This window comes from Pseudophryne corroboree, chromosome 4 (assembly GCF_028390025.1).
Source record: "Pseudophryne corroboree isolate aPseCor3 chromosome 4, aPseCor3.hap2, whole genome shotgun sequence".
Lineage (NCBI taxonomy): Eukaryota > Metazoa > Chordata > Amphibia > Anura > Myobatrachidae > Pseudophryne > Pseudophryne corroboree.
The window spans coordinates 884,462,299-884,606,477 of record NC_086447.1 but is presented as its reverse complement, the minus strand read 5'-3'; the positions used below and the strand labels follow the sequence as shown (position 1 = coordinate 884,606,477).

The following is a 144,179-nucleotide window of genomic DNA, read 5'->3' as shown; positions in this document are numbered from 1 at the left end:
GGCATGCCCCCTCATTGACGAAAACGGGGCCCTCCCGTGAAGCCACGCCCCCTTTTTGCCGAGTGTGTGTCCCTCCTGTCTGAAGAAAGCTCCTGCAGAAAGCTGGGAGGTATGCACCCCTGCCTGTGCAATGCCCATACTATCTGCTTCTGCTCCTAGTCTCCTGTAGATTTGGCCAGATCTGTGACTCATTTGACTAACTCCGCCCACTGTTGTGACTCCGCCCAGCGTTAGCAAATGAATCACAAAGTCACAGATCTGGGCTATTATATAGGAGATTCTATATCTAAGTGACGCTAAAAAATGTTTAGCGACTGGCTGTTCCGAATGATCTTTTTCTAATGTTGACCTAACAGGTTATCATGTGAACTACAAACGTCATAGTACACATAACATTATGTTTTATAGTTTTTTTCCCCGTCTGGGGATAGTGAAAGGTGTCAACATCAATCATATAACGGCAAGTCATACAGTTTAGACGGGTTGTAGCATATGGAATCCCGGGGGTCAGAATACCGGTGCTGGAATCCCGACAGCTGTCACAATGTCGATGCCAGGAAGAGTTAGGGTTAGTCTGCGGGAAGGGAGAGTTAGGGTTAGTCTGCGGGAAGGGAGAGTTAGGGTTAGTCTGCGGGAAGGGAGGGTTAGGGTTAGGTTGTGGGGAAGATGTTAAGGGTTGGGGGTTGGCAGGAACGGACTGGGACCTCTTTTCGGCCCTGGCATCCGCACCTGAAAGGGGGCGCGTGTGACGCAAAATGGGCGCACAGGCACTGCAAATGGGGGCGTGTCACGAGTCAGGGGGGCGTGGACTCTCGGCACGCCCCCATTTTGCCTTGCAATGGGCCACTACGGGCAGCAGCAGCAGAGGACAAACCAGAGAGCCGGAAGCTGTGCTGCATGCGGCATTCCCGCATCTCTGTTGATTGGACCGGCCCACTAACCCATCGGCCCTTCTGGTATTTACCAGAAATGCCAGATGGACAGTCCAGCCCTGGGGGGAGGGTTAGGATTAGGGATTAGTTCCCTGTCAGGATTTCAAACTGTTGGGATGCCAGTGTCGGCATTCAGATCGATGGCATGCTGACTGCCTGTATCCCATACCCAACCCGTGTAGACATTTGAAACAACTTGGTTTTCTGGATCTTTTCTAGATAAGGTAATCTTCTAATTTTGTATTTTATATGCTGATGAAATGGAATAAATAAAACGTTGATATCTATCTTCGGAGATCAGTCTCATTTGTACAATTAACTAGTGATGAGCGGGTTCGGTTTCCGAGAAACCGAACCCCCCCGAACTTCACCCTTTTTAGACGGGTCCGAGCCATACTCGGATTCTCCCGTATGGCTCGGTTAACCCGAGCGCGCCCGAACGTCATCATCCCGCTGTCGGATTCTCGCGAGATTCGGATTCTATATAAGCAGCCGCGCGTCGCCGCCATTTTCCCACGTGCATTGAGATTGATAGGGAGAGGACGTGGCTGGCGTCCTCTCCGTTTATATAGTTATATACTACACAGTTGATCTTATTGCTTAGCTTATTGTGGGGAGGATTGGGGAGCAGCTGTTAGGAGGAGTACAGTGCAGAGTTTTGCTAATAGTGACCACCAGTTTTTTATCCGTTTTCTGCCTGAAAAAAACGCTCCATACCATATCTGTGCTCAGTGTGCTGCATGATATATCTGTGCTGAGTGCTCACACTGCTTAATTGTGGGGACTGGGGAGCAGCTATAGCAGGAGTACAGTGCACAGTTTTGCTGACAGTGACCACCAGTATACGTTTGTCTGCCTGAAAAACACTCCTGTGGTGTCTTTTTTTTTATACTATAAACGCAGTCTGCTGACAGTGTCCACCAGGTCCATTATACTGTATATAGCAGTACGGTAGGCCACTGCTGTACCTACCTCTGTGTCGTCACTCGTCGTCCATAAGTATACTATCCATCCATCTACATTATATACCTGTGGTGTCTTTTTTTTATACTATAAACACAGTCTGCTGACAGTGTCCACCAGGTCCATTATACTGTATATAGCAGTACGGTAGGCCACTGCTGTACCTACCTCTGTGTCGTCACTCGTCGTCCATAAGTATACTATCCATCCATATACATTGTATACCTGTGGTGTCTTTTTTTTTTTATACTATAAATGCAGTCTGCTGACAGTGTCCACCAGGTCCATTATACTGTATATAGCAGTACGGTAGGCCACTGCTGTACCTACCTCTGTGTCGTCACTCGTCGTCCATAAGTATACTATCCATCCATCTACATTGTATACCTGTGGTGTCTTTTTTTTTTATACTATAAACGCAGTCTGCTGACAGTGTCCACCAGGTCCATTATACTGTATATAGCAGTACGGTAGGCCACTGCTGTACCTACCTCTGTGTCGTCACTCATTGTCCATAAGTATACTATCCATCCATCTACATTGTAAACCTGTGGTGTCTTTTTTTTTTATACTATAAACGCAGTCTGCTGACAGTGTCCACCAGGTCCATTATACTGTATATAGCAGTACGGTAGGCCACTGCTGTACCTACCTCTGTGTCGTCACTCGTCGTCCATAAGTATACTATCCATCCATCTACACTGTATACCTGTGGTGTCTTTTTTTTTTATACTATAAACGCAGTCTGCTGACAGTGTCCACCAGGTCCATTATACTGTATATAGCAGTACGGTAGGCCACTGCTGTACCTACCTCTGTGTCGTCACTCGTCGTCCATAAGTATACTATCCATCCATCTACATTGTATACCTGTGGTGTCTTTTTTTCTTTATACTATAAACGCAGTCTGCTGACAGTGTCCACCAGGTCCATTATACTGTATATAGCAGTACGGTAGGCCACTGCTGTACCTACCTCTGTGTCATCACTCGTCGTCCATAAGTATACTATCCATCCATCTACATTGTATACCTGTGGTGTCTTTTTTTCTTTATACTATAAACGCAGTCTGCTGACAGTGTCCACCAGGTCCATTATACTGTATATAGCAGTACGGTAGGCCACTGCTGTACCTACCTCTGTGTCGTCACTCGTCGTCCATAAGTATACTATCCATCCATCTACATTGTATACCTGTGGTGTCTTTTTTTTTATACTATAAACGCAGTCTGCTGACAGTGTCCACCAGGTCCATTATACTGTATATAGCAGTACGGTAGGCCACTGCTGTACCTACCTCTGTGTCGTCACTCGTAGTCCATAAGTATACTATCCATCCATCTACATTGTATACCTGTGGTGTCTTTTTTTTATACTATAAACGCAGTCTGCTGACAGTGTCCACCAGGTCCATTATACTGTATATAGCAGTACGGTAGGCCACTGCTGTACCTACCTCTGTGTCGTCACTCGTCGTCCATAAGTATACTATCCATCCATCTACATTGTATACCTGTGGTGTCTTTTTTTTATACTATAAACGCAGTCTGCTGACAGTGTCCACCAGGTCCATTATACTGTATATAGCAGTACGGTAGGCCACTGCTGTACCTACCTCTGTGTCGTCACTCGTCGTCCATAAGTATACTATCCATCCATCTACATTGTAAACCTGTGGTGTCTTTTTTTTTAATACTATAAACGCTGTCTGCTGACAGTGTCCACCAGGTCCATTATACTGTATATAGCAGTACGGTAGGCCACTGCTGTACCTACCTCTGTGTCGTCACTCGTCGTCCATAAGTATACTATCCATCCATCTACACTGTATACCTGTGGTGTCTTTTTTTTTATACTATAAACGCAGTCTGCTGACAGTGTCCACCAGGTCCATTATACTGTATATAGCAGTACGGTAGGCCACTGCTGTACCTACCTCTGTGTCGTCACTCGTCGTCCATAAGTATACTATCCATCCATCTACATTGTATACCTGTGGTGTCTTTTTTTCTTTATACTATAAACGCAGTCTGCTGACAGTGTCCACCAGGTCCATTATACTGTATATAGCAGTACGGTAGGCCACTGCTGTACCTACCTCTGTGTCGTCACTCGTCGTCCATAAGTATACTATCCATCCATCTACATTGTATACCTGTGGTGTCTTTTTTTTATACTATAAACGCAGTCTGCTGACAGTGTCCACCAGGTCCATTATACTGTATATAGCAGTACGGTAGGCCACTGCTGTACCTACCTCTGTGTCGTCACTCGTAGTCCATAAGTATACTATCCATCCATCTACATTGTATACCTGTGGTGTCTTTTTTTTTTATACTATAAACGCAGTCTGCTGACAGTGTCCACCAGGTCCATTATACTGTATATAGCAGTACGGTAGGCCACTGCTGTACCTACCTCTGTGTCATCACTCGTCGTCCATAAGTATACTATCCATCCATCTACATTGTATACCTGTGGTGTCTTTTTTTTTTATACTATAAACGCAGTCTGCTGACAGTGTCCACCAGGTCCATTATACTGTATATAGCAGTACGGTAGGCCACTGCTGTACCTACCTCTGTGTCGTCACTCGTCGTCCATAAGTATACTATCCATCCATATACATTGTATACCTGTGGTGTCTTTTTTTTTTATACTATAAACGCAGTCTGCTGACAGTGTCCACCAGGTCCATTATACTGTATATAGCAGTACGGTAGGCCACTGCTGTACCTACCTCTGTGTCGTCACTCATCATCCATAAGTATACTATCCATCCATCTACATTGTATAACTGTGGTGTCTTTTTTTTAATACTATAAACGCAGTCTGCTGACAGTGTCCACCAGGTCCATTCTACTGTATATAGCAGTACGGTAGGCCACTGCTGTACCTACCTCTGTGTCGTCACTCGTCGTCCATAAGTATACTATCCATCCATCTACATTGTATACCTGTGGTGTCTTTTTTTTTTTTATACTATAAACGCAGTCTGCTGACAGTGTCCACCAGGTCCATTATACTGTATATAGCAGTACGGTAGGCCACTGCTGTACCTACCTCTGTGTCGTCACTCGTCGTCCATAAGTATACTATCCATCCATCTACATTGTATACCTGTGGTGTCTTTTTTTCTTTATACTATAAACGCAGTCTGCTGACAGTGTCCACCAGGTCCATTATACTGTATATAGCAGTACGGTAGGCCACTGCTGTACCTACCTCTGTGTCGTCACTCGTCATCCATAAGTATACTATCCATCCATCTACATTGTATACCTGTGGTGTCTTTTTTTCTTTATACTATAAACGCAGTCTGCTGACAGTGTCCACCAGGTCCATTATACTGTATATAGCAGTAGGTAGGCCACTGCTGTACCTACCTCTGTGTCGTCACTCGTCGTCCATAAGTATACTATCCATCCATCTACATTGTATACCTGTGGTGTCTTTTTTTTATACTATAAATGCAGTCTGCTGACAGTGTCCACCAGGTCCATTATACTGTATATAGCAGTACGGTAGGCCACTGCTGTACCTACCTCTGTGTCGTCACTCGTCGTCCATAAGTATACTATCCATCCTACATTGTATACCTGTGGTGTCTTTTTCTTTATACTATAAACGCAGTCTGCTGACAGTGTCCACCAGGTCCATTATAATGTATATAGCAGTACGGTAGGCCACTGCTGTACCTACCTCTGTGTTGTCACTCGTCGTCCATAAGTATACTATCCATCCATCTACATTGTATACCTGTGGTGTCTTTTTTTTTATACTATAAACGCAGTCTGCTGACAGTGTCCACCAGGTCCATTATACTGTATATAGCAGTGCGGTAGGCCACTGCTGTACCTACCTCTGTGTCGTCACTCGTCGTCCATAAGTATACTATCCATCCATCTACATTGTATACCTGTGGTGTCTTTTTTTCTTTATACTATAAACGCAGTCTGCTGACAGTGTCCACCAGGTCCATTATACTGTATATAGCAGTACGGTAGGCCACTGCTGTACCTACCTCTGTGTCGTCACTCATCGTCCATAAGTATACTATCCATCCATCTACATTGTATACCTGTGGTGTCTTTTTTTGTATACTATAAACGCAGTCTGCTGACAGTGTCCACCAGGTCCATTATACTGTATATAGCAGTACGGTAGGCCACTGCTGTACCTACCTCTGTGTCGTCACTCGTCGTCCATAAGTATACTATCCATCCATCTACATTGTATACCTGTGGTGTCTTTTTTTTTTATACTATAAACGCAGTCTGCTGACAGTGTCCACCAGGTCCATTATACTGTATATAGCAGTACGGTAGGCCACTGCTGTACCTACCTCTGTGTCGTCACTCGTCATCCATAAGTATACTATCCATCCATCTACATTGTATACCTGTGGTGTCTTTTTTTCTTTATACTATAAACGCAGTCTGCTGACAGTGTCCACCAGGTCCATTATACTGTATATAGCAGTACGGTAGGCCACTGCTGTACCTACCTCTGTGTCGTCACTCGTCGTCCATAAGTATACTATCCATCCATCTACATTGTATACCTGTGGTGTCTTTTTTTTAATACTATAAACGCAGTCTGCTGACAGTGTCCACCAGGTCCATTATACTGAATATAGCAGTACGGTAGGCCACTGCTGTACCTACCTCTGTGTCGTCACTCGTCATCCATAAAGTATACTATCCATCCATCTACATTGTATACCTGTGGTGCCTTTTAGTTGTGCGCATTAAAATATGGAGAACAAAAATGTGGAGGTTAAAAAAATAGGGAAAGATCAAGATCCACTTCCACCTCGTGCTGAAGCTGCTGCCACTAGTCATGGCCGAGACGATGAAATGCCATCAACGTCGTCTGCCAAGGCCGATGCCCAATGTCATAGTACAGAGCATGTAAAATCCAAAACACAAAAGATCAGTAAAATGACCCAAAAATCAAAATTAAAAGCGTCTGAGGAGAAGCGTAAACTTGCCAATATGCCATTTACGACACGGAGTGGCAAGGAACGGCTGAGGCCCTGGCCTATGTTCATGGCTAGTGGTTCAGCTTCACATGAGGATGGAAGCACTCATCCTCTCGCTAGAAAAAAGAAAAGACTTAAGCTGGCAAAAGCACAGCAAAGAACTGTGCGTTCTTCGAAATCACAAATCCCCAAGGAGAGTCCAATTGTGTCGGTTGCGATGCCTGACCTTCACAACACTGGACGGGAAGAGCTTGCGCCTTCCACCATTTGCACGCCCCCTGCAAGTGCTGGAAGGAGCACCCGCAGTCCAGTTCCTGATAGTCAAATTGAAGATGTCAGTGTTGAAGTACACCAGGATGAGGATATGGGTGTTGCTGGGGAGGAAATTGACAAGGAGGATTCTGATGGTGAGGTGGTTTGTTTAAGTCAGGCACCCGGGGAGACACCTGTTGTCCGTGGGACGAATATGGCCATTGACATGCCTGGTCAAAATACAAAAAAAATCAGCTCTTCAGTGTGGAATTATTTCAACACAAATGTGGACAACAGGTGTCAAGCCGTGTGTTGCCTTTGTCAAGCTGTAATAAGTAGGGGTAAGGACGTTAACCACCTCGGAACATCCTCCCTTATACGTCACCTGCAGCGCATTCATCATAAGTCAGTGACAAGTTCAAAAACTTTGGGCGACAGCGGAAGCAGTCCACTGACCACTAAATCCCTTCCTCTTGTAACCAAGCTCCCGCAAACCACACCACCAACTCCCTCAGTGTCAATTTCCTCCTTACCCAGGAAAGCCAATAGTCCTGCAGGCCATGTCACTGGCAAGTCTGACGAGTCCTCTCCTGCCTGGGATTCCTCCGATGCATCCTTGAGTGTAACGCCTACTGCTGCTGGCGCTGCTGTTGTTGCTGCTGGGAGTCGATCGGCATCCCAGAGGGGAAGTCGGAAGACCACTTGTACTACTTCCAGTAAGCAATTGACTGTCCAACAGTCCTTTGCGAGGAAGATGAAATATCACAGCAGTCATCCTGCTGCAAAGCAGATAACTCAGGCCTTGGCAGCCTGGGCAGTGAGAAACGTGGTTCCGGTATCCATCGTTACTTCAGAGCCAACTATAGACTTGATTGAGGTACTGTGTCCCCGGTACCAAATACCATCTAGGTTCCATTTCTCTAGGCAGGCGATACCGAAAATGTACACAGACCTCAGAAAAAGAGTCACCAGTGTCCTAAAAAATGCAGTTGTACCCAATGTCCACTTAACCACGGACATGTGGACAAGTGGAGCAGGGCAGACTCAGGACAATATGACTGTGACAGCCCACTGGGTAGATGTATTGCCTCCCGCTGCAAGAACAGCAGCGGCGGCACCAGTAGCAGCATCTCGCAAACGCCAACTCGTTCCTAGGCAGGCTACGCTTTGTATCACCGCTTTCCAGAATACGCACACAGCTGAAAACCTCTTACGGCAACTGAGGAAGATCATCGCAGAATGGCTTACCCCAATTGGACTCTCCTGGGGATTTGTGACATCGGACAACGCCAGCAATATTGTGCGTGCATTACATCTGGGCAAATTCCAGCACGTCCCATGTTTTGCACATACCTTGAATTTGGTGGTGCAGAATTATTTAAAAAACGACAGGGGCGTGCAAGAGATGCTGCCGGTGGCCCGAAGAATTGCGGGCCACTTTCGGCGTTCAGGCACCGCGTACAGAAGACTGGAGCACCACCAAACACACCTGAACCTGCCCTGCCATCATCTGAAGCAGGAGGTGGTAACGAGGTGGAATTCAACCCTCTATATGCTTCAGAGGATGGAGGAGCAGCAAAAGGCCATTCAAGCCTATACATCTGGCCACGATATAGGCAAAGGAGGTGGAATGCACCTGTCTCAAGCGCAGTGGAGAATGATTTCAACGTTGTGCAAGGTTCTGCAACCCTTTGAACTTGCCACACGTGAAGTCAGTTCAGACACTGCCAGCCTGAGTCAGGTCATTCCCCTCATTAGGCTTTTGCAGAAGAAGCTGGAGACATTGAAGGAGGAGCTAAAACAGAGTGATTCCGCTAGGCATGTGGGACTTGTGGATGGAGCCCTTCATTCGCTTAACCAGGATTCACGGGTGGTCAATCTGTTGAAATCAGAGCACTACATTTTGGCCACCGTGCTCGATCCTAGATTTAAAACCTACGTTGTATCTCTCTTTCCGACAGACACAAGTCTGCAGGGGTTCAAAGACCTGCTGGTGAGAAAATTGTCAAGTCAAGCGGAACGTGACCCGTCAACAGCTCCTCCTTCACATTCTCCCGCAACTGGAGGTGCGAGGAAAAGGCTAAGAATTCCGAGCCCACCCGCTGACGGTGATGCAGGGCAGTCTGGAGCGAGTGCTGACATCTGGTCCGGACTGAAGGACCTGCCAACGATTACTGACATGTCGTCTACTGTCACTGCATATGATTCTCTCACCATTGAAAGAATGGTGGAGGATTATATGAGTGACCGCATCCAAGTAGGCACGTCAGACAGTCCGTACGTATACTGGCAGGAAAAAGAGGCAATTTGGAGGCCCTTGCAGAAACTGGCTTTATTCTACCTAAGTTGCCCTCCCTCCAGTGTGTACTCCGAAAGAGTGTTTAGTGCCGCCGCTCACCTTGTCAGCAATCGGCGTACGAGGTTACTTCCAGAAAATGTGGAGAAGATGATGTTCATTAAAATGAATTATAATCAATTCCTCCGTGGAGACATTCACCAGCAGCAATTGCCTCCAGAAAGTGCACGGGGACCTGAGATGGTGGATTTCAGTGGGGATGAATTAATAATCTGTGAGGAGGGGGATGTACACAGTGAAAGGGGTGATGAATCGGACGATGATGATGAGGTGGACATCTTGCCTCTGTAGAGCCAGTTTGTGCAAGGAGAGATTGATTGCTTCTTTTTTGGTGGGGGCCCAAACCAACCAGTCATTTCAGTCACAGTCGTGTGGCAGACCCTGTCGCTGAAATGATGGGTTCGTTAAAGTGTGCATGTCATGTTTATACAACATAAGGGTGGGTGGGAGGGCCCAAGGACAATTCCATCTTGCACCTCTTTTTTCTTTCATTTTTCTTTGCATCATGTGCTGTTTGGGGACAATTTTTTTGAAGTGCCATCCTGTCTGACACTGCAGTGCCACTCCTAGATGGGCCAGGTGTTTGTGTCGGCCACTTGGGTCGCTTATCTTAGTCACACAGCTACCTCATTGCGCCTCTTTTTTTCTTTGCGTCATGTGCTGTTTGGGGAGTATTTTTTTGAAGGGCCATCCTGCGTGACACTGCAGTGCCACTCCTAGATGGGCCAGGTGTTTGTGTCGGCCACTAGGGTCGCTTAGCTTAGTCACACAGCTACCTCATTGCGCCTCTTTTTTTCTTTGCATCATGTGCTGTTTGGGGAGTATTTTTTTGAAGGGCCATCCTGCGTGACACTGCAGTGCCACTCCTAGATGGGCCAGGTGTTTGTGTCGGCCACTTGTGTCACTTAGTTTAGTCACACAGCGACCTTGGTGCGCCTCTTTTTTTCTTTGCATCATGTGCTGTTTGGGGAGTATTTTTTTCAAGTGCCATCCTGTCTGACACTGCAGTGCCACTCCTAGATGGGCCAGGTGTTTGTGTCGGCCACTTGGGTCGCTTTAAGCTTAGTCACACAGCTACCTCATTGCGCCTCTTTTTTTCTTTGCATCATGTGCTGTTTGGGGACAATTTTTTTGAAGTGCCATCCTGCCTGACACTGCAGTGCCAGTCCTAGATGGGCCAGGTGTTTGTGTCGGCCACTTGTGTTGCTTAGCTTAGCCATCCAGCGACCTCGGTGCAAATTTTAGGACTAAAAATAATATTGTGAAGTGTGAGGTGTTCAGAATAGACTGGAAATGAGTGGAAATTATGGTTATTGGGGTTAATAATACTATGGGATCAAAATGACCCCCAAATTCTATGATTTAAGCTGTTTTTTAGGGTTTTTTGAAAAAAACACCCGAATCCAAAACACACCCGAATCCGACAAAAATTTTTCGGTGAGGTTTTGCCAAAACGCGTCCGAATCCAAAACACGGCCGCGGAACCGAACCCAAAACCAAAACCCGAAAAATTTCCGGTGCACATCACTATTAACCCAGCATGCCGCCTCGTTGCTATAAATATACAGTATATATAATATACATATATATGTGAAGGGATTAAATGTGGAAGGAACAAACAGAACGATTTCGAAATGATTCGTTTTGTTAACATAAATCTTCATATTTTCAGGAGAGTAAGAAATATAAAAGAAAAAAATAATTATATACCAAACTATTAAAATAAGTTACTAATCTATGGAAATAAAAAGTTAGCCGTGAACTACAAATGTGTTTGTTAAATAGAAAGGATTTCCCCCTGTAATCGTAACTGACTGTTCTACTTACCACAGTGCTACACTTTCCATGATATTTCCTTTGCTAGTGAATAATAGAGGGTACGATTTCCTAAAGCCTGACAAATGGCCTCAGTAATATATTTCGATAAATACGGTATTTTCTTTATAAATCTAAAGACACTCTGACATAAAATAGAAAACCCCAAACCTAGAACGGGTCTCCGAGTAGATCTCATAATCAATCTCCATCTCACAGTCCAGTTCCTGTAACAGAAACAGAATAACAGCTACAAAATATCTCAAATGTATCCAGTAAATTATTACACAGCAACCCAGGAACACAGAATGTTTTACTCAGGGAACAAAACGACACTGATATTCCCAAATATAAAAGTTAATAACAAATAATACCCAAACCAGAGACACAATAACTCATGGTGACAGGAGAGTCAAATAAAAAATAAAAGCTACTCTACCTGCTTCTGACTCTCTTACATTGGGGATGTATGCCAGAGACTGCCTGTTTATCACTCTCTCACACTGGGGATGTATACCAGAGACTGACTCTTCCTCACTCTCTCACAGAGCCCGTCCTAGGCATAGGCAAACTGGGCAAATGCCTAGGGCATTTGGTATGCCTAGGGGCACAAACAGTTTCTGCTGATTAAAATGATATGCGGCATGCCTATATTCTGTGTGTGACTGCGGCTGTATCTGCATCCGAAATGCTACGTTACAGTGTATTACTGGAAATCACTGTAATGTAGCATTTCGTATACAGATACAGCCACAGTTGCGCACAGAATATAGGCATGCTGCATATAATTTTAATCAGCAGAAGCTGCTTGCGCATAATAGCCACATAGCAATGCAAATACGATGCATTTCCAAAAAAGGCGCCCGACGTTAGCAGAGCTGCCAGTTGATTCATTTCAGGCATTTCCTGCTGCATGGCGTATTGAGGAAAGATGTACAGTGCATCTGGAAAGTATTCACAGCGCTTCACTTTTTCCACATTTTGTTATGTTACAGCCTTATTCTAAAATGGAATACATTCTTTTTTCCCCACAAAATTCTACACACAATACCCCATAATGACAACGTGAAAAAAGTATTTTTTTAGATTTTTGCAAATTTATTAAAAATAAACTAAGAAATCACATGTACATAAGTATTCACAGCCTTTGCCATGAAGCTCAAAATTGACCTCAGGTGCATCCTGTTTCCACTGATCATCCTTGGGATGTTCCTACAGCTTAATTTGAGTCCACCTGTGGTAAATTCAGTTGATTGGACATGATTTGGAAAGGCACACACCTGTCTATATAAGGTCCCACACTTGACAGTGCATGTCTGAGCAAAAACCATGCATGAAGTCAAAGGAATTGTCTGTAGACCTTACGAGACAGGAATGTCTCGAGGCACAAATCTGGGGAAGGGTACAGAAAAATATCTGCTGCTATGAAGTTCCCAAGAGCACAGTGGCCTCCATCATCTGTAAATAGAAGAAGTTCAGAACCACCAGAACTCTTCCTAGAGCTGGCCGGTCATCTAAACTGAGCGATCGGGGGAGAAGGGCCCTAGTCAGGGAGGTGACCAAGAACCTGTGCTACACTCTGTCAGAGCTACAGCATTCCTCTGTAGAGAGAGAAAACCTTCCAGAAAGACAACCATCTCTGCAGCAACCCACCAATCTGTATGGTAGAGTGGCCAGACGGAAGCCACTCCTTAGTAATAAGCACATGGCAGCCCGTCTGGAGTTAGCCAAAATGCAGCTGAAGGACTCTCAGACCATGAGAAACAAAATTCTCTGGACTGATGAGACAAAGATTGAACTTTTTGGCGTGAATGCCAGGCATCATGTTTGGAGGAAACCAGGCCAATACCATCCCTTCAGTGAAGCATGGTGGTGGCAGCATTATGCTGTGGGGATGTTTTTCAGCGGCAGGAACTGGGAGACTAGTCAGGATAGAGGGAAAGGTGAATGCAGCATCTTTCATCAGGACAACGACCCTAAGCACACAGCCAGGATAACAAAGGAGTGGCTTCAGTACAACTCTGTGAATGTCCTTGAGTGGCCCAGCCAGAGTCCAGACTTGAATCCGATTGAACATCTGTGGAGAGATCTGAAAATGGCTGTGCACCGACGCTTCGCATCCAACCTGATGGAGCTTGAGAGGTGCTGCAAAGAGGAATGGGCGAAACTACCCAACAATAGGTGTGCAAAGCTTGTGTTATCATATTCAAAAAGACTAAAGGCTGTAATTGCTGCCAAAGGTGCATCAAGAAAGTATTGAGCAAATGCTGTGAATTCTTATGTACATGAGATTTCTTGGTTTTTTAATTTTAACAAATTAGCAAAAGTCTCAAAAAACTTTTTTCATGTTGTCATTATGGGGTATTGTGTGTAGAATTTGAGGGCAAAAATAAATGTATTCCATTTTGGAATAAGGCTGTAACATAACAAATTATGGAAAAAGTGAAGCGATGTGAATACTTTCCAGATGCACTCTATGGCGACACATCTGTATCCAAGCAGAGACAGAGGTCACAGTGTTAGCGGCCATGTGAGTGCTGTGTGTGGATGGGTTGGTTGTGCAGTAGTGTTCAGCATATGTGTAAGGGGCATTATGTGTATCATGTTTATAAATGCATTAATAATGTGTGGCATGTGTGTAAGGGGCATTATGTGTGTCTTTATGTGTATAAGGGCATTAATAATGTGTGGCATGAATGCCAGGCATCATGTTTGGAGGGAACCAGGCACCGCTCACCACCAGGCAAATACCATCCCTTCAGTGAAGCATGGTGGTGGCAGCATCATGCTGTGGGGATGTTTTTCATAAGGGACATTATGTGTATAAGGGAATTAATAAAGGTTGACATACAGTATGTCTAAGGCACATTATGTTTATAAGGACATTAATAATGTTTGTAATATATGTAAGGGGCATTACTGTGTGGTATTATGTCTATAAATACATTACTAATGTGTGGCATTATGTGTACAAGGTGCTCTACTGTGTGGTGTAACATATAGAAAGGGCACTACTATGTGGTCTAATGTGAATAAAGAGGAATATGGTGTGATGTAATCTGAATAAAGAGCAATATGGTGTGGTGTAATGTGAATAAGGGGCACTACGGTAAGGTGTAATGTGAATAAGAGACACTGGGCCTAATTCAGTAAGGATTCCATTTGCAAAGCTGCAATGCAAATGCAGGAGGAGGTGCATAGCACCTTCTTCCTCAATCTGTGATCTGTACTCTGTGATTGCTGTTCTGGATGACTGCCTGGGCTTACTCAGACTAACAGTCGCAGTGCGGCTTGGGACGCATTCCTTGGACTTGCCACTCCTGGGAAACGGTGGCGACGTCTTGTGCAGAACGGGTCCTGCGCATGTGCAGTTTCCTGACCATCGTGAAACTGAGGGTTGGATCACATGAGTGATCCAGCCTGAATAAGGCCCATTATCTTGCGATATAATGTGAATAACATTGCACTAGTGTGTTGCGTAATTTGAATTGGAGGTACTATTGTGTGGCCACACCCTTTCCCAGCAAGAATACGCCCCTTTTTGGACTGTGCGCCTAACTTTCCCTAATCCAAATATGGTAGCTGGTGGTGCCACTGCTCTTGCTGGCATAAGGCACCAAAATGAGGATTGCCATGGGTGAGGGGTGATGGGTGTTGCTGGCTGCTGCAATCTGTGCTGCTGGGTGATGGGTGCTGTGTTCGGAAAGGAACACTGGGTCAGAGGCAGCACTAGCCGCAGTGCTGGGGGGCACCAGCCTAAATTTTGCTTAGGGCATGAAATTGGCTAGGGTGGGATCTTCCCCCACCATTGTGAAGGGAGCCTCATATCACTTTGCTGTGAAGTTTCTACCAGTCAGATGGCACGGACGGTGTAGTGGTTCGCATTGCTGCCTCACAGTACGGAGGTCATAGGTTCGATTCACACCTGTGTGGAGTTTGTATATTCTCCATGTGCTTGCGTGGCTTTCCTCCGGGTACTCCGGTTTCTCCCACAATCCCAAAAAATACACTGGTAGGTCAATTGGCTCCCGACAAATAATTAAATCTAGTGTGTGTCTAGGTGTGCGCGCCGAGCTCATCTTTTCCCACCCCATATACTTTGTATTGGGGGTGGGCATGACTAAGATACACGCGCAAATATTCTCTGTAAAGCGCTGCGGAATATGTGTGCGCTATATATATATCTGGTAATAAATAATAGATAAATAACAGACTACACAGACCGAAACATGGATCAATAGGAGATGACTGTGCTGCAATACTCTGTGCTGCTCCTGGGAAGCGGCAATGACAAGACATGGACACGACTGGGCTATAGCGGCTTGTCAAAGTCAGAAAAATATCTCTATACACACTGCCATATTTGCACCTCACACTGGTCCGCGCTGCGCATGCGTGCGCTCTCCCGTGAAGGCGCATACCCGCTGTTGCGTGCACCCGCTGGTGCACGGTATGCGTATTTACGGTAAAGTTTGTGTAGTCGTAGCGTGCGACTCAATCGTTACATATTTTCACTAATAATGTATTTTATAGATCATGGTCCCTTTGATAGATTCTGAAAGTTTGGTTAACATAGCATGTTCCTGAACGGAGAGATTCCTCTTTGTATTGTACGAAGGGTCTAACAGGGGTCATACAGCAGTGTTTGGTACCCATCGGAAGAGTATTTAAATAGCAATATTCCGGTGTTGGTTTGGAGCGGATTAATCGCTCGTGCGAATAGTTATGGACATAAGAAGTTTATGTCCATTTACTATTATTTGTTCATACTTAATCATGCGGCGGGAAAACCAGTATCCCACCCACCTGAACAGTTGGAAACAGTCACAGCCCACCTGTATGAATCAACCTATGACCTTTTGTTATAATGCAGAGCCGAATTCCTGTGTCCAATGAACAATGAGATTGTAGGGACCATTGAATTGTATTGTGTGTGGGGCATAAATAGCGGGCCGACCATATCCAACTTCACTCTCATCAACGGTTCTCATTGCTGATAATCGGGAGCTGGATATCGAGGCGCATGCGATCGTTTCCCCTTGTGCGTAAGTTCTCTCCGTAATCATATTGTCTTACTGTGAGCCATTTCTCTCTCTCCCTCTCTTCTCTTTCTCTCGTATTTTCCCTTGATTAGACTTAATTGTATTGTATTGTATTTCCTGTGTAGTTATCTGGTTAGTTGGTTTATGTTATATTGTAGTGTATGCTTTGTACTGTGATTCTTTTTGCAAGTATAATAGTCATAATACATATAATAGGTTTCGGACCCTAAGCCCAGGTATCTGTGTATTCTTTTTAGTGTTAAGTATTCCCTGAGCGTCGGTGACGCTCAAGCAGCTTTGTAGTTAATCAGGTTACACAAGGTTGCACTTACACTTTGTCTCTACTCTAAGGTTTGCTGTGTATTTCATTGCCAAAGGTATAGATATAAAGGTTTAAAGTTGTGAGCGTCTGCATCGCTGGTGATCTCCTCGTGGTCCCGAGCGCCGCTACGCTATAGCGAATCATTACGATAGTCAACAGCCAATAGCGTGCCTGCCTGTGATCACTTGGCCGTGAGTGAACGTGACGCCTGAGCGTCTCGATCACGGCTAAGCGATCGATACGCAACTTGCGTACCCTTACGGTACTTCTTACGTAGATAGCGTACAGTGTTCTAAGACCTCATATAGGGTTATATATACGATAAATATTTAGCTTTATCAATTGGGGGCTCGTCCGGGATTTGAACCCGAGACCTCTCGCATATCTGCTATCTGCACTAGGTAGATCAGCAGACATTATCCCTCAGCAAAGGGCGGGAGGTTGTCTCGTAGTGCTGACGGGATAAGCGTCTGCTTCGCTTAGATAAAAGAGTGCTGAAGGAATCCGGGAACCGGAGGTAAGAACAAAACGCTAGTGTCTTTTAAAACTGTATTTTTCTGTCTTGCGTACACACGCACGCACACATATATATCTGCATTTCCTTTTCATTTTCGTATATCACTCTCCTGTCTGCCAGTTTTTTTTTTAGTTGATAAAAGTGCTAAAAGAGATTTGCTGTTATTTCATAGTTTAAGAATAGAGGTAACAAAGTTAAAGTGTAGACAAACACACAGTTTTGCCTGGGAGACAGGGCGAAGTCAGTGTGGTGTGTGGTAGATGACCAGGGATCATCTACATTGATAAAAATATAAATTGTGTTACGGTGGATCTTTGCTTTGCGTACACGTGTCCCTAACAAAAGACTTGTGTACGCAATCCAAAGGCAGACGCACGCAGCGTACATTATGCAACGGAGCGTCCGGTTACGCCCACGTAGCTCAAGTCACGATAAGTTGATTTTTAACGCAACGCGATAAGTAACGCAAAGCGGTAAATAGCGCCACAGGCGATAAATAACGCAAGTCTATTTTTGGAAATCCGAAATTTAAATTAACAGATCCTGCTTCTAATTGGTAACACAGCTGGGCTAAAGAAAAATTTCTGCGCAGAAATAGAAGCAAAAGTGTACATGTGATGAGTGAGTGTTTTTGTATTACATAAGTTTATATAACTTAGAGGTTGAACCAAAAAGAAAAGTCGAGTACTCGTGAGGGACATACGTGTAAGTGACGTGCACGGTGGCTAGGGAGGCATCCTTGGTTAAACATAATATTTGAGCATTAGAGTATAGCGGACCAGTATAGAACAAGACCAGGAGGTCAGACCAGGAGGTCGTACAGAACAAGACCAGGAGGTCATAGTAGACCAGCAGGTCCAGGTACAGTAAACAGGGAAGTCCGCTATACAGTTCAGAGGCACAACACCAAAAGAAGGGTTGGTGCAAGACCCATATAGGCCGTACAAGCTCTGGCTGAAGGAATTCGCAGCCGAAATTGTCGATTCCATTAGTCTTTCCGTACATAAGTTTAGTTGCTTGTGTGCTGAACGACTGTACCGCACGTAATTGTGTACAGTAGTTAGTAATCTGACCTAGTACCATTAGAGTAAAGGGGTCACAAACGCTATTTGTACATTCTGACGTGATTTGTGTAATTTTTTATTTTTTCAAGAAGGGAAGTTCGCTGGTCACTCAGGAACTATCTGACAACCTCACCTTTACTGGAAAGAGTAAGTGTTCTGCGGATAACCCTCGCATGTTCCAGTAAACAAAGGTTTTTATAGGTGCCCTGGGTCGAGTGCGCCAGCACCATATCGGTGTGATCAGGTCGCATTGGTCGGCGTGGGCGAGTGAGTGGGGTACTCGGTAAACCGCCACCGTCAGCCTATTGTGAACAATCTGGTTTTCTGTAAGGGTTCGCTGAAGACCTTGATATAGAGATCAGAGGTAGAGCAAGCAACGCCTGCAGAGTTATGGGGGCCAGTTGTTCAGGTAGGGGGCGATCAACCTCGGTTCGGGTTGATCCTGTAAACCGTCCAGTAGGATCGGCCAGGTACGTAATGTGTGAGAAATATGGAAGTCACACAGAGGTTTTATGTGATGAATGGGAGAGAATGACGGTACAAGACCGGGAGAAATTCCCAAGAATAGGTAGCTTCAGCCCAGAGGTGTTACAAAATTTAAGGAGGAGGATATGTCTCATAAAATCAACAAAGAGACGAGTTCAGCATTATGATTATTTACAGTTGTGGCAACAGGAAGGTGAGATACAGAGAGGTTTGGCTCAGGCGGCAGGATCTGGCTCTAACAGAAAACTGATTGCCACGGCCCCGCCGCCACCATATATAGCAGGAGAGAAGTTGATTACGGAGAAGGACGCACTAAGGTGTAACGCACAATCACTTAGTAACTGTGTAAATGTTAATGATAATGTTAACCCATTAACCCATACAAGTATTAACCCGTGCAAGTTGTACCCTGTTTTGAACTTTCCTCAGGAGTGTGATCAAGAGGACGAAGCGACAACGATTTCAGCGCTCTCTCTAGCAGCCACCATAGCAGAGACCACAGTAGGCACAGCTCTACCCACGAGATTAGTAAAGGCCCCTAGCGGAGGGATAGGTGAGGTCGTATCGACTGGTAAGTACGGCACCATGCATTATACTGAAACAATTTCACCACAAGCTGTAGAATCTACACAGAATGAGGTTGTTAGAATTACTCCTGTTAGGGTAATAGCAGTTCCCAATGGGAAAACAGATGTATCAGGAGCCACTCCCATAAGGAACATTGCCATGTACAGCCCATTTTCCCGAATGGAATTAAGGACCATAGTGTCTGAATTCCCTGACCCTAGAAAAGATTTAGTTGCCAGCCAAAAATACATCACAGACTTAGGAAACACTTTAGAGCCCAATAATAAAGATTGGCAGATATTGCTAAGAGCTTGTTTACCCTCCAATGTCGACTCAGCTCAATTTTTAGCTGATTGTGGACTAGATCTGGATGTACCTCTTACAGATGTGTACAACAAAGATAACGTAAAAAGGATAAACTTACAGTTAAAAGAGTATTTCCCAGCAGTTGTTAAATGGAACAAAATATTTTCCATTAAACAAAAAGAGTCAGAAACAGCTGCAGAATATTTTCACCGGGCACTATTAGAAATGGCAAAGTACACTGGTATAGAGGACATTAGGACAAATCCAAACCATCAAGAAGTAGCAGTATCTGTACTAATGGATGGTTTGAAGGAAACATTAAAGGCAAGGGTACAGACCACGCAACCATGTTGGCGAGGTCTGTCAGTGTCCACTTTGAGAGAGGCTGCTATTGATCACGACCGAAACATCACCAGACACAGGGAGTCGCAGAGTGATAAGCTAATGTCGGTAAGTATACAGGCCCTGACCACAAAGCAGCCTGCGTATGTACCACCAAACCCTGTGGGTAAGTCAACTATGGTAACATGTTATTCTTGTCAAAGACAGGGACACTATGCACGAGACTGTAGAGCGAAAAATTCGCAAAGATCATACCAACCCCCTAGACAACGACACGACACACGACATTGGGAGCAAGGTCCGCAGAAACGGAGTTATGAGCCACATACAGGGGAAACAAAAAGATATCCCCCGAACAGAGACTGGCATGCCTCTGGTAGTTCCCAGCTAACTCCCTCGCAAGTAGTTGCTGCCAGCGGGATACAGGCCGGTCACCATACCCAATAGGGGTGTGGCCATACCTGTAATCTGCAGCCAGTGAAATTGATTGCCAACCTTGGAAGTGAACCCGAGGTCGCAATTAATGTAGCTGGTAAAACTTTAAACTTTCTTGTAGACACAGGGGCGGCCAAGTCAGTGATAAATTCGACAGTGGGCATGAGAACCACTGGTAGGACAATTCCAGCCATGGGAGTAACAGGAGTAGTCCAGCACTACCCTGTTAGCAAACCAGCCGAGATTACAATAGGGCCTTTGCATACCAAGCATTCCTTTTTGCTGGCTGCATCGGCACCAACCAATCTCCTGGGAAGAGACTTACTGTGTAAAATGGGGTGCGTCATTTATTGTACTCCTGAAGGTGTATTCTTGGACATACCTGAGAATCACGCTCAGGAAGTGCGAGACATGTTAGACTCCCCATCAAAATTAATGTCACATACCATTATGACAAATAGGAATCCATCCCAAGTAGAAGAGATGACATCTCAGATACCAGAGTCACTTTGGACAAAAGACGGACAGGACACTGGATTAATGGCAAACGTAGCTCCAGTAGTTGTACAAGTAAAAGATGGTAGGATAGCTCCAAAAATCCCACAGTATCCTCTGAAGCCAGAGGTGGAGTTAGGAGTTTACCCAGTAATAGAGCGCTTGCTACAACAGGGCATTCTGGTAAGAACGTCCAGCACTGCCAATAGTCCCATCTTCCCTGTTAAAAAGAGTGGGGGGAGGGGTTACAGGCTAGTGCAGGATCTAAGGGGGATTAACAAAATAGTTGAGAGTCAGTTCCCCGTAGTGCCAAATCCAGCTGTCATCCTAATGCAAATCCCTCCCACTGCCAAATTTTTCACTGTTATTGACCTCTGCTCCGCTTTCTTTTCGGTACCTCTGCACCCTGACAGCCAATATTTGTTTGCATTCACATACAGAGGAGTCCAATACACGTGGACTCGACTACCCCAAGGTTTCATAGATAGTCCAAGTATATTTTCCGAGGCTTTGCATGATTGTTTAACAGTCTTTCCAACCAGAGAGTGGATCAGTATTGATACAGTATGTGGATGATTTACTGCTGTGTTCAGATTCATTGGAAGCATCTCTGAAGGATACGAAACAGCTCCTGTTTCATCTTTCAGACACAGACAAGTTGCAATTATGCCAAACTAAGGTAAAATATTTGGGACACTGTCTAACACAAGGACTGAGACACCTGACCGCTGATAGAATCCAAGCAATTAGAGACATGACCCTGCCACAAACCCAGCAACAGATCAGAACGTTTTTAGGAATGTGTGGGTATTGCCGTAATTGGATCCCAGGGTTTTCCATTTTGGCGTTACCTTTGCAGGAAATGGTCTCCTCAAACAAACCTGATAGGATTTCGCATACAGACGAGTCCGAAACAGCATTTGAGAGACTCAAACAGTGCCTAACGCAGGCACCAGCACTAGGTATGCCAGACTATGGGAAACCCTTTGAACTATACGGAACAGAAAATGCTGGTTGCGCGGCAGGAGTACTAACCCAAAAACATGGTGATGCCAGCAGGCCAGTTGCATACTACAGCGCTCAGCTAGATACGGTAGCGCGATCCCTCCCCACATGCTTGCGAAGCGTTGCTGCAATAGCATTGCTAGTGACAAAAAGCGAAGATGTCGTGCTAGGCCACAACCTCACAATCCATACACCACATGCAGTGTCAGCCTTATTGAATTCTGCCCAAACCAGACACGTCTCATCAGCGAGGTTTACAAGATGGGAATTAGCACTAATGGCCCCCGTAAACATCACCATAAGGAGATGCAGTGCATTAAATCCTGCAACATATCTCCCAGGTGTGCCTGGTCAGGCACAAAGGGTGGAAGGTGAGAGTGATGGGGAAGGAGGATTTAATACAAAGGAAGATACACATGATTGTATGGAATATTTGACCCAAAATTTTACCGCAAGGCCTGACATCAGTGACAACCCACTGGAAGATGCAGAACTCACGTTCTACACGGACGGTAGTTGTCACAGACAGTCAGACTCGGGAGACTTGTGTACTGGATACGCAGTCGTAGATGACCAAGACACCATAGAAGCGGAACCGCTAGGCCCACCTCACTCAGCCCAGGTTGCTGAACTGGTCGCCCTAACCAGAGCATGTGAATTGGCTAAGGGTAAGTCAGCCAATATCTACACCGATTCTAGATACGCATTCGGGGTAGTCCATGATTTCGGAGCCCTATGGCGCCTCAGAAATTTCATGACGGCAGCTGGTACACCGGTAGCGCATGCAGCTCACATAAAAAGGCTTCTAACAGCGATACAGGAACCCGACAGAGTGGCTGTTATCAAATGTAAAGCACATACATATAGCCAAGACCCAGTATCACTTGGTAACAGCCGAGCAGACGAAGCTGCTAAGTTAGCAGCTGCTACCCCCATACAGACAGACACCACACAACTGATGGTATTCAATACCATCAACACACAGAAGTTGTGTAAAATGCAAAATTTGTGTTCCACACAGGAAAGAGCGGTCTGGAAGGCAAAGGGATATGGCCAGGAGTCCTCAGGGCTCTGGACGGATGGACATGGTAAACCAGTGGCCCCCAGAGCATATCTTCCATGTCTGGCTGAAGCAGCTCACGGGCTGACTCATCTAGGCAAGGAGGGAATGTGCAAATTGGTAAGAGCATATTGGTGCGCCCCAGGATTCTCCTCTCATGCGAGTAAAAGAGCAATGTCATGCCTTACCTGTCTGAGAAAGAATATTGGAAAGGCAATACCTACAGAACCATCCCATATCCCACCTGCCGGCGGCCCTTTCCAGGTAATACAAATTGACTTCATTCAATTACCCCCTTGTCGGAATTTGAAATATGTACTTGTTTGTATAGATGTTTTCTCGAATTGGGTCGAAGCATTTCCTCCAGCTACAAATACCGCTATGTTTACAGCTAAGAAAATTGTGCAGGAATTTGTATGTAGATATGGTATCCCTAGAATAATCGAAAGTGATAGGGGTACCCATTTTACAGGTGATGTCTTTCAAGGAATGTGTAAGTTGATGGGAATTGATAGCAAGCTGCACACTCCGTACCGTCCACAGGCGAGTGCGAAGGTCGAAAGAGTGAACAGCACTATTAAAATTAAATTGAGTAAAGTGATGGCAGAGACAGGATTGACATGGCCAGAAGCTTTACCCATTGTACTGTACAGTATCAGAACCACTCCCAGGTCCCCTCTTAATCTGTCCCCCTTTGAAATCTTATTTGGTCGACAACCGCATGTCATGATTAACCCTCAGGATGATTTGAAATGTAACAATGAAGTAACTGTAAAGTACTTGATTAACATGAGTAAACAGTTAAGGAATCAAAATGATAATCTAAAGTTGGTGATTCCTGATCTACCTGATAGTAATTGTCATGACATTGAACCTGGGGATTATGTAATGATACGAAATTTTCTACGCTCAGGTTGCCTTATTGACAGATGGGAAGGACCATACCAGGTCTTATTGACTAGCACTACAGCATTGAAAGTTGCTGAGAGAGAGACTTGGGTCCATTCATCCCACTGCAAGAAGGTTGCTGATCCAGAGAAGTCCCGTGATAAGGAACAGACGGTAGAGGTTGTATCACTGGAGTGTCTGTTCCAGGAGGACTGAGGCGGCACCTGAGCCTTGAAGACCGAAAGCAGTTGTCGACTCCCCACTCCCTTTTATTGTTTTTCTCCACTTCCCATCCCCTCTCCCTTGAAAATTCTTTTTCCCCTTTCTCATTTTTCTTCGTTTCCTCCTCAAAGATGGACTTGCCCCAAGAGACTGTGATCCGGATTTTCCTGTTGACCATGATGTTGACCAGAGCAGTCTGTTCCGGCGAGAGTACCATGGAGGTCGAGAGAGGTTCTGGAATGGGTTCTGATGATAAAGATGGAGGCGTAGTTTTCCAAGATCAACCTAACCAACAAGCAAAGGCGAGTATCAGAAAACGATCCGATAGCATTGATCATAGAAGAAATTGTGACGGATTGTTAGCTGAAGAAAACTGTATCTGTAGGCTCTGTAACAATGTCATTGAGGATGGGTGCATAAAGAAATGCCAATCCAGTTTTAATATCCATATGGACCGGCATCCATTGAGTGATTATCACTCCTTAGTGGGTAATGTATTAAACAAAACAGATTGTTGGGTATGCTCTCAAGTACCTCAGGGTCATAGCAAATCAGGACTAGTACCATTTCCTTTAACGATAGGGGAGGTACTTGAGTTTAATGGTGGGAGACCGGTGGACCGGAGGTTTAATATCTCCAGCCCTCCTAGTTTGAAGCTCCACCAATACCACGTGGATAGGTCCCTATTATGTTTTAACATATCCAATCCCAGAAAGCCGGGAAATTGGGAAGTATCATGGAGTAACCACACCATGACCTTTTCACATAGAGCAGATAGAATGCCTACAGATACAGAGCTTGTACGCCACATAGCCAGTAGAGGAAAATCTTTCCGGTATAGATACACCTTAGGAAATAGGATTACTAGAGTTGGAGAAGTATCACCAGGATACTGTGCACATATCGTACAACCTGATACGTGCATTAAGCAGATGGAAGAATTAGGGCTAGGAGATTTCACCTGGAAGGTGTGTAATATGGTAATGTCTTTCTCCGTCCCATATGTTCTCCCCGATGATGCATATTTCATATGCGGGAGAAAGGCGTACAAGTGGCTTGCCCCAAACTCGGAAGGATTGTGTTATATTGGAAAAGTATTGCCTGAAGTAATGACTGTAACACATGACAAAATGAAAGACATACACCGTGGTGCCCAAGCTCCTTATACTCACACTCATTACGAGCACCTCGTTAAAAGACAATTGTCAGAAAGGTTAGAGCATCCGGCCTCTGATCTGATCCATGAATCCACCGGGATTCAGGTTCTGGTGGCGTTAGATTTCACTCGCACCGCTCGAGGAGTGATGAATTATAGATACATTTCCGCACTCGCCAATTTGTTAGATAATATCACTGAAATGTATGATGACACGTTTAGATACACTGGAAGAGAACTTCAAGCTTATAAAACAGAACTGGTACAGCATAGAATGGTTCTTAATTACCTCACAGCAGTGACAGGCGGATATTGTGTTACATTGGCAACACAGTACGGCGTGAAGTGTTGCACGTATATCACAAATAGCACCGAGGATCCGGTCGAGGTCATAGACCAAAAGATGGACGATATTCTCCAATTGAAGTGGGAATTTCGCCGAAAACACAATCTCACTCTTGCTGCTGTAGGTAATGAGCTGACTGGTTGGGTGTCATGGTTGAACCCGCGAAATTGGTTCTCCGGTTTGGGAGACTGGGCTCAAGGAGTCATAATGGATGTTGGGAAGTTTCTACTATGTATCTTAGGTGTCGTTATATCGATTGGATTGATATTTAGATGCGGGCAGGCTTTAATGAGGTGCAAACAAAGTACCAGAGTGATGAGTTTGAGGAGTGAGGAAACTGTAATTAACCTGGATTTGATTTACGACCCAACGATAGAAACAATGATGTGATGAAAATGCGATTATACGGTCCGTTTCTTTCACCTGTTTTTCTGGTTTTTCTCCAAGATAACAAGACCCCCTTGGACGAGGAAGATGATGAGACGCTATACAGACAACGGATGGACCAAAGAAGGAGTTTTGACCACTTGAGATATGGACATTTGATGAACTTTGCCATGGATCCCCAGTTTCCCTAGAATTCTTAAAATTACGCTAGCCCAACATTTTTTTGTAAATCTAATGGCATTGACAAAGCTTATTGCTCACGCCTAATGAGCAAAACAGCGCAAAGAAGACGACTTTCAACTGATACCGAACAAAACTTCAACCGACAGATGTACATTAACCTGACATAGAATACCACTGCATTTTCCATAAGTGTTCTTTATCTTCATCTCTACAACCCTCAGGTAATAACACACATAGTCGATAGGGAATACAGGCACAAATATCAGCAACCACATACCTCCCCTATTCATGTATCATCAACTAAAATGTGCTTCCCCATTTTGTTACAACCACAGCCGAAAAGAGCTCGGTAGAGTTTGACAGCCCATCCACAGACCCTTGATACGGGATAAGAAGGAATTCAAATGTATACTTCGCAATACCTCGAAGCTTGATTTACAACACGTACGGCACGATGATACATGACCCCCCAAACATGGACTCATACACACATGCTTCTGCTATCACACTAGGTCATACCCTCTTCACACCTACTCCTCTCTCCTCCCTCACCCAACCATGGAAATGAATTAACCCCTGACATATATTTTTCTCCTTTTGAAATGTTTTAGAAGGTGGCAGTTATTATTGACTGCCAAAGGGTGGACTGTCAAAGTCAGAGAAATATCTCTATACACACTGCCATATTTGCACCTTACACTGGTCCGCGCTGCGCATGCGTGCGCTCTCCCGTGAAGGCGCATACCCGCTGTTGCGTGCACCCGCTGGTGCACGGTGTGCGTATTTACGGTAAAGTTTGTGTAGTCGTAGCGTGCGACTCAATCGTTACATATTTTCACTAATAATGTATTTTATAGATCATGGTCCCTTTGATAGATTCTGAAAGTTTGGTTAACATAGCATGTTCCTGAACGGAGAGATTCCTCTTTGTATTGTACGAAGGGTCTAACAGGGGTCATACAGCAGTGTTTGGTACCCATCGGAAGAGTATTTAAATAGCAATATTCCGGTGTTGGTTTGGAGCGGATTAATCGCTCGTGCGAATAGTTATGGACATAAGAAGTTTATGTCCATTTACTATTATTTGTTCATACTTAATCATGCGGCGGGAAAACCAGTATCCCACCCACCTGAACAGTTGGAAACAGTCACAGCCCACCTGTATGAATCAACCTATGACCTTTTGTTATAATGCAGAGCCGAATTCCTGTGTCCAATGAACAATGAGATTGTAGGGACCATTGAATTGTATTGTGTGTGGGGCATAAATAGCGGGCCGACCATATCCAACTTCACTCTCATCAACGGTTCTCATTGCTGATAATCGGGAGCTGGATATCGAGGCGCATGCGATCGTTTCCCCTTGTGCGTAAGTTCTCTCCGTAATCATATTGTCTTACTGTGAGCCATTTCTCTCTCTCCCTCTCTTCTCTTTCTCTCGTATTTTCCCTTGATTAGACTTAATTGTATTGTATTGTATTTCCTGTGTAGTTATCTGGTTAGTTGGTTTATGTTATATTGTAGTGTATGCTTTGTACTGTGATTCTTTTTGCAAGTATAATAGTCATAATACATATAATAGGTTTCGGACCCTAAGCCCAGGTATCTGTGTATTCTTTTTAGTGTTAAGTATTCCCTGAGCGTCGGTGACGCTCAAGCAGCTTTGTAGTTAATCAGGTTACACAAGGTTGCACTTACACTTTGTCTCTACTCTAAGGTTTGCTGTGTATTTCATTGCCAAAGGTATAGATATAAAGGTTTAAAGTTGTGAGCGTCTGCATCGCTGGTGATCTCCTCGTGGTCCCGAGCGCCGCTACGCTATAGCGAATCATTACGATAGTCAACAGCCAATAGCGTGCCTGCCTGTGATCACTTGGCCGTGAGTGAACGTGACGCCTGAGCGTCTCGATCACGGCTAAGCGATCGATACGCAACTTGCGTACCCTTACGGTACTTCTTACGTAGATAGCGTACAGTGTTCTAAGACCTCATATAGGGTTATATATACGATAAATATTTAGCTTTATCAGGCTACATGAAATATAACTACATAAATTCCAGATCAGAATGCTACAGTGCTGTGTCCTTTAGCTGCCTGTGACATTGAGATACATTATGCCTCTTCCACATTGTAAAAAGCATCTTTAAATAGAAATAGCTGATTAATAATTACAAGCTGTGTCTATTAATTGCTTATTACTCAGAATATGCATTAATAAGGCACATCATTAAACAATAGCAGCAGCTCATTGATTTTTTTTCTGGTGCTCTCTGCTGGATGGTGAAGCGGACAAGAGGTTGGAATCAAGATTTATAGAAACCACTGTTCTTATTTCTCCTCCATAGACTGTAAGCTCTTCAGTCTAGAGACATGTGGGGGTACCTTTATGTAAACCTTCAGCTGTCTGAGGGGTCATGGCCGGATTAACAATGGGGCGGATGGAGCTGCAGCTCCAAGCCCCCCATTGAAAATAGGCCCACAGACCTCCCTGCAGTGCAGGCAGTAGCCAGTGCTGTCAGGAAAAAAACATTTCCTGTCAGCACATACATCAGCTCACTCACCTCCGGCTGCCCATTCACCCCCATCCCAAACTGGTCAGCCTGTGTCCTGACCGCTTTGTATTGCAAGGGGTGGGGCTTCGGATGGGCAAGGGGGGCGGGACTTCGGACGGGCAAGGGGGTGGAGCCACGTAAATAGTTACGAGACAGCGGCCTCCTGTCAAGACCCTGCCCCTCTTTCATGAGACATGTTATTGTTGGAAAGCTGCAGCAGGAAAGGTATGCTGCAGCAAAAGCAATTATGTTTTGATGGGCGAGGGGGCGGGACTTCGGACGGGCAAGGGGGCGGAGCCACGTAAATAGTTACGAGACAGCAGCCTCCTGTCAAGACCCTGCCCCTCTTTCATGAGGCATGTTATTGTTGGAAAGCTGCAGCAGGAAAGGTATGCTGCAGCAAAAGCAATTATGTTTTGATGGGCGAGGGGGCGGGGCTTCGGATGGGCATGGGGGCGGAGCCTCGGAGATATCTTGACAGGAGGGTCTTGACAGGAGGCTGCTGTCTTTTAGGAGAGCTGGGTCCCTGGATGTCAGAGCTGAGGGGGCATGCAAACCATGTGAGTAGCAGCCCACACCAGGCCCCGAGGTCTGCTATGTAAGTGGTGTCTATGTCAGTAAGTTTTGAAGGGGAAGGGGGGGGGATGTGTGTGTGTCGCTAAGTAAGTAGTGTCAGTGTCAGTAGGTTTTGCGTGTGTGTGTGTGTGTGTGTGTGTGTGTCAGTAAGTAGTGTCAGTAAGTTTTGCATTGTGTCTGTGTCAGTAAATTTTGCATTTTGTGTGTGTCTGTGTAAGTTTTGTGTTGTGTCGTGTGTGTCAATATGTTTTGCGTTGTGTGTGTGTGTTAGTCAGTCCTGCAAGTATGGCAGTACGCTCCGATATGGCGTACCATTAAGAATGTGTCCGTCAGTACGCCATACCCCCGCCACACTGTAAAACACCACCACCAAGCTCATAGATCTTGCTCGGAGGCGCCGCCAGCACCTACTTCCTTTTCCAGGAAAAGGACTGCTGGGAGCATGAAGGTGATGTCATCACCATCCCGCACCTGGCAGACTGGCAGAGAAAAAGTGACGATGGGGTGCTGGGCCAGCAGTGTGTGGGTGGTATTCAGTATACCAGTTGTTGGGATCCCAGCGCACAGTATACCGGCGCCGGAATCCCGGCAACCGGCATACCGACACCTTTTCTCCCTTTTGGGGGTCCACGAACCCCCTGGAGGGAGGATAGCGTGGCGCTTAGGCGCGCCACTGAGCCCGCAAGGGGCTCATTTGCGCTCACTTTGCTGTCGGGAAGCCGGCAGTCTGGATCCCGGCGCCGGTATGCTGGCCGCCGGGAACTCATACTACACCCCGGTGAGTAACTCTAATGGTCGGGACCCCTCCCCACAAGTACAATGAGGCGGCACTACCAAGTTTTGCTGGTGCAGTAAGATTTATTGATCCAGAATCTTACTAAATAAATCTTACTGCACCAGCAAGACTCGGGAGTGCTGCCTCATTGTACTCTGTCCACAGCTTGAAAAACGGAAGGAGGGCACTGGAGCAAATATTCACATCATAACAGGATGAGTGCTGGGTACACAGCTTATATATCATATTTTTTATTCTATAACAAGTGTCACATCCTGCTGTCCTTGTCTCTGTAGTCCGCAGGGACAGGGGGTGTCTGTGCCATGGATTCACATAATATATAACCACTTCACCTAGTGTCACATGGTAACATCCCTTAATGACACGTGACCACGCCCACGGCATGCAGGCACATTACCACTGAGAAAAAAATGCTGTGTGCACCACAGGTGTCAGTAAGAAGTGTCTGTCAGTAAGTAGTGTTTGTGTCAGTACATTTTGCATGGTGTCTGTGTCAGTAAGTTTTGTGTGTGTCAGTAAGTAGCGTTTGTCAGTAGGTTTTGTACTGTGTGTGTGTGTCAGTAAGTAGTGTCTGTCAGTAAGTGGTGGGTGTCTGTGTCAGTAATACCCCTTTCACACCGCAAAAATAACCTGGTATAGACTGGGTATATTGCTGGGTCGACACGTCCCGATGTGTGTTGTGAAAGGGGTCATGGGCGAATTCTGGATTGCCTGACCCAGTAATTCAACCCGGGAATAAAGAAGGGTTGTTCTCGGGTTAAATACCAGGGGGGAGATGTACTAAGCCTGAAAAGTGATAAATATCACTGTGATAAAGCACCAGCCAATCGGCTCCTAACTGCCATGTTACAGGCTGTGTTTGAAAAATGACAGTTAGGAGCCGATTGGCTGGTACTTTATCACTGTGATATTTATCACTTTTCAGGCTTAGTACATCTGGCCCCAGGTCCGGTGCAGTGTGAACGGATCACCCAGGTCGATGCAACCCGGGACCCGTTCACTGCATAGGTATGATCTCATCTCCCAGCGCCGCCTCCGCACCTGATGCCGACTCCATCTCCGCCCACAGATGGCAACCCGAACCGGCAAATTGCCGGGTCGGGTTGGCGGTGTGTAGGGTCAAATGCCGGGTCCCACCCAGGAATGGACCCATTTCCAATTCCCAGGTGGGACCTGGCATTGTGATGGGAGAGCGGTATAAGTATTGTGTTGTGTGTGTGTCAGTAAGTAATGTCTGTGTCAGTAAGTTTATCTGTGTTGTGCGTGTGTGTCAGTCAGTAATATCTATCAGTAAGTGTCTGTGTCGGTAAGTTTTGTGTTGTGAGTGTGTGTGTTAGTAAATAGTGTCTGTCAGTAAATGGTGATTGTGTCAGTAAGCTTTGTGTTGTGTGTGTGTGTGTGTGTGTGTGTGTGTGTGTCAGTAAGTAGTGTCTGTCAGTAAGTGGTGACTGTGTCACTCACATGGCATAGGCCACACCCCCTATTTAGACCACACCCACACCACACTGATCACACACCCACATCACTAGTCACACCACCGCAGCGCTTGTCACACCTCCTGCCGAGGCACACAATAGGCCCTTCCTAAATTTCAGCTCCAGGCCCATATGGACCTTAATCTGGCACTGTGAGGGGTGTCCCGTGCATATACCATATGATTAACACATTCAGAAATAAAACACAATGTAAATCAAGGCTCGGAGACATAGATTTGACAGTAAAGCTATGTTATCTATTTATTAAGACCATACCATGAATATTTAAATACGCTTAGATAAACTAAAGTATGGTGGCAGAGAATGGAAGGCTATGTTCAGTCCACTCCAACAATGGTGGTCATTTCGAGTTGATCGTTAGCTGCATTTGTTAGCTGTGCAGCGATGAGGCAAAAAAATGGCACTTCTGTGCATGCGTATGCAACGCAATGCGCACGCGCAACGTACTATTACAAAGAACGATGTAGTTTCACACAAGGTCTAGAAATGCATTTCAGTCGTACTGCTGGCCGCAGAGTGATTGATAGTAAGAGGGCGTTTCTGGGTGTCAACTGACCGTTTTCAGGGACTGTTCGAAAAAATGCAGGCGTGCCAGGAAAAATGCAGGCGTGGCTGGGCGAACGCAAGGCGTGTTTGTGACGTCAAAACAGGAACTGAACAGTCTGAAGTCATCGCAAGCGCTGAGTAGGTATTAAGCTACTCTAAACCTGCACAAAAAAACTTTGTAGCCGCTCTGCGAACCTTTCGTTCGCACTTCTGCTAAGCTAAAATACAGTCCCAGTGGGAGGCGGCATAGCGTTTGCACGGCTGCTAAAAACAGCTAGCGAGTGAACAACTCGGAATGACCACCAATGCGCCAAACACTAACAACCTGCAATGCCAACTGATATCGCTAAGGGTGCGGACAAACCAATAAATATCCACAGCTAATAGGTATCCACTCAACCCTCTAACATGACTACCCACCCGGTAGGTTGATGACAGCGCCCCTGTCAGGGTGTTCCAGCGACCGATACAAGTCAACAAAGGTGAGCGCACCCTAAACCATAACATTAACTAACGTAACCAAATTTGCACCCGAAGCGGCGACCTGACGTTTTTCCCCACCTAAAAATAGCTAAAAACAAACCACCACAACCATTGGGGAGGGAGAGTGAAAAAGACAGGGACAAAGAGGCTTTGTTACAGCCCACAAAGCCTCGCATATCACCTAACTACACACCTCAGTCTAAACACAATTGGCCAAAACAATCAGGAGGTGCCTCACGAGACCGCCCCCAGACTTGAGGCTGTTTATCAAAAGGCGATTTTTGTTCAATGTTGGATCGATTTTTGATCGATACTACGTTTCAGGGTCTAAATCACACATTTATTAACAGATGATTTTTGACATCCTTTAAAAAAAAAAAAAAAAAATCATCAATTGGTAAACGCATGATTTAGACCCTTAAACACAAAAACAACCAAACAATCAACTGAAATTGACTTTTAGTAAATTTACCGCGTGATTTCCAATTCCATTAATTGTTTAAAAAATGCATAATATTCATTGGCCCCACAGTAAAACATACCACCCAGCATGGCAAATGTGCACTGCTATGGAAAGGGTGTGGTCATGTCACGTTCTAGTTGTTGACACGTAATGGCGGAGCATGCTGTCCCCCCCCATGGGTGAGCCGAATGCTTTTGAATTGATAAAACCAGGACTGCCCTACTAAAATCAGGGCTGTTGAACTACAGTATATGGAATTTTCCATATATGACACATTGAGTTTATATTACTATATTGAATTCATATGGCAGCTATACAGACATTGTCAACTGTCCCTACTTTCCTCATTTAGTGCCGGATTCATAGTTGTACGTAATTCAGGTGACCATGCAGTGATCTGCTCATGCGTAACTGGGCAATACACATGTGCAGCAATTGAATTGCGGTGAGGATTCATTTGCAAGTGATTGACAAAGAGCGCCCGTTTTTGTGGGAGGTAAGGGGAGTGGTGGCAAAAACACGCGAACGACGGGACCGTTTTTGGGAAGTGCATCAGCTGAAGAAAAAAGACACCTCCTGCTGGCATCCGAAGACACAGCACCGGATCACCATCGCGTTCATCAGTCACAATGGTCACAGACATTGGCAATCTAAGCCTAAAGCTTTCTCAGACTGGCCACTGGAACTCCTCCGCCGGGGCCCAGGAGATCTGCATCATCCCCGTCCTGCCCCCAAAATCGGTCCCGTTCCCGACCCCCAAACAGTCATAGGGGGCACTGCAAGCGTTGATGCAGGACACGTTTTGCACATTGAGGAACGAGTCCTGCTCATGTGCAGTCCTTCCACCATCGTAGACTATTATGGGCTCTACCAGCCGAGCTGCCCGACGGCGGATACGGCCGACAGGCGACCCGGCGTCAGTGGGGCAGTGACGGAGGTAGTGAAGTTTCTTCACTCCCCCCATCACCAGGCTCCATAGCAGTGCAGGCAAATATAGACGATCTCGTCCATACTGGCCTGCATGCACAGGCGACGGGGCACCAGCGATGAACGAGCACGGGGCCGCACATCGTTCATCGCTGGTGCCTCCACACTGAAAGATATAAACGGTATCTCGTTCATTAATGAACGAGATCGTTCATATCTTTCACTCATATCGCCCAGTGTGTAGGGCCCATTAGATTTGCATACAGCTATCAATCAGGCCAATAATTCCAGATTCAAAAATATTTGTCCTTGGAATTACTTGTCCCTATTTTTCAGTATTGACCATCTGCATAATACAATTCTTAATTTTCTACATGTTAGCGGAAACTCTTATCATCTGGTCCTACTCTGGTCTTTAGAATCCAGTATTTATTGCAGAAGCGTTTTTCAAATGCAAAAATCTGACATTACAATGGAGTTCAGAACACAGGACATGTCATAATGATGAGATTGCAGCTCGCCGATCAATGGGGGGTCATTCCGAGTTGATCGTAGCTGTGCAAAATTTTGCACAGCTACGATCATCTTTCCTGACATGCGTGCGGACGCCCAGCATGGGGCTAGTCTGCCCCGCATGTCAGTCCGGTCCCACTCGCAGAAGTGCAATGATATCGCACAGCGGCGATGCCTTTGCACTGCAGGAGTAACTCCCGGCCAGCGCAGCTTTAGTGTGCTGGCCGGGAGCTACTCCTCGCTCCCTGGCCCGCATCGGCTGCGTATGACGTCACGCAGCCGCTGCGGCCCGCCCCCCCGTTTGGTCCGGCCACACCTGCATTGGCCGGACCGCGCCTACGAAATGGCGGCCAAACGCCGCAGGTTCGGCCCCTCCCGCCCATCGATCACTTCTGCCTGCCTGCTACGGCCTTCGCCCGTCCCGCATGCGCAGGCGCACTACGGCGCATGCGCAGCAGGTACCCGTTTGCTCTGCTGCATTAAAACGCAGCGAGCGAACGGGTCGGAATGACCCCCAATGCCCAGCAAGTCTGTATCAGATGTGCTCATATGCGTCATATGATATGGGGAGTAAGATGGATTTGTACAGCTATATGGAAGCATGCATTAAGCAACCTAGAAATTATTTCTAATAAACAGGACACTGTTGTTGGAAAAAAAATAACACAGATCATCTCTAGAAATGCCACAAATCATTACAGTACTGTATAAGAGGTAAAAGATTACTTATATATACTTGTACTTCTATAGGATGTAAACAAAAATAAGTGATATTTTACACAGCTAACATAATGGGTACTGTCTCACACACACACACACGCACACACACACGCATGCACACACGCACACACACACACACACACACACAAAAACTCACTCTCCGTTGTGGGTCATTCCTAGTTGATCGCTCGCTAGCAACTTTTTGCAGCGCTGCGATCAGGTTAAATCTCAGCAAAACTGCGCATGCACCGCATTGCGCAGGCGCGTCTTACAGGTACAAAGAGGATCGGTGCTGGGTGATCGATTTAACAAAGAATCCATTTGCACAGCCGATCGCAAGGTGATTGACAGGAAGAGGGCGTTTATGGGTGTCAACTGACCGTTTTCTGGGAGTGTTTGCAAATACGCAGGCGTGTCCAAGCGTTTGCAGGGCAGGTGTCTGACGTCAATTCCGGGACCAAAAAAAATGAAGTGATCGCAGCGGCTGAGTAAGTCCAGAGCTACTCAGAAACTGCAAAAAGCTTTTTTTGTGCTGTCGGCTGCAACAGCGTTCACACACTTGCAAAGCGAAAATACACTCCCCCATAGGCGACGACTGTCTGATCGCAGCGCTGCAAAAAGATGCTAGCGAGCGATCAGCTCGGAATGACCCCTATTGTCTCTCCTGGTTGCGAGGAGTCAGACAGGATCTTGTTAGGTTACACAAGTGCACAGTTGTGACATTACAAGTGCTCAGTCCTCACACATCTCTTCTCAAAGCAAATTGAATTTGTCTTTCTCCTGCTGTCATCCTGAAAATCTGCTTTGTGTGCAGAGCGGCCCTCGTGTCATCTCGTGCCTGTCAGCTTCCCCCTCCCCAGGGTCAGCGTGCACTGGAGTACACCTAGGTTACAGCATATGCACACAATTTGCATTATTTGGGGACAGACGCTGCTGAAACAGATGTCTAAAACCACAGAGTATAACAGACTTTTATTTCATGGGTTCGCTCAATGCACTTAGTGGTTGTACTGTACACAGCAGAGGAAGCAATTTCAAGCCCACAGCCTCTGGTTTCACGAGTGATATCGCTGCATTCCTGATTAGGAAAGAAAGACACATTAGGCTGCACCACCAGTGGAGGGAGCCCTGACAAAATCTCCCCTTGCCGAAGGACCACACCCTTTTCCAATAAACCACATTCCCAAAAATTGGGACATTGGCCCTCATTCCGAGTTGTTCGCTCGGTATTTTTCATCGCATCGCAGTGAAAATCCGCTTAGTACGCATGCGCAATGTTCGCACTGCGACTGCGCCAAGTAACTTTACTATGAAGAAAGTATTTTTACTCACGGCTTTTTCTTCGCTCCGGCGATCGTAATGTGATTGACAGGAAATGGGTGTTACTGGGCGGAAACACGGCGTTTCAGGGGCGTGTGGCTGAAAACGCTACCGTTTCCGGAAAAAACGCAGGAGTGGCCGGAGAAACGGTGGGAGTGCCTGGGCGAACGCTGGGTGTGTTTGTGACGTCAACCAGGAACAACAAGCACTGAACTGATCGCACAGGCAGAGTAAGTCTGAAGCTACTCTGAAACTGCTAAGTAGTTAGTAATCGCAATATTGCGAATACATCGGTCGCAATTTTAAGAAGCTAAGATTCACTCCCAGTAGGCGGCGGCTTAGCGTGTGTAACTCTGCTAAATTCGCCTTGCGACCGATCAACTCGGAATGAGGGCCATTGGGCCTATTTCAGTAAGACTGCAAATTCTGCTAATTAGCAGAATTTGCAATTCTTCTGTTTGCATGCTGGGGGCCACCCATCGCAGGGCAAGGCAGCCCAGCAGCAGAAATTGCGATCGCATCACAATTTCTGCTTGTTAGCAGATATTAAGGTTGCCTCCTGCCTCCTACCGTTTCCCCCGTCGCCGCCCCCGTTTCTCCGTCGCCGCCCCCCGCGATGCTCCATCTCCGCAGCTGGCCCCCGGCATGCAAAAGAAAGGATTGCAGACTCTGCTTTTTTTTTTGCCCATTGTAGGGCAAGGCCGCCCAGCACGCAGAATGGCCTGCTCAGCGGCTGCGACCGCAATTTACTTTTGGTCGCAGCAACTGTGGATGACCCCCTGCAGCCGCAGCTAGGCTGCGCATGCAGACGGTCAGCCGCCATATTTCTCATTTAAACAGCTGCGTGTGATGTCACATAGCCGTCCCGAAAATGCTGCAGACCCACCCCTGTTTTCCCCGCGCCACCCCTGCAATGCTCCGTTTCCACCTCCCGAGCGCCTCTGCCTGTCAGTCAGGCAGAGACGTTCGCAGCCAATGTGATCAGATCACATTGGCTGGTCACGAACGCGCAGGACGGGACTTGTGCATGCGCATTGGAGCCGGGAACGGGGTTATTGCACCTGGATAACCGCTGTGCCTGCTATAGGACTGGTGTAAGTTTTGATGTCATTGCGCATTCGGACACTCACCGGGGAAGGGCTTGGTCGTGGCATTTAAAGATGTGCGACCGGCAAAAGACGCAGATATGGATGTGTCTGTATTCGATGTAGAGTGAATCCAAATGACAGGTAACTACAGCTTCAGCTTCATACCCGATACATTACAACGGTTTAGCCCAGAACCCTGCATCGTTACAATTTGCCACCTATACATCGGCACATAAGGGGTGAATGACTTCATTCAGCTGAGTCACAGAGGGCAGGAGAACTGCTCAGAATCTGGCAGCATCCAGAAAATAAATCTCAATAAAATTACAGATTCCTGTTTGGCGTTTACATACAACTGAGAACGAGCCAAAGTAACAGTCTGGGAACGAGCCAAAGGGAGAGAGGAACCCAGGGCATGTTTTTAATTGGCCTACAAAAGGAAAATTGTGTATTCTGGCCCCGAGAAGCAGGTGGTGGCGGATAAAGATTCACTTGTACTGTCCTCAAAGTGGAGAGGTCCGTGTGACAGAAGGGACCCCTGGGCCGCCTTCTATCGCTCTGTTTAATGTCTCTGCCTTTGGAGACGGGTGGCTGGCGGGGTGTTTTGTTCTGAGATCTTCAGGTGCTTCTCCCTCTCACCGACATGAAAGCAGCACTGAGATCAGAGCGGCACAGCCCATGGTCTGTGTATATTAACCCCTCAGACCAGGCCTTGTGCAGAGGTACACTGCTCGTCTTATGGTGGGATAGACACGTACCCAATAGAACTCATTCCCTGATGCTAATGTAACTGGGGGATGCCTCTGCCCACTTCCCTGTATTTATCTCCAATCAAATAACCAAGTAGATTTCTTCTATATGTTTAGTGTGAAGCATTTCATAGAAATATGCTCTAACATTATAATACAGCAATTTCAGTTACTGTATATAATAATATTCCTCCGGAGACGGTGATATTTAATCCATAGGAATGAATGGACGCAAATATTTTATTAAAATCGTAATTTTGTAATGAGTATGATAGATTCAATGGATGCATCATCGCTTGGAAAGTGATAAAATGGAGAGTGAAAAAGTACCAGCCAATCAGCTCCTAACTGCCATTTTTCAAACACAGCCTGTGACATGTTAATTAGGAGCTGATTGGCTGGTACTTTTTCACTCTCCATTTTATCACTTTCCAAGTAATGATGCATCTAGCTCCACTATGTCTTACATTTTATACAGAGTTCTTGCATTGATCTGACCAATCACAGTGAGAATAACACAGAGGAACCAATAGCAATGCAACAGATACTGTCACATGGCCAAAACAAGGGGTGGATTATAGTCAGGCTCACTAGCAAAATGCAGAGGGTGTACTCAGTGGTGCAGTCTGTCCTGCAGCAGGCCATACTCTTAGCCTTACTGGGATATGTTATCCTGCTCATGTCTTATATCAGAAGCACTACAGATGTGTCCATATTCATCTTAAATTCTCGCAAATAGCGTGCCAGCAACTGTTCACGGGCACGTGTGGTTGTACCCTCTTCCATAGGAATGCATGGTGCATAAGCATACTGAGACTAGTTGCGGTGGGGTGCGAATAATCATATACCCTGCAACAGTTTACACATAAAATCGGTACAAATTCAAAAAGGGGGCGTGGCCACGGGTAATGCCCCTTTTCCTATACTTTCAATGGAAGTTTGGAGATCCAAAAATCGGTACAGACCATAAAAAAAAAGGTACTATACCTGCCAAAAAGGTACAGTTGGAGGGTATGTAATCACCGCTGTGATGAATACGCATGAGGTGGCCAAAATGTGGTAGATGAAAATGGACACATCTGTGCAACTCACATTTCCTTGTTTTTATTGGACCAATGAGTTAGAGCCATCAGAAAAAGACACGTGCTGTCACTAGTGGTCAGAGAGATGGAGGGAACCTGCGCTGCAGAAAAGCACTGGATGGTGCAACAGGAGTCTGTATGTAAGACAGATTGGTGTGTATTTTCTCATACGTCCTAGAGGATACTGGGGACACTTCAAGAACCATGGGGTAAAGATGGGATCCGGGTCTGTGTGAACTGGGTCCTCCCTCTATGCCCCTCCTCCAGACTCCAGTTTTAGAATTGTGCCCAGGCAGACTGGATGCACTTTGAGGAGCTCTACTGAGTTTCTCTGAAAAGACTTTATGTTAGGTTTTTTTATTTTCAGGGAGAACTGCTGGCAACAGTCTCCCTGCATCGTGGGACTTAGGGGAGAGAAGTCAGACCTACTTCTGTGAGTTTAAAGGCTCTGCTTCTTGGCTACAGGACACCATTAGCTCCTGAGGGTTTGGAACACTAGGTATGCCTAGGGGTTCATTCCCAGAGCCCACCGTCACCCCCCTTGCAGAGCCAGAAGTCAGGTGAGTAGAAGAAGATAGAAGACTTAAGTGACGGCTTCTGAGGTACCGCACAGCGATCGCGCTGCGCGCCATGCTCCCACACACACAGCGGCACTACAGGGCGCGGGCGCCCTGGGCAGCTTAAACCTCATTATTTAAGGCTGGCAAAGTGGCACTAAATCCTAGTCCCCGCCAGGATGATTATCTTAAAAAATAGCGGGGCTGAAGCAAGCCATTAAGGGGGCGGGGCTTAGCCCTCACAGCTCTCATCAGCGCCATTTTCTGTTCACAGAGCTTCAGAGACGCTGGTCCTTCCTCAACACTGCTGTGCAAGTAACAGGGTGCAAAACGGGGGTGATGGGGGGGGGGCACAGTTAATTTGGTGCAAAAATAAGTTATTATAAAAGCGCTACGAATCTGAGGCTTTATATTAACGTTTCAGAACCGGATTGAGCGCTGGGTTGTGAGCTGGCAAACTCCCTCTGTGTTTCTCTGACAGGCTTTACTGTAGGTCTGTCCACTATTTGCCCAGTGTGTCTGTGGGTATCGGTACACGTGTGTCGGCATGTCTGAGGCTGAGTGCTCTTCCCAGGAGGAGACTGTGTTAGGGACAGAAACGGCTGTGGGAGTGACCCTGTCGGCACCGCCGACTCCTGATTGGGTAAATCTGTTGAATGCCTTGGATGCTAATGTGGCTCTTATTAATAAGAGATTAGATAAATCTGATTCTCAGAACCAGGCATGGAAGAAATCTGTGGAGGATGTGTTATCACAGGTCCAGAGTCCAGACCCCCTCGGGGGCACATAAACGTTTGTTTGCTCAGTTGGCAGACATAGATACCGACACGGACACTGACTCCAGTGTCGACTATAGTGATACCAGATTAGACCCAAAATTGGCAAAGAACATTCAGTACATGATTGTGGCAATAAAGGACGTGTTACATATCAATGAGGACACGGCTGTTCCTGATACTAGGGTCTGTATGTATAAGGGAAAGAAACCTGAGGTAACGTTTACTCCCTCTCATGAACTGAATACTCTTTTTGAAAAAATGTGGGAAAATCCTGACAAAAAGTTTCTGATTCCCAAAAGGATTCAGGTGGCATATCCGTTCCCCTCTGGGAATAGAGAGAAGTGGGAGTCACCCCCTATTGTGGACAAGGCTCTATCACGGTTGTCTAAAAAGGTGGCTTTACTGTCTCCTGACATGGCGGCCCTTAAGGATCCTGCGGATCGTAGACAGGAAAATATGTTAAAATCCATTTACGTCACCACAGGTACACTGCTCAGACCAACCATTGCATCGGCGTGGGTGAGTAGTGCTATCGAAAAGTGGGCAGATAACTTGTCATCTGATATAGATACCCTAGATAGGGATAGCATCCTTTTAACGCTGGGTCATATCAGGGACGCTGCAGCCTACCTAAAGGAAGCGGCGAGAGATATTGGCATTTTGGGATCAAAAGCCAATGCCATGGCAGTTTCAGCTAGGAGGGCATTGTGGATTCATCAATGGAATGCTGATGCTGACTCTAAGAAAGCTATGGAGTCTCTTCCATATTAAGGTAATGTCTTGTTTGGTGACAGTCTCTGATTTGGTATCTACGGCTACCGCGGGTAAGTCGTAATTTTTGCCTTATGTTCCTCCACAACAAAAGAAAGCTCACCACTCTCAGATGCAGTCCTTTCAGCCAAATAAATACAAAAAAGGCAGAGGTTATTCCTTCCTTGCTAATAGAGGAAGAGGAAAAGGTAAAAGATCTCCGGCCGTGGCAGGTTCCCAGGAGCAAAAGTCCTCCCCGGCTTCTGACAAATCCACTGCATGACGCTGGGGCTCCTCTGCGGGAGTACGCACCGGTGGGGGCACGTCTCAGGCTCTTCAGTCAATTCTGGGCTCGTTCGGTCCTGGACCCATGGGTTTTAGAAATAGTGTCCCAGGGGTACAAACTGGAGTTTCAAGACGTTCCCCCTCAACGTTTTTTTCAAATCGGCCTTACCAGCTTTTCTTCCGGACAGGAAGGTTGTATGCGATGCAATACAAAAGTTGTGTCTAAATCAAGTCATTATCAGGGTTCCCCCATCTCAACAGGGAGAAGGCTTTTATTCAAGCCTGTTTGTGGTCCCGAAGCCGGACGGCTCGGTCAGACCAATTCTGAACCTAAAGTCCCTCAATCTTTACCTAAGAAAATTCAAATTCAAGATGGAATCTCTCCGAGCCATGATCTCCAGTCTGGAGGAAGGGGATTTCATGGTGTCAGTCGACATAAAGGATGCCTACTTACACATCCCCATATATCCTCCGCATCAGGCTTACCTGAGATTTGCTATTGTAATGGCGGAAATGATGGTTCTCCTTCGCAAGCAAGGAGTCACAATTATCCCTTACTTGGACGATCTCCTGATAAAGGCGAGATCCAAAGACAAGCTGGTGCAGGACATTACGCTCTCCCTGACAGTTCTACAACAACATGGTTGGATCCTAAACTTGCCGAAGTCACAGTTGAATCCGACGAAACGGCTGTCGTTTTTGGGAATGATTCTGGACACAGAATTACAGAGAGTTTTTCTTCCAGTAGAGAAAGCTCTGGAAATTCAGAGTTTGGTAAAACAAATTCTGAAACCAGCGAGAGTGTCAATCCATCAATGCACTCGATTTTTGGGGAAGTTGGTGGCGGCCTACGAGGCCATTCAATTTGGCAGATTCCATGCCAGAGTGTTTCAGTGGGACCTGTTGGACAAGTGGTCCGGATCCCATCTGCACATGCACCGGACAATAATCCTGTCCTCCAAAACCAGAATCTCACTCCTGTGGTGGCTGCACAGCTCTCACCCCTCCTAGAGGGACACAGGTTCGGGATCAAGGACTGGATCCTAGTAACCACGGATGCGAGTCTCCGAGGTTGGGGGGCAGTCACTCAGGGGGAAACCTTCCAGGGAAGATGGTCAAGCCAGGAAATGTGTCTACACATAAACGTTCTGGAGTTAAGGGCCATTCACAATGGCCTTCTACAAGTGGAACATCTTCTTCGCAATCAGTCCGTCCTGATCCAGTCGGACAATATAACAGCAGTAGCGCACATAAACCGCCAGGGCGGAACAAAGAGCAGAGCGGCAATGGCAGAGGCCACAAGAGTTCTTCGCTGGGCGGAAAAACATACAGGCGCTCTGTCAGCAATCTTCATTCCAGGAGTGGACAACTGGGAAGCAGACTTCCTCAGCAGACACGATCTCCATCCAGGAGAGTGGGGTCTTCATCAAGAAGTATTCACAGAGGTGACAAGTCTTTTGGGAATTCCTCAAATAGACATGATGGCGTCTTGCCTCAAAAGGAAACTTCAGAGATATTGTTCCAGGTCGAGGGACCCTCAAGCAATAGCAGTGGACGCGCTAGTGACACCATGGGTGTTTCAGTCGGTATATGTGTTCCCTCCGCTTTCACTCATTCCAAAGGTGCTAAAGATCATAAGAAGAACAAAGGTTCAGGCAATCCTCTTTGTTCCAGACTGGCCAAGGAGGGCTTGGTATCCAGATCTCCAGGAATTACTCATAGGAGATCCGTGGCCTCTTCCTCTACGAGAGGATCTGTTACTGCAGGGGCCGTGCGTTTATCACGACTTACCGCGGCTACGTTTGACGGCTTGGCGGTTGAACGCCGGATCCTAGCCCGAAGGGGTATTCCCAGTGAAGTCATTCCCACACTTCTTCAGACTAGGAAAGGAGTAACGTCTAAACATTACCACTGTATTTGGAGAAAATATGTGTCTTGGTGTGAATCCAAGAAGGCTCCTACGGAAGAATTTCAGCTAGGGCGTTTTCTCCATTTTCTACAAGCAGGTGTGGATGTGGGCTTAAAGTTAGGCTCGATTAAAGTACAAATTTCAGCCTTATCGGTTTTCTTACAAAAACAATTTGCCTCCCTTCCAGAAGTTCAGACTTTCGTGAAAGGCGTTTTGCACATCCAACCTCCATTTGTGCCCCCAGTGGCACCATGGGATCTTAACGTGGTGTTGCATTTCCTTCAATAACATTGGTTTGAACCTTTACAGAAGGTAGAGTTGAAATTTCTCACTTGGAAAGTGGTCATGCTATTGGCCTTAGCATCCGCAAGGCGGATTTCTGAGTTAGCGGCTTTGTCTCACAAAAGTCCGTATTTAATCTTCCATGAAGATAGGGCAGAGGACTCGTCAACAATTTCTACCGAAGGTGGTTTCATCGTTCCACATGAACCAGCCTACTGTGGTACCAGTGGCTACTGACGCCTTTGCTGAGTCAAGATCTCTCGATGTTGTCAGGGCTTTAAAAATGTATGTCGCCAGAACGGCGCAAATTAGGAAAACGGAAGCTCTGTTTATCCTGTATGCTTCCAACAAGATTGGGACTCCTGCTTCCAAGCAGACCATTGCACGCTGGATCTGTAATACGATTTAGCATGCTCATTCTATGGCTGGATTGCCGTTGCCGAAATCAGTGAAAGCCCACTCTACCAGAAAGGTGGGCTCATCCTGGGCGGCTGCCCGGGGGGTCTCGGCATTGCAACTCTGCCGAGCAGCTACTTGGTCGGGTTCAAACAATTTTGCAAAATTTTACAGGTTTGATACCCTGGCTGATGAGGACCTCATGTTTGGTCAATCGGTGCTGCAGAGTCATCCGCACTCTCCCGCCCGTTATAGAGCTTTAGTATAAACCCCATGGTTCTTGAAGTGTCCCCAGCATCCTCTAGGACGTATGAGAAAATAGGATTTTAATACCTACCGGTAAATCCTTTTCTCTCAGTCCGTAGAGGATGCTGGGCGCCCGTCCCAGTGCGGACTCTATCTGCAGTTATTAGTTATGTTTACACACAGGTTGTGTTATGTTATAGTCATCCTGTTGCTGACATTGTTCATGCCGTTGACTGGAGTTCTGTTAAATGCCATGTTGTACGGCGTGTTTGAGGTTTGAGCTGGTATGTATCTCACCTTAGTTTAACAATAAATCCTTTTCCTCAAATGTCCGTCTCCCTGGGCACAGTTCCTATAACTGGAGTCTGGAGGAGGGGCATAAAGGGAGGAGCCAGTTCACACCCCTTTCAAAGTCTTAAAGTGCCCATGTCTCCTGCGGATCCCGTCTATACCCCATGGTTCTTGAAGTGTCCCCAGCATCCTCTACGGACTAAGAGAAAAGGATTTACCGGTAGGTATTAAAATCCTATTTTCTTCTCTATGGGGGGAGATGTATCAAGCAACAGAGAGAGATAAAGTGGAGAGATACTGTATATAGTACCAGACAACCAGCTCCTGTCATTTTACAGGCTACGTAGCAGATTTATCAAAGTGTAGTGAGAGATAAACTGAAGAGAGATCTAGGGGTCTATGTACTAAGCCGTGGAGAGAGATAAAGTGGAAAAAGATAAAGTACCAGCCAATTAGCTCTTAACTGCCATGTTATAGGCTGTTTGAAAAATGACAGGATCTGGTTGTATCGTGCCGCTATAACACTTCCTGCTACGCCTCATTACCGAGGTGAAGCAGGAAGAGACATCGAAGCAGGGAAGTGAAAACTCTCCCCCTCTGTGATGCCCCCTGAGCACACAGCTTAGTATCTCTCTGCCCGGCCGGCTCCACTGTGCATGTGTGGAATCTTGCTATTCACGCGAGATCCCCTGCGCAGTCCGGAGCCGGCACCCGCCACAGCCAGGGACAACTCTGTCCCTACTGTGGAGATAGGGCATTATCACCTGCAGCTGCTGCTGTGGAAATCGACAGCTGCAGGTGTCGGAACGGTCGGCATACATTGCCCCCTCATATTGGTGTGCTGCGATCTGTTAGATCAATATGGACATCGACACTGTGCCGGCACCGCAGCTGTCAGTGGGCTCCTTAAGCTTCTATTGGGCAACACCAATGGGTTCCCGATGATAGGTCAACAGTCAATAGGTCAACCTCATATGGTCAGTATGCATTTAGGTCGACAGGTACAAAAGGTCGACACAATTTGCTTTTCTACTTTTTCATCATTTACATTCACGTGAACTATGATTGGTTACAGTAACCTACTAACCCGAAGCGTGGCGAGCAAAGTGATGGTACATGTCTCCACTAATTTGGCATACATAATGTTAAACATACAGAATGGCCTGTAAACTGACAGCTATGAGCTGTTTGGTTCGTACTTTATCTCTCTCCACTTTATTTCTCTGAAAGGGGTCCATTTATCATTAACATTTGTGTCAAATGAATGCAATCAGGGGATAGCCACAAATATTTATTATTCCGCAAATGTATGACAGTGGGCCCGATTCAGACCTGACGGCTGCTGTGCGTTTCCGCATAGGGAGCGATTATCGAACTTCTGCGTATGTGTATGCACCGCAATGCGCAGATGCATCGCAAAACAGCGACAGGATGGTGCAAACATTTTGATCGCACAGTGGTGGTCATTCCAAGTTGATTGTAGCCAGCAACTTTTAGCTGCTGCTGCGATCAACAGTCCACGCCTATGGGGGAGTGTATTTTAGCTTAGCAGGGCTGCGATCATTTGTGCAGCCCTGCTAAGCTAAAATTTTTTCAAGCAGAACAAGACCAGCCCTGGACATAATTACCCTGTGCGATGGATCCAGCGATGCTAGAGCCGGCTTTGACGTCACTCCTCCACCCTCCGTTGTCCTGGACACGCCTGCGTTTTACTCAAAACTCCCCGAAAACGGCTCCAAACGGTCCGGATCCGCCCATCCACGCCTCCTTCCTGTCAATCTTCTTAGCGGTCACCACTGCGACTGCTTCCGTCGGTAGCCGCGACATTTCCCGGCGCCCCTTGTCGCCGGGCAACGTCGCGCATGCGCACTGCGCCCGCGCATTCCGTACCCGTTCGCATTGCAGAAAAAAAACGCTGCGTGCTAACGGGTTGGAATGGCCCTCAGTGTTCGCAAGGGGATTGACAGGAAGTGGACGTTTGGGGTGGCAACTGACCGTCTTCTGGGAGTGTCAGGAAAAACGCAGGCATGACCAAGCATTTTCAGGGAGGGTGTGGTGACATCAGGTCCGGCCTCGATCGGCCTGTTCTCCTCGCATTGTAGGAGTAAGTATTGAGCTATGAACAGACTGCACAGAATGGGAAAAACATTCGATGGTGAGTGTGATGCGAAGGTTTTGCAGCTGTCCGCTGACTGAGGGGAATTTTCGCACAGCGTACACATGCAATCGCACACTTGCACGGGGCGAATTTTCACTCCCCCTGGGCGGCGACTATCTGATCGCAGGACAGTGTCATTTGCAGCACAGCGATGAGCTCTGAATTAGGCCCAATAGCAGATGTCTCTTATACAGTAACTGCTGCAATCCCTCCATTACCGATAGCAACTGCAGCCCCCATAGGCTCCTGTCAGATTCATGCATTCTGGAGTTTGGCCCCTGCAGCTATCACCATCTGAAAATTGCTTTAGCCCATTGTAGCCTAAGGGCTATACCTTAGAGAAACCTCCGGGAGAGGGTTCCTCTGGAACCCACACCAGCAGACTGCCTCGCATGCCCCTGTCCCTTAATGTGCTATTTAATACATCTGGGTGGTATAATCACATCTTGCAACGCGAGTTTGGGCCCAGGTCGCATTGCAAATGTGATTATTGATAAATGGGCCCCCAAAGTTTGATACCTCTTCCCCTATGTCTTTATAGCAATCTATCGTCAGGGCCGGTGCTAGGGTGTTCGGCGTCCCCCGGCAAACTATAAATTTGCGCCCTCCCATACTTTACAGAGGGACGGCACACAAAGAAGAAGGGTGTGTGGTCTCACAAGGATGTGGCGTGGCCACACAATAGTATCCCCATTTCAAATTATTCCACACGGTAGCATAATCTTATTCACATTACACCGCATGCAGTAGTGCCGCTTATACGCATAGTGCCCCCAGTAGTAGCGCAACTGACACGCATAGTGCCCCCAGTCATAGCGCAGATAACACGCATATTGCCCCGAGGAGTAGCACTGCTTATATGCATAGTGCCGCTGTAGGAGTGCCACTGACACGCATAGTGCCCCCAGTAGTTGTGCTGCTTATACACAGTGCCCGCAGTAGTTGTGCTGCTTATACACAGTGCCCGCAGTAGTTGTGCTGCTTATACACAGTGCCCGCAGTAGTTGTGCTGCTTATACACAGTGCCCGCAGTAGTTGTGCTGCTTATACACAGTGCCCCAGTAGTTGTGCTGCTTATACACAGTGCCCCAGTAGTTGTACTGCTTATACACAGTGCCCGCAGTAGTTGTGCTGTTTATACACAGTGCCCCCAGTAGTTGTGCTGCTTATACACAGTGCCCCCAGTAGTTGTGCTGCTTATACACAGTGCCCCCAGTAGTTGTACTGCTTATACACAGTGCCCCCAGTAGTTGTGCCAGTGACGGAACTAGCGAGCGGTGGGCCCAGGTGCATCAAAATGCTTTGGGACCCCCTCATCCTGTCCAAGTCCACCCCCTCACCCCTGTAGAGGATCTGGTGAGGGAAACCTGCTCAGGGCCAGGGAAATGGATACCTAGCAACAGTGCCGTAACTAGACATCTTAGCGCTGTGTGCAAGAAGCAGCATCGGAGCCCCCACCCCCACCCCCTATATATAAAACAGGGGCATTGCGCGCGCAAAAATATAGGGACATGGCTTCACGGGGAAGGGCTGTGGCCACAAAATAATACCAATTCATATAACGGTGCACAGTAGTCTCCATTATTCAAATTACGCCACACAGTAGCGCCACTACACCAGGTAGAGCCCCTTTTACACCTTACGGCGGACAGATTCCCCTTTTTACACATTACGGCATACAGAGTCCACCTTTTACACATTGCAGCAGACAGCGTCCCCTTTTTACACATTACGGCAGACAGTGTCCTCTTTTTACACATTACGGCAGACAGTCCCCCTTTTTACACATTACGGGAGACAGCGTCCCGTTTTTACACATTACGGCAGACAGCGTCCCCTTTTTACACATTATGGCAGAGTCCCCTTTTTTACACATTACGGCAGACAGTCCCTCTTTTTACACATTACGGCAGACAGCGTCCCCTTTATTACACATTACGGCAGACAGCGTCCCCTTTTTTACACATTACTGCAGCCAGTCCATCTTTTTACACATTACGGCAGACAGCGTCCCCTTTTTTACACATTACGGCAGACAGCGTCCCCTTTTTACACATTATAGCAGACAGCGTCCCCCTTTTGACATATTACAGCAGACAGCGTCCCCCTTTTTACACATTACAGCAGACGCGTCCCCTTTATTACACATTACGGCAGACAGCGTCCCCTTTTTTACACATTACTGCAGCCAGTCCCTCTTTTTACACATTACGGCAGACAGCGTCCCCTTTTTTACACATAACGGCAGACAGCGTCCCCTTTTTACACATTATGGAAGACAGCGTCCCCCTTTTTACATATTACGGCAGACAGCGTCCCCCTTTTTACACATTACAGCAGACGCGTCCCCTTTTTACACATTACAGCAGACAGGGTCTCCTTTTTACACATTACGGCAGACGCGTCCCCTTTTTTACACATTGCAGCAGACAGAGTCCCCTTTTTTACACATAATGGCAGACAGCGTCCCCCTTTTTACACATTACGGCAGACACGTCCCCTTTTTACACATTACGACAGACAGCGTCCCCTTTTTTACACATTACGGCAGACGCGTCCCCTTTTTTACACATTACAGCAGAGTCCCCTTTTTTACACATAATGGCAGACAGCGTCCTCTGTTTACACATTACGACAGACAGCGTAGTGACCCCAGCAGTTGTGCTGCTTATACACAGTACCCCCAGAAGTAGCTCCACTTAGACATACAGTATAGTGCCCCTAGAAATACTTATACATAATCCCCCCAATAGTAGTGACACACACACACACACACACACACACACACACACACACACACACACACACACACACACACACACACACACACACACACACTTTCTCTCACTCAGTCACTCTCTCTTTCCCTCCACTTAATGTACCTAAATCTGGCTGGCCGGATCAGGAGCAGTATCCTCTCCCTCTTCAACACAGCAGCCTGGTCCGTGTAGCTCCGCCCCTCGAATCCATGTAACTCCGCCCCTCCGTCCATATTAGCCCCACCCCTTTTGTCATCCACAAAAACCACTGTGACTGCTCTGCTGCTAGTACTTTGACAGGGAGAGGGGGGACAGACTCTTTAGGCTGCCGGCGCCGCTGCCTGTATCTGTAGTAGTGTGACAAGAGCAGCAGCAGCAGGGGAACTCAGCACAGGGTTGCAGAGCAGGAAGAGCGCCTCTACACCCTGGCGCCTACCTGCACTGCATCCCTTTGCTGAGCGGGCAGCGCCGGGCCTGCTATCATTTATGTATTAACAGTTCCTTATATAGCGCAGCATATTCCGTTACGCTTTACAAATGGAACCACAGTAATAAAACAAAACTGAGTAATAACAGGCCGACATAGAGGTAGGAAGGCCCTGCTTGCAAGCTTACACTCTATAGGGAATCAGGAATTAATACACAAGGATAGGTGCTACCTGTTGCATAACTGTCCTGCCATATTGCAAAGGTTCTTAATAGGCTGTTTGATAGCATTGTTGGCCTGGGATCAGTAGGATAAAGTGAATATAGGCAAAATATGTGAGGTTATGTGTAGACTGTATATAGGGAATGTAATTAGGTAGAATAGCTTATGTGGACGGTTCCGGAATTTTACAAGCTTGCCTGAAGAGGTGAGTTTTCAGGGAACGCTTGAAGGTTTGGAGACTAGAGGAAAGTCTTATTGTTCGTGGGAGGGCATTCCACAGAGTGGGTGCCGCTCTGAAAGTCCATGGGCCAGATGTAATGAAGTCTGAATTGGCCAGAGGTACGGGTTCCTGACCGAACTTGGACATATTTTTAAAGCAGCAATCATTTACAAAATGAATGCCTTGTAAATGATTGCCTCTTTAAAAAAATGGCCGAGTTTACCCGGGAGCCCGCACCTCTGGCTAGCTCGGACTTCATTACATCCGGCCACACGTGGTTAACTGTGACCTGGTTTTGTGTGTAAAGGGGAGGGGGAAGGGGGGTGGCACAGATCTACTGTGATGTAAAATAATTTTGTTCTTCATCTAACAAACACAACAATGGGCTTCAAGGTAATGTAATATCGTGCATCGCATTTGTAACAGCAGATTGTGTATTGTGAATACTCTTTTCTTTCTGCTAGAATAATGTAGGAGTATCACAACTGACAGCCAGTCTGACAATAGTGCGGGCATGTTAGAAATTCCTTTGTCATTGGAAGCGCTTAAGAAGATGAATAGATATTGCATAATCAATACACACACAGGCTTGTCATGTGCTAGTGGCAGTATACAAACTGTACGCAGCATTGGCGCAAGTGTGACCCTTAATATGCCAGTAGGACATAAAGTGATTTCCGCATCCATAATATATTCAATAATGAAGGAAGAGATATCATTACAAACAGGACTGGGGCAGATGTACAGTCAATCAGCTTCTAATTGTCATTTTCAAACTTCCTGTAAGGATTGCGGTCGTTAGGTCGACATGCATTAGGTCGACAAGCATTGGGTCGACAACTAAGGGTCGACATGCATTAGGTCAACAGGGTGTACAGGTCGACAGGTTCATTAAGTCGACATGTGCATGGTCGACAGGTCAAAAGGTCGACATGAGTTTTTCCCGATTTCTTTTTTTCATTTGTTGACCTTTTTCATACTTTACGATCCACGTGGACTACGATTGGGAACGGTAATCTGTACCGAGCGCAGCGGTAATGGAGCGAGGCACCTTGCCCGAAGCATGGCGAGCGAAGCGAGCCATGTGAGGGGACGCGGTGCACTAATTGGGGTTCCCGGTCACTCTACGAAGAAAACGACACCATAATAACATTAAAAACTCATGTTGACCTTTTGACCTGTCGACCTAGAACATGTCGACCTAAAGACCCTGTCGACCTAGACACCCTGTCGACCTAGTTACTGTCGACCACTAATTGGGGTTCTCCGTCACTCTATGAAGAAAACGACACCCCAAAAAGTACAAAAAAACCATGTCGACCTTTTGACCTGTCGACCTTGCACATGTCAACCTAACGACCCTGTCGACCTAGACACCCTGTCGACCTAGTGCATGTCGACCTTTAGTGATCGACCCAATGCATGTCGACCTAATGTCGAGCTGATTGGCTGGTACTTTATCTCTCTCCAAGAGGTAGATACTCCTCCAATAAGTGGAAATGACATTAAAAAAAAACGAAATAAAGTATAAACAAACTACTTTCAAAGAGGCGCCTCAGAGATCTTTTAATACAAGTAACGGAAGTTGGATATCATCTAAAGACCAATAGGGCGGGAAGTACTGTACATCGCATCCATGATGCCCTACATCCCGCCACTTCTCCGGTACATACTGGCATTTATAATGCCGGTATGTACTTAGGAATGCAAATCGCAGAGGACACTTCCCGGGAATCCTTCTGTGTGATGTGCGCCACATAGGGGGGTGCTGGCAGGGATCTGATTTGATCCCTCTCAGGGACTATACAAAAAGAAGCCCATAGGCTTCTATTGGATAACACCACATAAAAATTTTGTTACCCACTGGCTCCAAGATGCGGAATGTGTTGAATTCTGGAGCTCGGGAAATATAGGAATGTGGCCAAACCTTTCTGCCCTTAGTACATCCCGCCCATAGTGAGCTTGAAATTTAAAACGAGGACAGGTCTGGCAGATACCTGCAACCTTCGCATGCGCTGTAGACATCAATCACAGACAGGGAATGCGCCGTACCATGCATACGGACGGAGACTGACAGTGCAGGTGGACTGATCCATCCATTGGCAGATCACTTTTTCCATGATATGGGCGTTTGTGGGTGGGAACAGGCATCTACCATATGACTGCACGGTTCTGTTCCATCTGTCATGTAACTGTAGCCTGACTTCTGTGCTTACTGTATTGTGGGGTACCTGGCACTGGGGGGGCATATTTGGCACTGGGGAGCATATTTGGTACTTATGGGGGCATATTAGGCACTGGGGGAGCATATTTGGCACTGAGGGGGCATATTTGGCACTGGGGGAGCATATTTGGCACTGGGAGGGCATATTTGGCACAGGGGGGTATATGTGTACCTGGCACTGGGGGGGGGGGGGGCATATTTGGCACTGGGGATATATGTGTACCTGGCACTGGGGGGCATATTTGGCACTGGGGGCATATGTGTACCTTGCACCGTGGGGGAATATCTGGCACTGGGGGAATATGTGGCACTGGGAGCACAGCCCTAGCAACAAGCATTACCCCCTGGTTACAAGCACAACACCCAGCTCATGAAATCCCTGGCAACAAGCATTACCCCCTAGCAACGAGCATGACACCCAGTGCATGAAACCCCTGGCAACGAATATTACCCCCTGGCAACAAGCTTGAAACCCAGCATATGATACCTCTGGCAACAAGCATAAAACCTACCGCATGAAACCCCTGGCAACGAGCATGACACCCTGAGCATGAAACCCCTGGCACCATGTGTGGAACCAAGAGCATGAAACCCCATGGCAACGAGCAGGTAATTTAAAAGTAATTAGAAGCCTTACTGTAGGACTTAATGTGTAATGGGCATTGCGGTATGTGGCATAATGTATCACGGACATTGCGGTGTGTGTCATAATGTGTCACAGGCATTACGGTGTGTGGCATACTATATCACGGGCATTGTGGTATGTGGTATAATGTCTCAGGGGCATTGCAGTGTGTGGCATAATGTATAACAGGCATTGCGGTGTGTGGCATAGGGTACAACGGGCATTGCGGTATGTGTCACAGGCATTACGGTGTGTGGTATACTATATCACGGGATTGTGGTATGTGGTATAATGTCTCATGCGCATTGCAGTGTGTGGCATAATGTATAACGGGCATTGCGGTGTGTGTCATAATGTGTCACAGGCATTACGGTGTGTGGTATACTATAAGGCGCCCATCATTTTATTGTGATCCCTTACACTTTAACTTTAAGCTAGCTTAGCACTACAAATAAAGACACGGACACCAATAGCTAGATTTAAAAGGTCAGACGGTATTTATTGATGACTGACCGGGACTTTAAACTAGATTTTATGTTGGAGGATGGCAAAGATAAAGGCGCTATCAAACGCCAGCTCCAGTCATCTGATTATATCACCGAAAAGGAGGAGGGGACTACCACAACAACCACCTCCTACATGCCTAACCCGCATTGTGCAGGACCCACCACTCTTTCCTCTGGCAAATATGGATGCTCCCCTAGGGGAGCGTCCAATTGTCCAACCGCAGGGTAAGGACACACTCGCCGTCCATTCCGAAAGAGGGTGCCCCACAATGACCACTTAGGCCTATATGACCGCTGGCTGGTAGCGACTTTCCCCTTCCTATCTGGCTTTTAATAGCCGACAAAAGAGAAAACCAGAACAGAAAATTGACTTCCGAGAAAAACATGAGGGAGGGTGGGAGGGGCTGTCCAAATGGCAAGAGGAAGTATGAAGCACATGACCCAAGCTTTTATATGCACTGCACCCTACACCCACAAATACTGATGGACAAGGAAAACAACCTATAGAAAATTCCCAAGATCCCTTGGAAAAAACTACCTAGCAACTGCTTTGTCATAAACAACCAATCACAAAAAATGGGGCTCTTATATGGTCTCGTGCTTATTCAGCCCTCATCTAATCTATCACGGGCATTGTGGTATGTGGTATAATGTCTCAGGGGCATTGCAGTGTGTGGCATAATGTATAACGGGCATTGCGGTGTGTGGCATAGGGTATAACGGGCATTGCGGTATGTGTCACAGGCATTACGGTATGTGGTATACTATATCACGGGCATTGTGGTATGTGGTATAATGTCTCAGGGGCATTGCAGTGTGTGGCATAATGTATAACGGGCATTGCAGTGTGTGGCATAGGGTGTAACGGGCATTGCGGTATGTGTCACAAGCATTACGGTGTGTGGCATACTATATCACGGGTATTGTGGTATTGTTAGGCGCCGAGGGTCCGCTCGTCAGTGCGGCCGGCGCCTAGCAACGGGGACGCCACTGTCGGATCGTGTTCCCCGTTGCTGGGTCTAAGTTTATATCATCACTGGTTTCCTGGCTGTGTAGCATGCAGCTGCACGGCATGTTGTAATTATCACTCATCTGTTTCCCTGGCCATGCAGCTTGTCAGCTGCATGGCATTTAATCCAATCAGCCTCCAAACAGCTGATTGGAAGACTCTCTGTTAAAAGCACTCCCAGGACTCCTCACAGACGCCGGTGATAGCTTCCTGTTTGCCTGATTCTGCTGCAGAGAGAGTTCCCAGTCCCGGTCTGTTCGTTTGTTCCTGTTCTCAGTGATCCAGTACTCGGAAGTTACCATCTGTTCCTGGAGTCTGACCGAGCACCTTTAACATCTGGTGGTGTTCGTGAGTCGCGGCGCAGCCGTGTGTTGCGGCTTGTCCGCTACTATTTATTATTGTGTTTATTTTGAGTTCTGGAGCTTTGCGGAGGATTCCGCTTCCACAAGATCCACTCTGGTGTCCAGCAGTGCCGGATAGGAGTGTCGGATCCGTGGATCCTTGGTTGTCCTTTTCCCTGGCGGCTAGTCCGCACATACCTTTTGATTTAGTTAAGTTAGCTTGTAACCCCTGGCTTGGTTGCTTAGTCAGAGGGCCCCTTGTTATCTCCCTGTCTCGGACTTCCCCTTGTCTCCCATTAAGACCTGCGGGGGCATCGGGGTTGGGCAGACATAATCCGCCCTTCGAACGCGGCTGCCATGGGCTCAAGCAACCATAGTCTCGCAGGGGATTTCTGATAACACGGGCGAGACAACGGAGTTAGGGCGCCAGGGGTTACTAGGCTCTCCAGCTCCCACAACCTGTATTTCATTCCTGTACTCAGATCTCTGCCATAAGATCTTCTCCAGTCTGGAGTACAGGAATCGTAACATTATCACCGGCCAGACAAAAGAAAAAATTTCAACAGGAGTTAATTTTTTCACTTATCCAGTAGGGAGAATTTTGTCGGCCTCATGAATCCCACCGGTGTTGGGCCAAATCCTGGCCAGTTTTTGGTTAGTCAGATTCAGGAACTTACCCAGATGGTTCAGGATCTGTCCCTCCGGGTGAGCTCACAGGAAGATCTGTTACGGACTTCCCCGAGGGTCATCCCTGAACCAAAAATGCATCTGCCTGACCGTTTTTCTGGGGATAGAAAACAGTTTTTTAATTTTAAAGAGTCTTGTAAACTGTATTTTCGTTTAAGACCAGTTTCCTCAGGTACGGAGGCTCAGCGGGTTGGAATTATAATTTCTCTGCTTCAGGGGGATCCTCAGACCTGGGCTTTTGGTTTAAAGACAGACGATCCGGCCTTATCGTCTGTAGACGCTTTTTTGAAATCTTTAGGGCTATTGTATGACGACCCTGATAGAGAGGCATCCGCAGAAAGTCAGTTGCGTGCTCTAAGACAGGGTAGGAATCCTGCAGAGAATTATTGTACGGAGTTTCGCCGTTGGTCGAACGACTGTGGCTGGAATGATCCTGCCCTGCGCAGTCAGTTTCGCCTCGGCTTATCTGAATCTATAAAAGACAGCCTCCTTCAGTATCCCGCTCCTGAGAACCTTGATAAACTCATGGAGCTCTCTATTAAAATAGATCGTCGGCTCAGAGAGCGGAGGACTGAGAAAGGGGCATCTGTAGTTTCTTTTCCCTGTGTTTCTTCCGTTCCGATAGACATGGAGGAGCCTATGCAGATTGGTCTCTCCAAATTGTCTCCGGAAGAAAGAACCAGGAGGCAAAATTCTGGTCTGTGTTTGTACTGCGGAGGTAAGGGACATTTTTCCCGTAGTTGCCCAAACAAGACGGGAAACTTCCTGACCAAGTGAATAGTGAGGGGGTTCACTTTGGTCTACAGCTCATCTCCTCAAATAATTCACTATTGGTTCCTGCTAAAGTTTCTTATGACAGCCTCTGTTCCTCGGTCTCTGCTTTTGTGGACAGTGGAGCTGCAGGAAACTTTATGGACTTAACATGGGCCAAGGCCTTAGGTATTCCTCAGTTAACCTTAAGTAGGTGTATCACCATGCATGGTTTAGATGGGAGTCCCTTATCCAATGGGGTTATTTCTCTATGTACACCTCCTGTTTTGCTCTCGGTGGGAGCTCTACATTCTGAAAAGATTGAGTTTTTTCTTACCCATTGTCCAGCAGTTCCTGTGGTTCTGGGTCACCCTTGGCTGGCCTTTCATAATCCCATCATAGATTGGCAGTCTGGGGAGATTCTACAATGGAGTACCATCTGTGATAAAGAATGTATTACACTTCCTATCCGAGTAGCTGCTGCCAGGTCCGCACATATTCCTGGAGAGTACCAAGATTTTTTGGATGTGTTTTCCAAGGGCAATGCGGATATTTTGCCTCCCCATAGGCCTTATGATTGTACCATTGAGTTAATTCCTGGTGCCACGTTGCCTAAAGGAAGGTTATATGCATTGTCTGGTCCTGAAACTGTGGCCATGAATGAGTATGTGAAAGAAAGTCTTGAGAAAGGGTTTATCAGGCCATCTAAATCCCCTTTAAGTGCAGGTTTTTTCTTCGTAGAGAAGAAGGATGGTTCCCTCAGACCCTGCATTGACTTTCGAGCCCTGAATAAAATCTCAGTAAAGAATACTTACCCTCTGCCTCTGATCTCTGTCCTCTTTGATCAGCTACGTTCGGCTGTTATTTTTTCCAAGATTGACCTGAGAGGAGCATATAATCTCATTAGAATCAGATCGGGGGATGAGTGGAAAACGGCATTCAGTACTCAATCAGGTCACTATGAGTATCTGGTCATGCCTTTCGGCCTATCTAACGCTCCGGCAGTCTTTCAGGATCTCATAAATGATGTGCTCCGTGAGTTTCTGGGAAGATTCGTTGTGGTCTATTTAGACGACATTTTGATTTATTCTGACTCTATAGAACAACATGTTACCCAGGTGCGTCAGGTACTTAAGAAATTACGTGAAAATCACTTGTATGCCAAACCGGAGAAGTGTGAATTTCACGTCACGGAGGTATCCTTTTTAGGGTACATTATTTCCCCTCGGGGATTCCGAATGGAACCTAAGAAGCTCCAAGCCATCCTGAGTTGGGCGCAACCCATCAACTTAAAAGCAATTCAGCGCTTTTTAGGGTTTGCGAACTACTACAGAAGGTTTATTCACTCTTTCTCTGACATAGTTGCTCCCATTGTGGCACTCACTAAGAAGGGAGCAGATCCTACCAATTGGTCATGTGAAGCTAAAGTATCTTTTCAGGCCTTGAAACAAGCCTTTGTCTCAGCCCCTGTCCTTAGACATCCCAACCCAGAATTGCCTTTCATCGTTGAGGTAGATGCCTCGGAGGTTGGTGTAGGGGCTATCCTTTCTCAGAAGGATCCAGATTCCCTTGAGTTACATCCTTGTGCCTTTATGTCCAGGAAATTCTCATCTGCTGAATCCAACTACGATGTTGGTAATCGGGAGTTGCTGGCTATTAAATGGGCTTTTGAGGAGTGGAGACATTGGCTTGAAGGAGCGACCCATACCATTTCTGTTTTGACAGATCACAAAAATCTTCAATACATTGAATCAGCTAAGCGACTGAATGCCCGACAGGCTCGTTGGGCTTTATTTTTCACTCGTTTCAAATTCATTATCACCTTCAGACCTGGTTCCAAGAATACCAAGGCAGATGCCCTCTCACGCAGTTTTCTTCCCGCTCAAGACAACAGTCCTGTTACTCTCATACTTCCGCCTTCAGTCATTCAGGCAGGTCTCACACAGGATGTTTTTTCTCAATTGAAGCTGCTTCAACATCAAGCTCCGGGAAATACTCCTGCTGGTCGTCTTTTTGTTCCTGAGTTTTTGAGAGCAACTGTTTTGGAGGAATTTCATGATAGCAAAGTTGCAGGGCATCTGGGAGTCGCTAAAACTTTTGAATTGGTATCCCGCTCAGTGTGGTGGCCTGGTCTTTCTAAAGACATTAAAGAGTTTGTTTTTTCGTGTCAGGTCTGTGCACAGCATAAAGTTCCCCGTTCTTTGCCTATTGGTCAACTTATGCCATTGAATGTTCCTCTTAGACCATGGTCGCATATCTCCATGGATTTTGTGGTGGATCTCCCTCTGTCAGCTGGATGCACAGTCATATGGGTGGTAGTGGACCGTTTTAGTAAGATGGCTCATTTTATTGGTCTTCCCCGATTGCCATCTGCCCAGGGATTGGCAGTCTTGTTCCTCCGTCATGTTTTCAGACTCCATGGGTTACCCACTGATATTGTTTCTGACAGGGGTCCACAATTCATTGCACAGTTTTGGAAGTCTTTTTGTGCTTCGTTAAAAATGAAATTATCATTAACCTCCGGTTATCATCCACAATCAAATGGACAGACTGAGCGAGTGAACCAATCCTTAAAACAATATTTGCGTTTGTACTCGGCCAAACTCCAAAATGACTGGTCTGAGTTTCTTCCATTGGCAGAGTTTGCTTATAATAATGCCTGTCATTCCTCCACCAATGTGTCTCCATTTTTTGCAGTTTTTGGTTTCCACCCCAGAGCTAATTCATTTTTCCAACATTCCTCTGTCTCCTCTCTGGCCCTGACCTCTCATCTTAAACTTATTTGGAAAAAAGTGCACATAGCTCTCAGAAAAGCAGCTTTCAAGGAAAAAGATTTTTCGGACAGGTTCCGGCGGCCGTGCACTTTTAGAGTAGGAGACAGGGTGTGGCTGTCGACTCGCAATATCAAACTTCGACAAACCTCAGCCAGATTGGGTCCTAGATTTATTGGACCATTTCTCATTATCAAAAAAGTCAATCCAGTTGCTTTCCGGTTACAGCTACCAAAAACGTTACGAATCGGAAATACCTTCCATTGCTCTTTGCTCAAACCATATGTTTCATCTAGCAGATTTCCTCGTAAAAAACCTCAGGGGAGATCACCAGTTAATGTACAGGGTCAGCAGGAGTTCGTGGTTGAGAAGGTTCTCGATTCCAAGCTGTCCCGGGGTCGGCTTTATTTTTTGGTGCATTGGAAAGGTTATGGTCCTGAGGAAAGGTCGTGGGTCCTAGATGAGGACCTTCATGCCCCAAGGCTCAAAAGGGCATTTTTTCAAGAATTTCCTCAGAAACCCGGATTTAGGGGTTCCTTGACCCCTCCTCAAGGGGGGGGTACTGTTAGGCGCCGAGGGTCCGCTCGTCAGTGCGGCCGGCGCCTAGCAACGGGGACGCCACTGTCGGATCGTGTTCCCCGTTGCTGGGTCTAAGTTTATATCATCACTGGTTTCCTGGCTGTGTAGCATGCAGCTGCACGGCATGTTGTAATTATCACTCATCTGTTTCCCTGGCCATGCAGCTTGTCAGCTGCATGGCATTTAATCCAATCAGCCTCCAAACAGCTGATTGGAAGACTCTCTGTTAAAAGCACTCCCAGGACTCCTCACAGACGCCGGTGATAGCTTCCTGTTTGCCTGATTCTGCTGCAGAGAGAGTTCCCAGTCCCGGTCTGTTCGTTTGTTCCTGTTCTCAGTGATCCAGTACTCGGAAGTTACCATCTGTTCCTGGAGTCTGACCGAGCACCTTTAACATCTGGTGGTGTTCGTGAGTCGCGGCGCAGCCGTGTGTTGCGGCTTGTCCGCTACTATTTATTATTGTGTTTATTTTGAGTTCTGGAGCTTTGCGGAGGATTCCGCTTCCACAAGATCCACTCTGGTGTCCAGCGGTGCCGGATAGGAGTGTCGGATCCGTGGATCCTTGGTTGTCCTTTTCCCTGGCGGCTAGTCCGCACATACCTTTTGATTTAGTTAAGTTAGCTTGTAACCCCTGGCTTGGTTGCTTAGTCAGAGGGCCCCTTGTTATCTCCCTGTCTCGGACTTCCCCTTGTCTCCCATTAAGACCTGCGGGGGCATCGGGGTTGGGCAGACATAATCCGCCCTTCGAACGCGGCTGCCATGGGCTCAAGCAACCATAGTCTCGCAGGGGATTTCTGATAACACGGGCGAGACAACGGAGTTAGGGCGCCAGGGGTTACTAGGCTCTCCAGCTCCCACAACCTGTATTTCATTCCTGTACTCAGATCTCTGCCATAAGATCTTCTCCAGTCTGGAGTACAGGAATCGTAACAGGTATGTGGTATAATGTCTCAGGGTCATTGCAGTGTGTGGCATAATGTATTACAGGCATTGTATGTGCTATAATGTATCAGGGGCATTGCAGTGTGTAGCATAATGTATAACGGGCATTGCGATTCCTGTCATAATGTGTCACAGGCATTACGGTGTGTGGCATAATGTGTCGGGGGCATTATGGTGTGCGGCATATTGTGTCATGGGCATTATTGTGTGTGGCATAATGTCTAAGGGCCATTGCAGTATGTGGCATAATGTATACTGGGCATTACTATAAGGAGGAAAAAATAAGATTTTACTCACCGGTAAATCTATTTCTCGTAGTCTGTAGTGGATGCTGGGGACTCCGTAAGGACCATGGGGAATAGACGGGCTCCGCAGGAGACTGGGCACTCTAAGAAAGATTTAGTACTACTGGTGTGCCCTGGCTCCTCCCTCTATGCCCCTCCTCCAGGCCTCAGTCAAGGAAACTGTGCCCGGAAGAGCTGACATTACAAGGAAAGGATTTTGGAATCCAGGGTAAGACTCATACCAGCCACACCAATCACACCGTATAACTTGTGATAACATACCCAGTTAACAGTATGAACAACAACCAAGCATCAACCACAGATGCCAACATAACATAACCCTTTATCAAGCAATAACTATATACACGTATTGCAGAAAGTCCGCACTTGGGACGGGCGCCCAGCATCCACTACGGACTACGAGAAATAGATTTACCGGTGAGTAAAATCTTATTTTCTCTAACGTCCTAGTGGATGCTGGGGACTCCGTAAGGACCATGGGGATTATACCAAAGCTCCCAAACGGGCGGGAGAGTGCGGATGACTCTGCAGCACCGAATGGGCAAACACAAGGTCCTCCTCAGCCAGGGTATCAAACTTGTAGAATTTTGCAAAGGTGTTTGAACCCGACTAAGTAGCTGCTCGGCAAAGCTGTAATGCCGAGACCCCTCGGGCAGCCGCCCAAGAAGAGCCCACTTTCCTTGTGGAATGGGCCTTTATTGATTTTGGATGCGGCAATCCTGCCGCAGAATGAGCCTGCTGAATCGTGTTACAGATCCAGCGAGCAATAGTTTGCTTTGAAGCAGGAGCACCCAGCTTGTTGGATGCATACAGGATAAACAGCGAGTAAGTTTTCCTGACTCCAGCCTTTCTGGCCAGAGCCGGCCTTAGGCATAGGCAAACTAGGCAAATGCCTAGGGCATTTGGTATGCTTAGGGGCACCAGCAGCTTCTGCTGTTTAAAATGATATGCGGCATGCCTATATTCCGTGACTGCAGCTGTATCTGCATACGAAATGCTACATTGCGTGTATTCCTGGAAATCATTGTAATGTAGCATTTTATATGCAGATACAGCTGCAGTCACACACAGAATATAGGCATGCCACATATCATATTAATCAGCAGAAGCTGCTTGTGCATCCTAGCCACATAGCAATGCAAATAAGATGCATTTTCATAAACAAAAGGCGCCCGACGTTAGTAGAGCTGCCAGCTGACTCATACCAGGCATTTCCTGCAGAACTAGTGGCAGTGCTAGGGGGCACCAGCCAAAATCTTGCCTAGGGCATCATATTGGTTAGGGCCGGCTCTGTTTCTGGCCACATAAATCTTTAAAGCCCTGACTACATCAAGCAACTTGGAATCCTCCAAGTCACGAGTAGCCGCAGGCACCACAATAGGTTGGTTCAAATGAAAAGATGACACCACCTTCGGCAGAAATTGTGGACGAGTCCGTAATTCTGCCCTGTCCACATGGAAAACCAGGTAGGGGCTTTTACATGACAAAGCCGCCAATTCTGACACACGCCTTGCCGAAGCTAAGGCCAATAGCATGACCACCTTCCACGTGAGATACTTTAGCTCCACGGTCTTAAGTTGCTCAAACCAGTGGGATTTCAGGAAACCCAACACCACGTTGAGATCCCAAGGTGCCACTGGTGGCACAAAAGGGGGCTAAATATGCAGTACTCCCTTAACAAACGTCTGAACATCAGGAAGAGAAGCCAGTTCTTTTTGAAAGAAAATGGATAGGGCTGAAATCTGGACCTTTATGGACCCCAACTTCAAGCCCATAGTCACTCCAGACTGTAGGAAGTGCAGGAACCGGCCCAGCTGGAATTCCTCTGTAGGGGCCTTCCTGGCCTCACACCAAGCAACATATTTTCGCCATATACGGTGATAGTGTTTTGCTGTCACGTCCTTCCTAGCCTTTATTAGCGTAGGAATAACTTCAGCCGGAATGCCTTTTTCTGCTAGGATCCGGCGTTCAACCGCCATGCCGTCAAACGCAGCCGCGGTAAGTCTTGGAACAGACAGGGCCCCTGTTGCAACAGGTCCAGTCTGAGAGGCAGAGGCCATGGGTCCTCTGTGAGCATTTCTTGCAGTTCCGGGTACCAAGTCCTTCTTGGCCAATCCGGAACAATGAGTATTGTTCTCACTCCTCTTTTTCTTACGATTCTCAGCACCTTGGGTATGAGAGGAAGAGGAGGAAATACATAGACCGACTGGAACACCCACGGTGTCACTAGTGCGTCCACAGCTATCGCCTGAGGGTCCCTTGACCTGGCGCAATACCTTTTTAGCTTTTTGTTGAGGCGGGATGCCATCATGTACACCTGTGGCAGTTCCCATCGATTTGTAATCTGCGTGAAGACTTCTTGATGAAGTCCCCACTCTCCCGGGTGGAGGTCGTGCCTGCTGAGGAAGTCTGCTTCCCAGTTGTCCACTCCCGGAATGAACACTGCTGACAGAGCTTGCACGTGATTCTCCGCCCAACGAAGAATCCTGGTGGCTTCCGCCATTGCCACCCTGCTTCTTGTGCCGCCCTGGCGGTTTACATGAGCCACTGCGGTGATGTTGTCTGACTGAATCAGCACCGGTTGGTTGCGAAGCAGAGGCTCCGCTTGACTCAGGGCGTTGTATATGGCCCTTAGTTCCAGGATATTTATGTGCAGACAAGCCTCCTGGCTTGACCACAACCCTTGGAAGTTTCTTCCCTGAGTGACTGCCCCCCATCCTCGGAGGCTCGCATCCGTGGTCACCAGGACCCAGTCCTGTATGCCGAACCTGCGGCCCTCGAGAAGGTGAGCACTCTGCAGCCACCACAGAAGAGACACCCTGGCCCTGGGGGATAGGGTGATCAGCCGATGCATCTGAAGATGCGATCCGGACCACTTGTCCAACAGATCCCACTGAAAGATCCTCGTGCGGAACCTGCCGAAGGGAATGGCTTCGTATGATGCTACCATCTTTCCCAGGACTCGCGTGCAGTGATGCACCGACACCTGTTTCGGTTTTAAGAGGTCTCTGACTAGAGTCACGAGCTCCTGAGCCTTCTCCGTCGGGAGAAACACCTTCTTCTGGTCTGTGTCCAGAATCATAACCAGAAAGGGCAGTATGAATCAGCTGCGACTTTGGGATATTCAGAATCCAGCCGTGCTGTTGCAACACTTCCTGAGAGTGTGCTACGCTGATCAGCAACTGCTCTCTGGACCTCGCCTTTATGAGGAGATCGTCCAAATATGGGATAATTGTGACTCCTTGCTTTCGAAGGAGCACCATCATTTCCGCCATTACCTTGGTAAATATTCTCGGTGCCGTGGAGAGCCCAAACGGCAACGTCTGGAATTGGTAATGACAGTCCTGTACCACAAATCTGAGGTACTCCTGATGAGGTGGATAAATGGGGACATGCAAGTAAGCATCCTTGATGTCCAGAGACACCATAAAATCCCCCTCTTCCAGGCTTGCAATGACCGCTCTGAGCGATTCCATTTTGAACTTGAATCTTTTTAGATAAATGTACAGGGACTTTAAATTCAATATGGGTCTGACCGAACCGTCCGGTTTCGGTACCACAAACATTGTGGAATAGTATCCCCTTCCCTGTTGAAGGAGGGTAACCTTTACCACCACCTGCTGGAGATATAACTTGTGAATTGCCGCTAACACTACCTCCCTTTCCATGGGGGAAGCTGGCAGGGCCGATTTGAGGTAACGGTGAGGGGGCATCACTTCGAATTCCAGCTTGTATCCCTGAGACACAATCTGTATAGCCCAGGGATCCACCTGTGAGCGAACCCACTGGTGGCTGAAATTTCGGAGACGCGCCCCCACCGCTCCTGGCTCCTGTGGAGCCCCAGCGTCATGCGGTGGATTTAGCGGAAGCCGGGGAGGACTTCTGTTCCTGGGAACTAGCTGTATGGTGCAGCTTCTTTCCTCTACCCCTGCCTCTGGCAAGAAAGGATGCACCTCTGACTTTCTTGCTTTTTTGTGATCGAAAGGACTGCATTTGGTAATACGGTGCTTTCTTAGGCTGTGAGGGAATATATGGCAAAAAATTTGACTTCCCAGTCGTAGCTGTGGAAACCAGGTCCGAGAGACCGTCCCCAAACAATTCCTCACCCTTGTAAGGTAAAACCTCCATGTGCTTTTTGGAGTCGGCATCACCTGTCCATTGCCGAGTCCACAGGACCCTTCTGGCAGAAATTAACATTGCATTTATTCTAGAGCCCAGTAGGCAAATGTCCCTCTGGGCATCCCTCATATATACTACAGTGTCTTTTATATGCCCCAGGGTCAGTAAAATAGTATCCTTGTCCAAGGTATCCAGTTCCTCGGACAGATTATCTGTCCATGCTGCTACCGCACTACACATCCAGGCCGACGCAATTGCCGGCCTCAGTAGAGTACCTGAATGTGTATAAACAGACTTCAGGATACTTTCCTGCTTCCTATCCGCAGGATCCTTTAGGGAGGCCGTATCCTGTGACGGCAGGGCCACCTTCTTAGATAAGCGTGTCAGAGCTTTGTCTACCCTAGGGGAGGATTCCCAGCGCATCCTGTCCGCTGGCGGGAAAGGGTACGCCATAAGTAACCTTTTGGAAATCAGCACTTTCCTATCAGGGGTATCCCACGCTTTTTCACATAACTCATTTAACTCATGTGAAGGGGGAAAAATCACCTCTTGCTTTTTCTCCCCAAACATATAAACCCTCTTGTCAGGGACAGGGTTTACCTCTGATATGTGCAATACATCCTTCATTTCTATAAACATGTAGCTTTATCCAACCTTTTATGCAAGGAGTTTACATTATCATTTAACACCTTCCACATATCCATCCAATCAGGTGTCGGCGCCGCCGGCGGAGACACGTCATTCATCTGCACCTGCTCTGCCTCCACATAGCCCTCCTCGTCAAACATGTCGACACAAGCGTACCGACACACCACACACACAGGGGATGCTCTATATGAGGACAGGACCCCCACAAGGCCTTTTGGAGAGACAGAGAGAGAGTATGCCAGCACACACCCCAGCGCTATATGACCCAGGAATCACACAGTAACTTAGTGTTTACCCAGTAGCTGCTGTATATATGATTAATGCGCTAAATTTATGTTACCCTCTTTCTACCGTGAGTCTGCAGGGGAGAGCCTGGGGAGCTTCCTCTCAGCGGAGCTGTGGAGAGAAAATGGCGCTGGTGAGTGCTGAGGAAGAAGCCCCGCCCCCTCAGCGGCGGGCTTCTGTCCCGCGATTTTGTGTAAAAATAATGGTGGGGGCTCATGCATATTACAGTGCCCAGCTGTATATATGCTGCTTTTTGCCAGGAGGTACTCAATTGCTGCCCAGGGTGCCCCCCCCCTGCGCCCTGCACCCTACAGTGACCGGAGTGTGTGGGTTAGTGTGGGAGCAATGGCGCACAGCTGCAGTGCTGTGCGCTACCTCATATGAAGACAGGAGTCTTCTGCCGCCGATTTTGACGTCTTCTTGCTTCAACCCGCCGGCTTCTGTCTTCTGGCTCTGCGAGGGGGGCGGCGGCACGGCTCCTGGAACGGACGACCAAGGTTAAGTTCCTGTGTTCGATCCCTCTGGAGCAAATGGTGTCCAGTAGCCTAAGAAGCGCAACCTAGCCGCAGTTAGTAGGTTTGCTTCTCTCCCCTCAGTCCCATGTAGCAGAGAGTCTGTTGCCAGCAGAAGCTCTCTGAAAATAAAAAACCTAACTAAAATACTTTCTTAATAGCAAGCTCAGGAGAGCTCACTAAAATGCACCCAGCTCCTTCCGGGCACAGATTCTAACTGAGGTCTGGAGGAGGGGCATAGAGGGAGGAGCCAGTGCACACTAGAGATGAGCGGGTTCGGTTCCTCTGAATCCGAACCCGCCCGAACTTCAGTTTTTTTTACACGGGGCCGAGCGACTCGGATCTTCCCGCCTTGCTCGGTTAACCCGAGCGCGCACGAACGTCATCATCACACTGTCGGATTCTCGCGAGGCTCGGATTCTATCGCGAGACTCGGATTCTATATAAGGAGCCGCGCGTCGCCGCCATTCACACGTGCATTGAGATTGATAGGGAGAGGACGTGGCTGGCGTCCTCTCCGTTTAGAAATTAAAATAGGAGAGTGAGAGTGAGACACGTTCATTACTATACTTACTGGAGCTTAGGAGAAGTTATTATATTATACTACTAGTGACTGATGACCAGTGACCTGACCACCAGTGCAGTTTTATAATTTATTAATATTTAAATAATAATCCGTTCTGTTCTTGTTCTCTGCCTGAAAAAAACGATACACAGCTTAATTGTGGGGGAGACTGGGGAGCAGTTATAGGTTATAGCAGGAGCCAGGAGTACATATTAAACAGTGCACACTTTTGCTGCCAGAGAGAGACTAGTGCCACTGCCAGTGTGACTGACCACTGTGACCAGTGACCTGACCACACTGACCACCAGTACTATAGTACTATATTTATTGATTGTCTGCCTGAAAAAGTACACTCGTCGTGGACTCGTGTGACTTGTGTGGTGTTTTTTTCTTCTTTAAAAAACTCATTCTGCTGACAGACAGTGTCCAGCAGGTCCGTCATTAATATCTGACTGTGCTCACACAGCTTAATTGTGGGGGAGACTGGGGAGCAGTTATAGGTTATAGCAGGAGCCAGGAGTACATATTAAACAGTGCACACTTTTGCTGCCAGAGAGAGACTAGTGCCACTGCCAGTGTGACTGACCACTGTGACCAGTGACCTGACCACACTGACCACCAGTACTATAGTACTATATTTATTGATTGTCTGCCTGAAAAAGTACACTCGTCGTGGACTCGTGTGACTTGTGTGGTGTTTTTTTCTTCTTTAAAAAACTCATTCTGCTGACAGACAGTGTCCAGCAGGTCCGTCATTAATATCTGACTGTGCTCACACAGCTTAATTGTGGGGGAGACTGGGGAGCAGTTATAGGTTATAGCAGGAGCCAGGAGTACATATTAAACAGTGCACACTTTTGCTGCCAGAGAGAGACTAGTGCCACTGCCAGTGTGACTGACCACTGTGACCAGTGACCTGACCACACTGACCACCAGTACTATAGTACTATATTTGATTGTCTGCCTGAAAAAGTACACTCGTCGTGGACTCGTGTGACTTGTGTGGTGTTTTTTTCTTCTATAAAAAACTCATTCTGCTGACAGACAGTGTCCAGCAGGTCCGTCATTATATAATATTATATACCTGTCCGGCTGCAGTAGTGATATATTTTTTATATCATTATTTATCATCCAGTCTATACTAGCAGCAGACACAGTACGGTAGTTCACGGCTGTAGCTACCTCTGTGTCGGCACTCGGCAGTCCATCCATAATTGTATACCACCTACCCGTGGTTTTTCTTTCTTTCTTCTTTATACATACTACATCTCATTATCAACCAGTCTATATTAGCAGCTAGTATCTAGCTAGTATTATTAGCTAGTACTATTATTATTAGCTAGTATTAGTACTAGTATTATTAGCTAGTACTAGTATCCATCCATCTCCATTGTTTACCTGAGGTGCCTTTTAGTTGTGCCTATTAAAATATGGAGAACAAAAATGTTGAGGTTCCAAAATTAGGGAAAGATCAAGATCCACTTCCACCTCGTGCTGAAGCTGCTGCCACTAGTCATGGCCGAGACGATGAAATGCCAGCAACGTCGTCTGCCAAGGCCGATGCCCAATGGCATAGTACAGAGCATGTCAAATCCAAAACACCAAATATCAGTAAAAAAAGGACTCCAAAACCTAAAATAAAATTGTCGTCGGAGAAGCGTAAACTTGCCAATATGCCATTTACCACACGGAGTGGCAAGGAACGGCTGAGGCCCTGGCCTATGTTCATGGCTAGTGGTTCAGCTTCACATGAGGATGGAAGCACTCAGCCTCCCGCTAGAAAAATGAAAAGTCTCAAGCTGGCAAAAGCAGTAGCACCGCAAAGAACTGTGCGTTCTTCGAAATCCCAAATCCACAAGGAGAGTCCAATTGTGTCGGTTGCGATGCCTGACCTTCCCAACACTGGACGTGAAGAGCATGCGCCTTCCACCATTTGCACGCCCCCTGCAAGTGCTGGAAGGAGCACCCGCAGTCCAGTTCCTGATAGTCAGATTGAAGATGTCAGTGTTGAAGTACACCAGGATGAGGAGGATATGGGTGTTGCTGGCGCTGGGGAGGAAATTGACCAGGAGGATTCTGATGGTGAGGTGGTTTGTTTAAGTCAGGCACCCGGGGAGACACCTGTTGTCCGTGTGAGGAATATGGCCGTTGACATGCCTGGTGAAAATACCAAAAAAATCAGCTCTTCGGTGTGGAGGTATTTCAACAGAAATGCGGACAACATTTGTCAAGCCGTGTGTTGCCTTTGTCAAGCTGTAATAAGTAGGGGTAAGGACGTTAACCACCTCGGAACATCCTCCCTTATACGTCACCTGCAGCGCATTCATAATAAGTCAGTGACAAGTTCAAAAACTTTGGGTGACAGCGGAAGCAGTCCACTGACCAGTAAATCCCTTCCTCTTGTAACCAAGCTCCCGCAAACCACCCCACCAACTCCCTCAGTGTCAATTTCCTCCTTCCCCAGGAATGCCAATAGTCCTGCAGGCCATGTCACTGGCAATTCTGACGATTCCTCTCCTGCCTGGGATTCCTCCGATGCATCCTTGCGTGTAACGCCTACTGCTGCTGGCGCTGCTGTTGTTGCTGCTGGGAGTCGATGGTCATCCCAGAGGGGAAGTCGTAAGCCCACTTGTACTACTTCCAGTAAACAATTGACTGTCCAACAGTCCTTTGCGAGGAAGATGAAATATCACAGCAGTCATCCTGCTGCAAAGCGGATAACTGAGGCCTTGACAACTATGTTGGTGTTAGACGTGCGTCCGGTATCCGCCGTTAGTTCACAGGGAACTAGACAATTTATTGAGGCAGTGTGCCCCCGTTACCAAATACCATCTAGGTTCCACTTCTCTAGGCAGGCGATACCGAGAATGTACACGGACGTCAGAAAAAGACTCACCAGTGTCCTAAAAAATGCAGTTGTACCCAATGTCCACTTAACCACGGACATGTGGACAAGTGGAGTAGGGCAGGGTCAGGACTATATGACTGTGACAGCCCACTGGGTAGATGTATGGACTCCCGCCGCAAGAACAGCAGCGGCGGCACCAGTAGCAGCATCTCGCAAACGCCAACTCTTTCCTAGGCAGGCTACGCTTTGTATCACCGGTTTCCAGAATACGCACACAGCTGAAAACCTCTTACGGCAACTGAGGAAGATCATCGCGGAATGGCTTACCCCAATTGGACTCTCCTGTGGATTTGTGGCATCGGACAACGCCAGCAATATTGTGTGTGCATTAAATATGGGCAAATTCCAGCACGTCCCATGTTTTGCACATACCTTGAATTTGGTGGTGCAGAATTTTTAAAAAAACGACAGGGGCGTGCAAGAGATGCTGTCGGTGGCCAGAAGAATTGCGGGACACTTTCGGCGTACAGGCACCACGTACAGAAGACTGGAGCAACACCAAAAACGCCTGAACCTGCCCTGCCATCATCTGAAGCAAGAAGTGGTAACGAGGTGGAATTCAACCCTCTATATGCTTCAGAGGTTGGAGGAGCAGCAAAAGGCCATTCAAGCCTATACATCTGACCACGATATAGGAGGTGGAATGCACCTGTCTCAAGTGCAGTGGAGAATGATTTCAACGTTGTGCAAGGTTCTGATGCCCTTTGAACTTGCCACACGTGAAGTCAGTTCAGACACTGCCAGCCTGAGTCAGGTCATTCCCCTCATCAGGCTTTTGCAGAAGAAGCTGGAGACATTGAAGGAGGAGCTAACACGGAGCGATTCCGCTAGGCATGTGGGACTTGTGGATGGAGCCCTTAATTCGCTTAACCAGGATTCACGGGTGGTCAATCTGTTGAAATCAGAGCACTACATTTTGGCCACCGTGCTCGATCCTAGATTTAAAACCTACCTTGGATCTCTCTTTCCGGCAGACACAAGTCTGCTGGGGTTGAAAGACCTGCTGGTGAGAAAATTGTCAAGTCAAGCGGAACGCGACCTGTCAACATCTCCTCCTTCACATTCTCCCGCAACTGGGGGTGCGAGGAAAAGGCTCAGAATTCCGAGCCCACCCGCTGGCGGTGATGCAGGGCAGTCTGGAGCGACTGCTGATGCTGACATCTGGTCCGGACTGAAGGACCTGACAACAATTACGGACATGTCGTCTACTGTCACTGCATATGATTCTCTCACCATTGAAAGAATGGTGGAGGATTATATGAGTGACCGCATCCAAGTAGGCACGTCACACAGTCCGTACTTATACTGGCAGGAAAAAGAGGCAATTTGGAGGCCCTTGCACAAACTGGCTTTATTCTACCTAAGTTGCCCTCCCACAAGTGTGTACTCCGAAAGAGTGTTTAGTGCCGCCGCTCACCTTGTCAGCAATCGGCGTACGAGGTTACATCCAGAAAATGTGGAGAAGATGATGTTCATTAAAATGAATTATAATCAATTCCTCCGCGGAGACATTGACCAGCAGCAATTGCCTCCACAAAGTACACAGGGAGCTGAGATGGTGGATTCCAGTGTGGACGAATTGATAATCTGTGAGGAGGGGGATGTACACGGTGATATATCGGAGGATGATGATGAGGTGGACATCTTGCCTCTGTAGAGCCAGTTTGTGCAAGGAGAGATTAATTGCTTCTTTTTTGGTGGGGGTCCAAACCAACCCGTCATATCAATCACAGTCGTGTGGCAGACCCTGTCACTGAAATGATGGGTTGGTTAAAGTGTGCATGTCCTGTTTATACAACATAAATTATGGTTTTTGAGGTTAATAATACTTTGGGATCAAAATGACCCCCAAATTCTATGATTTAAGCTGTTTTTTATAGAGATGAGCGCCGGAAATTTTTCGGGTTTTGTGTTTTGGTTTTGGGTTCGGTTCCGCGGCCGTGTTTTGGGTTCGACCGCGTTTTGGCAAAACCTCACCGAATTTTTTTTGTCGGATTCGGGTGTGTTTTGGATTCGGGTGTTTTTTCAAAAAACCCTAAAAAACAGCTTAAATCATAGAATTTGGGGGTCATTTTGATCCCAAAGTATTATTAACCTCAAAAACCATAATTTCCACTCATTTTCAGTCTATTCTGAATACCTCACACCTCACAATATTATTTTTAGTCCTAAACTTTGCACCGAGGTCGCTGTGTGAGTAAGATAAGCGACCCTAGTGGCCGACACAAACACCGGGCCCATCTAGGAGTGGCACTGCAGTGTCACGCAGGATGTCCCTTCCAAAAAACCCTCCCCAAACAGCACATGACGCAAAGAAAAAAAGAGGCGCAATGAGGTAGCTGTGTGAGTAAGATAAGCGACCCTAGTGGCCGACACAAACACCGGGCCCATCTAGGAGTGGCACTGCAGTGTCACGCAGGATGTCCCTTCCAAAAAACCCTCCCCAAACAGCACATGACGCAAAGAAAAAAAGAGGCGCAATGAGGTAGCTGACTGTGTGAGTAAGATAAGCGACCCTAGTGGCCGACACAAACACCGGGCCCATCTAGGAGTGGCACTGCAGTGTCACGCAGGATGTCCCTTCCAAAAAACCCTCCCCAAACAGCACATGACGCAAAGAAAAAAAGAGGCGCAATGAGGTAGCTGACTGTGTGAGTAAGATAAGCGACCCTAGTGGCCGACACAAACACCGGGCCCATCTAGGAGTGGCACTGCAGTGTCACGCAGGATGTCCCTTCCAAAAAACCCTCCCCAAACAGCACATGACGCAAAGAAAAAAAGAGGCGCAATGAGGTAGCTGACTGTGTGAGTAAGATAAGCGACCCTAGTGGCCGACACAAACACCGGGCCCATCTAGGAGTGTCACTGCAGTGTCACGCAGGATGGCCCTTCCAAAAAACCCTCCCCAAACAGCACATGACGCAAAGAAAAATAAAAGAGGCGCAATGAGGTAGCTGACTGTGTGAGTAAGATAAGCGACCCTAGCGGCCGACACAAACACCGGGCCCATCTAGGAGTGGCACTGCAGTGTCACGCAGGATGTCCCTTCCAAAAAACCCTCCCCAAACAGCACATGACGCAAAGAAAAAAAGAGGCGCAATGAGGTAGCTGACTGTGTGAGTAAGATAAGCGACCCTAGTGGCCGACACAAACACCGGGCCCATCTAGGAGTGGCACTGCAGTGTCACGCAGGATGGCCCTTCCAAAAAACCCTCCCCAAACAGCACATGACGCAAAGAAAAATAAAAGAAAAAAGAGGTGCAAGATGGAATTGTCCTTGGGCCCTCCCACCCACCCTTATGTTGTATAAACAAAACAGGACATGCACACTTTAACCAACCCATCATTTCAGTGACAGGGTCTGCCACACGACTGTGACTGATATGACGGGTTGGTTTGGACCCCCCCCCAAAAAAGAAGCAATTAATCTCTCCTTGCACAAACTGGCTCTACAGAGGCAAGATGTCCACCTCATCATCATCCTCCGATATATCACCGTGTACATCCCCCTCCTCACAGATTATCAATTCGTCCCCACTGGAATCCACCATCTCAGCTCCCTGTGTACTTTGTGGAGGCAATTGCTGCTGGTCAATGTCTCCGCGGAGGAATTGATTATAATTCATTTTAATGAACATCATCTTCTCCACATTTTCTGGATGTAACCTCGTACGCCGATTGCTGACAAGGTGAGCGGCGGCACTAAACACTCTTTCGGAGTACACACTTGTGGGAGGGCAACTTAGGTAGAATAAAGCCAGTTTGTGCAAGGGCCTCCAAATTGCCTCTTTTTCCTGCCAGTATAAGTACGGACTGTGTGACGTGCCTACTTGGATGCGGTCACTCATATAATCCTCCACCATTCTTTCAATGGGGAGAGAATCATATGCAGTGCCAGTAGACGACATGTCCGTATCCGTAATCGTTGTCAGGTCCTTCAGTCCGGACCAGATGTCAGCATCAGCAGTCGCTCCAGACTGCCCTGCATCACCGCCAGCGGGTGGGCTCGGAATTCTGAGCCTTTTCCTCGCACCCCCAGTTGCGGGACAATGTGAAGGAGGAGATGTTGACAGGTCGCGTTCCGCTTGACTTGACAATTTTCTCACCAGCAGGTCTTTCAACCCCAGCAGACTTGTGTCTGCCGGAAAGAGAGATCCAAGGTAGGCTTTAAATCTAGGATCGAGCACGGTGGCCAAAATGTAGTGCTCTGATTTCAACAGATTGACCACCCGTGAATCCTTGTTAAGCGAATTAAGGGCTCCATCCACAAGTCCCACATGCCTAGCGGAATCGCTCCGTGTTAGCTCCTCCTTCAATGTCTCCAGCTTCTTCTGCAAAAGCCTGATGAGGGGAATGACCTGACTCAGGCTGGCAGTGTCTGAACTGACTTCACGTGTGGCAAGTTCAAAGGGCATCAGAACCTTGCACAACGTTGAAATCATTCTCCACTGCGCTTGAGACAGGTGCATTCCACCTCCTATATCGTGCTCAATTGTATAGGCTTGAATGGCCTTTTGCTGCTCCTCCAACCTCTGAAGCATATAGAGGGTTGAATTCCACCTCGTTACCACTTCTTGCTTCAGATGATGGCAGGGCAGGTTCAGTAGTTTTTGGTGGTGCTCCAGTCTTCTGTACGTGGTGCCTGTACGCCGAAAGTGTCACGCAATTCTTCTGGCCACCGACAGCATCTCTTGCACGCCCCTGTCGTTTTTTAAAAAATTCTGCACCACCAAATTCAAGGTATGTGCAAAACATGGGACGTGCTGGAATTTGCCCATATTTAATGCACACACAATATTGCTGGCGTTGTCCGATGCCACAAATCCACAGGAGAGTCCAATTGGGGTAAGCCATTCCGCGATGATCTTCCTCCGTTGCCGTAAGAGGTTTTCAGCTGTGTGCGTATTCTGGAAACCGGTGATACAAAGCGTAGCCTGCCTAGGAAAGAGTTGGCGTTTGCGAGATGCTGCTACTGGTGCCGCCGCTGCTGTTCTTGCGGCGGGAGTCCATACATCTACCCAGTGGGCTGTCACAGTCATATAGTCCTGACCCTGCCCTGCTCCACTTGTCCACATGTCCGTGGTTAAGTGGACATTGGGTACAACTGCATTTTTTAGGACACTGGTGAGTCTTTTTCTGACGTCCGTGTACATTCTCGGTATCGCCTGCCTAGAGAAGTGGAACCTAGATGGTATTTGGTAACGGGGGCACACTGCCTCAATAAATTGTCTAGTTCCCTGTGAACTAACGGCGGATACCGGACGCACGTCTAACACCAACATAGTTGTCAAGGCCTCAGTTATCCGCTTTGCAGCAGGATGACTGCTGTGATATTTCATCTTCCTCGCAAAGGACTGTTGAACAGTCAATTGCTTACTGGAAGTAGTACAAGTGGGCTTACGACTTCCCCTCTGGGATGACCATCGACTCCCAGCAGCAACAACAGCAGCGCCAGCAGCAGTAGGCGTTACACGCAAGGATGCATCGGAGGAATCCCAGGCAGGAGAGGAATCATCAGAATTGCCAGTGACATGGCCTGCAGGACTATTGGCATTCCTGGGGAAGGAGGAAATTGACACTGAGGGAGTTGGTGGGGTGGTTTGCGTGAGCTTGGTTACAAGAGGAAGGGATTTACTGGTCAGTGGACTGCTTCCGCTGTCGGCCAAAGTTTTTGAACTTGTCACTGACTTATTATGAATGCGCTGCAGGTGACGTATAAGGGAGGATGTTCCGAGGTGGTTAACGTCCTTACCCCTACTTATTACAGCTTGACAAAGGGAACACACGGCTTGACAAATGTTGTCCGCATTTCTGGTGAAATACTTCCACACCGAAGAGCTGATTTTTTTGGTATTTTCACCAGGCATGTCAACGGCCATATTCCTCCCACGGACAACAGGTGTCTCCCCGGGTGCCTGACTTAAACAAACCACCTCACCATCAGAATCCTCCTGGTCAATTTCCTCCCCAGCGCCAGCAACACCCATATCCTCCTCATCCTGGTGTACTTCAACACTGACATCTTCAATCTGACTATCAGGAACTGGACTGCGGGTGCTCCTTCCAGCACTTGCAGGGGGCGTGCAAATGGTGGAAGGCGCATGCTCTTCACGTCCAGTGTTGGGAAGGTCAGGCATCGCAACCGACACAATTGGACTCTCCTTGTGGATTTGGGATTTCGAAGAACGCACAGTTCTTTGCTGTGCTTTTTCCAGCTTGAGTCTTTTCATTTTTCTAGCGAGAGGCTGAGTGCTTCCATCCTCATGTGAAGCTGAACCACTAGCCATGAACATAGGCCAGGGCCTCAGCCGTTCCTTGCCACTCCGTGTGGTAAATGGCATATTGGCAAGTTTACGCTTCTCCTCCGACAATTTTATTTTAGGTTTTGGAGTCCTTTTTTTACTGATATTTGGTGTTTTGGATTTGACATGCTCTGTACTATGACATTGGGCATCGGCCTTGGCAGACGACGTTGCTGGCATTTCATCGTCTCGGCCATGACTAGTGGCAGCAGCTTCAGCACGAGGTGGAAGTGGATCTTGATCTTTCCCTAATTTTGGAACCTCAACATTTTTGTTCTCCATATTTTAATAGGCACAACTAAAAGGCACCTCAGGTAAACAATGGAGATGGATGGATACTAGTATACAATTATGGATGGACTGCCGAGTGCCGACACAGAGGTAGCTACAGCCGTGGACTACCGTACTGTACTGTGTCTGCTGCTAATATAGACTGGTTGATAATGAGATGTAGTATGTATGTATAAAGAAGAAAGAAAAAAAAACCACGGGTAGGTGGTATACAATTATGGACGGACTGCCGAGTGCCGACACAGAGGTAGCTACAGCCGTGGACTACCGTACTGTACTGTGTCTGCTGCTAATATAGACTGGATGATAATGAGATGTAGTATGTATAAAGAAGAAAAAAAAACACGGGTAGGTGGTATACAATTATGGATGGACTGCCGAGTGCCGACACAGAGGTAGCTACAGCCGTGGACTACCGTACTGTACTGTGTCTGCTGCTAATATAGACTGGATGATAATGAGATGTAGTATGTATAAAGAAGAAAGAAAAAAAAACCACGGGTAGGTGGTATACAATTATGGACGGACTGCCGAGTGCCGACACAGAGGTAGCTACAGCCGTGGACTACCGTACTGTACTGTGTCTGCTGCTAATATAGACTGGATGATAATGAGATGTAGTATGTATAAAGAAGAAAAAAAAAACCACGGGTAGGTGGTATACAATTATGGATGGACTGCCGAGTGCCGACACAGAGGTAGCTACAGCCGTGGACTACCGTACTGTACTGTGTCTGCTGCTAATATAGACTGGTTGATAATGAGATGTAGTATGTATGTATAAAGAAGAAAGAAATAAAAAACCACGGGTAGGTGGTATACAATTATGGACGGACTGCCGAGTGCCGACACAGAGGTAGCTACAGCCGTGGACTACCGTACTGTACTGTGTCTGCTGCTAATATAGACTGGATGATAATGAGATGTAGTATGTATAAAGAAGAAAGAAAAAAAAAACCACGGGTAGGTGGTATACAATTATGGATGGACTGCCGAGTGCCGACACAGAGGTAGCTACAGCCGTGAACTACCGTACTGTGTCTGCTGCGACTGGATGATAAATAATGATATAAAAATATATATATATCACTACTGCAGCCGGACAGGTATATATTATATAATGACGGACCTGCTGGACACTGTCTGTCAGCAGAATGAGTTTTTTATAGAATAAAAAAACACCACACAAGTCACACGACGAGTGTTTAACTTTTTCAGGCAATCACAATATAGTATACTATACTGGTGGTCAGTGTGGTCAGGTCACTGGTCAGTCACACTGGCAGTGGCACTCCTGCAGCAAAAGTGTGCACTGTTTAATTTTAATAATATGTACTCCTGGCTCCTGCTATAACCTATAACTGCTCCCCAGTCTCCCCCACAATTAAGCTGTGTGAGCACAGTCAGATATTATACATAGATGATGCAGCACACTGGGCTGAGCACAGATATGGTATGTGACTGAGTCACTGTGTATCGTTTTTTTCAGGCAGAGAACGGATTATATTAAATAAAACTGCACTGGTGGTCACTGGTCAGTGGTCAGTCACTAGTAAACTCTGCACTCTCTAGTACTCCTAAGCTCCAGTAAATCAAGTGTCTCTGTCTCAATCTCACTCTCTCTCTTCTAATCTAAATGGAGAGGACGCCAGCCACGTCCTCTCCCTATCAATCTCAATGCACGTGTGAAAATGGCGGCGACGCGCGGCTCCTTATATAGAATCCGAGTCTCGCGATAGAATCCGAGCCTCGCGAGAATCCGACAGCGTCATGATGACGTTCGGGCGCGCTCGGGTTAACCGAGCAAGGCGGGAAGATCCGAGTCGCTCGGATCCGTGTAAAAAAAGCTGAAGTTCGGGCGGGTTCGGATTCCGAGGAACCGAACCCGCTCATCTCTAGTTTTTTAGTGTTTTTTAAAAAAAAACACCCGAATCCAAAACACACCCGAATCCGACAAAAAAAATTCGGTGAGGTTTTTAGCCAAAACGCGTTCGAACCCAAAACACGGCCGCGGAACCGAACCCAAAACCAAAACACAAAACCCGAAAAATTTCCGGCGCTCATCTCTAGTGCACACCAGTAGTACTAAATCTTTCTTAGAGTGCCCAGTCTCCTGCGGAGCCCGTCTATTCCCCATGGTTCTTACGGAGTCCCCAGCATCCACTAGGACGTTAGAGAAATTACAAATAATGTAAGGGACATGAATCAGGATTATTATTTTTTCCTGTGGTGGCCAACGTCTGGGCGTGCAGGTTGCAAAACTGGGGTATAAGGTAGTCTTTTCCTGCAATGCCACGCCCCTTTATGCAAAGCCACACCCATTTCAGCAAGGTCACGCCCCTCCTTTTGCTGGGCGCGCGCAGAGTTATCGCTTCATTAGTGCCAATTATGGGGGGGCGCCAGAGAGTTTTTTTGCTTGGGGGTGAAAATATTCCAGTTACGCCACTGGTGCTATCACACCCCTTTTTAGTTCCCAAGTACATTTTGATAAAATTTGGGAGGTGTGAGACTGCTGTCTTGCACCTAGCATTGGGCAGGTATACTAATGATGACAGGAGAAACAGCGGGCAGCCCGGCCTTCTGAAAGAAGACGGATGAATAATGGGAATAGATGTGCAAATACTGGCATTAGCATACGGTGTCAAGTAGTGCGCCATGACCATATGGAAATTTGGATGCAGACATGACTCATATTTTCCTACTATCCTTGAAGGTGTGGGAGACTCCCAATTTTTACACTGTACCCCTGCCAGAGTTGGTGGATCTCCCGCATCCCCCCAACCTTCCTACTGATGCAGCCAGGATGGGGAGATAATGCCGGGAATCGCAGGTCCATACAGAGGGGGAGGGATAAAATTATGCAAATTCCATCATTTTATCCCTGCCCCCTCCCAATGGGTAGTACCATTCTGCAGTGATAGGGGTGGAGTCTAATGATGTAAATAGCCCACCCCACCCTTGCAGCGGCCAGCTGCATCTCCGCTCTGGCCATCCCTCAGAGAAGAGAAACATAAACTAGGGGGGTAATTCCAAGTTGATCGCAGCAGGATTTTTGATAGCAACTGGGCAAAACCATGTGCACTGCAGGGGAGGCAGATATAACATGTGCAGAGAGAGTTAGATTTGGGTGGGGTGTGTTCAATCTGCAATCTAATTTGCAGTGTAAAACTAAAGCAGCCAGTATTTACCCTGCACAGAAACAATATAACCCACAAAAATCTAACTCTCTCTGCACATGTTATATCTGCCTCCCCTGCAGTGCACATGGTTTTGCCTAGTTGCTATCAAAAATCCTGCTGCGATCAACTCGGAATTACCCCCTAAGTGTGCTTAGAACCAGCCCCAAGATCATACTTGCCAACTCTCCTGCTAGTTGTGGCAGACTCCCAATTCTTCATGCAGTCCACCTGCACCCAAGGAGCTTATACCTGAGATTCCAGCTCCATATAGAGGGCTGTGATCGCCTCTGCTTGATTGACAGGCAGAGGGAGTTGCGGGGCAGGAGGGGGGCGCCGTCCAGACAATGCAGGCGTGACTGGACCGTTGCGGGGGCAGGCCGCAGCGGCTGCGTGACGTCACACGCAGCCACTGCGACCTGAGACGCGGCAGGGAAGTCACCTGGCAGAACAGCTAGGCTGCGCAGGCAGGGAGCTACTCGCCAGGTGCGAAAGCATCGCCGCCGTGGGATGCTTTTGCAACCATGCGGGGGAAGTGGGGCACTGCCTGATATGCGGGGCGGACTAGCCCTGTGCTGGGCGTCCCCCCGCATGTCAGAGTAACTGATTGTAGATGGGCTAAATTTAGCACATCTATGATCAGATCTGAATTACCCCGTGTTCACTACGCATTATTTCCCTTTTACTTTTATTAAAACTACAATTTTGCAAATCTCCTGCCCAGTATTACAGTGTACAGTAAACTAGAAAACAGGACTACAGCGTTTTCATGTATCCATGTGCTATTCATGCTGCACAAATTACCTACACAATACTATATGAGTCTATTCATGAAGCAGTGAAAAGTGTGGAGAAGTGAGCCAGTGGAGAAGTTGCCCATGGCAACCAATCAGCTGCTACATATCATTTTATAGAATGCACTTTATAAATGTTTCCTCAACACTGATTGGTTGCCATGGGCAGCTTCTCCACTGGCTCACTTCTCCGCTGTTTTCACTGCTTCATGAATCGACACCTTTTTTACCTGCAGTTTATACTTTCAGTTTGCCCAGACCTTGAAACATGTTTATTCACTAAAATACCATAGTTGCAGTACAGTGAAAGTTTGGCAGTCCCGGCTACTGAGAGCATGACAGCACACCGAGTGGGCGGGGCATCCAGCATTGCCCAGAGTGCCCTGAGTACTGTACAGGATGCGTGTTGCAGCAGCGATACTGGCTGCAGCACCCTACTAGCCATATGTAGGGTCTACGCCACCCTCCAGGGCCCCTCTCGAATGCTCCTAGTTATGGTCCTGCCAGAGTACTAGGTATGTCCCTGAACATGACATTCAGGGGGGTATGTATCAAGCCTTGGAGAGAGATAAAGTGCATAAGTAGTCCAAGGCAACCAATCACCTTCTGTCATTTTGAATTATGTGCTAGATAAATGACACTTACAAGCTGATCGGTTGCCTTGGGCGTTCTCCACTGTATCATTCACCAAGGCTTGATACACTTCCCCTCCAGTATCCTGACCTATGCTAATTGTGACACAATATTATCTCTTTTATGATCTCAAAAACTAAATACTGCGGAGGCTGTGCTTTATTTTACTGTATTTTAATCTAATTGTGCTATGTAATTGTCTTGTAGCATGGTAAGCACTATTGTAATATACTTTATATAATCAAATTGGATTCATAAACTTGGTGAACTGTGCGTTTTTTACAGTAAAGTATGATAACAGAATACTGTAGGTGCAAATTTAAGGAACTGAAGCTTAAAACTAATGCTGTCAGTATCTCCTATACATATTGGGGGTCATTCCGAGTTGATCGCAGCCAGCAACTTTTTGCTGCTGGTGTGATCAACTAATCCCCGCCTATGGGGGAGTGTATTTTAGCATAGCAGGGCTGTGATCGCTTGTGCAGCCCTAAGCAAAAAAAGCTTTCATCTACCTAGGAGTAAGGCTGGAGCTACTTACCCTGTGCGACGGATCCAGTGACGTTCCTCCCGGCTTTGACTCCAGACATCCGCCCTCCGTTTGCCTGGACACGCTTGCACTTGGACGACCACTCCCCGAAAACGGCATCCAACGGTTAGTATTCACCCCGGAACGCCTCTCCGCTGTCAATCTTCATGCGATCAGCGATGCGTCTTCTTTTTTCGCTGTGCATGTCTTTGCCCGGCGACGGCAACAACGCATGTGCGCAATGCGCACGCCACACATGCGCAGTTCTGACCCAATCGCACCGCAGCGAACAACCGCTGCGTGCGGACGGGTCGGAATGACCCCCATTAGACTAGAGAAAGAGCAAAGAAAAATCATAAACATACATGGGGGGTGTAATGCCCGCATGCGGGAGGGCAGACAAACGCGAATGTTTTTTTAAAGGGGCAGTCATTTACAAGGCGTGGTTTAGCCTTGTAAATGATTGCCCGTTTAAAAAAAATGTCTGAGTTTGGTTGTCATCCCGCACAGCCACTGAAATTGGACTTCATTACATCCCGCCCATTGTCTATGCACTCGCCACGGGTTCTATTCCCACTCTATGGGTGTTGTGGACATCCACGAGTGGCAATAGTCCCTGTTGGTTGGCATGACCGTAGGGATAGTGAGGGGGTGGGATGTAGGGGGAGGTATTGTGACCAGTGGTCTCCTGACCGCCAGTCACGTAACTACATCCCGTGCTCAATTATACGCATCTTGTGATACACCCGCCCCCTATATATGTTAGATTTGCTACTAGATATCATCAATAGACTGCACCTCATACAGTAGATCAGACATTCAAGATGAGCAGTGATCCGGCCGGGTAAGCACGCCCACCACAGGCAGTGCACCAACCCAAACCTGTCTACATGACGTTATCACTGTACACTTCGACAAGTTGGCTATAAATTACACTTGCAGATGTGTCCTTTAGACGCAGAAATCTGATGACACGATGCACCTCAATGTGTGACCATGTTTCCCGCCAGTCCTGCTATCTTACATCTGATGCTGGGACTGTATGACTGATATGAGGTGCAGTCTGAGGGCCGTATGGGGAAGCAGTGGTCTACCTGCTCTGGCCTGGTGGGTAATTAGAATTAAATACAGAACATTACACACGTGAGAGGTTTTGCTACCTTACTTATAGAAGCACCCCAGTATTTTGTTTTATTGGTTGGGCGAGTGGGCTGGGCCATACCTCCCTGATTTGGCCACACCCTACCAGTACCAGGGCCTATCGGTGCCCTTAACAGCCCTGCATACACAGGATGTCTGTATTTTCCTAAATTTTATATAAAATACTTTTGCTTACATATAAGCTTATCAGCTAAACACCAACATACAGCTCTTATCTCAAAACATCTCTCAGCTCGTCCTCTCCATAAGATCTGCGTCTGTCATCCACGCTCATTACCTGCTCCCGTTCATGGTTACAGGCCTTTCTCTTACGTCCTAGAGGATGCTGGGGACTACGCAAGGACCATGGGGTATAGACGGGCTCCGCAGGAGATAGGGCACCTAAAAAGAACTTTGACTATGGGTGTGCACTGGCTCCTCCCTCTATGCCCCTCCTCCAGACCTCAGTTAGATCTTGTGCCCAGAGGAGAATGGGTGCACTGCAGAGAGCTCTCCAGAGTTTTCTGTTGAAGAAGAATTTTGTTAGGTTTTTTATTTTCAGGGAGTCCTGTTGGCAACAGGCTCCCTGCATCGTGGGGCCGAGGAGAGAGAAGCAGAGCTGGCTTGTCAAGTTGGGCACTGCTTCTAAGGCTACTGGACACCATTAGCTCCAGAGGGAGTCGGAACACAGGTCTCACCTGGGGTTCGTCCCGGAGCCGTGCCGTCATCCTCCTCACAGATGCCGAAGATAGAAGCCGGATAGAGAAGGCAGAAGACATCTTAGGCGGCAGAAGACATCAGATCTTCATGAGGTAAGGCGCGCAGCGATAAGCTGCGCGCCATTGCTCCCAGTCACACACACACAGAGCAGCACTGAAGGGTGCAGGGCCCTGGGCAGCAATAAACCTCACATTTTGGCCAAATACAGTTTGATTAGGCTGCGGAGGCAGTAAATCTATGATCCCCCGCCATTTTATTGAAAGATCACTGGGACCGAAGCCCGCCGTCGGGTGGGCGGGGCTTGATCCTCAGCACTAACCAGCGCCATTTTCTCCACAGAAGCTGCATGAGGAAAACGCTGGCTCCCTGGTCTCTCCCCTGCTGAACTTCACAGGCTTGAAAAAGAGGAGGGGGGCACATTAGCGACGCAGTGAGTGGGAATTGGCATATTATATATAAAAAAGAGCTATCTGGACATATTTTTTCCAGTGTTTTTAAGCGCTGGTGTGTGCTGGCATACTCTCTCTCTGTCTCTCCTTAGGACCTGGTTGAGGTTTTGTCCCCTTATAGGTTAATCCCTGTGTGTGTGGGGTGTCGGTACGTGTGTGTCGACATGTCTGAGGCGGAAGGCTTCTCCAAGGAGGAGGTGGAGCAAATGAGTGGTGTGTCCCCGTCGGTTGTGCCGACTCCAGATTGGATGGACATGTGGCATATGCTGAATGCAAGTGTGGCATCTTTACATAAAAGGCTTGATAAGGCTGATTTAGGGGGGACATCAGGGGGTCAATGCTCGGATTGGACCGACTCACAGGGCCCGTCTGGGTCTCAAAAGCATTCCTTAACACAAGACACTACTACCGACACGGATTCTGATTCTAGTGTCGACTATGACAAAGTAAAATTGCACCCTAGGGTGACTAAAACCATTCAGGGTATGATTGTGGCAATAAGGGATGTGTTGCATATTGTGGATGAACCCTCGGTCCCCGACACAAGGGTACACATGTTTAAGGAAAAGAAACAGATTATTAACTTTCCCACATCTCATGAATTAAATGAATTCTTTGGAAAAGCTTGGGAGACTCCGGATAAGAGATTGCAGATCCCCAAAAGAATTTATATGGCATACCCCTTCCCTAAGCAGGACAGGGAGATTTGGGAATCATCCCCCACTGTGGACAAGGGCCTGACGCGCTTGTCTAAGAAAGTGGCGCTACCGTCTCCTGACACAGCAGCCCTTAAGGACCCTGCAGATCGCAGGCAAGAAACTACCTTAAAGTGTATTTATTGTCATACGGGGGCTGTGCTACGACCGACAATTGCGTCGGCATGGGTGTGTAGCGCAATTGCAGCTTGGACAGATGAGCTGACAGATCAATTTGATAATATGGATAAGGATACTATATTCTTAACTCTAGCCATATTAAAGACGCAGTCTTATTTATGAGGGATGCTCAAAGGGACATTGGATTGCTAGCTTCTAGGGCCAATGCCATGTCTGTCTCAGCAAGAAGATCCTTATGGACTCGCCAATGGACGGGTGATGCGGATTCCAAAAAACATATGGAAGTACTACCCTATAAGGGTGATGTATTGTTTGGGGATGGGCTGACGGACCTGGTTTCCACAGCTACAGCAGGTAAATCTAATTTTTTACCATATATTCCCCAACAGCAAAAGAAAGTAACACCCTATCAGATGCAGTCCTTTCGGTCGCACAAGTCCAAAAGAGGTCGGGGATCCTCTTTCCTCGCCAGAGGTAAGGGCAGAGGCAAGAGAGCACCTGCTTCGGCAGGTGCCCAGGAACAAAAGTCCTCCCCGGCTACTCCAAAACCCACAGCATGATGCTGGGGCTCCCCTGAGGGAGTCCGCACTGGTGGGGGCACGTCTTCGACTTTTCAGTCAGGCCTGGGTCAGTTCGGACCTGAATCCCTGGGTGTTGGAAATAGTTTCCCAGGGTTACAAATTGGAATTCGAGGAGGTGTCCCCGCGCCGATTTTTCAAATCGGCCCTACCAGCTTCCACATCGGAAAGGGATATAGTGTTAGCTGCAATTCAAACGCTGTGTATACAGCAAGTGATAATCAAGGTTCCCCTGCACCAGCAGGGAAGAGGTTACTACTCAACCCTATTTGTGGTCCCGAAACCGGACGGTTCGGTCAGACCTATTTTGAATCTGAAATCCCTAAACCTGTACATAAAAAGATTCAAATTCAAAATGGAATCTGTCAGAGCGATAATAGCCAACATGGAGGAGGGGGAGTTTATGGTGTCTCTGGACATAAAGGATGCGTACCTTCATGTCCCCATATATGCCCCCCATCAGGAATACCTGAGATTCGCTGTACAGGATTGTCATTACCAATTTCAGACGTTGCCGTTTGGACTCTCCACGGCCCCGAGGATTTTCACCAAGAAAATGGCGGAAATGATGGTGGTCCTGCGCAAGCATAAAGTCACAATTATCCCATACTTGGACGATCTCCTGATAAAAGCGAGATCAAGGGAGAAATTGCTGAGCAGTGTGACGCTCTCTCTGAGAGTGCTCCGGCAACACGGTTGGATTTTAAATCTACCAAAGTCACAGTTGATTCCGACGACTCGACTACCGTTCCTAGGTATGATACTGGATACGGAACAAATGAAGGTCTTCCTCCCAATAGAGAAAGCCCAAGACATCCAGAACATGGTCAGAGACCTGCTAAAACCGAAGAGGGTGTCAGTTCACCAATGCACTCGAGTTCTGGGGGAAATGGTGGTGGCCTACGAGGCCATTCCCTTCGGAAGGTTCCATGCAAGGACTTTTCAATGGGACCTTCTGGACAAGTGGTCCGGGTCCCATCTGCACTTACTTCGGAAAATAACTCTGTCCCCAGGGGCCAGAGTGTCCCTCCTGTGGTGGTTGCAAAGTGCTCACCTCCTAGAGGGTCGCAGGTTCAGAATTCAGGATTGGATCCTGGTTACCACGGACGCGAGCCTCCGAGGATGGGGAGCGGTCACACAGGGAAAAAAATTTCAGGGTCTTTGGTCAGACCAGGAGTCCTGTCTACACATCAATGTGTTGGAACTCAGGGCCATTTACAACGGCCTTCGACAAGCGGAGAGTTTTCTTCGAAACCTACCGGTTCTGATTCAATCAGACAATGTCACAGCAGTGGCTCATGTGAACCGCCAAGGCGGGACAAGAAGCAGAGTCGCAATGGCGGAAGCCACAAGGATCCTTCGCTGGGCGGAAAATCATGTAAGCGCTCTGTCAGCTGTCTTCATTCCGGGAGTGGACAACTGGGAAGCAGACTTCCTCAGCAGACACGATCTCCAACCAGGAGAGTGTGGACTTCATCAAGAAGTCTTTGCAGATGTAATACGTCTTTGGGGAACTCCTCAAATTGACATGATGGCGTCACGCCTCAACAAAAAACTTCGGAGGTATTGCGCCAGGTCTCGGGACCCTCAGGCAGTAGCAGTAGACGCTCTGGTAACACCGTGGGTGTACAAATCGGTCTACGTGTTTCCTCCTCTTCCTCTCATCACAAAGGTGTTGAGGTTTATAAGACGGAGAAGAGTACGAACGATACTCGTTGTCCCAGACTGGCCTCGAAGGGCCTGGTACTCGGATCTACAAGAGATGCTCACAGGAGATCCCTGGCCACTTCCTCTGAGGGAAGACCTGTTGCAGCAGGGGCCCTGTGTACTTCAAGACTTACCGCGGTTACGTTTGACGGCATGGCGGTTGAACGCCGAATCCTAGCGAAAAAGGGGATTCCGGAAGAGGTGATCCCGACTTTTAGGCTAGGAAGGAGGTGACGATAAAACATTATCACCGTATCTGGCGAAAGTATGTGTCTTGGTGTGAGACCAAGAATGCACCTACGGAAGATTTTCATCTGGGTCGTCTTCTCCACTTCCTACAGACAGGAGTGGATATGGGCCTGAAATTAGGCTCTGTTAAGGTACAGATTTCGGCCCTCTCGATTTTCTTTCAAAAGGAATTGGCTTCTCTTCCAGAAGTCCAGACGTTTGTAAAGGGAATGCTGGCCATCCAGCCAACTTTTGTGCCTCCAGTGGCACCATGGGACCTGAACGTGGTGTTGCAGTTCCTAAAATCACACTGGTTTGAACCACTTAAAAGGTTGAGTTGAAATTTCTTACCTGGAAGGTGGTCATGTTGTTGGCCTTAGCATCGGCAAGGCGAGTGTCAGAATTGGCGGCTTTGTCACACAAGAGCCCCTACTTGATTTTTTCATGTGGATCGAGCTGAATTGAGGACACGTCCGCAATTTTTGCCTGGTTTCTTCGTTCCATATGAATCAACCTATTGTGGTGCCTGTGGCTACAAGTGACCTGAAGGATTCCAGATCCCTGGACGTAGTCAGGGCCTTAAAAATTTATGTAGCCAGGACGGCTAGAATTAGGAAAACAGAGGCTCTGTTTGTCCTGTATGCGGCCAATAAGATTGGCGCTCCTGCTTCGAAGCAGACTATTGCTCGCTGGATCTGTAATACGATTCAGCAGGCTCACTCTACGGCTGGATTGCCGGTACCAAATTCGGTTAAGGCCCATTCCACTAGGAAGGTGGGCTCTTCTTGGGCGGGTGCCCGAGGCGTCTCGGCATTACAACTTGCCGAGCGGCGACTTGGTCGGGGTCAAACACTTTTGCTAAATTCTACAAGTTTGATACCCTGGCTGATGAGGACCTAGCGTTTGCTCAGTCGGTGCTGCAGAGTCATACGCACTCTCCCGCCCGATTGGATGCTTTGGTATAAACCCCATGGTCCTTACGGAGTCCCCAGCATCCTCTAGGACGTAAGAGAAAATAAGATTTTAAACCTACCGGTATATCTTTTTCTCCTAGTCCGTAGAGGATGCTGGGCGCCCGTCCCAGTGCGGAAACTCTGCAAGACTTGTATATAGTTGTTGCTTACATAAGGGTTATGTTACAGTTGACATCAGTCTTGGGCCGTTACTGTTGTTTTGTTCATACTGTTAACTGGTTATGTATGATCCAGGTTACATGGTATGATTGGTGTGGGCTGGTATGAATCTTGCCCTTGGATTGCTAAATCCTGCCTTGTATTGTCCATCTCCTCTGGGCACAGTTCTCTAACTGAGGTCTGGAGGAGGGGCATAGAGGGAGGAGCCAGTGCACACCCATAGTCAAAGTTCTTTTTAGGTGCCCTATCTCCTGCGGAGCCTGTCTATACCCCATGGTCCTTACGGAGTCCCCAGCATCCTCTACGGACTAGGAGAAATAGATTTACTGGTAGGTTTAAAATCTTATTTTTGCCCATATTTATCAAGCCTTGGAGAGTGATAAATTGCACGGTGATAAAGTACCAACCAGCTCCTAACTGCCATGTTACAGGCTGTGTTTGAAAAATGACAAATAGGAGCTGATTGGCTGGTACTTTATCACCGTGCTATTTATCACTCTCCAAGGCTTGATAAATCTGGGCCTTCAACTGTTCCTTGAAAACTCACCTCTTCGGGCAGCTTATCATATACAGAACTGCTCACATACAGTAACTAGACATCCCAATTACTGTACTTCCCATCCATTGGCGTTTCTATAATGGGTGCAGTGTGTGCGGTGTACACGGGCCCTTGGGTCCAAGGGGCCCACACCATACACACTGCACCCATTTAATATACTTACCATTCCGAAGTCCCGCAGTGACTGTCCTCTAGTGCAGGCATAAATCACTTGGAAAATGGCAGTATGCCAGAGTCTACTTGCTGCCGGAGAGGAGGGGGCCCACGACGGAGGCTGCACGCAGGTCCCCTCCTCTCTTAAAACGCCCCTGTTCATATCCACACAGTTCACACATAAAATGACACAATGTACTGTATATTCTCTTTCTACACTCACACATCCCACTGATGCCATGCCAACATTACAGCCCACCAAGACCAGAGGCATATCTAGGGTAGGGCGAGTGGGGCACGTGCCCTGGGCGCCTTGGCAGGCCCAGGAGAGGGGGGCGCCGGCGCCGGCCAGGGCATCATGCCCCACTCGCCCCCGTCACGCCGAAAGCCGAAATGTGAGGGGAGGAGAGTGCACCGTCTCTCCCTCCCCTCACCGCCGCTGAAAGCCCTAGCAGCGCTGCCAGCAGCGCTGCTGTGTCCGGCCTCCGGCGGCGTTAGCCAATCAGAGCTTGCGGACCGGCTCCTGATTGGCTGCCGGTCCGCGAGCTCTGATTGACTAGCGAACCGGCGCCACACAGCCGCTGGAGACCTGTCCTGGAGCGGTGAGGGGAAGGAGAGGCGCTCTCCTCCCCTCACATAGGTCACAGAGGTGACTCGGTAAGTGACCGGGGGGAGGGGGGGGAGAGAGAGAGAGCACAGTGGGGCATGTAACTGGCACAGTGGGGCATGTAACTGGCACAGTGGGGCATGTATCAGGCACAGTGTGGTACATGTATCAGGCACAGTGTGGGGCATGTATCTGGCACAGTGGGGCATTGTATCTGGCACTGTGGGGCAATGTGACTGGCACTGTGGGGCATTGTATCTGGCACTGTGGGACAGTGTAACTGGCACTGTTCGGCATGTATCTGGCACTGTGGGGCATTGTATCTGGCACTGTGGGACAATGTAACTGGCACTGTGGGGCAATGTATCTGGCACTGTGGGGCAATGTAACTGGGACTGTGGGGCATTGTATCTGGCTCTGTGGGACAATGTAACTGGCACTGTGAGGCATGTATCTGGCACTGAGGGGCATTGTATCTGGCACTGGGGGGCAATGCAATTGGCACTGTGGGGCATGTATCCGGCACTGTGGGGCAATGTAACTGGCACTGTGGGGCAATGTAACTGGCACTGTGGGGCATGTATCTGGCACTGTGGGGCATTGTATCTGGCACTGTGGGGCAATGTAACTGGCACTGTGGGGCATGTATCCGGCACTGTGGGGCATTGTATCTGGCACTGTGGGACAATGTAACTGGCACTGTGGGGCAATGTATCTGGCATTGTGGGGCAATGTAACTGGCACTGTGGGGCATTGTATCTGGCACTGTGGGACAATGTAACTGGCACTGTGGGGCATTGTATCTATCACTGTGGGGCAATGTAACTGGCACTGTGGGGCATTGTATCTGGCACTGTGGGACTATGTAACTGGCACTGTGGGGCATGTATCTGGCACTGTGGGGCATTGTATCTGGCACTGTGGGGCAATGTAACTGGCACTGTGGGGCAATGTATCTGGCACTGTGGGGCATTGTATCTGGCACTGGGGGGCAATGCAGTTGGCACTGTGGGGCATGTATCCGGCACTGTGGGGCAATGTAACTGGCACTGTGGGGCAATGTAACTGGCACTGTGGGGCATGTATCTGGCACTGTGGGGCATTGTATCTGGCACTGTGGGGCAATGTAACTGGCACTGTGGGGCATGTATCCGGCACTGTGGGGCATTGTATCTGGCACTGGGGGGCAATGTAACTGGCACTGTGGGGCATTGTATCTGGCACTGTGGGGCAATGTAACTGGCACTGTGGGGCATTGTATCTGGCACTGTGGGGCATTGTATCTGGCACTGTGGGGCAATGTAACTGGCACTGTGGGGCAATGTATATCTGGCACTGTGGGGCAATGTATATCTGACACTGGGGCAATGTGTATCTGACACTGGGGCATTTGTGTATCTGGCACTGTTGGGCAATGGGAATCTGCCACTCTGGGGGCATTTGTGTATCTGGCACTCTGGGGGAATTTGTGTATCTGGCACTGTGGGGCAATGTGTATCTGGCACTGTGGGGCAATGTGTATCTGGCACTATAGGGGTCATATGTGTATCACGCCTTCGGCGCGCGCACATGCTTCTTTTGCTATGTTTTTTTACATCTTGCCCTGGGCTCCAAAAACCCTAGTTACGCCTCTGACCAAGACCCATCTGCCTGGACCGATATACAACATGTATCACTTATTCTCTTGTATCTTGTATTCTCTTGTATCAAATTCCTATTTCCCTAGAGTGTAAGCTTGAGAGCAGGGCCCTCCTACCTCTCTGTCTTTAATCACATGGTATTTTTTTATTACTGTTTTGTCCCAATTACAAAGTGCAACAGAATATGCTGGCGCTCTACAGTGTATGTATATGTGTATATCTATCTATGTATCTATCTATCTATCTATCTATCTATCTATCTATCTATCTATCTATCTATCTATTATCATTATTATTATTACTACTACTAAAATTTATAATAAACATACAGTTTGCTTGCTTTGACCACTGTTGGTCATAGATGGACCTGCTGCCTTTTTATTTAGTTCTTATTTTTATTTATTTCTCTATTTTTTTATATTTTTTTAAAATCTTTCTTAGCACCTTTTGAATATATTTCACGGAAATTCCGTGCCCTTGTCCTTCAAACACTGATATAAAATATATAATAATAGTAATAATAATAATAATAATAATAATAATAATAATAATAAATACTAATTCTTTTTATTAATACTACTACTACTACTACTACTACTAATAATAATAATAAATAATAATAATAACAATAATAATAATAATAATAATAATCAAAATAATGTACATATATATATATATATATATATATATATATATATATATATATATATATATATATATATATATATTGTGGCAGGAGAGGTTCTTTGCCACCTGGAAACAACCATAGGGAATTAATAGTGGCTTGGGCCACTGATAGAGTGGCTGGTGGAAGCTACACACAGGGTCCTGGGGGCAGATGGGAAGTGTGGATGGACCGGGTTCCCATCCATTGGGCCCAGACCAGGTCTTTTAGGCTTCTTAGCCCAATAAGCTGCTTCATCAGCCAGCACCTGGCTGCTGGGTTTAAAGCAGAGTCTCTCCCATGAGTCAAGGCTCCTGACGGCAGTTAGTGCCCAGGTTATAGGTCTGCTAGGGACAGTGGGATCCGGAAGATTGGGGCACTAGTGTCAGGATGCCGGGCCCTGAAGGGTTCCTTATTAAGTAAAAAGGAGTGAGGCAGGGCCTAACCTCCCTGGTTGTTTATACTAGCGACAGTGATCTTTGTTTTATGTGTATCTTTGTATTTAAGCAACCTGAATAAAAGGTATTTGTTGTTTTTGCCCAAGCCTGGAGTCGTCGCTGGTGGTATTTTTGTAGCAGAGTGCATTCTAGAAAGACTCCTGTTACAAATGGCTATCGAACAGGGACCCTTCTGCTAGTGGTGTCACACGTGGCAGAGGACCCAACAGCCGCAAGGTAGCAGCACACATACCAGAAAGCTCCAGACCAAGCTGAAGTTGTGGGCATCAGTACCAGACCAAGGGTGTTGTAAGTAGTGGGTTAAAACCAACCCCACGGGTTTGCATTGGCAGCAAAGGGGTTAAACATGGTGCATGGACTGTTCTGTCTTATCTGCTTTGCACCATTCATTGAAAGTAGCTGTGTTGACTTGCTCTAAGGGGTTGCAAGCATCTGATAATTTTATGACTGAATTTCTTTTCCAAGCTTATTTTTACCTGTACCTGCAAAATCTAGTAGAGGGAGTCTGGTGTCCCTGTTAATTAGCTCATTAAGACCAACGTTGAAACCTTTTATAAAGGTGGATCTATTTAAATAGAGAAACTTTGTGGCACTATGTGTCCCAGCAATCCCTGAGTTCTGGTTTTTAGAGCCTGAAGGGAGAAGTTGTTTTAGCACTACCAGTGAAAGGTTATTTGTGCCCACTATGTACTTGCTACATTTCAGTGCTTTGATAAAAGCTTAATCTGTGGTTTAAAAAAAAAAAAAGAAAAAGGAATTTTTTTCTTTTTCCTTCCATTTAGAGTTTACAAAAATAACAGGATGAATAGAGATTTTTAGATTTACAGCATATTCTGAAGTGTCTCTTCAAATGGGTAACGAAAAGAGAATTCATGCTAAAAAAACAAAAGGGGTGACAGCTCTAATACCTCAGGTCAGGGACTTATGTGACCCTATTAAAGCCCCACAGTTGGAGAGTGAAGTGGAGAGCTTGTTGGGGAGTAATCTAGATCTTGGGGAAGATTTTAGCATGGTACCTTTTTGGTGTCACACGATAAGTGACCTTGAAAAGAATGTCCAATTAAAGGACCAGGAGCTAGAAGAGATTGAGGAAAAATTTGATTTTCTTCAAGAGCAGGTGAACACCTTAATGCAAAAGCTGGAGAAGAAGGAATCTCTTTTGTCTGACTCTCTGATAATATTGGGAAGGAGTAGAAAAGAGGTTGCCAAGCTCTCAGGCCAGGAGTCAGAGTTGCAGAAAACCTTTGCAAAGGCTAAAATCTGATCTGTCAGATCTGTAAACTTTGTAGTACATAGCCAAGGACAATTAGAGAAAATCTCCTGTGACCAGACACGATGTGGAAGTCTGGTGCTGGCCAATAAGGCTCTGTCGCAGGACTTGGCGGAGCTTCAGGAGGAGGTTTTTAAGCTAAAACCATTGGCTACAGATGGGTCCATGTTTATATTGGCCTTTAATAGGATTAATTGAGCCAGGTCAGTCAGACTTAATCCTCTGCTGTAATGACTTAATCCCCTGATGTATTGTTCTCTGTATTGTATTGCAGCTGAGAACAATAGATGAAGGGTTTTTGCAAATAAACCATGGTGTGCTTAGGCGCAGCAAAGAAGTCAAGATAAATGTGGACCCATCTGTATGCCTAGTTTCAGTTCCAGTTCAGAGACAGGCGTAGCTACTAATTGCTGAAGACATTATGCCGAATGTTGGATCAGAGACATTATCAGCCGAAATGGAGATGCCATCTTTGGGGGAATTGACGCCAATGGTGGTGCAGGCTGCGGAAGAATGGTACCATACTGTAGTGGAACCCAGCTATACTGGATTCCCTGTTCCAGCCAGAAGGAACAGGAAAGTTGAGCCAGAGCTGCCAGTGCCTAAGGCCCGGAAGGCTCCCTGCTATGCCACTAGTAAGGTCATTTGCCTGGAAAGTGGAAATGAGGGACCTTCCTCAGAGGTAGAGCATTTACAGGCACTAATTTCCATTCAGTTGGTATTGCCGTTCTAGAGCATGGAGGACCTGCAAGAGCCCATCGTAGAAATGGAAGTCTTATCTGATACGGAGATTGCTTCTGTTGAGGTCTTGGAAACCCAAGAACCTTCTCCTGTTGATGCGATGTATATTCAGAAGTCAATCCCTGATGGGACATCACAGGTTCAGAAGCCCCCGGTTCTGGATATCCAGTACACATGGGAGACTTTCTCTGATGATCACAGACAAAGACCCTACCTTTGGAGGTGTCTCGCCTACGTGAGCTAGTCATGGCTAAGCTAGTTGCAATACAGGAGTCTACTTCCAAAGTCATCCGGGAGCCTGCTTCTGAAGGAGTTCCACTCGTGTATGTGGAGGATAAGGTGCAAGATTTCGATCTTGAGGTTGTTGCACCCCGTCATGATCCACCACGAGAGGCTCAAGATCCAATTGCTGAACTGGACACACTGAGTAAAGAGCAAGAGCCTGTCTGAGAGGAATCGGTGCAGAGTCCCATTTCTGAGGTTGCTCTACCCAGGGAGAGTTCTCTATATGAGACACGAGAGCTGGAAAATTTGAGGGGAGAGTTCCAAAATCTGGCCCTAAGTAATAGCCAGCTAAAAGAAACAGTGAAGGAGATTCCTAAATTACAGAGTCGAATAAGGGACCTGGACAAGAGAATCAAAATGGGTTACGTGCCGGTCATAGACCAGCAGGAGACGGTGACTAGGGTCAAAGATGGGAGATCGGAGGACGAAGCAGTCACGTTAATGAAGAAAATTTTATCAAAGCTGGAAATACAGAAGGAAGCACTAAAAGTTCAACAAATGAAAGGACTTTCTGAGACTCAGGACCAATGCCTCACACTGAGGGAAAGGGTGGGGGCAAAGTTGGACCATGAGCTCAGATCAATTAAAGTCAGGACAGAGACTAGGTGTTACCGGTGACAAGAGCTTGGCCATAAAAGGTGGAATTGTCCATATAGGCCAAGACCAGTGAGGGCCGGGGTGACTACTAGGCCCAGAGTGAACTTAAAAATCATCCCTAGTCCAGAGTTGGTTAAGGTCAGGTGTCACAAACACCCAGACAAGAATGAAGCAACCTCAGTAGCCAGTAAATCCGAGCCCGATAAGGGAAACATCCCTAAAGGTGGAAAGGGGAAGAGGAAGGAAAGTTTAGTGGGCAACAGGAAGTTGTCCATTGAAACAACCACTTGGGCCACTATGCCAAAGTGGAGGGAAAGGGAAGGTGGCACAGTGGAGTCGGTGCCACCAACCTTTAATGGAAATAGATTCCAAGGCCAGTTAAAAGGGCCTCGGGCATGTACTTGGGAGAGGAACTTGGAACACAGATATATGGGTCCAGGTTATGTCCCAAAGATTTGTCAGCCCAAAATAATTGGCAAATGTGAAACCTTGCCAGTCACATGTCACTTTTCTGAGCCAGGAAAAGCTGAGGGAAAGGGTATGTGGCAGGAGAGGTACTTTGCCACCTGGAAACAACCATAGGGAATTAATAGTGGCCTGGGCCACTGATAGAGTGGCTGGTGGAAGCTACACACAGGGTCCTGGGGGTAGATGGGAAGTGTGGATGGACCGGATTCCCATCCATTTGGCCCAGAGCAGGTCTTATAGGCTTCTTAGCCCAAGAAGCAGCTTCATCAGCCAGCACCTGGCTGCTGGGTTTAAAGCCGAGTCTCTCCCATGAGTCAGGGGTCCTGACGGCAGTTAGTGTCCAGGTGATAGGTCTGCTAGGGACAGTTGGATCCGGAAAAATGGGGCACTAGTGTCAAGATGCCGGGGCCTGAAGGGTTCCTTATTAAGTAAAAGGGAGTGAGGCAGGGCCTAACCTCCCTTGTTGTTTATACTAAAGACAGTGATCTTTGTTTTATGTGTATCTTTGTATTTGAGCAACCTGAATAAAAGGTATTTGTTGTTTTTGCACAAGCCTGGAGTCGTCGCTGGTGGAACTTTTGTAGCAGAGTGCATTCTAGCAAGACTCCTGTTACAATATATATGTGTGTGTGTGTGTGTGTGTGTGTGTGTGTGTGTGTGTATGTACAGTATGTATGTATGTATGTATGTATGTATGTATGTGTGTATATATATATATATATAAATATATATATGTATGTATGTATGTTGTGCTGTAAGGTGAGCACATACTGCGTGCCTGGGGTAGAGCTGAACACACACTGGCTATGCTTGAGGCACAAGGCTCTGCACAGGAAAGCAGAGACATAACATCAGAGGTCCTGGTGACTGATAAGGCCATTGTATTGTCACTCCAAAGTTCCGCTCAGACGTCATCGTTGTGCCGGTGATGTAACTGGGTCATCGTATAGAAACATCGAGGAAAGTGGATTTTTCAGAATAAGATAATCTGGGCATCTCTACTGATGGAAGTACAGCTTGAAGGAGATTTGCTCATAATGAATTATTTATTTATTTTTTATTATTATACAATAAGGGCAATTTATAGAGCAATAAGTGAAAATAAAGATGGCATTTAGTAAGGCCACTAAACTGCGTCAGTAAAATCAAGATATTCACTTCAGACATAGCCTTTTGGCCAGGGATATTGCCAGGGCCTGCGTCTCGACATGGGTCTCTGCTATATCTGAACAGACTGAGGTTGAATGTCCCGGGGCCGCAACCTTGCTCAGTACCAGGGTTATTCTAGGGACCGACCCAGGGCATCTGTGGTATTAAAGGCATGACCTGGGTCATGCATGAAAGGAGTTGATTGGTGGAGATGACGTCCACTGTGAAACAGAAGACCCGGTTCCGGTGAGAACAGCGACAACCCGGGAGTATCCTGGGTCCATCATACATGGGTGAAAGAGGGTAAGTACTGAAACCCTGGCTTCAACCCGTGTTCAGTGCCGTTGGTCCGAGCCAGGTTAAAGCCGGAGTTTATATCTGAAAGGGGTATTATTAAAAGTCTTGAGCATGCAGACAGGTGCACAGGCAGGTGCATAGACAGGGGCTGGCTGGCAACTTTTAGCCTGAGGGGCAAATCCAGAGCACTTGCCCATAAGTAATGGCGCCATCTTAAATGGAGTTTTTTTTGTTTAAAAAATATTTATTAATAAAAAAAATTAGGCCTGGTGTAAATTATCCCAAAGATACTTTATTATAAATTTATCAGTGCGGCCGCGGCCTCAGCAGAGCTGTGTAGTGCAGGGGTGGCCAACCAGTCAGTGGCAAAGAGCCAGAAAAGATCTGTAGTCAAGGGCAAGAGCCATATTCGCGATGAAAAATGGGGGCGTGGTATAGTTGTCACAAAGGCACACCCCATTTTTATGCTCACACCTTTCGGTTTGACGTTTGTAGGAGTATGACCTTGTGTCATAACCCCATTTTTAGCCATGTTGTACAGTGCCACATACATATAAAAACACAGAAAAATGGGTGCCCCCACAGTGCCAGATACATATATGCCCCCACAGTGCAGGATACATATATGTCCCCATAGTGCCAGATATGCCCCCACTGCCAGATACACATCTCCCCAGTGCCAGATACACGTTCCCTCAGTGCCAGATATGCCCCCACTGCCAGAAACACATGTCCCCCCAGTGCTAGATACACGTCCCCCCAGTGCCAGATCTGTCCCCAGTGTAAGATACACATGTCCCCACACTGCGCCCCCCCCAAGTGCTGCTCACCGCCGCGCTGCTGCTCTGCTCAGTCTGCTGCTTGTTAGGAGAGGAGAGCCCAGCGTGCGCTTCTCCTGCCCCTCAGTCTCCACTCTCCGGCGTCGTTGATTCTCTCTAATTAGGCGCCGGTCCGTGAGCCACCAATCAGAGTACACGGACTGTCATCTAAGACTCCTGATTGGCTGCCGGTTCGCGAGCTCTAATTGGTTCACTGCAGACTAGGGCAGCGGGAGGCGCCGCGGGAGCTTACGAGCCGCATGAGGAGATAGAAAGAGCCGCATGCGGCTCGAGAGCCGCGGGTTGGCCACCGCTGGTGTAGTGGAAGGTGGCGGCCGGCCCGTGACCCTTGGCAGTAGCGTGGCCTGGGGGGCACATGGCACTCTGCCCCCGGGCCAGCCTGCCTCTGAGCATAGACAGGTGTATGCAGCGGAAGGTGCACTCATAGACAGGTGCATGAACTTACAGATGTACAGACAGGTGCATGCACAGACAGATGCATGGACAGGTGCATGCACAGATAGATGCATAGACAGGCAAATGCACAGACAGGTGCATGAACATACAGATGCATAGACAGGTGCATAGACAGGTGCATGAACACACAGATGCATAGACAGCTGCATGCACACACAGATGCATAGACAGGTGCATGAACATACAGATGCATAGACAGGTGCATGAACATACAGGTGCTGAGACAGGTGCATGAACATACAGGTGCTTAGACAGCTGCATGCACAGACAGATGCATAAGTGAATAAACAGATAAGCTCCTGTAAATATACTTTTTCAAATTGACATATTATCCATTTTGGTTTTAGAATTCATCTGAATATTTCAGACAGAGCAACAGCAGCCTTGCTCCTGCAGTGCACCTCCATTTGTGCAATTGTGCCTACATTTTTGTCGAAGAGCATAGGTTTAAGGCGTGGCAAATGTGTACTCCATGGTTCGGGGTATTCTCTGATTACCTCTGTGCAGGATGCACTGTAGTCGTATCCGCTCAGATTCTTTGTTCTCGTGGTTGGAAGAAACCTTCTTGGCCAAGGAAAACAGACAGCCGGATTCAAGTGATTTTATTTGTTTCAAAAAGGAATGAGGTCTCAATATAATACTTTGGTATCAGGCTCAATGGTATCAACTTGTAGTGCAAACTTCTTACTCGTCTCAACAATAACAGGAGGTATATACGGCACCCCTAATTAGTATGTACCAATAGGCTGTCACAGTGTGTCCGATTATTTATAATACCACTGACCCTTCCCGGGCTCACGGTCCTAATCCTGACTACCAAGACTTTACAAAAAGAGGCGTCACAACGCTGCCACCCAAGTCAATCGTGACGCATAATGACAACACTTTAAATAACGGTTTGTTTTATGCTTTAAATAGTGTTTACTCACTCTCGCACTTGTGCATAAAAGTTCACAATTCCTCTCGGTTTCTTGGTGCTGTCAGGAATTGGGAGGAATTTACCATATAATCTAACGGAGTTTCTAACTAACAAGGCGCCACTAACCTGACACTACACAACAGCACCACTGGAACCGATCCACAGTTTAGCAGCGGCCAATGCGATTTAACACAATATAAACATCACATAATCTGAACATCACCCAATATTAAACGTCAAGTAACATAACCTTTCGGGTACTCGAGTACTATGATTGTCCAACTTAAGCGGGTCCTGTAACCCGACCTATGCACAGGATTTAGGTATGAGGGCGTTAGGGGGTTCAACCCTCCACTTTAACGCAGCTCTCCAACTTGGTTATCCCCTTTGTCTTGCTAGGGCGTCCACTGTGGATGGGGGCTTGGCTTGAAGGGGCCTGTGGCTGCGGCAGGTGTCTAACTTGGCCAAGTAGGTGCTAAACAAATCCCCGTTGTTAAATGACGCTGGGAGCCTTTAAGCCTTTCAAATCACACTTGTGGTTTCTCCCTATTTCCAGTCAAGTAAATGTCATTCCATCAGTAACCTTTAAAAGGTCTCTGGTAAGGGTGACCTTTGTTCCCAATGAATCTCTGATTCCTGTAACGTGACAGAAGATATATGGCCCCCCATACAGACACTAAGCCTAATGTTGCTGGAGGGGGTAGCAGCGTTGGGGCTGGTCAATGGCCCAAGAGAGGCTCAACGTGATAATGCTCAGTCTATCTGGGGCTGACAGCAGAGACAATCTCTATGATCCTGGAGCAGTTTCTAGGCACCAGATTGGCTACAGAAGCCAGACTCATGGTACTCGTTATGTTGCGGTGCGGCAGGACACAGTGCTCCTCCTCCCGGCAGGGTATCTGGGCCGGTTTGCCAGAGGCGACAGGACCTCCTCCAGACACCGCGCACCCAACTCTCTGTCTCTCCCTCTCTTCTTGCCACCCGCCGGGGCTCGGGAACTGCAGCCGTTGCTGTACTGAGGTCCTCTTCCATGCTTCTACTCCCATCACACTAACAGCGCTCTGGAGACCTGCTGAGTCTCCGGGTGCGCATCTCCACTGACTGCCGCACTCTGCCCCTGCGCGCCTCCACACCGCTGGCCGTCGATCACAGGACAGGTGACCGATGCGGGTAGACACTGGGACGCTCGGGGAACTCACATGCGGCCTCCTTCCCCTCACTGCTCTTCCATCCCTTGTGGCTTCCTCCTGCATCCACACACTTCCTCTCCCTACACAACACAGCCCATCTGGTCTCCCTCCTGCAAGAGCTGTCAATCAACCTGCCGGAAAAGTCCAGCCGGTCCTCTAGTGTATCCCTTAAAGGGTCCGAAGCCGGTAATTAACTCTGTGCTGTCTTTAGTAGTGTCACTAGCCTTAATTTGTGACACAGGCTATCACCTTGTGTGGTATTACATATGTGTGGTAGCAAATCTTGGGCAGGCAGAGGGAAGGATCGGTATGGAATAAGGGTGTGTCTTGCAAAGGGTACTGTGTGTCTTGCTAAGGGAACAGTGTTGTGTGTCTTGCTAAGGGCATGTCTTGCTAAGAGTACAGTACTGTGCGCAACCTCACAACTTTGTCTTGTTGGAAAGAGGGACACACACGCGGCTTCGCCGCACGCGCTCCCGAAAAGGGGCGTGGCCCGTGAAAAAGAGGGCGTGGCTTTGTGGGAGGACCCACGATCGCGAGCCACGCCCCCTTTTCCGTCGCTGAGGGGGCATGCCCAGCGCTCTGTGAGCCGCTGGCATGCTCCCTCTCCCTCTGTCTGCACTGAATAGACGCTGTGCGCATGCGCACAGCGTCTATTCACCGCTGCTCTGCTAAGCAGGGCAGCGAGAGACGGAGCCTCCCAACTGCCCCCCCCCCCCCACCGCGGGACACTGCGGCCCGCGGGTGGGACAGCGGGACAGTCCCCAAAAAACGGGACTGTCCCGCGAAAATCGGGACAGTTGGGAGGTATGCTGTGTGTCTTACATAGGGTATGTCTTGCTAAGGGTACAGTACTGTGTGTCTTGCATAGGGTAGGTCTTGCTAAGGGTACAGCACTGTGTGTCTTGCATAGGGTAGGTCTTGCTAAGGGTACAGTACTGTGTGTCTTGCATAAGGTATGTCTTGCTAACAGTACAGTGCCGTGTGTCTTGCATAGGGTATGTCTTGCTAAGAGTACAGTACTCTGTGTCTTGCATTGGGGTATGTCTTGCTAACAGTACAGTACTGTGTGTCTTGCATAGGGTATGTCTTGCTAAGGGTATGTCTTGCTAAGGTTACAGTGCCGTGTGTCTTGCTAAGGGCATGTCTTGCTAAGAGTACAGTACTGTGTGTCTTGCTAAGGGTACAGTAAGTCTTGCTAAGCACAGGATAGAGTTTTTGTTACTACTATTCTGATCTGTATACACATATTGTAAAATGTATAGTGAAGAACTAGAGCTCGGATAGTGACTGTGTCAATTCATCCATCTGTATGGTGTAACTGGAACATACCTACTTTGCTACCCCCTCCTCCGGGAGGAGGCAGCGTTGTAGGTGCATGGGGGCGTGGTCGGCAGCAGGATAGGCGTTACGGGGTCGTGGCCAACAGGGTAGTGGACCGTCCGGGGGACATGGCATCAGGATTGCGTCATCGTGGCTCCGCCCCCGTTATGCAGTGGCGAGAAAAGAGGCGCTGTATAGCTGGGGGCGGGCTACGATGACGCGATTCAGCGCAAATCATGTCATCGGACCCCCTCGGACCGCCCACTTGTTCTCTGCTGCGGGCGGCCAAGGAGGGTCGTGGAGGGGCAGCATGGAAAGCAGGTGGCTTGCCCACCTTTCCGGGGGGGGGGGGGATTTTTGGGAGCCTCCTGGCCATTCCAGGAGGGTAGGCAAGTATGAACTGGGGTATAATACTGGATAAGTCCTAGCAGAAAAAAATGTATAGTATTATTTCATAAGGGACACTTTATGTGAAATTCCACCCTGACCAGAGGCGTATCTAGGGTAGGCTGAGTGGGGCACGTGCCCTGGGCGCCTTGGCAGGCCCAGGAGAGAGGGGCGCCGCCGGCAACCAGGGCATCATGCCCCACTCGCCCCCGTCAACCCTAAATGTAACTGGCACTGTGGGGCATTGTATCTGGCACTGTGGTGCAATGTAACTGGCACTGTGGGGCATTGTATCTGGCACTGTGGGGCAATGTAACTGGCACTGTGAGTCATTGTATCTGGCACTGTGGGGCAATGTAACTGGCACTGTGGGCCATTTTCAGTGGCCACACCCCTTCTGGAGTGTGGCCACACCCTTTCTGATGTGTGGCCACGCCCATTTTTCGCCGCGCGCCGAAGGCACATACTTCTTTTGCTATGTTTTTTTTTTTTTTGGGGGGGGCGCCATTTTACGTCTTGCCCTGGGCTCCAAAAACCCTAGTTACGCCTCTGACCCTGACACCATGCGGAATTCCACAGAGAAACGTGGAATGAGAGAAATATTCCATCCAACAATATTGAAAACTTTGCTCCTCCTGCCCCCAGAGTGGGCGCTTTGTAATCACCGAAACTTTTGTGTTTTCGAGCTCGGTCATGTGTAGATGTCACGCGCAGGCGACTTAATGAAGATATCAAGGCAGAGGAAGGCGCTGAATCAATAGCTCTGATTTATATGATGATAAACACAATGCGTAGAAAGCTCTGAGCTTATTGTCCTTTGTAGAGCGGCTGATATCCAGAGGCTCACAGCATGGTGGTGACAGTTCAATCACTGGGAAGCTATTTATGTTCACAGGACAGGAGGACTGTACAGGCCTGAGAGGAAACTCACAGCTTCATCACCATTTCCCTCACTTCCCGGCTGGTACTGAAGTCTGGAGAACCTCACACTGACACTGTGAGCAAAAGTGAGACCTGATATCAGTAACAGTGTTTAACAGCGTAACTCACCAACCAAGAACCGTGAGGCTGTCCAAGACAGACACCATAGGCTGCATCTCATACTATCTTGTATAAAGATAGTATTACGACCAAACCTGCTTGTATCTTTCCTTAGGCTATGCAGTGTTATAACATTCTGAAAAACTACACATTTATGTTATGCCATATTGTAACCAGGGCCGGTTCTAGCCCTTGTGGTGTCCCGGGCGAAAATAGGGGCGTAGCTTCAAATCGAGTGTGGTCAATGTGCCCCCAGTAGTATTGCCCCCGTTTGTGCCCCCAGTAGTATTACCCCCGTTTGTGCCCCCAGTAGTATTGCCCCCGTTTGTGCCCCCAGTATTATTGCCCCCGTTTATGCCGCTTTTAAAATAAAAAAAATGTATACTTACCATCCCCGCTCCTGATTCCCGAACGCTGCTGCCCTCCATCTCTGGCCGCTGGCGTCGCTCCTCTGATCTATGGGTCTCTCCCATAGAACTGCATAGACACTAGAGGTCAATCATGACCCCTAGTTTCTAAGTGCTGCTCCCACAATGCAGTGCGGTGCGCGATGACTTCATCGCGCACCGCACAGCATTACCGGCACCGGGGGAGGGGGCGCCACTACCAGTAGCGAATCTTGCCACGGTGGCGGCACCCTCCAGATGGCGGAGGCGCCCTCCGGAAGATGGCGCCCCGGCAAAAGTACTGTGTGCCCGTAACAAGATCCGCTACTGATTGTAACATTATGTAATATTGGCTCAGATTTATTAAGCCTTGGGGAGTGATAAATAGCACGGTGATAAAGTACCAACCAATCAGCTCCTAACTTCCATGTTACAGGCTGTGTTTGAAAGATGACAGTTAGGAGCTGGTTGGCTGGTACTTTATCACCGTGCTATTTATCACTCTCCAAGGCTTGCTAAATCTGGGCCATTGCGGCAGCTGTATTAAGCCTGGAGAAGTGATAAATCAGTGATAGGTGGAAGGTGATAACGCACCAGCCAATCAGCTCCTAACTGCTAATTTACATATTGGAGCTGATTGGCTGATGTGTTATCACCTTGCACTTATCACTGCTTTATCACTTCTCCAGGCTTAATACATCTGCCCCATAGTCTCTGTTCATGTTTTGCAGTATAGCTACATTGTATAATACTATTGCCGTTATTTATCAATGAGTGATAAATTTCACTGTGCGTGATAAATTGCACCAGCCTATCCGCTCCTAACTGTCATTTTTCAAACACAGCCTGTGACATGGCAGTTAGGATCTGATTGGCTGGTACTTTATCACTCACAATAAAATGTATCACTCATTGATAAATAAGGGCACTTATTTGTTTCTGCTATGCACCGCAGTATCATTATAGTATACAGCATAATACTATGAGGCAGATTTAAAGGGTGGTCTTCAGGTTACTGAAAACTTTTCTCCCTCTTGGGGGTCCACGACCCCCCTGGAGGGAGAATAGATAGCGTGGCGAGCGCAGCGAGCCCGCAAGGGGCTCATTTGCGCTCGCCCAGCTGTCAGTATGCCGGCGGTCGGGATTTCGGCGCCGGTATGCTGGTCGCCGGGAGCCCGACCGCCGGCAACACATACTACACCCAGATTAAACAACGAGTGATATTCTTGTTATCACTCGTCACTCATCTTAAATGGTGCTCCTACCCCTTAGCTCTGGTCCAGGGGCATCCCAATGCCTTTTGACACCGTATGCGCCTTCGGTGCTTGCTGGCAAAAAGGGGACAAGGTCTTTCCAGAAGGGTGAGTAGCCCCTGATTTCATCACTCTGGGTGGCCGGGAGATGCTGTCTTGCTCCCGGACACTGCTGAGGTGGGTGTGGATCATTGGGTTGACCCTAACTAGGCCGGCAGTCATTAGGCTGACCACTATTGGTCGACAGTGAGTAGGTCGACACCTGGATATGGTCAATATGGTCATGAGTTTAACACGAAAAAGGTCGACATGGGAAAAGGTTGACATGACTTTTTTTATTAATTTTTTGGGTGTTGTTTTCTTCGTAAAAGTGACTGGGAACCCCAATTAGTGCACCGTGTGCCCTCACATGGCTCGGTTACTATTCCCAATCGTAGTCCACCTGGTTAGTAAAGTAAGAAAAGTGTAAAAACAAGAATATCACTCATTGTTAAATCTGCCCCTATATTTGTATTTGGCACTGTTAGGACCTGCATCATAGCATAGCCTCCAGTGATGACACCAGTGGAGGGCACAAGGTCATGTCTGTATTGTTGTGTCCGGGAGCTGATTCAGAGGTGGGCACTATCGCACAACCACTGTGTCTTTGTACACAGAGGTTGCGCTAAAATACGTTGTAAAAGCCACAAGAGGCGTCTTAAGTAAAAGATGCAGAATCCCGGCTTCTGTGATCTACTGCTGGGTCCTGGGAGTTACTCGTGATGTATGTTAAACCATGCTGCTGGGACCAGTGATGCTGCTTCCAAGGATACAGCCACTGGCTTCAGTAAACCCAGACAATGGGGCCGATGCGCCCATGTTTTCTGTGAAGTTTCCTGGTGCCTCCAAATGTCAGCAGCAGTGGGCACGTCCCTGGCCAGCAGCGACATACTTCCAGTGATCAGGTTCACTATCCAGCACGCTTATTCTACGGCAGGACTGCCGTATCCAAAATCTGTTAAGGCCCACTCTACTCGTAAAGTGGGGTCTTCCTGGGCGGCTGCCCGGGGTGTCTCGGCAGTGCAACTTTGCCGAGCTGCAACTTGGTCTGGGTCGAACACGTTTGAAAAGTTTTACAAGTTCGATATTTTGGCTTCTGATGATCTGAAGTTCAGTCAATCAGTTCTGCAGGAGCCTCCGCGCTCTCCCTCCCGTTCTGGGAGCTTTGGTACATCCCCATGGTACTAATGTGGACCCCAGCATCCTATAGGACGTAAGAGAAAATAGGATTTTGGTACCTACCGGTAAATCCTTTTCTCGTAGTCCGTAGAGGATGCTGGGCGCCCGCCTAGCACTTCGTTTTCCTGCAAATGTTATTTGGTTCAGTACAACTTCGTTTAGTTGAGTACTGCATTGTTACTTGGTAAGTAATGTTTCAGCAGTTGCTGAGTAGTTCAAGCTAGTTGGCTTGACGTGCCTTGTATGTGTGAGTATGGAATCTCACCACTATCTGTATAATATCCTTCTCTCGAAGTATGTCGTCTCTGTTGGCTGATTGTTTAGTAGTTAAACAATCAGCCAATGGTTGCTCAGCATGTGTTATATTTAGAATAAGTATTCAAAGTATTTCACCAAATTATAGTTTTTTCCTTCCAATTATGGGTACAGAGTCAGGTTATCTATACTAAAAAATTGTAACCTGTGAATAAATTTGAAAACTCGACCACACTTATTCGGTGAACTCTCATCTGTGATCCAGGACTAATCTCCTGCCTAACACAGACAGTAGATTCACAATACTGTATTTTCCACTTTCCTAATACTTATTTGGGTCACCTGTCCAGTGTATACATCCTCTGATTTAATCTACTTTTCTGGTGCTATCTCATTAGTGGATTTTATCAGTTCAGAAACTCTACTACCATACCACGCCACACATGCCCGATCTCGTCTGATCTTGGAAGCCAAGCGGTTTGGGCTTGGTTAGTACCTGGAAGGGCGACCTCCAAGGAATACCGAGTGTTGTAGGGGTCTAGAGAACCACCATGACATCAATAAAACCAGTGTCGGACTGGGGCATGTAGAGCCCACCGGGGGAATGCAGTGGTAGGGGCCTATGTTAGGGGTGTGGCCAGTCTGCAGGGGGTGTGTGGCCTGCCACCTCATTGGTTTGACTAATCATTAGAAAGTGCAACGTCTGGGCCCCTTCATAAATATATAAAGTAAATTCAGCTGCTGCATGCATGATAATGTACCAGATTAATAACAGATTAATAACAGCACTGCACTGTAGAAAATACACCATAGTCCATGGAGAGGGTCAGGTAGGCAAGTATGGTATAAGGTAACATATGTATAATTCAAGTGCACAGTCTGGAATTTGATCCTTAGAGCAGGGGGTGGGCCCCCAGGCAGTGGGGCCCACCAGTGGTTTCCCCTGTACCCCTGTGGGCCAGTCCAAGCCTGGATAAAACCTCCAACACTAACAGCAGAAGCACCTCTATCTTTCTTTCATATAGCACGTATCAGTTTTTCCTTATGAGGGGATACTTAATAATTCTTTCTCCTTAAAATATCATTATTGCCTGTCCATTTGTGGCCTTATTAATACAGTTCATCCGTACTGGTCAGGGTGGCAGGTTACAGTCCAGATATATGTCTGTATACCCCCAACCCATATTATATGGAGATTGACCAGAACATACAGAATTTTTTAGCATCACTAACTTTCTTTGTAAGAGTGCGGGTGAACCCTTATATTTGGAGACTCTAATGATAAAGCGGCACATCGCATGATAATTCGCTCACCCTGCATTTTTCCACACTGTGTATTTCTCTTCTAGCTGATTTCTGTGAGCCAAATGAGCATTTTAGTGGCATATTATTAAACGTTATGTTTTAGATTCTATATATAATACACGGTATTTACCGACTGTTAAAAGTGCGCCCACAAAAGAGTCTTCTTTTTCTCTGTATACTATTTATTTAACAACTGTTACAGGTTCACCCAAATGATCTGTTCCTCAATGTCAGAGTCTTCCGTCACATCCAGGCGATGGGTAGAAGTCCTGCTCTCTTAATTCTATTTTTTTTCCTATTCTCTCAGCTCTGTTTCCCACTGATACTTCAGTGGCTTTGCCGGAAGCCTCTGTCACTCTGTAAAGGTTTTATGCACATACTCCTGCACAGATCTGCTTCACTCACAAGGTGGCCAGTTCTATTCTAACTTCCCTCAGCCCAGCTGGCACTCACCAACTGTTGCTCGCCAACTGCCACTCCGTAACTGCTGCTCCCCAACTGTCGCCCCACAACTGGTGCTCCCCAACTGCCGCTCCCCAACTGTCGCTCCACAACTGGTGCTCCCCAACTGCCACTCAGCTACTGCTGCTCACCAACAGCCACCACTTACAGTTACACAGAAGAAAAGCGGCAGTTGGCCTCTTCTCTTCTATCACCTGTCCACAGCCTCCCAACTGACCCCTCATAACGGCCCCTTGCAGCTTGTGCAGGAAAGCACAATGTTGTGCAGCAGCTGTAATACCTCAGTTACATATGTACATCAGTGTAAGCCTGCAATAATAATAACAACTTCAGGGGACATGTATCAAAACTTCTAGGGGTAAATTTACTAAGATGGGAGTTCTATTTAAAATGGGATGTTGCCCCTAGCAACCAATCAGATTCTACTTTTCATTTATCTAGCACCTTCTAGAAGATAATACCTGAAATCTGATTGGTTGCTATGGGCAACATCCCATCTTAAATAGAACTCCCATCTTAGTAAATTTACCCCCTAGAGAGAACAGGCGGAGAAGCTGCCCATTTGCCATTCCAGGCATCTTTTCTCTAGGACACTTTGTAAAACGATAACCGGAAGCTGGTTGCATGCAGTGGACAGCTACTCCACCTGTCCTCCTAAGAAGGGTTGATACCTCTCCCCACCCTGTATCTCCTACATCAGAAGTGTCTGTATACCAAATACACTCAGATTACTGCAGAGTAAGAGCAAACAGAAACCAGCTAGTGTGCGGAATACTTTCTGTAGTAGTGCGCGAATTTTCGGCTGACATCTCATTAATATAAATAACTCTTCTGTATTGCTGCGCACAGATACTGCACACAATGAGAGCCATATGGACTTGCAAAGACTAATTAGATATGTAAAACAATACCAATTCTACGGGGAGTGGTATTTAAAGTCTTCCCTGCAGTAACGAGATCTAACACCTGCAGATAAAAAATAATTAAGTTTTTCTAGTATTAATAATTAATTGCCGTTAATTAATACCATTGCTATTGCTGTTGTACGCTCATTATTTGCTACATTGGTTATTATGATCAATGTGGCAAACACTGTATAGATGGAACTCCTGACAGTTAATTAAAGTCGGCTTCTGCAAAGTTTATATATTGCAGCGATTCTCTTGTATGAGGTCACTGGGGGCTCTTTAGAGAGCAGAGGATTATGGGGGCACTCAGAGGAGAGTGTGTTAGATGCGTCTGCGATAACAGAACCGTCCTCCGCTGATTAATAACTTGGTTACTCGCCTTCCCCTCCTGTTTAATTGCTGTGTTAGTTGTCCACGCTGGAGGAAATATGTTCAAAGCACCAGAGTCTTGGAGGCAGTATGTTGATCTTACAATTTGTCCACAAAAAACAAACATTGGTTAAACATAAAAAAAGTAAAGGGAACTTATTAAGAAGGCGTACTTTGATGTTGTGTGAAAGGGTGATAGAAATGAGCAGTTTATTTCATTAGTAAAATAAATCATGAGGGTTATGGAATGTTTGCTTGTTTTCTATAATGCTTTGCTAAGTTGTTTTTATTCTACTGCTGTCAGAGGACCGAATTCAGACGTGATCGCAGCAGCAAATTTGTTAGCTAATGGGCAAAACCAAGTGCACTGCAGGGGGGGAGGGGCAAATATAACGTGCAGATAGAGTAAAAATCTAAGCAATCTGACTAGATTGCATAGATTTTAAGCATGATCTCTCCGTGTGTACCCTCCCAGCGATAGCGATGCGCGGCCCGTGCGTCGCTATCGCTGGTGCTAGATTGTCCTGCATGCTGGCTCAATCTAGCAGGTCGCTCATTTCACCCGCTGGGTGAAATGAGTGCCCCCCCCTCCCTCCGTCTCCCCCCGCACGCTCAGCACACATCGCGCTGTGCTGAGCGGGGGGAGAAATGTGTTCACTCAGCACACATCTCTCCCCAAATCGGGCCGTTAATACGGCCCTATAGATTTGGGTGGGGTGTGTTCATCCTGAAATCTAAATTGCAGTGTAAAAATAAAGCAGCCAGTATTTACCCTGCACAGAAACAATATAACCAGTGCTGCAAGCATGGCAGTCGAGAGCCGGACCTGGCCCAGGTACTTTTCAAGAGGTGTGGTCATGTACCCTTAGAAAAAAGTGCTGAAAAAAATTGTATTTTAAGTAGAGATGAGCGGGTTCGGTTCCTCGGAATCCGAACCCGCCCGAACTTCATTTTTTTTAACACGGGGCCGAGCGACTCGGATCTTCCCGCCTTGCTCGGTTAACCCGAGCGCGCCCGAACGTCATCATCCCGCTGTCGGATTCTCGCGAGGCTCGGATTCTATCGCGAGACTCGGATTCTATATAAGGAGCCGCGCGTCGCCGCCATTTTCACACGTGCATTGAGATTCATAGGGAGAGGACGTGGCTGGCGTCCTCTCCGTTTATAGAGAAGAGAGTGAGACTAGAGTAGAGAGAGACACAGTAGTAATTTTGGGGAGCATTAGGAGGAGTACTACTACTTGCTGAAGTGATAGATAGATAGTGTGACTGTATAATGTATATCTGACTTGTGGGGGAGACACTGACAGTGGGGAGCAGTTAGAGTCTGAGAGCAGGACTCAGGAGTACATATTTTAACGTACAGTGCACACTTTTGCTGCCAGAGTGCCACACTGCCATTGTGACCACACTGACCACCAGTATATATTGTGATTGTCTGCTTAGGAGTACTACTTGCAAGTTGCTGATAGTGTGACCAGTGACCTGACCACCAGTTTAATTAATCACCACCAGTTTAATATATATATATAATATATATATAATTGTATATAATATATATATAATATTGTATACCACCTACCCGTGGTTTTTTTCTTTCTTTCTTCTTTATACATACTACTATAGTAGCTTACTGTAGCAGTCTGCGGTGCTGCTGAGCTGACAGTGTCCAGCAGGTCCGTCATCAGTCATTACATAATAAATATATATACCTGTCCGGCTGCAGTACTAGTGATATTATATATATATATATATATATTGATTTCATCTCATTATCATCCAGTCTATATTAGCAGCAGACACAGTACGGTAGTCCACGGCTGTAGCTACCTCTGTGTCGGCAGTCGCTCGTCCATCCATAATTGTATACCACCTACCCGTGGTTTTTTTTTTCTTTCTTCTTTATACATACTACTATAGTAGCTTACTGTAGCAGTCTGCGGTGCTGCTGAGCTGACAGTGTCCAGCAGGTCCGTCATCAGTCATTACATAATAAATATATATACCTGTCCGGCTGCAGTACTAGTGATATTATATATATATATATATATATATATTGATTTCATCTCATTATCATCCAGTCTATATTAGCAGCAGACACAGTACGGTAGTCCACGGCTGTAGCTACCTCTGTGTCGGCAGTCGCTCGTCCATCCATAATTGTATACCACCTACCCGTGGTTTTTTTTTTCTTTCTTCTTTATACATACTACTATAGTAGCTTACTGTAGCAGTCTGCGGTGCTGCTGAGCTGACAGTGTCCAGCAGGTCCGTCATCAGTCATTACATAATAAATATATATACCTGTCCGGCTGCAGTACTAGTGATATTATATATATATATATTGATTTCATCTCATTATCATCCAGTCTATATTAGCAGCAGACACAGTACGGTAGTCCACGGCTGTAGCTACCTCTGTGTCGGCAGTCGCTCATCCATCCATAATTGTATACCACCTACCCGTGGTTTTTTTCTTTTTCTTTCTTCTTTATACATACTACTATAGTAGCTTACTGTAGCAGTCTGCGATGCTGCTGAGCTGACAGTGTCCAGCAGGTCCGTCATCAGTCATTACATAATAAATATATATACCTGTCCGGCTGCAGTACTAGTGATATTATATATATATATATTGATTTCATCTCATTATCATCCAGTCTATATTAGCAGCAGACACAGTACGGTAGTCCACGGCTGTAGCTACCTCTGTGTCGGCAGTCGCTCGTCCATCCATAATTGTATACCACCTACCCGTGGTTTTTTTTTTTCTTTCTTCTTTATACATACTACTATAGTAGCTTACTGTAGCAGTCTGCGGTGCTGCTGAGCTGACAGTGTCCAGCAGGTCCGTCATCAGTCATTACATAATAAATATATATACCTGTCCGGCTGCAGTACTAGTGATATTATATATATATATATATTAATTTCATCTCATTATCATCCAGTCTATATTAGCAGCAGACACAGTACGGTAGTCCACGGCTGTAGCTACCTCTGTGTCGGCAGTCGCTCGTCCATCCATAAGTATACTAGTATCCATCCATCTCCATTGTTTACCTGAGGTGCCTTTTAGTTGTGCCTATTAAAATATGGAGAACAAAAATGTTGAGGTTCCAAAATTAGGGAAAGATCAAGATCCACTTCCACCTCGTGCTGAAGCTGCTGCCACTAGTCATGGCCGAGATGATGAAATGCCAGCAACGTCGTCTGCCAAGGCCGATGCCCAATGTCATAGTACAGAGCATGTAAAATCCAAAACACCAAATATCAGTAAAAAAAGGACTCCAAAATCTAAAATAAAATTGTCGTCGGAGAAGCGTAAACTTGCCAATATGCCATTTACTACACGGAGTGGCAAGGAACGGCTGAGGACCTGGCCTATGTTCATGGCTAGTGGTTCAGCTTCACATGAGGATGGAAGCACTCAGCCTCTCGCTAGAAAAATGAAAAGACTCAAGCTGGCAAAAGCAGTAGCACCGCAAAGAACTGTGCGTTCTTCGAAATCCCAAATCCACAAGGAGAGTCCAATTGTGTCGGTTGCGATGCCTGACCTTCCCAACACTGGACGTGAAGAGCATGCGCCTTCCACCATTTGCACGCCCCCTGCAAGTGCTGGAAGGAGCACCCGCAGTCCAGTTCCTGATAGTCAGATTGAAGATGTCAGTGTTGAAGTACACCAGGATGAGGAGGATATGGGTGTTGCTGGCGCTGGGGAGGAAATTGACCAGGAGGATTCTGATGGTGAGGTGGTTTGTTTAAGTCAGGCACCCGGGGAGACACCTGTTGTCCGTGGGAGGAATATGGCCATTGACATGCCTGGTGAAAATACCAAAAAAATCAGCTCTTCGGTGTGGAAGTATTTCAACAGAAATGCGGACAACAGGTGTCAAGTCGTGTGTTGCCTTTGTCAAGCTGTAATAAGTAGGGGTAAGGACGTTAACCACCTCGGAACATCCTCCCTTATACGTCACCTGCAGCGCATTCATAATAAGTCAGTGACAAGTTCAAAAACTTTGGGTGACAGCGGAAGCAGTCCACTGACCAGTAAATCCCTTCCTCTTGTAACCAAGCTCACGCAAACCACCCCACCAACTCCCTCAGTGTCAATTTCCTCCTTCCCCAGGAATGCCAATAGTCCTGCAGGCCATGTCACTGGCAATTCTGACGATTCCTCTCCTGCCTGGGATTCCTCCGATGCATCCTTGCGTGTAACGCCTACTGCTGCTGGCGCTGCTGTTGTTGCTGCTGGGAGTCGATGGTCATCCCAGAGGGGAAGTCGTAACCCCACTTGTACTACTTCTAGTAAGCAATTGACTGTCCAACAGTCCTTTGCGAGGAAGATGAAATATCACAGCAGTCATCCTGTTGCAAAGCGGATAACTGAGGCCTTGACAACTATGTTGGTGTTAGACGTGCGTCCGGTATCCGCCGTTAGTTCACAGGGAACTAGACAATTTCTTGAGGTAGTGTGCCCCCATTACCAAATACCATCTAGGTTCCACTTCTCTAGGCAGGCGATACCGAGAATGTACACGGACGTCAGAAAAAGACTCACCAGTGTCCTAAAAAATGCAGTTGTACCCAATGTCCACTTAACCACGGACATGTGGACAAGTGGAGCAGGGCAGGGTCAGGACTATATGACTGTGACAGCCCACTGGGTAGATGTATGGACTCCCGCCGCAAGAACAGCAGCGGCGGCACCAGTAGCAGCATCTCGCAAACGCCAACTCTTTCCTAGGCAGGCTACGCTTTGTATCACCGGTTTCCAGAATACGCACACAGCTGAAAACCTCTTACGGCAACTGAGGAAGATCATCGCGGAATGGCTTACCCCAATTGGACTCTCCTGTGGATTTGTGGCATCGGATAACGCCAGCAATATTGTGTGTGCATTAAATATGGGCAAATTCCAGCACGTCCCATGTTTTGCACATACCTTAAATTTGGTGGTGCAGAATTTTTTAAAAACCGACAGGGGCGTGCAAGAGATGCTGTTGGTGGCCAGAAGAATTGCGGGACACTTTCGGCGTACAGGCACCACGTACAGAAGACTGGAGCAACACCAAAAACGCCTGAACCTGCCCTGCCATCATCTGAAGCAAGAAGTGGTAACGAGGTGGAATTCAACCCTATATATGCTTCAGAGGTTGGAGGAGCAGCAAAAGGCCATTCAAGCCTATACAATTCAGCACGATATAGGAGGTGGAATGCACCTGTCTCAAGCGCAGTGGAGAATGATTTCAACGTTGTGCAAGGTTCTGCTGCCCTTTGAACTTGCCACACGTGAAGTCAGTTCAGACACTGCCAGCCTGAGTCAGGTCATTCCCCTCATCAGGCTTTTGCAGAAGAAGCTGGAGACATTGAAGGAGGAGCTAACACGGAGCGATTCCGCTAGGCATGTGGGACTTGTGGATGGAGCCCTTAATTCGCTTAACAAGGATTCACGGGTGGTCAATCTGTTGAAATCAGAGCACTACATTTTGGCCACCGTGCTCGATCCTAGATTTAAAACCTACCTTGGATCTCTCTTTCCGGCAGACACAAGTCTGCTGGGGTTCAAAGACCTGCTGGTGAGAAAATTGTCAAGTCAAGCGGAACGCGACCTGTCAACATCTCCTCCTTCACATTCTCCCGCAACTGGGGGTGCGAGGAAAAGGCTCAGAATTCCGAGCCCACCCGCTGGCGGTGATGCAGGGCAGTCTGTAGCGACTGCTGATGCTGACATCTGGTCCGGACTGAAGGACCTGACAACGATTACGGACATGTCATCTACTGTCACTGCATATGATTCTCTCCCCATTGAAAGAATGGTGGAGGATTATATGAGTGACCGCATCCTAGTAGGCACGTCACACAGTCCGTACTTATACTGGCAGGAAAAAGAGGCAATTTGGAGGCCCTTGCACAAACTGGCTTTATTCTACCTAAGTTGCCCTCCCACAAGTGTGTACTCCGAAAGAGTGTTTAGTGCCGCCGCTCACCTTGTCAGCAATCGGCGTACGAGGTTACTTCCAGAAAATGTGGAGAAGATGATGTTCATTAAAATGAATTATAATCAATTCCTCCGTGGAGACATTCACCAGCAGCAATTGCCTCCACAAAGTACACAGGGAGCTGAGATGGTGGATTCCAGTGGGGACGAATTGATAATCTGTGAGGAGGGGGATGTACACGGTGATATATCGGAGGATGATGATGAGGTGGACATCTTGCCTCTGTAGAGCCAGTTTGTGCAAGGAGAGATTAATTGCTTCTTTTTTGGTGGGGGTCCAAACCAACCCGTCATTTCAGTCACAGTCGTGTGGCAGACCCTGTCACTGAAATGATGGGTTGGTTAAAGTGTGCATGTCCTGTTTATACAACATAAGGGTGGGTGGGAGGGCCCAAGGACAATTCCATCTTGCACCTCTTTTTTCTTTAATTTTTCTTTGCGTCATGTGCTGTTTGTGGAGTATTTTTTTTGAAGGGCCATCCTGCGTGACACTGCAGTGCCACTCCTAGATGGGCCCGGTGTTTGTGTCGGCCACTAGGGTCGCTTATCTTACTCACACAGCTACCTCATTGCGCCTCTTTTTTTCTTTGCGTCATGTGCTGTTTGGGGAGTGTTTTTTGGAAGGGCCATCCTGCGTGACACTGCAGTGCCACTCCTAGATGGGCCAGGTGTTTGTGTCGGCCACTAGGGTCGCTTATCTTACTCACACAGCTACCTCATTGCGCCTCTTTTTTTCTTTGCGTCATGTGCTGTTTGGGGAGTGTTTTTTGGAAGGGCCATCCTGCGTGACACTGCAGTGCCACTCCTAGATGGGCCCGGTGTTTGTGTCGGCCACTAGGGTCGCTTATCTTACTCACACAGCTACCTCATTGCGCCTCTTTTTTTCTTTGCGTCATGTGCTGTTTGGGGAGTGTTTTTTGGAAGGGCCATCCTGCGTGACACTGCAGTGCCACTCCTAGATGGGCCAGGTGTTTGTGTCGGCCACTAGGGTCGCTTATCTTACTCACACAGCTACCTCATTGCGCCTCTTTTTTTCTTTGCGTCATGTGCTGTTTGGGGAGTGTTTTTTGGAAGGGCCATCCTGCGTGACACTGCAGTGCCACTCCTAGATGGGCCCGGTGTTTGTGTCGGCCACTAGGGTCGCTTATCTTACTCACACAGCTACCTCATTGCGCCTCTTTTTTTCTTTGCGTCATGTGCTGTTTGGGGAGTGTTTTTTGGAAGGGCCATCCTGCGTGACACTGCAGTGCCACTCCTAGATGGGCCAGGTGTTTGTGTCGGCCACTAGGGTCGCTTATCTTACTCACACAGCTACCTCATTGCGCCTCTTTTTTTCTTTGCGTCATGTGCTGTTTGGGGAGTGTTTTTTGGAAGGGCCATCCTGCGTGACACTGCAGTGCCACTCCTAGATGGGCCAGGTGTTTGTGTCGGCCACTAGGGTCGCTTATCTTACTCACACAGCTACCTCATTGCGCCTCTTTTTTTCTTTGCGTCATGTGCTGTTTGGGGAGTGTTTTTTGGAAGGGCCATCCTGCGTGACACTGCAGTGCCACTCCTAGATGGGCCAGGTGTTTGTGTCGGCCACTAGGGTCGCTTATCTTACTCACACAGCTACCTCATTGCGCCTCTTTTTTTTCTTTGCGTCATGTGCTGTTTGGGGAGTGTTTTTTGGAAGGGCCATCCTGCGTGACACTGCAGTGCCACTCCTAGATGGGCCAGGTGTTTGTGTCGGCCACTAGGGTCGCTTATCTTACTCACACAGCTACCTCATTGCGCCTCTTTTTTTCTTTGCGTCATGTGCTGTTTGGGGAGTGTTTTTTGGAAGGGCCATCCTGCGTGACACTGCAGTGCCACTCCTAGATGGGCCCGGTGTTTGTGTCGGCCACTAGGGTCGCTTATCTTACTCACACAGCTACCTCATTGCGCCTCTTTTTTTCTTTGCGTCATGTGCTGTTTGGGGAGTGTTTTTTGGAAGGGCCATCCTGCGTGACACTGCAGTGCCACTCCTAGATGGGCCAGGTGTTTGTGTCGGCCACTAGGGTCGCTTAGCTTAGTCATCCAGCGACCTCGGTGCATATTTTAGGACTAAAAATAATATTGTGAGGTGTGAGGTATTCAGAATAGACTGAAAATGAGTGGAAATTATGGTTTTTGAGGTTAATAATACTTTGGGATCAAAATGACCCCCAAATTCTATGATTTAAGCTGTTTTTTAGTGTTTTTTGAAAAAAACACCCGAATCCAAAACACACCCGAATCCGACAAAAAAAATTCGGTGAGGTTTTGCCAAAACGCGGTCGAACCCAAATCACGGCCGCGGAACCGAACCCAAAACCAAAACACAAAACCCGAAAAATTTCAAGTGCACATCTCTAATTTTAAGCCCCTCCATGGCCACACTGCAGCCCAGTGCACAGCAGAGTGTGCTAGGCTGGGGAGAAGAGCTGCAGCTGCTGCTGCCAGGTAAAGGGGCATGGTCACCTACTGGAACCTCACTGGGCCCCCGGTAATTTGTACCCTCCCCCCCTCTCTTGACACCACTGGCTGCAAGTATGGCGGTACGGCGTACCGGTAAGAAATTCCCAGCTGGTACGCCGTACCACCAGGCCATCCACCATACCTGCATCCCGCTGCTGTGTGAGGGGAGGAGAGCGCAGTGCAGCGCAGCGCCTCTCCTGCCCCTCAATTCTCTGTGATGTCCGGTCTCCGGCGCCGGTGGGGTGAATCTCAATAAGGCACCAGTTTGCTAGCCAATCAGACCGACAGACACGGCTCTTGATTGGCTACTGGTCCGCGAGCTCTGACTGGCTAATGAACCGGCGCCTCATTTGAGATACCCACCACTGGAGACCGGACTTCACAAGCTTTGAGGGGCAGGAGAGGCGCTGCGCTCTCCTACCCTCACATAGCAGCAACAGAGGCAGTGGTGAGCAAGGGGAAGCACTGTGGGGCAATGTGTATCTGTCACTGTGTGGGGCAATGTGTATATAGCACTGTGGGGCAATGTGTATCTGGCACTGTGGGGCAATGTATATCTGGCACTGTGGGGCAATGTGTATCTGTCACTGTGTGGGGCAATGTGTATATAGCACTGTGGGGCAATGTGTATCTGGCACTGTGGGGCAATGTATATCTGGCACTGTGGGGTAATGTGTATCTGTCACTGTGTGGGGCAATGTGTATCTGGCACTGTGGGGCAATGTGTATCTGGCACTGTGGGGCAATGTGTATCTGGCACTGTGGGGCAATGTATATCTGGCACTGTGGGGCAATGTGTATCTGTCACTGTGTGGGGCAATGTGTATCTGGCACTGTGGGGCAATGTGTATCTGGCACTGTGGGGCAATGTGTATCTGGCACTGTGGGGCAATGTATATCTGGCACTGTGTGGGGCAATGTGTATCTGGCACTGTGGGGCAATGTATATCTGGCACTGTGGGGCAATGTGTATCTGTCACTGTGTGGGGCAATGTGTATCTGGCACTGTGGGGCAATGTGTATCTGGCACTGTGGGGCAATGTGTATTTGGCACTGTGGGGCAATGTGTATCTGGCACTGTGGGGCAATGTGTATCTGGCACTGTGGGGCAATGTATATCTGGCACTGTGTGGGGCAATGTGTATCTGGCACTGTGGGGAAATGTATATCTGGCACTGTGGCGCAATGTGTATCTGTCACTGTGTGGGGCAATGTGTATCTGGCACTGTGGGGCAATGTGTATCTGGCACTGTGGGGCAATGTGTATCTGGCACTGTGGGGCAATGTGTATCTGTCACTGTGTGGGGCAATGTGTATCTGGCACTGTGGGGCAATGTGTATCTGGCACTGTGGGGCAATGTGTATCTGGCACTGTGGGGCAATGTATATCTGGCACTGTGGGGCAATGTATATCTGACACTGGGGCAATGTGTATCTGACACTGTTGGGCAATGGTAATCTGGCACTCTGGGGGCATTTGTGTATCTGGCACTCTGGGGGCATTTGTGTATCTGGCACTCTGGGGGCATTTGTGTATCTGGCGCTGTGGGGCAATGTGTATCTGGCACTGTGGGGCAACGTGTATCTGGCACTATAGGGGTCATATGTGTATCACGCCCCCATTTTCATTGGCCACGCCCCATGTGGCATTTGGCGCACACAGTACCTGTAAGACCTTTTTTCTACTTGCACCACTGATCGCCAGTCAGCGACAGAATGGTGCTAAAATTCTAATTGCACAGCTATTTGCAGGCTGATTTACAGGAGGAGGGCGTTTGTGAGTGGTAACTGACCGTTTTCTGGGAGTGTCAGGGAAAACGCAGGCGTGGCCAAGCGTTTCAGGGAGGGTGTGTGACGTCAGCTCTGGCCCAGATCAGCCCGTTCTGATCACACTGTAGGAGTAAGTCCTGGGCTGAGCACACACTGCACACAGTTCAGTGGTGAGTGAGGTGCGTACGGATTTGGAGCTGTCCGCTGACTGAGGGATTTTTAGCAGCTCGGCATACACATGCGATCGCACACTTGCACGGTGAATATACACTCCCCTTGGGCGGCAACTATCTGATCGCAGGACAACAATTTTAGCATCCTAGTGATCAGGTCTGAATTAGGCCCTATGCTTATTGTACGTTCAACTCAAAATACACACATAACTATAGGTTCGACTTCCCCTACGTACATTGTATGTGCATCCACCTGTATGTGAGCTCCTTAATTGATAAATACTTTTTTAGATACTGTAAGTGCTGCGCCAGCACTTACGGCCTTTAAGAGCAGGGATGGGTTTTTATGGGGTGTGACCATATTGAGAGGCACAGCCATGCCCCCTCAAAAAAGTGTAAAAATACTTTGGGAGTTATTCAGAGTTGTTAGCAAACCAAAAAGTTAGCAATTAGGCAAAATCATGTTGCAGTGCAGGTGGGGCAGATGTAACATGTGCAGAGAGAGTTAGATTTGTTTGGGGTGTGTTCAAACTGACATCTAAATTGCAGTGTAAAAATAAAGCAGCCAGTATTTACCCTGCACAGAAACAAAATAACCCACCCAAATCTAACTCTCTCTGCACATGTTACATCTGCCCCACCTGCAGTGCACATGGGCCCTCATTCCGAGTTGTTCGCTCTGTAATTTTCTTCGCATCGCAGCGATTTTCCGCTAATTGCGCATGCGCAATGTTCACACTGCGACTGCGCCAAGTAAATTTGCTAAGAAGTTTGGTATTTTACTCACGGCATTACGAGGTTTTTACTTCGTTCTGGTGATCGGAGTGTGATTGACAGGAAGTGGGTGTTTCTGGGTGGAAACTGACCGTTTTATGGGAGTATGTGAAAAAACGCTGCCGTTTCTGGGAAAAACGCGGGAGTGTCTGAAGAAACGGGGGAGTGTCTGGGCGAACGCTGGGTGTGTTTGTGACGTCAAACCAGGAACGACAAGCACTGAACTGATCGCACTGGAAGAGTAAGTCTCGAGCTACTCAGAAACTGCACAGAGAAATCTTTTCGCAATATTGCGAATCTTTCGTTCGCAATTCTGCTAAGCTAAGATTCACTCCCAGTAGGCGGCGGATTAGCGTGTGCAATGCTGCTAAAAGCAGCTTGCGAGCGAACAACTCGGAATGAGGGCCATGGTTTTGCCCAACTGCTAACTTTTTCGTTTGCTAACAACTCTGAATAACCCCCTATGTGTTGAGATGCATGTTTCCAAGTGGTGTGCCGCACACTGCAAAGTGGGACACTGTTCCCCTTGGCAACTAACCCAGGCCCCGCAGGGCCCCTCCAATAAGCCCTGGCCTTGTACCAGAACCCCCCACCCCACCAGCAATGTAATGACGGCATCGGTGATCCATGTACTAGAACAGGGGTTCTCAAACTCGGTCCTCAGGACCCCACACAGTGCATGTTTTGCAGGTAACCCAGCAGGTGCACAGGTGTATTAATTACTCACTAACACATTTTAAAAGGTCCACAGGTGGAGCTAATTATTTCACTTGCAATTCTGTGAGGAGAACCTGTTTACTAGAAAACATATCTCCTATCCTGGGAGCACGGTGATCAACCCCGCTCCAGCAGAATGAAGCCAGGGGCGCTGGTTTGGGAAGGTGAGGGTAGGGGGGACTGGGGGGGGCAAGGGCCAGCCACGTGCCACAGATTTGCCCATGTCTGCCTCAGTACCCGTTCCTGTGGATGTCTCTGAGTCCCTGCATGTTGCCATATAGTATCCTTTGATGTATACACTGAAACTATGAGTCACTCAATTACTTATAGTCAGTCTGGGCTCCACAGCCGCTGTCTGATATGTGCATTGCCTCAAACTCTGGCCTTGAATAAAAGACCGTTATTATGTAAAATATGATTTATGACAGATTTTATTTCTTCCCACCGTATAAGCCGGATCCTGTCTTTCCAATGCCTCCTTCTAATCTACCGGGAGACCTGCAGCACCTCTGACTAACTGTAACTTCTGGAATGAATGTATCTTACATTTTCTGGACACATACATTACACAGTATGCATGCTATATACACTGTATAGTTCTTACAAGGGAACCAGGGATGAAAGAACGTGTTTACATGCTTGGAAATGGCATGACGAGAACAAATTACTGCAGCATTAGGGGACTACAGTACATCTGATGATTCATTATCATTATAATTAATATCAGCAATAAATCACACGGTGCCACCTTTGTTTAGGTACAGCTGCCTTTCCATATGCCCAAACACTAACCTCATCACTCGTGCAGGTAATGCTGCGGAAATCAGGTAGGTAAATGCTGTAATAATAACATGTGCGTTTCAGAGGGACAGCAGGTGAGAATAAAGATTTAAAGTACAGTAAGTACCCCATCCAAATCTGAAAATCCAAGAATGAACCTATGGCATTAAACAAGATGAGATGTCCATCATTATCGTCATCATATCATCCTTTATCGGCAAAATCCTCAGCTCTAGACAGTCATCGTAACAGATTATAAATAGGGGCATACAAAGATGATGGAGAAAGGGCAGCCAAGGTGAGATAGAGTGGTTCCTGCACAGGAGAGCTTACAGCCTACAAAGAAGAGACAATTCTGTTACAAGCTTGTAGACCGATAGAAAAAAATAAACCTGTACGGATCCTTTGCAGACCATTCACACTCGATTAATGGGATGTTCTTTCTGCACCTTGTTTACACCAAGCCCTGAAGAATGTAAGTAAATGGAAGATAATCTCACTATAAGGTAAATGATTCAAATAATGTGCTCATTTCCAGCACAAAGTACTGAAGGATAGTCAACAAAAAAATTTATGCAAAGGTTATACTTGTCGAAATACATTGAAAATTGTTTCTCATATTAAAAGACCCCTAAATTACAGTTCGTTGCTCATGATTATAGCATAGTCCAGAGATATCAAAAATACTGTACCCAATTATATAATTGTACCCCTTTAGTATTGATAAGCAGCAATTTGTAATTCAGGATGTTATTTTATTATCCTCTAAATATTAAACACTAGGGCGGGATTTACTATAAGCAATCGCCGCCTCTCGCCGCCTACCGCAGCGATACTAATCGCATATGTACTAACATATGCGATTAGTATCGCAATGCGGTATAGGAGGCCCCCCGCGATGATATCTGCGGGGGTCGGCGGGGGTCTCCGTCACCTCCCAGACTCGGGAGGTGACGTGTGCAGGGAATTCCCGGGCTCCTCCTCCTCCCCCTCCCCCCTGCAGCCGGAAGGAGACAAGGCTGTTATGCGGGGGAGAAGGAGGAGGGGGGCCGCACCAGCAGGCAGCAGCAGCTCAGGTATGCCGGGGGGGAAGGGGGGGTCGTCGTGAGCGGCACGGGGCGGCGGCGGGATGCGGCGTGGGGCGGCGGCGGCAAGAATCCCATAGGCTTCTATAGGGTATCGCCATAAAAAGATGGCGATACCATGAGGCGAAAACGCGGTGGTCGGGAGTTAGTACATATGAAAATGCGGTAAAATGGGGGTTTTACCGCATTTTCCCTTTAGTAAATCCCGCCCTAGGACTTTATTTGTCCTATTAAATTCAATTAAATAATATTCTGTCTTTGTGCTGTTATCTGTCCCATGTTGTGCCACATATGCTTGGATGCTATAAACCCTACATAACTAAATACTGGGAATTGTTTTATTTACAATGACTTTGAATATTGGAGTTGTTATTGTATTGTGAGATACAGTAAGTGAGGGATTAATGAAGACTTGCTCAAGATATCCACTTTGGAAACAAATTTTGTGATCAGAGCCGAGTAGTTAAATAGTGAATGTGAGATAACACAAGGGGGAGAGGGGCGGGGAGGTTAATCATTTTTAGACTCACCTAGTGGCTTTTTTTTATATCAACCCTTTCACACCTGACACAGATGATTTTTTCTCTCTAAAGGCACAAAACCTTTACAGGCATATTCAATTAGCCGTGGGGATTTACATTTTATAGTCTTTTTCCCGCACCTAAAATTGGGGCTTACCACATTGATAGGTTTTTCCCATGCATGAACCCCCAATGACTTTTCCTCACAGCTCATGAAGCTGCAAGTAAAAGTCCCCCATCTGGGATTATTGCTTGGGGTAATCCCCGCTGATTGAATTGGCCCGGCATAGCAATTAGCCATCCCTGTTAGTGTATTAAGGCTATACCACTTCAACTTTTAAAGAATTATATTTGTGGGATATTTCCAAGAAAACTCCCATTTTCAGGGAGTAATTGTGAATATTAATTATCTTCTTAACTATCGCCACTGTATAGTATGCAACTGCAACGGGTCCAGGAGAAAAGGTGACCCGAGGGGGTTCTCATATGTATCATAACTTTAAATTCTTTGGGGGGTGGGGGGTTATGATACATTTGATGAAAGTTGGCTCCAGGGTTTCGGTATGAAATACCAACTTTCGGGATGCCGGAGGTCACATGACTGACCACGGTATTCCAACAATGAAGATCCTGACACCATACAGCATTATATATTTTACCCTTCTCCTGCCCCCTACACTAACTTTGACCCTTGGGAGGTGGTGGCTAGGGCTAACTCTCGGGGGGGGGGGGGGGGGGGGAGAGGGGGGCTACGGCTAACCACTCCCCTGCTGCCTAACCCTAAACCTCCCCTAGTGCCTGTCTGTCCCGACGTCCTGTCCCCCCACAGGCCCTAACCCGATAGTCACCTTCGGCATTCTTCCGGCAATCAGTGTTTCAGTGCTGTTCTCCCAAGTGGTGTCAGGATTATCTCCATAGACTACAGGCATCCCGGCTCCAATCATCTACTACCTTTTCAGTTATTATTATTAGCTACTATGGACGGAGGTTATTCCGGGTCCTGCATGACTATGTGACAAACAAAACAAAAACTGCTAAAGGAGCGCCTAAACATGAAATTGTATGGATTAAACTAATTGTGTTACACTTCTAGAAATAACGATTCCTGAGATGCTGCGCTTGCCGGAATACTATGTGCAGTATTGGGGTAGCAACAAGAGAAAAAAGACAAACGGCTGCGCTGGATGTCAGGAAAATGAATATACTGTACAGAGAGCCAACGTGAATGATAACAATATTTATTAATTAATAAAAATGGAATTAAAACATATATACTGGTAAAAATGATATTAAGAAGAGTCACTAGTAAAGTGAAACTAGTAATAGCTCAAGGTCAATAAGATGGATGTAACCTTAATAGAGAAAGTTCGTATTCCACTTGATGAAATTAATTACTATTGGAAGACAAGTTGCACAGATAATGTCCCAGTTGAATATGGGTCCCTCGATTAAGCAAATCTCAATACCTCTCCGGTGGGCTGGTCAGAGCGTTTGACGTTTGTGAAAAAGTCACGTGGAGCGTGACGAAACGCATCAGGACCCGCCCCCACTCACACCTAGCTCAGGTGTAACTACAAGGTGCACATCGATCCACACTGCACCCTCCGTCTACAGCTTCCGTCATCAGCGGCTTTAACATACACGCCGCCACAGCCAGCTTGTGAAAAAGACGGCTTTCTCCCCTCCGCTGCACAGCTTGTGTGGGCACTGCAGGACTCTTATGCCGAGGACGCTCGGCTCTGACCAGCCCACCGGAGAGGTATTGAGATTTGCTTAATCGAGGGACCCATATTCAACTGGGACATTATCTGTGCAACTTGTCTTCCAATAGTAATTAATTTCATCAAGTGGAATACGAACTTTCTCTATTTAGGTTACATCCATCTTATTGACCTTGAGCTATTACTAGTTTCACTTTACTAGTGACTCTTCTTAATATCATTTTTACCGGTATATATGTTTTAATTCCATTTTTATTAATTAATAAATATTGTTATCATTCACGTTGGCTCTCTGTACAATATATTCATTTTCCTGACCTCCAGCGCAGCCGTTTGTCTTTTTTCTCTTATGACTATGTGACAAATCATCACAGTTCACTGCAAATATTTTGGCAAAATTGTAAAGTTCCTGAAGAGATTGTTATCACTCATTCAGCATTTCCTACCCATTTGTTCCTTTATGCTTCATGGATGATGTCAACATATAGTAGCCTGGCCAACCCTAATATAAAGGAATCCTGTGTACAATACTGTATTGTTGCAGCTATAACAGTATTTTCCACTATGTAGTATGTAGCTGTTTGATCGTGCATATATTTGATACTAGGAACCAGCCCGTCAAAATGGCGGAACAACGTAACAGTAATGTCAGCACTAGCGGATTGAGTGCCCGAACGGAGCAACACTTGAATTGCTCCTTCGGACGCCACCTAGTGGCCGCCGGCGTTCAACACTTGAATCCCCCCCATAGAGATGAGGAGCAGCTTTAGCCTTTTATTGTATAGGATAGTATATGTGCAGCTGAGTCTAGCAGTCCTAGGCCGTCCATTACTTGGCAATGCTTTGGTGAGTGTTTGGAGGAAAGGCTGTTGCCAAACACAGGATCAGGCAGGTCCAATGCACTTCTGTTAGAAAATCATTTAAGAATCATTAGAAAAAAATGTGAGGATTTACGATCGCTGAAGGTTCCATTATATGCTTAATAAATTAAGGCTACTAAGTGATTATGGGCACTGATTCCAAACTTGCAGACTGATCACAGGCATAAATCCAGGGGACCCAGAACTTGGGATGACAACCTTGAAGGAACACTGATATTCTAATAATACTAAAATGCAAATAATGGTGGTTTTCCCTGTTCTGTTCTTCACGGGTGATGTCAGCAAGTGACAGATAACCCCGATGTAAAGAATACTGTATCGTACCAGCAATAACATTATTCACCGGAATATAGGATGTGATGATAACTGTTTAAATGTGCATCAAATTAAAAAGTACTTCCAGAAGCTGCTCACAGTGTACGTAATAATAGTATTCACCGCTAGACATTGTGGGTCATTCCGAGTTGATCGCTCACTAGCAACTTTTTGCTGTGCTGCGATCAGACAGTCGCCGCCTATGGGGGAGTGTATTTTCGCTTTACAAGTGTGCGACCGCTTTTGCAGCCAACGGCACAAACATGTTTTGTGCAGTTTCTGAGTAGCTCTGGACTTACTCAGCCGCTGCGATCACTTCAGCCTGTCCGGGACCAGAATTGACGTCAGACACCAGCCCTGCAAACGCTGTGACACACATGCGTTTTTCCAAACACTCCCAGAAAACGGTCAGCTGACACCCACAAACGCCCTCTTTCTGTCAATCACCTTGCGATCGGTGTGCGAATGGATTCTTCATTAAATCCATCGCCCAGCACCGATCCTCTTTGTAGCCGTACAATGCGCCTGCGCATTGCGGTGCATACGTATGCGCAGTTTTGCCGAGATTTAACCTTATCGCAGCGCTGCAAAAAGCTAACGAGCGATCAACTCAGAATGACCCCCATTGTGCAGTCCTTTCACTCATCTTACTGTTGTGATAATCCTTATAAGGCAGTTTCTGTTTGCTGAACGAGAATTCCATAAATAATATACTGTAACATTGGTGGGAGATTTACCAAAGCTTGCAGAGATAAAGTGAAGAGAGAAAAAGTACCAACCAATCAGCTCCTGTCATTTTACAGGCTGCATTTGAAAAATGACAGTTCGGAGCTGATATGATGGTACAGTACTTCATCTCTCTTTGGGGCCTATTTACTAAGCCTTGGATGGAGATAAAGTGCCAGCCAATCAGCTCCTAATTGCCATGTCACAGGCTGAGTTTAAAAAATGGCATTTAGGAGCTGATTGGCTGTTACTTTATCTCCGTCCACTGTATTTCCATCCACTTTATCTCCATCCAAGGCTTAGTAAATAGACCCCTTAATCTCTTTATCGCTAGCCAAGCTTTGATAAACCTTCCCCATTGGCCCTCATTCCGAGTTGTTCGCAGCAGATCATCGCATCGCAAACGGCAAAAGAAACTCAAACTGCGCATGCGCAAAAGCGGAAATACGCATGCGCAAAGCTAGCGAAACGACACTTGTGCATAAGTGCTATAAGAAAATCTGCTCGTAATACACAAACGAAAACAGGGAGTGACGGAGGCGTGGTAGAGGCACGGCTTCGCAATCCTATGAAATGGGCGTGAAAGTGGGCGGCTAGTGTGGGAGTATGCATCCAGCAGTAGGCGTGTTTTTGGCAAAAATGCGTATCCTATGTTAAAAGTACATAACAAATGTTCGCTATCTTGACGCAGCCGAAGAGTAAGTCTGCAGCTACTCAGCACTTGCGAAGTACTGTTACAAGTGTGTGTCTGATCTAATTAGCAATTAATTAGCAACTGAATTCACCTGTTGAGCATTTACTCGCCAAACACTGCTCTTACAAAATTAAACAAACAGCAATTATATGGCCACTTAATATTTGTATTGTTACCACAAATAAATCTGACACACTCACAAATAATGCACTGTATTTTTTGAACAAATAAAAATTAACTGATGTTAAATGCATGTTTTAATTATTTGTTTAATAATCTCAAATGTGACTAAACAAACTTATAAACTACATCAGCTAAATCTTCTCGACATAGACATATTCCTTTGTACATACCAAATAACATGAGCACCATAATGCAGCCTACATTTAATGTGACTTAATATGTTTGTGTTGTTTTTTTGGGGGGAATATGTGTCCATATCTAATACTATGGCATGTTGCCCCTAGTAACCCAAGTTTTTTTTTTTTTTTTGGGGGGGGGGGGGAGGGGGAGTTATATGGCCAATTAAGTGTTGTGCAAGGCATACAGATTTAAAATTACACTATGCAATGTTTGTCTTAATATTCTGATTGTTCCCTTGTTCCACAAATGTCAATATGCCATGTTCAAGTTTACAGGGCACAGTTTTCCTGAGTGCATAACCTTTAATAAAACACACAAACAATTGTAAAGTAATTTTTTTTTACTTAAAAAAAAGAACAAAATCACCAACACAACATGGCTACAAATGAGCATCACATACAGAGATGGACATAGCAGCAAGCAGATGGCATTGGCCAAATGCACATAGCAGAACCCAGTACTATGGTAACCCCTTCTTCTGACAAAATATGATGTTTTCAATTAAGTAAGTGAACCCCCAGCCAGACTAAACTTTTAGGGGAACTGAGGTAGATTCCGGAACAAACACACAAACACAAACATACACAGCACGCTAGGAAGAGGAAGATGGTTCAGGTGTAGGCACAAATAACTCACAGGCTACAATTTAAAGAAAACCTTTCAATTTGAGGGAGTTCTACATTCTGGCCACACAAGCCAAAATAAAAAAAATACATCGAGGCAACATGTAAAACATGGGTGCTGCCCATCTGGAGAGACATCACTTTCTCTTTTTTCCCCCCGCCTGATGATGTTCTTCTTGGCTTGGTCTGCGGAGCGACCTTCGAGGGCCCTGCCCAATGGGATGTTCTTCCTGGGTAGGGGAGGGGAGGGAGCCGATGTGGCTGGCTCTCTGCCACTGTGGGCAAGGGAGACAGCGATGTCCTGGAGCCCTTGCCGAATCGAATTGGCAAGTTCATGGAAGGAGGAGGCGAGTTGATCTTGGCCCTGCCTGATCTCTGCCAGACCTTGGCAGAGTTGAGCTACACCTTGCTCCACACTGGTTCTGTGCTCAGTGAGCCGGACAGGTATCTGGCTTACCTCCCGGAGCATCCTGTCCTGAAAAGCATTCAGGCTCTCACCATACCTGGCTATTTCAGTCAGGATTTCCGGGATAGCAGAGGGTTGGGTGGGGGGGCCAGTTGGAATCTGGATGGGTGGGATTTGTGGTCCCACACTGCCAGACACACTAGGTCCCTCCACCTCAGCCTCAGCCACATAACCCTCCTGTGACTCTACCTGCTCACCCCCCTGTGCTGTGTTATGTGCAAAGCAAATAGAAGAATGAGTGGAAAAAGAGTAGAAAAAAACAATATGAGACTTTTGTATCCAAAAAATTTTAACAATACAAATATGTGTGTAAACTTACCTGGCAAGTCATGTGCATGGAGTATTTCAGGCAGGTCCGTGTCCATATAAGACACCCCAACCCCCTCCTCGTAGCTCACACAGTCCATCGCTATCTCCTCGAGATCTGTGTATTCCACAGTGGCAGCAGGACCTCCCCCTGTTGCCCTCGAGGCATTCCACTCCGCAGACCTCTTGCCCTTCAGGCGGGATTTGAAGTCGGCCCAACTACATATGTGGTGAAAAATAGGGGCAAGGTAGTGTTAAATTATGAAAACCTGCTTTAATATATAGTACACATGTTATGCATTTGGTTGCTATAGGCAACATCACATCTAAGTAACTTTTTAAGAATACTTGGCACAGAAAATGGACTGGCAATATACACTTACCGTCTTCGAACTTCCTGCGAGGTGCGGACTATTGAGCCGACTTCATTAACAGAATCAGTGATGTCCCTCCAAATTCTGTCTTTGGTTGCAGCACCCATGTTTTTGGGTCCTCAATGTATTTTTTGCATGGCCTGTGTGACCAAAATCCGTAACTCCCTCTTAGTGAAGGAGGGCTGTCTTTTCTTTTTTTTGGAAGTAGCCTGTGAGCTATCGTCCTGACCTTCCTCACCATCTTCCTCTTCACTAGCTGCTTGTGTAGTTTGTGTTTGAGCTGCTAGTCAGGAATCACCCTCAGTTTCCCCACTAGCTAAGTCTGGCAGGGGATTCACTCCTAACTCCTGGGTATCAGAAGAAGGTGTTTGTATAGTACTGGGTCCTGCTATTTCAGAGTCAGCATTGACAAACTCAAGCATCTGCCTCCGCAGTGCTAAGCTTCTATGTGCTAAAGCTGCCATCTGCTTCTGCACCTCGTCCATCTCTGCTGCCGTCTGCTCATGAGTAGCCATGTTGCTGGTGTCATGTGTGTATGCACGAGTGTTTAGCTATTTATAGCTGCGTGTGTTTTCCGGTGCGGAATTCCGTGCAGGTGTATATTATGCAAATTGGTCCACTAATTGTTGCACTAGCTATATAAGCGCCCTGCATGCAGCCTGTGTGTGTGTATGCTGAAAATTACTGAAGCAAGGTGGACATTTCTGAGAGCACATTTCTGAGTGAGTTTAGAGAGTATTTTATATTGTTTCAGTACAGTTTTTTATGTAATGTTCTCCTTTTCATGTATGTTGTGTAAGATTGTTGTATACAATGGTTTTTAATTTTAAAAAATGTTTATATTTTATATATGAAGACTAATATGTTTATGATTTGAAGCCATATCTGAATGATATGTATGTGTGTTTGTGTGTGTGTGTGTGTGTGTGTGTGTGTGTGTGTGTCCGCGGGTGCGAATCTCCGCCCATGAGAACTGTACAAACTGTCCTGCACATCAATGTACACATATCAATAAAGTTTATTACAGATGACACCATACATTTCCAACCAATCACATGCAACCACACACTATAATTATAAGCCCATATATGGAAAACGCCATTGCCATGATGCGCGCAGCAGCTTTCACGCGCCGCGAGCTGCGCGTCCTGGTAGCGGTGATGGACCGCCGCGCAGGGTCCTTTGTCCCAAATAGGGTAAAGCGCGAGGCCTACGCGGAGGTCCGCTGCTTATTGAGATCCCGCGTCCGCAGCAGGAGGACCATAATCCAACTTGAGAGGCGCTGGAGCGATCTCCGCAGGCGGACGCCGGACCTGTTGGCGGAACTCCGCCAACAAATCCGGGATTTACGTAGGCGCAGTAAGTTTATTACATTACATAACACTGAGATTATTAGCATAAACTTTGCATATTTTCACTAAGTGATAGTGTGAAAATTTGCACACTGACAATGAACTATTATAGAATAAACATGACACAGTGTGTGTGGTTAGGGCAAGCAGTACTGACTGTGTAGCAAGGTGCTTCTGAAAAAGTGCATGTTGTTGTACAGAGTTGCTACACAGGCTGTCAACTGAACCCAATAACTTGCTCAGTGGGGTAATTTTAATAAGGTGGGAGGTTTTTAGAACTGGTGATGTTGCCTATAGCAACCAATCAGATTCAATCTATTAGATTCTAGAAGCAGCTTAATAAATGTTAGGTATAATCTGATTGGTTGCTATGGCCAACATCACCAGTTTTAAAATTAGAAAAACCTATTAATGTTACCCCTGTGTCTTTAACATGGGACAGAACAGTGTAATAGAAAAATGGTGTTGTTAAAATTCATCATGCTACAACCTAAATATTACATATGTCATTCTAGGACCACCACAACGGCAAGCTGCTGCTGGGAGCCCCGACCAAGCACCTTCTGAGCCCCCCTCCCCTTCTGTTGCCCAATCCCCTTCTCCTTCCCAGTCCCCTTCTCAGCCCTCCTCCCCTTCTGTTGCCCAATACCCCTCTCCTTCCCAGTCCCCTTCTCAGCCCCCCTCCCCTTCTGTCACCCAATCCCCTTCTCCTTCCCAGTCCCCTTCTCAGCCCCCCTCCCCTTCTGTCACCCAATCCCCTTCTCCTTCCCAGTCCCCTTCTCAGCCCCCCTCCCCTTCTGTCACCCAATCCCCTTCTCCTTCCCAGTCCCCTTCTCAGCCCCCCTCCCCTTCTGTCGCCCAATCCCCTTCTTCTTCCCAGTCCCCTTCTCAGCCCCCCTCCCCCTCTCTTTACCAATACCCATCTCTGTCCCCCTCCCCCTCTGAAGGCGGCCAAACAACCACTCCAGCCATCTCCCCCTCTTTCCCAGACCCCCTCTCTGGCTCCCTCCCCCTCTGTTGCCCAAACACCCTCTCCGCCCCCCTCTTAATCAGACCCACCCTCTGAAAGCAGGTCCCCAGTCCCTCCTCCTTCCCCAATCCCTCCTCCTTCCCCAATCCAGCCGCCTTCCCCCATCCAGCCGCCTTCCCCCATCCAGCCGCCTTCCCCACCCAGTGAATGGGCCAAAGAAGCCCCTGCGGATATTCCGGGGAGTCCGCATGTGGCAGATGCGAGTAAGTTTTTAAACATTTAAAATGTATTGGTTACCTACTTACACTTACAATTACAAAACATGCAGTGTTGTACTGTGGGCAATCTTGGCCCAAGGAAAAATGTTTGTGTTCTTCTTCATGGTCTAGATGTTGCTTTTACATTTATGTGAGTATCATTAGATGTACAGTGTCTATGTGTGCAATGTTTTGTCTGTCCACTCTAGGTCGACACTCATTAGGTCGACAGGGTTGCCAGGACAACAGGGTTTATATGTGCTAGGTTGTCAGTGAAACAGTTAGACCTGAGTGGAGTTTAGTATGTTGTTGGTCTTTTACACTTGTGCCTGGGTATTCATAATATTTGCACTTTCAACTCGCATGCTTCACTTTGTTAGCCAGCCTAACGACACAATGATTTGTGCTGTGAAAGTTACACTCACAAAATGCTTATTTGATTTATCAAAACCTGTTTGACCTTATTTAGTAAGGCAGGCTTTCAGGGAGTGTGGGCATGCTAGGATATGTTGTCCTTCTGAAGATGTTGATATGCAGTGTGATGATGCAGGGCCAACCCCAAAAAGGATAAGTTGGCTTCACTCCAGATGTGAATGAATGCCAACATGGTGTTACATTTACTAAGATGGTAGTTCTCTTTAAGATGGGATGTTGCCCATAGCAACCAATAAGATTATACTTGTAATTTTTTTGACCCCTTCTACAAGATAATATGTAGAATTTGATTGGTTGCTATGGTCAACGTCCCATCTTAAATATAACTACCATAGTAGTAAATGTACCCCATGGTGTGGTACACTTTCTTAAAAAAAACAACAAAACAAAACATTGCTGAGCAGGCTTGTGTGTTGTTCTGCTACTGATTTATCCTTAAAACAGCCATGATGTAGTCACTTTGGCATTAAAGTGTGCTCTCTGCCTTGCTTGTATAATAGGTAATGTGAGTAAGTTAGTAATGTTTTCTTTGACTCTTCTTTTCAGATGCAGCAGTTGGAGATCCCAACAGTTTGCCCGCACTTTTCCAGCACCTAAAAGGCAATTTGAGGGCAGTAATTGCCGATATAGAGGCAATCGAGACATTTTTTTAAGTTTAAAATTTTTATTTGGTTAACAGTTTAATATCTGAAAAAAAATAAAAATAAATTAAATACAAAAATTGTTTAAGTTAAGCGGATGTTGTGTTTATTTATGCTATAAAGGAACAGCAAATTGGCGTGCAGAAATTGGTGACCTAAAACAGTTCACCCATCTTACTTTAGAATAATTTCATAAAAATACACCAACAATAATTTTACCAAAAAAAACCCGTTAGGAGGTTATGGATTAAAAATACATGTAAACACATTTATTCACACACTACACATCTACACAATACTTCAAACATTTGCATTAGACCAGGCACATTTCCCATATCTATACTGTATTTGTAATTTTTCCAGATCACTGTTTATGGCCAATTACGCCTACAAAGTGTTCTTCTGGTATTCTTTGAAGACTTAATTGGTCAGGACCATTGTCATTCATTACACTAATTGGATTCGTAATTGAGGAAGGCTTGTGGAGCCTTATTTAACTTTAAATTGAAGACAAAAAAAAAACCATTGATGTGCGTTTTTTAGCAAAAGCGTGTGCAATTTTAAGAGGAATGTGTAAATCTACGAGAAGTTAGGATTTTTACGATGAGGTTTGTGATAATGCAATGGGATCGCATTACTGCGATGTCATTTGGCATACGCCTACTTTGTGTAATACTGCGTACGAAATAGCAAAAATACGTTGAGGGCGGATATTCGCTATTTTGCAACATGTTCGCAATTTTGCTCATACCTTGTGCGAACGAAAAAAATAGCGAACAACTCGGAATGACCACCATTATTTTTTTTTATAGGATCCGGTCTGGATCCTGGCGTTCAGGATCCCAGCAGTCAGAATCCCGACGCCAGAATCTCGACACTGCTCGGAATTCCGACGCCGGGATCCCGACATGGATTTTAATGCCAGGGTCAGGATCCAGAAGGAACGTCTGCTGGGACTCCACACTACTAAGGCGCGGGGGAGGTTAGATTAAGGCTGTGGGGGGAGACTTGGGGTCAGGCTGATGGGGGGGGGGGGGTTAGGCACCCCAGGGGAGGGTTAGGGTCAGGCTACAAGCCGGGAGGGTTAGGGAGGTTAGGGACTAGGGCCCTCATTCCGAGTTGATCGCACGCTAGCTACTTTTAGCAGCCATGCAAACGCATAGTCGCCACCCACGGGGGAGTGTATTTTCGCTTTGCAGGAGTGCGAACGCCTGTACAGCCGCGCAGCAGCAAACACTTTTTGTGGAGAACAAGACCAGCCCTGTAGTTACTTATCCTGTGCGATGATTGCTGTGACGAGTGACACGGTAATAACGTCAGATACCCGCCCAGCAAACGCTTGGACATGCCTGCGTTTTTCCAATTACTCCCAGAAAACAGTCAATTGACACCCAGAAACTCCCACTTCCTGTCAATCTCCTTGCGTTCGGCTGTGCGATTGGAATCGTCGCTAGAACCAGTGCAAAACCACAAAGGACTTCGTACCCGTACGACGCGCGTGCGCATTGCGGTGCATACACATGCGCAGATTAGCCATTATTTTCACTGATCGCTACGCAGCGACCAACGGCAGCTAGCAATCAACTCGGAATGAGGGCCTAGGTACAGTATACTTACCAGTTAGGTGTCAGTACCCTGAACATCACTATGCCGCTGTCGGTATTCTGACTGCCGGGATCCCGATACCATCCCGTTTTTTAATAAAGGGTCTATGGAGATAACACACCAACCAGCCAGCTCCTGTCATTTTTCTGGTACTTTATCTCTCTCCACTTTATCACTCTCCAAGGCTTAGTAAATAGACCCCATTGTTATAATAAAATACAATGTTTTACTTAACGTGAGCTGCAGTGTATTTGGGCTGCTGAACGGAGCATTTGCAACAATTCACAATTTTGGGACATGCCAAAATTTTTCGCCAAATTGAATATTAAAACTTTAATATTTTTAAAATTAGATGATTTCACAGCTAAAAAAGTTGAGAACCTGAATGGGCCTGAGGAAGTGCTGTCCGCAGTTGGACCTCAAACCACAAGGGCGACTTGCTTTTTCTTAAAAAAAGGGCAATTGTGACATTGGGGGTCATTCCGAGTTGATCGCACGTAGCAACTTTTTGCTGCTGGTGCGATCAACTTGACGCCGCCTATGGGGGAGTGTATTTCTGCATAGCAGGGCTGCGAACACTTGTGCAGCCCTGCTATGCTAAAAAAGTTTCACTCAAAGCAAGACCAGGGTCAGACTTACTTACGCTGTGCGACGGATCCAGCGACGAAGGTCTCGGTCCTGACGTCAGATATCCGCCCTCCGTTCGCCTGGACACACCTGTGTTCTTCTAACCACTCCCCGAAAACGGGTGGAAAAACGGTGGGTATCCGTTCCGGAACGCCTCCCGTCTGTCCATCTTCTTGCGATCGCCGCTGCGATCACATTTGTCGCTGGCGGCGTCGTTGCCCAGCAACAAAGCGCATGTGCAATGCGCCCGCCGCGCATGCGCATTTCCAACCCGTGCGCACCTCAGCGAAGAACCGCTGCATGCGAACGGGTCGGAATGACCCCCAATATGCGATGATGGGTAGCAGCAGTGGCATATGCACCAGGCAGTCGCATGACTACCAGGAGCAACACAGGGCAGGTATCGGAGAGGAGGTGCCAGCAGGGGCAGTATGAGGAGGAGAGAACACCTACCGAACACCATGATCAGCCATCTTGGGCACCCGGTCTTTGCAGTCTGGGCTGTAGCGTTACAGGCAGTTTGCAGCCATTAATACTGTGCATCTTGCACCCTTCACCCACATGATTAATCTAACTTTAGGGCTCATAAGTCCCTGAGCAGAGGATGGGGGTAACTCAGAGGAGACCTAGGGGTTGATGTACCAAACAGTGAAAACAGTGGAGATATGGACCAGTGGAGAAGTTGTCCATAGTAACCAATTAGCACTGAGTTAGCATTTATCAAGTACATTCTATAAAATGAAAGGTATCAGCCGATTGGTTGCTATGGGCAACTTCTCAACTGGTCTATTAATTCACTCCTTTCACTGCTCCGTACCCTCTAGTCTCCAGACACCTTCAGTGAGGTTCTGCCACTGATGCCAGGCACACGTCACAGACACTTACATCACACTTTCACCATTGTTTATAAGCTCTTATTTCATATATCATAGTTCAGTGTCAACAGCACCAGAGCAATAGTAAACAGCAGATGGGTTGTGGTTTGCCAGCGCTGACGGTTGCCATCATCATCATATGCTATTGAAGCTGCCCCTGTCTGACCGCTAACAATACGGCTTTCTCTGGCATATAGGTGTCTTTTTTTTCCAAAAGTGCATGTGCTTTCAATTGTGCAAACACACCCATACTACCTAAGAGCGCCTCCGTCCTGTGTAACCAGGTGTAAACAGGCATAGGTGTCAGAATCACAAATATCTTCATGGGCGCATAGGCGCTTAATCCCTGTTCTGGGCATAGTAAATTCACACAACATCCTTTTCGTCAACAGGCAAAGGATGATGGCAGAAGGGAAGAATAAACCTTCGATCGGATGAGGTGTGCCATGTGTGCAAATCACTTAACCTTACACTATTAAGTTAATAAAGACAATGAGACATAGATTTTGGAAGAAAAACTATTAGCTATGTATTGATTGCAATATGCTTATGTATAGTGGCAAAGTAAGGACACCCACAAATCTGCCAATCTGCAATGCCCACACACTACCAACAACAGGCATTGCAGGCAGATACCGCCCGGAGTGCACAAACACAACTATCAAACCCTTATAAGCAACAAAGGATATACACTCACCTTCTACCTTGACTAGCCACCCATTTGGGTGATGATACTGCCTCCCGTTAGGGGGGTTTAGCCAACTACCAGTCAACGAAGACAGTGCACCTCAACTAAACAATTGCACCCAAACTGGTGACCTGCTGTTCTATCCCACCGCAACAAAACCAACACAAATACCCCAACAAAACTCAAAAGGGAGGGAGGGACGAGGGGAAGCATGGAATCAAAGAGGCTTTGGCCTACCTCTCCAGCCCCAGAGCCGGATTAACAATGGGGCGGATGGAGCTGCAGCTCCAGGCCACCCCATCAAAATAGGCCCACAGCATCCCCTGCTGCTGGAAACAGGAAAAAATTTTTTTCCTGTTCCAGCATGTCAGTAGCACCAGAATGCCTCCCTGCGCTGAAACATTTCTCTTCTCCTCCCCTTGCTTGCCGGGATGCAGGGTGATTTAGCAACTTGTCTGGTCCCGTGACCCCTGTGCAGGGCGGCTAGTGATCCTTGCTCAATGATAAAGGTAAGGTAGTTTTCCCTCAAGGGGGCGTGGCCACGGGTCCGTGATTAGGCCACGCCCCCGGTCTTTCTAGTGCTCATGCTGTGTCCGGATTCCGGAAGGCTCAGTGTCTGGGGGAAATGGGGGAGAGTGGGAGGGCTGTGGGAACAGGGATTTTGTGTTGGAAAGGACAGGCTGGGGGTGTGCGTAGTGACTGGGATGAACAGGGTGAGAGTGTGTCTATGGTGACTGGAGGGGACAGGCTGTGGGTGGGGAGGGGGAGGGGGGGGTGCTGGGTGGAACAGGCTTTGTGTGTATGTACCGTATGTATGTATGTACTGTATGTGTGTGGTGTGTGTAGGGACAAGGGAAACAGGCTGTGTGTGTGTGTGTGTGTGTGTGTGTGTAGGGAGGCGAGGGGAGCAGACTTTGTGTGTCTGTGGTGACATGGGTATGTTGCTGGGATTAGTTGCGCGCATAGACTGGGCTGCTCACATTGGAAGCTATGCTCAGGCGCATGTCTGTGGACACTCGGTCCTTGAGGTCCTTGTGCATTTGGCTGCACTATGTGCACTGGGAGGGGCTTTGTTGTCGACGGAGTGTTGGCTGCAGGGGGGGGGGGGGTACGTGGAGGGTCGCTGGTCTTCCAGCTCAGGGGATCCCGCCAGTGGCGGTTTTAGGTGCGGGTTAGCAGGGCGTTCGCCCGGGGCGCTTTGGCCTGAGGCTGCAGTTACCCCACCAGCGCCATCAGCACCCATCTGCTGACTGCACCGCAATACCCCCCACCACTTCCTGCTGCCGGCCAGCCGGCCCGTCCTGGCCACTTCACACTGCCCGCACCTCACCGCTGTCTCCTGCCGACTACCCCCCTCTCCTGGACGCTTCCTGCCGGCCACCTCCTGCCACTACTTACTCCCCTTCAGCTTCACGCTGGGCGGATGTATGAGGAGAGCATAGAGCCACGGGACCACAGGCGCCAAATGGTGAGTGACGGCTAGCTGGTGCAATTTGTATAATGGGCTACCTGGCGCAATGTGTATAAGGGGCAACCTGGCACAGTGTATAAGGGGCAACCTAGCACAGTGTATAAAAGGGGCTACCTGGCGCAGTTTGTATAACAGACTCTACCTGGTACAGTGTGTAAAAGAGGCTACCCGGCGCAGTTTGTATAACGGGCTCTACCTGGCACAGATTGTATAACGGCTCTACCTTACGCAGTGTGTATATCTGGCTTTACCTCGCGCAACATGTATTAAAGGGACTGGTGAAACGTGTATAAAAGGGGCTCTACCTGGCATAACGTGAATAAAAGGGGCTCTGTGAAGATGGCCCGGGAAGATCGTGACAGCTATCTGGCTGCTGTTTATTGCTAAGGGAAGCCGGGATAAATAGCAGCTGCACAGACAGAGGCATGCACCTCCAACCAACCGTAAGTTATACCACCTGTCAGCCGGCATATAACATCAGCAAGGCACCACAACACCACAAGCCCACACTCAGACGTCTAGCTATTATCTCAAGGACAGTGCTATACAAGTGTTCCCCTAGTGAACTTCTACTTAGCGCTGGTGCTCCCCATGCCCATATCTGTCTTCATACACTTCCCTCACACATCCACCCTGAGTACTGGCAAATATTTCATGTTGTATGTGTCGTACACATTACATTCTACACACTTCTATTAGACACTGGCCAGCACCTATATCACCATCCTTAATATGTTTTTAGATTGTTTTGATACTCACTTCTGGGCCAATACATTGATTGAACTGTATCGATTTATTACTAATAAAATATACCAGCGTATCGTATATATATATATATATATATAGAGAGAGAGAGAGAGAGAGAGAGAAAGAGAGAGAGCTATAGATATATATAGATATATATGGGATGTAGTTATGTGATCACCAGTCACAATAGCTCCCCCTGCATCCCGAAGCCTGACAATCCCGACAGTTGGCATGTCGACTAAAAGGGACTATTCCCACTCGTGGGTATCCACGACACCCATAGAGTGGAAATAGAACCTGTGGTGAGCGTAGCCGGGATCCCAGCCGCCGGTAACACATACCCAACCCTATTATGTAGAGAGAGATAGATAGATAGATAGATAGATAGATAGATAGATAGATAGATAGATAGATAGATATAGAAGAAAGAATGGAAATGTAATACCACCAGAAACAGTATAACCTGCATCACATGCTGTAGTAACGGTTGTCAATGCTTCGGTCCCCTTCCGGACCAATTTCAAGACCACCAACAATTACAGCAGCCGCTCTCAAGCCAAAAATAACCTGCAGTTAGTTACTTGTTGGCTTGAGACTGGCTGCTGTAATTATTGGCAGACTCAAGGGACAATGGGGGTCATTCCGAGTTGATCGCTCGCTGCAGATTTTTGCAGCGCAGCGATCAGGTAAAAAAACTGCAAAGCTGCGCATGCGCACGCGCGTCGTACGAGTACAAAGAGCATCGTTGCTGTGCAATGGATCTAGGGAAGAATTCATTCGCACAGCCAATCGCAAGGAGATTGACAGGAAGAGGGCGTTTATGGGTGGCAACTGACCGTTTTCTGGGAGTGGTAGGGAAAACGCAGGCGTGTCCGTGTTTTTGCAGGGCGGATGTTTGATGTCAATTCCGGCACCAAAAAGACTGAAGTGATCGCAAGCGCTGAGTAAGTCCAGAGCTACTCAGAAACTGCTCAAAATGTTTTTGCAGAGCTCGGCTGCAAGGTGTTCGCACACTTGCAAAGCGAAAATACACTCCCCCATGGGCGGCAACTATGCGTTTGTACGGCTGCTAAAAGTAACTAGCGAGCGATCAATGTGTGGCGGACCCTGCGTGACACAACCCCTAGTCACAATCCTGCTGTTGCTGGTCACTCCCACTGTGACGGTATACAATAGGCCCTTCATAAATTTCAGCTCCAGGCCCGTTTGGTCCTTAATCTGGCACTGTCCAGCCCTTTAAATAAACAAGCACCAAAACCACACCCATACACTGCTATACGCTACCAAAACAGTGATCAGCACCCATGTCAGCACCCAACCTAGAGGTTTAAACCCTATCTTTCTTTTGCCAATCATTCGGTTTCTCTGAGAATATTTTTGTCAAATTTTCTGTACAAAATATACGTTTTTATCAGCTTCTCTTATTACATATTCCTCTATTAGTCAAGTTTTTTGGAGTCTCCCCTAACTGTATAAAACTCTGAACCTTGTCGCATTCCACCATGCACCGCTAATAATGAGCATTGTTTATGTAAGTGGTCTGTGTGCAACCCACCACAGGACCCTGGAGAGCTGCAGAAGTGTGTCTTTACTAGTGACTGCAGTCACGCTGAACAATGGCTGCAGAGGCACTTCCTGTATAACAAACACTTCCTGTATAACAAAGTGGGTTTGCAATGATGCAGCATACATCTACAGTTTACTCAAATGATTTCTACAATGTTACCAGTGGCTATTACGAAGGGATGTACTGTAGTTATGTGACCGGAGGTCAGGAGACTGCCGGTCACATTACCGATGGCCAAATTCCGACAGTCGACTAGCAGGGACTACTCCCACTAATGGGTGTCCATGTGGCGAGTGCAGCGAGCCCGCAAGGGACTTGTTGTGCTCACCCCCCCTTCCCCCCACCGGCATTCCGCTGCCAGAATACTGTGGTCAGTATACTGACTGCTGAGATACAAACAGGTATTATCTTGCATGTTTTGGTTTGCATTTTGGGGGTCATTCCGAGATGATCGTATCTGTGCTAAATTTAGCAAAGCTACGATCATTCACACTGACATGTGGGGGGAAGCCCAGCACAGGGCTATTCCGCGCCGCATGTCAGTGCCAGCCCCCCCCCCCCTGCAGAAGTGCAAAGGCATCGCACAGCGGCGATGCCTTTGCACTTCAAGAGTAGCTCCCGACCAGCGCAGCTTTAGCGTGCTGGCCGGGAGCTACTCATGTCTCCCCGGCCCGCAGCGGCTGCGTGTGACGTCACGCAGCCGCTGCGGCCCGCCCCCGTTCGGTCCGGCCCACGAAACGCCCCCCCCCCAGCGACCGTCTCTGCCTGTCAATCATGCAGAAGCGATTGTAGCGGCCCGACGGCCTTCTGGCATGCGCCGGCGCACTGCGGCACCGGCGCATACACAGTTCTGACCCGATCGCACCGCTGCGATAAACTGCAGCATGCGATCGGGTCAGAATGACCCCCTTAATACAATGGGGGAGATTCAAATGTTTGAAAAGTCAGTTGGGAGTCTATTTTTTACTGTCTATTAGATAGGAAAAAACAGACTCCCAACTGACTTTTCAAACATTTGAATCTCCCCCATTAAGTTGGTAAGAATGTTTTTTCATACAGGTCCACTTTAAATATAGCCAACATTTAAAAAAAAACATTGCGCTTAGAAAGTGTCACAATATGGCTTGTGCCTGTACTAAGCTTTTTTTCCATTATACTCTACATTTCACATAAGAGTCCACTCAGCTTTAGCTAAAAATAGGCGGCTGTAAGAGGAGAAAGGTGCGTTTCAAAGAGATGAGTCAAGACTTCTATCTGAAGATTGACCACAACACCTGAGTCATTTTGGGGAAGGTCATTTAAGAAGACAGTCTTAAGTTTTGTGGCTAAGCTTCACAGAGGTGCGTTGTTCTGGATACAGAAGCTTATCAAGTAGACCTGAAAAGACAGGTTTGCTATTAACATGCTATTTCAGGGTTATTTAAGAGTAACAAAAGCTCTAAGTCAATTAAGAGATTCTTACCTCCTTGGCAAGGGTGGTCTTCTGTATGCCGACTGACGGGATCCCGGCGCACAGTATACCGGCGCCGGGATCCCGACAGCCGGCATACCGACACTTATTCTCCCTCGTGGGGGTCCACGACCCCCCTGGAGGGAGAACAAAATAGTGTGGCTCGGGGGCGTGGCTAGGCTACTGAAAGGGAAAGAAGTGCAGCCTGAGAGCTCCTGCAGAGCACCTTGCTAAAAACCCGTTTTGGAGTGCTTGGGCTCACCTACCCGCTCCTACCCTTCTCCCTTACAGTATTTAGGCCGGCTTGGAGTGTCCTGGGGGGATCCCCCGGAATCGGGGAGTGCTTTTTAGCGCTCCTGCGGGTTGCGGCCCTCCCCCCAGACTGAAGCTGGGCCTGGAGTAAACGCGGGTCCCGACCTGTGTTATTGGAGCCGCGCAGATACCCTCCCCGGCGTCCTTGGAACCCTGAGCGGGGCCTGTTGCTCACCCACCTCACTCCGGTTACCTCCGTGGATGCCCGG

At 47.3% G+C, this 144,179-nt stretch overlaps 1 long non-coding RNA gene and 1 pseudogene across 1 annotated transcript; both read left to right on the top strand.

The window, feature by feature from the left end:
• Window positions 1–29,061: 29,061 nt before the first annotated feature.
• On the top strand, window positions 29,062–134,625 carry LOC134911857 (uncharacterized). The gene is made up of 3 exons (XR_010176905.1): window positions 29,062–29,276; window positions 132,841–133,558; window positions 134,534–134,625. It is a non-coding gene; the product is annotated as an uncharacterized LOC134911857 (long non-coding RNA).
• On the top strand, window positions 107,582–107,699 carry LOC134912912 (5S ribosomal RNA; annotated as a pseudogene).
• Window positions 134,626–144,179: the final 9,554 nt, after the last annotated feature.